General features: G+C 43.8%; 1 protein-coding gene and 2 long non-coding RNA genes across 3 annotated transcripts; 2 read left to right on the top strand and 1 right to left on the bottom strand.

The window, feature by feature from the left end:
- The first annotated feature begins 3,936 nt into the window (after positions 1-3,936).
- LOC139071471 (uncharacterized) lies at positions 3,937-7,458 on the top strand. Its single transcript, XR_011521354.1, has 4 exons — positions 3,937-4,147; positions 4,525-4,575; positions 4,658-4,715; positions 7,319-7,458. It is a non-coding gene; the product is annotated as an uncharacterized lncRNA (long non-coding RNA).
- Positions 7,459-17,997: 10,539 nt separating this feature from the next.
- LOC129167776 (uncharacterized) lies at positions 17,998-21,615 on the top strand. Its single transcript, XR_008566120.2, has 4 exons — positions 17,998-18,208; positions 18,588-18,638; positions 18,721-18,778; positions 21,393-21,615. It is a non-coding gene; the product is annotated as an uncharacterized lncRNA (long non-coding RNA).
- Positions 21,616-50,554: 28,939 nt separating this feature from the next.
- Positions 50,555-95,737, bottom strand: rgs8 (regulator of G protein signaling 8). Its single transcript, XM_015971158.3, has 5 exons — positions 95,479-95,737; positions 69,015-69,119; positions 59,831-59,892; positions 53,901-54,067; positions 50,555-53,695 (listed from the first exon to the last, which is right to left on the bottom strand). The coding sequence occupies exons 2-5, from the start codon at positions 69,113-69,115 to the stop codon at positions 53,501-53,503; spliced, it is 525 nt and encodes a 174-aa protein (XP_015826644.1). The 5' UTR covers positions 69,116-69,119; positions 95,479-95,737; the 3' UTR covers positions 50,555-53,500.
- Between the last annotated feature and the right edge of the window lie 48,442 nt (positions 95,738-144,179).

Below are 144,179 nucleotides of genomic sequence, written 5' to 3'. Positions count from 1 at the left end.
CAGAAGTTGGCGGCCCCTCCTGCGGCGCCTCCACTCCAGAAATCGGCGGCGCCTCCAGTCCAGAAGTCGATGCCTCCAGTCCAGAAGTCGATGCCTCCAGTCAGGAAGTCGGCGCCTCCAGTCAGGAAGTCGGCGCCTCCAGTCCAGAAGTCGACGCCTCCAGTCCAAAAGTCGACGCCTCCAGCCCGGAGGTCGACGCCTCCAGCCCAGATGTCAACGCCCCCAGCCCAGGGGTCGACGTCGCCTCCAGCCCAGGGGTCGACGTCTCCTCCTGCAGCCCAGAGGTCGGCGACGTCTCCTCCTCCAGCCCAGAGGTCGGCGACGTCTCCTCCAGCCCAGAAGTCGACGACGTCTCCTCCAGCCCAGAAGTCGACGACGTCTCCTCTAGCCCAGAAGTCGACGACGTCTCCTCCAGCCCAGAAGTCGACGACGTCTCCTCCAGCCCAGAAGTCGACGACGTCTCCTCCAGCCCAGAAGTCGACGACGTCTCCTCCAGCCCAGAAGTCGACGACGTCTCCACCAGCCCAGAAGTCGACGACGTCTCCTCCAGTCCAGAAGTCGACGACGTCTCCTCCAGCGTCTCTACCTGCCGAGTCTACCCCTGCAGCGGCTCTGCCTCCGGTCACCGCCGGTCCTGCCCTCGCCAGGTGTGGAGGGGCCACGCCTACAGCCCATCAGACGGAGCTCGCCGGCCTCCAAGTGGAGCTTGACCGGCTCCGTCAACTCATCAGCCTCCAGGAGTTCCAGCTGGACACCCTATCCTCCTCGTATCTCCAGGAGAAGGTTTCTGTCCAGCCAGCGGCTCCGCCTCCGGTCCAGTCAGCAGCTCCCTCGTCTCCAGGCCAAAGGACCGAACCCACAGCCCATCCAACAGAGCTCGCCGGTCTCCGAGCTGAGCTGGTCCGACTCCGTCAGATTTTCAGTCTCCAGGAGCTCCTGGTGGACAATCTAACCTCCCTGCTTTTCCAGTTACCGGCTCCACCAGGTCCTGCGCCACCAGTCCAGTCTGCGCCAGGTCCCGCGCCACCAGTCCAGTCAGCGCCAGGTCCCGCACCACCAGTCCAGTCTGCGCCACCCGTCCAGTGAGCGCCAGGTCCCGCGCCAGCCGTCCAGTCAGCGCCAGGTCCCGCGGTGGTCCAAGAGGCTCCGTCCCCGGGCCAGCCTGTCCAAGAGGCTCCGCCCCCGGGCCAGCCTGTCCAGTTGTAAGTGCACAGTCCGGCGGCACCAGCCAGGGAAGCGGTCCCGTCTGCAGCGGCTCCGCCTCCACTCCAGAAGTTGGCGGCCCCTCCTGCGGCACCTCCACTCCAGAAGTCGGCGGCGCCTCCAGTCCAGAAGTCGGCGCCTCCAGTCCAGAAGTCGGCGCCTCCAGTCCAGAAGTCGACGCCTCCAGTCCAGAAGTCGACGCCTCCAGTCCAGAAGTCGACACCTCCAGTCGAGAAGTCGACGCCTCCAGTCCAGAAGTTGACGCCTTCAGTCCGGAAGTCGACGCCTCCAGCCCGGAGGTCGATGCCTCCAGCCCAGAGGTCGACGCCTCCAGCCCAGACGTCGACGCCCCCAGCCCAGACGTCGACGCCCCCAGCCCAGACGTCGACGTCGCCTCCAGCCCAGACGTCGACGTCGCCTCCAGCCCAGGGGTCGACGTCTCTTCCTCCAGCCCAGAGGTCGGCGACGTCTCCTCCAGCCCAGAAGTCGACGACGTCTCCTCCAGCCCAGAAGTCGACGACGTCTCCTCCAGCCCAGAAGTCGACTACGTCTCAACCAGCCCAGAAGTCGACGACGTCTCCTCCAGCCCAGAAGTCGACGACGTCTCCTCCAGCCAAGAAGTCGACGACGTCTCCTCCAGCCCAGAAGTCGACGACGTCTCCTCCAGCCCAGAATTTGACGACGTCTCCTCCAGCCCAGAAGTCGACGACGTCTCCTCCAGCCCAGAAGTCGACGTTGTCTCCTCCAGCCCAGAAGTCGACGACGTCTACACCAGCCCACAAGTCGACGACGTCTCCACCAGCCCAGAAGTCGACGACTTCTCCTCCAGCCCAGAAGTCGACTACGTCTCCTCCAGCGTCTCTACCTGCCGAGTCTACCCCTGCAGTGGCTCTGCCTCCGGTCACCGCCGGTCCTGCCCTCGCCAGGTGCGGAGGGACCACGCCTACAGCCCATCAGACGAAGCTCGCCGGCCTCCAAGTGTAGCTTGACCGGCTCCGTCAACTCATCAGCCTCCAGGAGTTCCAGCTGGACACCCTATCCTCCTCGTATCTCCAGGAGAAGGTTTCTGTCCAGCCAGCGGCCCCGCCTCCGGTCCAGTCAGCAGCTCCCGCGTCTCCAGGCTAAAGGACCGAGCCCACAGCCCATCCAACAGAGCCCGCCGGTCTCCGAGCTGAGCTGGTCCGACTCCGTCAGATTTTCAGTCTCCAGGAGCTCCTGGTGGACAATCTAACCTCCCTGCTTTTCCAGTTACCGGCTCCACCAGGTCCTGCGCCTCCAGTCCAGTCTGCGCCAGGTCCCGCGCCACCAGTCCAGTCAGCGGCCAGGTCCCGTGCCACCCGTCCAGTCAGCGCCAGGTCCCGCGGTGGTCCAAGAGTCTCCGCCCCAGGGCCAGCCTGTCCAAGAGTCTCCGCCCCCGGGCCAGCCTGTCCAGTTGTCAGCGCACAGTCCGTCGGAACCAGCCAGGGGAGCGGTCCCGTCTGCAGCGGCTCCACCTCCACTCCAGAAGTTGGTGGCCCCTCCTGCGGCGCCTCCACTCCAAAAGTCGGCGGCGCCTCCACCAGCCCAGAAGTCGACGAAGTCTACTCCAGTCCAGAAGTCGACGAAGTCTACTCCAGTCCAGAAGTCGACGACGTCTCCTCCAGTCCAGAAGTTGACGACGTCTCCTCCAGTCCAGAAGTCGACGACGTCTCCTCCAGTCCAGAAGTCGACTACGTCTCCTCCAGCATCTCTACCTGCCGAGTCTACCCCTGCAGCGGCTCTGCCTCCGGTCACCGCCGGTCCTGCCCTCGCCAGGCGCGAGCCTCCCAGAGCCCGCCGCCGTCTCCTCCTCTGCCCCAGACGCAGGCCCCCCCAGAGCCTGTCACCGTTTCCTCCTCTGCCCCAGACGCAGGCCCCCCAGAGCCCGTTGTCGTCTCCTCCTCTGTCCCAGACGTAGGCCCCTCAGAGCCCGTCGCCGTCTCCTCCTCTGCCCCAGACGCAGGCCCCTGGACTCTACTGGTCCCTGCCTCTTCTCCACCAGTCCCTCGGTTCCTCTCGGCCCTCCTTCCTGGTCCCCCTCCTCCCGCCCTGCTCTGTGTTCCTGTGGGCGTCTGGAATCCGCTCTCTGGGGGGTGGGTTGGGGGGTGGGGGTGTGGGGGGGGGGGGTGCTTTTATAGTGGGCAGTATAAGGTACACCTGTGCACTACTCATGATGTCGGATCAGCATCTTGATGTGGCATACCTGTGAGGTGGGATGGATTATGTCACACCCTGTCCTGTCTCCCCATTCTGTTCAGTCATGTGTCTCTGTTAATTGCTCCCACCTACCTCTCTTTTTCCAATCACCCAAGCTCCCAGCCCTCATGTATTTAAACCCTCTCAGTTCTGTGTCTTTTGACGGTTTATTGTTTCAGTGTCCAGCGCGTTTTTATATTAAACTTTACTAAACGTTTGTGTCTATATGCCTGCCTTCCTCACCCGCATGTGGATCCTCACCTCCGCTTCACTCACCAGCATGCCGTGACAGATTATCTCAGCAATGCAGAAGTGCTCACTATCACACATTTAGATTGATTTGTGAACAATGTTTGAGAAAAATGGTAATATTGTGTATCTGGAATGTATTTTAGATCTTTATGTCCATCTCATGGAAAATCGGAGCAGAAACAAAGGTGTTGCGTTTATATTTTTGTTGAGTGTATGTGTAAATGCGGTGTTGGTCAGAACTTCAGAATCTCGGAAAGCGGCGTCTCTGGATGAAAAAGAATTTGGTTTGTTCTAAACTATGATGTTATCTTCAGAAGCACATTCAGACGCAATCTCTGTGTTCTACCTCACCCTTTTGATGACCTTCGTCACGGATTCGGAGGTCAGAGAGGCAGGATGACCTCTGGGCACCCAGGTCCGGTAGATTGACTGCGAGCACCGACTTCTCCGGTCCAAAAGATATCACCACGCAGCACAGGTTGGAATCAGCTTGCGTCTCAGAAATAACTCTTAAGGAGTTGAACAATATCAGCTTTGTTCTGCATGAACTGTTTGCTGTCTCAGCTTTGTAGGTGCAAAAAGGTTTTGATGATGTGTCAAAATCTTTGATTATTAAAGAGATATGCTAAAGATGGCCGGTCTGAAGCTTTCTCTAGAACTGGCAAATCACTCAAAGTGATTTAGTTTTAAAGAATTTATGTTATGATTTTCACAGTCAATCAGAGGCTGACAGGAAAGATGTTACCAAGACAACTCAGAAACACGCCTTCTTTAATATGGAAGTCCTGACTGGTAAAGAAAACAAGTTATGTGTTGTAGTCTAACTTAACCGTACTTGTTATTGTGGATGTGCAGGTGTGAGGACCTTGTCGTCAAAACATCTGAGGAGACAGAAAAATGGGAACGGTGCGGTAAAGTTATGAGGAAAAACAGTTCAGAAGTTAACCTTTCTACCTATTACTTACCTAAAAATGTTTTTGTGTAACAGATGATGCATTCTGGATAATTGGAGTGTCGAGAAAACCGGATGACTTTTGAACGTTTTGGTGAGTAGGCAGTTTTAAGACCGCTAACGGACTAGCAGCAAAAGCTTATCTTAAAGTGAAACTGAGTTGGAAAAAACTTATTTATGTGCTAAAACGTTTAAGTACCAGTTCACTGACAGTATGTTGAAAATGTATTGGTTTTAATCACTAGTATGAAGCTAGTCTGGTGACATTGGGGGGGGGGGGGGGGGGGGGGGGGGACAGTCGTGGCCGCAAGTTATTTTTCCCCCTCAAATGTCACCAGACAGGCACCATAATAGGAGTTTTCCATTTGCTGTAACATTTTTTCTTTGCCAAATAACCTCCACTTTGTACAGCGATACTGCTAAAAGATGGTGATGAAACCAGAGACCTGATTTGTTTATGAATGGGTAAATTAAATGATTCTGTACTTAATTATTTAAAGAAAACTTCACATCTGTGAAAACACTTTTGTTAAAAACAGATTTACAGCCATGATTTAAGGTTATATTTTTATCTTTTGGGAAGAAATTATTACAAAGAAAAACATTGTAATAAAAATGGATTTTTGTAAAGATTTATTGTGCTCAATAGTAATCTTTGACATGCTATATACAGGGTAAATGTGCTATATAAGACTATCAAAGGTATTGGCCAGACTCAGCATTAAAATTGTAAAAATTCAGTGTAACTATACTTTACCAATTATATAAATATGAACTTGGTTCAGTTTTTCATTTTGTTAAAGAGCAAGTCACCCCCAAATCAACTTTTTTGCTATTAAACTATATAAATGAGTCTCTAATCGTTAGGGTTATAACAGTACGCTAAAATCGTATTCGATTCGGTTCAGTGTTTTGAAGAGCTCAGTTCAAATCGTTTTCTGTATATTATTATATTTATTTATTTTTTGTCTGAAGCGGCTTCTGTAGTGAGCAGAACCAGGTGTCCTCACAAGCTGCTGATCTAGTATGATGTCTTTAAATATTTCACAGTTTATTTGCGCAGCTATGAGTGTCACTCTCATACGTGTTTGACTGTTGATGCGCCTTGTTTTTATTTCTGCAGTGAGCCTTAAAAACTCACCTCAGACTGCCCACTTTCTTCTTTAAAACTCATATTAGAGGGTATCCGCAGGTCCTTAAAAAGTCTTAAAGTTTTAAATTTGCTTTTTTAAATTTAAGGTCTTAAAAATCATTAGAAATGACAAATAATCCTTAATTACAGTTTCCAAATGTCTTAAATTACCAAAGACCCAATGAACAAGAATTTGTAGTTAGTGTTCAGCATTTTTTGTTTATGATATTGGCATAAGTGGAACTGTACACATTCAGTTGGTTGTGAAAGGGGGCTATTTTTAGATGAGCACATTAGCTGGTTAAGCTAGTGGGAGCTTGCACCATGGGGAAGTGCAAGTTTAATGGTAACTGGGTGGGTAATCCCACGTTTGCGACGTGGTTAGCACCAGTGCCAGGCAATAGCTGAAAATTATAGCTTAAATATAATTAAAAATAGCTTAAATTTGGTCAAAGTGGCCTTAAAAAAGGTCTTTAAAAGCCTTAAATTTGGCTCCCTTAAACCTGCAGATACCCTGTTAAATAACGAGCTTTCTCCGCATCGTATTTTTTGTTGTAGAATGAAAACATTACATCAACTGCCGTGGGGGAAAAGTTCAGTAGACATGTTGTTTACGTTCAGCGTCTCTACTGTCTCCACAGTAGCAGCGACAGCCAGCTGGTTTGATCTGCTCAGAAAGACGTTGATCAGAATTTGCAGATCACCTTTTTTAATCGGAGATCAGGTGCGTGCAACCATCATGCGTCACTCAATACAGCGTCGGTGCGGAAACTCGCCTATGAACTTTGATCTGCTGCACTTAAATCATGCAAACAAAATTTCATTATTTAATGGAAAATGAACCAAAATGGTACGCAAGTGGCCCGAACCGTTAAACCCCTAATATATACATGCAGCTGTAAAATTGGCAGCACATAATTTTGTTTTTTTTTTCTGTAGATTACTGAATTACACATCAGGACAGTATGATGGAGTTAAGACCTGTAGTCAGCTGAGAGCTCCCGGTGGTACGAGCACAAAAATTAAATATTTAACAAAAGTAAACAAACTGTACCGATTTTGGTTCTTAAGACTAACAGAATCCTTCCCGGTGTCCAAATCGGGTCGCGGGTCTTCTGCCTCAAACGGTCCAAAACATGTCTGCACCTCCAGTAGTGATATCCAGCTAGCGGGGTCGGAGTTCGGTTGAACTTCTCCGGTAATCATCCCAGAGAAAAAAACAATCTGACCGACTAGCAGAGGCTTCAGAAGCTACATCTTGACTGATGACACATTGTTCTCAGCTATAACTCTAACACAGAAACATCGTAGTCAGGTGCTTTTTCTTCAGACCTCCTGTGAAACGTCACCAGCTGTCCAGGGCTTAGACCTGAAGCTAGTTTCTGTTTTTCCCGCGCCAGTCAGAAACATCAGATTTTCTTCAAATTCCAGCCGTGAAAATCCAAAAACATTTTTCATTGAGGTTTTATACTTTAAACATGCCATTCAAAGGAATTTAGCCTGTGGCCAATATCATTAAGATAGATTTTGAGTACTAGATAGTAAAGCCTCTATTCTGTGGTTAGAAGTCTCCTCGACGAGGGAGTGGAGAGCCGGACCAGAACACATCATCTCCTTTTCCAAGGGTGATGAACGAGATGTACTGAACCTCACTGAGGAAACAGCACCGGCAGGATTCAGCAGTGTGGTAGGACTGACTTTGGGTTGCAATGATTATAAATTTATAAAAAAAATTTGCCACCTCAGAGTTTTCATGAATGTTAACTAGATCTATTAAACCTTAAAGGGCTTTCTGATCAGTTTATCTCTGCTGTCAAATTGGCATTTTTGACATGTGATTCGATGAGGATTAGCTCTCTTCTGGTGGATGAGGGTGGAAATGCATTTTTTTTTGCCTCTTCCTTGTCGGCTTCACTTTCATACCAGAATTATGGGGGCTGTCGTGGTGGAAATTATTCCATCTAACCACTCCCTGGTTCTTTGGAGGTGACCCTGAAGAGAGATCCACACTTTAAGCTAGGGCTGGGCGATATGGCCTAAAACTAATATCACAATATATTGAGGATTTAACCTCAATAATGATAAATGGACCATAACTGCAGGTAAGTTGTCCACTAGATGGGGCTGTCACATGTATTATATTTAGTCACATTTTTACGCATCTCAAGGTGGTACAGCTTCTTAAAGGGACATGAATGTTGCCCAGCTACACACATCTTTTCATTTTTTTATTATCAAATTTATTGACATGGGAAAAATGATCTCGATAAGAGTCAGAAATTTCGATAACAATACATTTTCGATTTATTGCCCAGCCCTACTTTAGGCCCATTATAATATGTACACACACAAAGATTTTTGGTTGGCTTCTGGTGAGAAGAACACAAGCAGTTCCCTGCCGATGTATCTTCTAACTTTCGACTCTTCTCGTCAGCCCTTTTATTGAATTGCATGAAAAATTTTTTTAATTTTACAACAGTTCCACAATAGACTGGGGCGTTCCCACTTCACAGTCATACACTACTCCTCCTCATGTGAGCGGTCTTCATGAGATCACAGTCTAAAGCACCTTCTGACTTTCCCTGACCCTCAACATCCAAGACTTTTTCTAAGACTGAACTTGTGATCTCTGGCTCAGCAACGAGGTCAAAAGTTTATCAATCAGACACTTCCCCATGACATAACTCGTGATCTTCTTTTGACCACAAGCAGTAAGAGTCAGGCCATTGTTATAGAAACTTTCAACACCAATGTTTTCTGGAACGTTATCTCTGTTAGTCTGCAGCACTTCGACAAAGTTTTATTTCTTTATATATGAAGATTAAATGATTGACCAACACATTCATAACCTGACAGCAATTAGACTGAAGTTGACTATATTAGTTTAAACAGAAAAGGTTATATTGGTTAAGTGTAAAAATGATTATTCTCAAAAAGATTATATTGATTAGCTTTAAAAATGATTATGCTGATTAGGGCTGCAATGATTCCTCGAGTAACTCGAATGATTCGCTGACAAAAAATATTCGAGAATTTTCCGCTGCCTCGAGGACTCGTTAAATAGACCATAGCTGAATATCCGGCATTGCGCATGGATTCTTTATGTGTTGCGCAACGCGGTTACGTCACAGATTATACGTGCCATGTACTCTACTGCACAGCGCGCAGCGGTCTTTTCGTCTTTTCAGCTGGGTAGCCGACAATGGCAGACGCCATGGAAATAAATGGAAACGAGCAAGACCAAAACGAAGGATATAGTAAGCGACAGAAGTTTTCCAAGGCATGGGATCACTTTACATTAAAAAGCAAGGAAAACGCCATTGTATGCAAGCATTGCAAGGTGGAGCTACCACAACAGCACTTCTTCCATGCTGCTGCACCTCTTAAGAAAGCATCCGACTGAGGGCATGAGTGAACGTGCCGAGATCAGGTAAATAAACTTTTTTTCAGGACGTAAATATTGACTCAGCTGTAGTGTCAATAAAATACATTTATTTGTTATAAGTTAGTTTTAAATTTCTGCCCTAAAATGCATCTGTTAAGTGTATATTTTTAAAATTGGTTTACAAAAAAAATCTTTGTGTAGCGGAGGCAAATGTGTATTTCTGTATAAATATACAATATTACCTTACTTGATCTTTATTGTAAATATCAGAAGATTATAGGATTTTTGCTTTATTAAGTAATTATACACACCTCGTCTTGATTCAGAAAAGAGTCAGGTTTATAATTGTAAGAATTTATTTTAGAAACAATTAAAACATGACAAGTGAACTAAGCATTTACTGTGAATGGATGGAGCTAAAGGTGATGTAGGAACCTACACTCAACAAAAATATAAACGCAACACCTTTGTTTCTGCTCCGATTTTTCATGAGATGGACTTAAAGATCTGAAATTCAGTCCAGATACACAATATTACCATTTCTCTCAAACATTGATCACAAATCAGTCTAAATGTATGATAGTGAGCACCTGTGCTTTGCTAAGATAATCCATCCCACCTCACAGGTGTGCCACATCAAGATGCTGATCTGACATCATGAGTAGTGCACAGGTGTACCTTATACTGCCCACAATTAAAGGCCACCCAGGAATGTGCAGTTAATTGCTTTATTGGGGGTCTGGGGACTCAGAACCGGTCAGTATCTGGTGTGACCACCATTTGCCTTATGCAGTGCAACACATCTTCTTCGCATAGAGTTGATCAGATTGTCAATTGTGGCCTGTGGAATGTTGGTCCACTCCTCTTCAATGGTTGTGCGAAGTTGTTGGATATTAGTGGGAACTGGTACACGCTGTCGTATACGCCGGTCAAGCACATCCCAAACATGCTCAGTGGGTGACATGTTCGGTGAGTATGCGTGGCCATGCAAGAACTGGGACATTTTCAGCTTCCAAGAATTGTGTACAGACCCTTGCAACATGGGGCCGTGCATTATCTTGCTGAAACATGAGGTAATGTTCATGGATGTACGGCACAACAATGGGCCTCAGGATCTCATCACGGTATCTCTGTGCATTCAAAATGCCATCAATAAAATGCACCTGTGTTCTTCGTCCATAACAGATGCCTGTCCATACCATAACCCCACCACCACCATTGGCCACTCGATCCACAACATTGACATCAGCAAATTGCTCATCCGCATGACGCCACACACGCTGTCTGCCATCTGCCCTGAACAATGTAAACCGAGATTCAACCGTGAAGACAACACCTCTCCAACATGCCAGACGCCATTCAATGTGAGCATTTGCCCACTCAAGTCTGTCACGGTGACGAGCTGGAGTCAGGTCAAGACCCCGATGGGGACGACGAGCATGCAGTTGAGCTTGCCTGAGACGGTTTCTGATTTAAACCCTCTCAGTTCTTTGTCTTTTGTTGGTTCATTGTTTCAGTGTCCAGCGTGTTTTTATATTAAACTATACTAAACGTTTGTGTCTATCTGCCTGCCTTCCTCACCCACATGTGGATCCTCACCTCCGCTTCACTCACCAGCACGCCGTGACAGAATGAACCAAACTCCTAAAGGATCCAGCGGGGAGGTTCTCCCCTGGGAGTACCTGCTTCAGTTCCTCACCTCAAACCACCGGCCGGCTTCTCCTCCTCCGGCGTCGCCTCGCCGCAGACGCCGCTGCCGAACCCGGGCCTCGGCGATCCTCTCCACCCTCCCGGAGCCAGATGGGGGGTTGGACTGGGAGACGCAGCTAGACCGCTCCTGCTATGTGGGCACCAGACTGGCAGTGTGCTCCCCCAGAGTTAGCCCACGGTGTTGGGAAGGATGCCGGGCTCCAGCGTCAACCCCTGTCCCAGGACGGAACCACGGGCTCACCGCTACCCCGGCTTGGGACACCAGCTTGGACCCACCCCAGTCAGATCAGCGGCCCCATCTCCGGTCCAGTCAGCACCTCCTTCATCTACAGGCGGAGGGCCCACGCCTACAGCCCATCAGACGGAGCTCACCAGCCTCCAAGTGGAGCTTGACTGGCTCCGTCAACTCATCAGCCTCCAGGAGTTCCAGCTGGACATCCTATCCTCCTCGTATCTCCAGGAGAAGGTTTCTGTCCAGCCAGCGGCCCCACCTCCGGTCCAGTCAGCAGCTCCCTCGTCTCCAGGCCAAAGGACCGAACCCACAGCCCATCCAACAGAGCCCGCCGGTCTCCGAGCTGAGCTGGTCCGACTCCTTCAGATTTTCAGGCTCCAGGAGCTCCTGGTGGACAATCTAACCTCCCTGCTTTTCCAGTTACCGGCTCCACCAGGTCCTGCGCCACCAGTCCAGTCTGCGCCAGGTCCCGCGCCACCAGTCGAGTCAGCGCCAGGTCCCGCGCCACCAGTCCAGTCAGCGATAGGTCCCGCGTCACCCGTCCAGTCAGCGCCAGGTCCCGCGCCACCAGTCGAGTCAGCGCCAGGTCCCGCGCCACCAGTCCAGTCTGCGCCAGGTCCCGCGCCACCAGTCCAGTCAGCGATAGGTCCCGCGCCACCAGTCCAGTCTGCGCCAGGTCCCGCGCCACCAGTCGAGTCAGCGCCAGGTCCCGCGCCACCAGTCCAGTCAGCGATAGGTCCCGCGTCACCCGTCCAGTCAGCGCCAGGTCCCGCGCCACCCTTCCAGTCAGTGCCAGGTCCCGCGGTGGTCCAATAGGCTCCGCCCCCGGGCCAGCCTGTCCAAGAGTCTCCGCCCCGGAGCCAGCCTGTCCAAGAGGCTCCGTCCCCGGGCCAGCCTGTCCAAGAGGCTCTGCCCCCGGGCCAGCCGGTCCAGTTGTCAGCGCACAGTCCGGCGGCACCAGCCAAGGAAGCGGTCCCGTCTGCAGCGGTTCCGCCTCGACTCCAGAAGTTGGCGGCCCCTCCTGCAGCGCCTCCACTCCAGAAATCGGCGGCGCCTCCAGTCCAGAAGTCGATGCCTCCAGTCCAGAAGTCGATGCCTCCAGTCAGGAAGTCGGCGCCTCCAGTCAGGAAGTCGGCGCCTCCAGTCCAGAAGTCAACGCCTCCAGTCCAAAAGTCGACACCTCCAGCCCGGAGGTCGACGCCTCCAGCCCAGATGTAGACGCCCCCAGCCCAGGGGTCGACGTCGCCTCCAGCCCAGGGGTCGACGTCTCCTCCTCCAGCCCAGAGGTTGGCGACGTCTCCTCCTCCAGCCCAGAGGTCGGCGACGTCTCCTCCAGCCCAGAAGTCGACGACGTCTCCTTCAGCCCAGAAGTCGACGACGTCTCCTCCAGCCCAGAAGTCGACGACGTCTCCTCCAGCCCAGAAGTCGACGACGTCTCCTCCAGCCCAGAAGTCGACGACGTCTACACCAGCCCAGAATTCGACGACGTCTCCACCAGCCCAGAAGTCGACGACGTCTCCTCCAGTCCAGAAGTCGACGACGTCTCCTCCAGCGTCTCTACCTGCCGAGTCTACCCCTGCAGCGGCTCTGCCTCCGGTCACCGCCGGTCCTGCCCTCGCCAGGTCCGGAGGGGCCACGCCTACAGCCCATCAGACGGAGCTCGCCGGCCTCCAAGTGGAGCTTGACCGGCTCCGTCAACTCATCAGCCTCCAGGAGTTCCAGCTGGACACCCTATCCTCCTCGTATCTCCAGGAGAAGGTTTCTGTCCAGCCAGCGGCTCCGCCTCCGGTCCAGTCAGCAGCTCCCTCGTCTCCAGGCCAAAGGACCGAACCCACAGCCCATCCAACAGAGCTCGCCGGTCTCCGAGCTGAGCTTGTCCGACTCCGTCAGATTTTCAGTCTCCAGGAAATCCTGGTGGACAATCTAACCTCCCTGCTTTTCCAGTTACCGGCTCCACCAGGTCCTGCGCCACCAGTCCAGTCTGCGCCAGGTCCCGCGCCACCAGTCGAGTCAGCGCCAGGTCCCGCGCCACCAGTCCAGTCTGCGCCAGGTCCCGCGCCACCAGTCCAGTCAGCGCTAGGTCCCGCGCCACCCGTCCAGTGAGCGCCAGGTCCCGCGCCAGCCGTCCAGTCAGCGCCAGGTCCCGCGGTGGTCCAAGAGGCTCCGTCCCTGGGCCAGCCTGTCCAAGAGGCTCTGCCCCCGGGCCAGCCTGTCCAGTTGTCAGTGCACAGTCCGGCGGCACCAGCCAGGGAAGCGGTCCCGTCTGCAGCGGCTCCGCCTCCACTCCAGAAGTTGGCGGCCCCTCCTGCGGCACCTCCACTCCAGAAGTCGGCGGCGCCTCCAGTCCAGAAGTCGGCGCCTCCAGTCCAGAAGTCGACGCCTCCAGTCCAGAAGTCGACACCTCCAGTCGAGAAGTCGACACCTCCAGTCGAGAAGTTGACGCCTTCAGTCCGGAAGTCGACGCCTCCAGCCCGGAGGTTGACGCCTCCAGCCCAGAGGTCGACGCCTCCAGCCCAGACGTCGACGCCCCCAGCCCAGACGTCGACGTCGCCTCCAGCCCAGGGGTCGACGTCTCCTCCTCCAGCCCAGGGGTCGACGTCTCCTCCTCCAGCCCAGAGGTCGGCGACGTCTCCTCCAGCCCAGAAGTCGACGACGTCTCCTCCAGCCCAGAAGTCGACGACGTCTCCTCCAGCCCAGAAGTCGACGACGTCTCCTCCAGCCCAGAAGTCGACGACGTCTCCTCCAGCCCAGAAGTCGACGACGTCTCCTCCAGCCCAGAAGTCGACGACGTCTCCTCCAGCCCAGAAGTCGACGACGTCTACACCAGCCCAGAAGTCGACGACGTCTCCACCAGCCCAGAAGTCGACGACGTCTCCTCCAGCCCAGAAGTCGACGACGTCTCCTCCAGCGTCTCTACCTGCCGAGTCTACCCCTGCAGTGGCTCTGCCTCCGGTCACCGCCGGTCCTGCCCTCGCCAGGTGCGGAGGGACCACGCCTACAGCCCATCAGACGAAGCTCGCCGGCCTCCAAGTGTAGCTTGACCGGCTCCGTCAACTCATCAGCCTCCAGGAGTTCCAGCTGGACACCCTATCCTCCTCGTATCTCCAGGAGAAGGTTTCTGTCCAGCCAGCGGCCCCGCCTCCGGTCCAGTCAGTAGCTCCCGCGTCTCCAGGCCAAAGGACCGAGCCCACAGCCCATCCAACAGAGCTCGCCGGTCTCCGAGCTGAGCTGGTCCGACTCCGTCAGATTTTCAGTCTCCAGGAGCTCCTGGTGGACAATCTAACCTCCCTGCTTTTCCAGTTACCGGCTCCACCAGGTCCTGCGCCACCAGTCCAGTCTGCGCCAGGTCCCGCGCCACCAGTCCAGTCAGCGCCAGGTCCCGCGCCACCAGTCCAGTCAGCGCCAGGTCCCGCGCCACCAGTCCAGTCAGCGCCAGGTCCCGTGCCACCCGTCCAGTCAGCGCCAGGTCCCACGCCACCCGTCCAGTCAGCGCCAGGTCCCGCGCCACCCGTCCAGTCAGCGCCAGGTTCCGCGCCACCCGTCCATTCAGCGCCAGGTCCCGCGGTGGTCCAAGAGTCTCCGCCCCCGGGCCAGCCTGTCCAAGAGTCTCCGCCCCCGGGCCAGCCTGTCCGGTTGTCAGCGCACAGTCCGGCGGAACCAGCCAGGGGAGCGGTCCCGTCTGCAGCGGCTCCACCTCCACTCCAGAAGTTGGTGGCCCCTCCTGCGGCGCCTCCACTCCAGAAGTCGGCGGCGCCTCCACTCCACAAGTCGGCGGCGCCTCCAGTCCAGAAGTCGACGCCTCCCGTCCAGAAGTCGACGCCTCCAGTCCGGAAGTCGACGCCTCCAGCCCGGAAGTCGACTTCTCCAGCCCGGAAGTCGACGCCTCCAGCCCGGAGGTCGACGCCTCCAGCCCAGAGGTCGACGCTTCCAGACCAGACGTCGATGCCTCCAGCCCAGACGTCGACGTCGCCTCCAGCCCAAGGGTCAACGTCTCCTCCTCCAGCTCAGAGTTCAACTCCTCCCCCTCCTGCCCAGAGGTCGGCGACGTCTCCTCCAGCCCAGAGGTCGGCGACGTCTCCTCCAGCCCAGAAGTCGACGACGTCTCCTCCAGCCCAGAAGTCGACGACGTCTCCTACAGCCCAGAAGTCGACGACGTCTCCTACAGCCCAGAAGTCGACGACGTCTCCTCCAGCCCAGAATTCGACGACCTCTACACCATTCCAGAAGTCGACGACGTCTCCTCCAGCCCAGAAGTCGACGTCGTCTCCTCCAGCCCAGAAGTCGACGACGTCTCCTCCAGCCCAGAAGTCGACGACGTCTACACCAGCCCAGAAGTCGACGACGTCTCCACCAGCCCAGAAGTCGACGACGTCTCCTCCAGCCCAGAAGTCGACTCTCTTCCAGTCCAGAAGTCGACTACGTCTCCTCCAGCGTCTCTACCTGCCGAGTCTACCCCTGCAGCGGCTCTGCCTCCGGTCACCGCCGGTCCTGCCCTCGCCAGGTGCGGAGTGACCACGCCTACAGCCCATCAGACGAAGCTCGCCGGCCTCCAAGTGTAGCTTGACCGGCTCCGTCAACTCATCAGCCTCCAGGAGTTCCAGCTGGACACCCTATCCTCCTCGTATCTCCAGGAGAAGGTTTCTTTCCAGCCAGCGACCCCGCCTCCGGTCCAGTCAGCAGCTCCCTCGTCTCCAGGCCAAAGGACCGAGCCCACAGCCCATACAGCAGAGCTCGCCGGTCTCCGAGCTGAGCTGGTCCGACTCCGTCAGATTTTCAGTCTCCAGGAGCTCCTAGTGGACCATCTAACCTCCCTGCTTTTCCAGTTACCGGCTCCGCCAGGTCCTGCGCCACCAGTCCAGTCTGCGCCAGGTCCCGCGCCACCAGTCCAGTCAGCGCCAGGTCCCGCACCACCAGTCCAGTCAGCGCCAGGTCCCGCGCCACCCGTCCAGTCAGCGCCAGGTCCCGCGCCACCCGTCCAGTCAGCGCCAGGTCCCGCGCCACCCGTCCAGTCAGCGCCAGGTTCCGCGCCACCCGTCCAGTCAGCGCCAGGTCCCGCGGTGGTCCAAGAGTCTCCGCCCCCGGGCCAGCCTGTCCAAGAGTCTCCGCCCCCGGGCCAGCCTGTCCGGTTGTCAGCGCACAGTCCGGCGGAACCAGCCAGGGGAGCGGTCCCGTCTGCAGCGGCTCCACCTCCACTCCAGAAGTTGGTGGCCCCTCCTGCGGCGCCTCCACTCTAGAAGTCGGCGGCGCCTCCACTCCACAAGTCGGCGGCGCCTCCAGTCCAGAAGTCGACGCCTCCAGTCCAGAAGTCGACGCCTCCAGTCCGGAAGTCGACGCCTCCAGTCCGGAAGTCGACGCCTCCAGCCCGGAAGTCGATGCCTCCAGCCCGGAGGTCGACGCCTCCAGCCTAGAGGTCGACGCTTCCAGACCAGACGTCGATGCCTCCAGCCCAGACGTCGACGTCGCCTCCAGCCCAAGGGTCAACGTCTCCTCCTCCAGCTCAGAGTTCAACTCCTCCTCCTCCAGCCCAGAGGTCGGCGACGTCTCCTCCAGCCCAGAAGTTGACGACGTCTCCTCCAGCCCAGAGGTCGACGACGTCTCCTCCAGCCCAGAAGTCGACGACGTCTCCTCCAGCCCAGAAGTCGACGACGTCTCCTCCAGCCCAGAAGTCGACGACATCTCCTCCAGCCCAGAAGTCGACGTTGTCTCCTCAAGCCCAGAAGTCGACGACGTCTCCTCAAGCCCAGAAGTCGACGACGTCTCCTCCAGCCCAGAAGTCGACGACGTCTCCACCAGCCCAGAAGTCGACGACGTCCCCACCAGCCCAGAAGTCGACGACGTCCCCACCAGCCCAGAAGTCGGCGACGTCTCCTCCAGTCCAGAAGTCGACGACGTCTCCTCCAGTCCAGAAGTCGACTACGTCTCCTCCAGCGTCTCTACCTGCCGAGTCTACCCCTGCAGCGGCTCTGCCTCCGGTCACCGCCGGTCCTGCCCTCGCCAGGTGCGAGCCTCCCAGAGCCCGCCACCATCTCCTCCTCTGCCCCAGACGCAGGCCCCCCCAGAGCCTGTCACTGTCTCCTCCTCTGCCCCAGACGCAGGCCCCCCAGAGCCCGTTGTCGTCTCCTCCTCTGTCCCAGACGTAGGCCCCTCAGAGCCCGTCGCCGTCTCCTCCTCTGCCCCAGACGCAGGCCCCTGGACTCTACTGGTCCCTGCCTCTTCTCCACCAGTCCCTCGGTTCCTCTCGGCCCTCCTTCCTGGTCCCCCTCCTCCCGCCCTGCTCTGTGTTCCTGTGGGCGTCTGGAATCCGCCCTCTGGGGGGGGGGGGGGGGGGGGGCTTTTATTGTGGGCAGTATAAGGTACACCTGTGCACTGCTCATGATGTCGGATCAGCATCTTGATGTGGCATACCTGAGAGGTGGGATGGATTATGTCACACCCTGTCCTGTCTCCCCATTCTGTTCAGTCATGTGTCTCTGTTAATTGCTCCCGCCTACCTCTCTCTTTCCAATCACCCAAGCTCCCAGCCGTCATGTATTTAAACCCTCTCAGTTCTGTGTCTTTTGACGGTTTATTGTTTCAGTGTCCAGCATGTTTTTATATTAAACTTTACTAAACGTTCGTGTTTATCTGCCTGCCTTCCTCACCCGCATGTGGATCCTCATCTCCGCTTCACTCACCAGCATGCCGTGACAGATTATCTCAGCAATGCAGAAGTGCTCACTATCACACATTTAGACTGATTTGTGAACAATATTTGAGAAAAATGGTAATATTGTGTATCTGGAATGTATTTTAGATCTTTATGTCCATCTCATGGAAAATCGGAGCAGAAACAAAGGTGTTGCGTTTATATTTTTGTTGAGTGTATGTGTAAATGCGGTGTTGGTCAGAACTTCAGAATCTCGGAAAGCGGCGTCTCTGGATGAAAAAGAATTTGGTTTGTTCTAAACTATGATGTTATCTTCAGAAGCACATTCAGACGCAATCTCTGTGTTCTACCTCACCCTTTTGATGACCTTCGTCACGGATTCGGAGGTCAGAGAGGCAGGATGACCTCTGGGCACCCAGGTCCGGTAGATTGACTGCGAGCACCGACTTCTCCGGTCCAAAAGATATCACCACGCAGCACAGGTTGGAATCAGCTTGCGTCTCAGGAATAACTCTTAAGGAGTTGAACAATATCAGCTTTGTTCTGCATGAACTGTTTGCTGTCTCAGCTTTGTAGGTGCAAAAAGGTTTTGATGATGTGTCAAAATCTTTGATTATTAAAGAGATATGCTAAAGTGGCCGGTCTGAAGCTTTCTCTAGAACTGGCAAATCACTCAAAGTGATTTAGTTTTAAAGAATTTATGTTATGATTTTCACAGTCAATCAGAGGCTGACAGGAAAGAAGATGTTACCAAGACAACTCAGAAACACGCCTTCTTTAATATGGAAGTCCTGACTGGTAAAGAAAACAAGTTATGTGTTGTAGTCTAACTTAACCGTACTTGTTATTGTGGATGTGCAGGTGTGAGGACCTTGTCGTCAAAACATCTGAGGAGACAGAAAAATGGGAACGGTGCGGTAAAGTTATGAGGAAAAACAGTTCAGAAGTTAACCTTTCTACTTATTACTTACCTAAAAATGTTTTTGTGTAACAGATGATGCATTCTGGATAATTGGAGTGTCGAGAAAACCGGATGACTTTTGAACGTTTTGGTGAGTAGGCAGTTTTAAGACCGCTAACGGACTAGCAGCAAAAGCTTATCTTAAAGTGAAACTGAGTTGGAAAAAACTTATTTATGTGCTAAAACGTTTAAGTACCAGTTCACTGACAGTATGTTGAAAATGTATTGGTTTTAATCACTAGTATGAAGCTAGTCTGGTGACATTGAGGGGGGGGTGGGGGGGGGGGGGGGAACCTTGCCACGCAGTCGTGGCCGCAAGTTATTTTTCCCCCTCAAATGTCACCAGACAGGCACCATAATAGGAGTTTTCCATTTGCTGTAACATTTTTTCTTTGCCAAATAACCTCCACTTTGTACAGCGATACTGCTAAAAGATGGTGATGAAACCAGAGACCTGATTTGTTTATGAATGGGTAAATTAAATGATTCTGTACTTAATTATTTAAAGAAAACTTCACATCTGTGAAAACACTTTTGTTAAAAACAGATTTACAGCCATGATTTAAGGTTATATTTTTATCTTTTGGGAAGAAATTATTACAAAGAAAAACATTGTAATAAAAATGGATTTTTGTAAAGATTTATTGTGCTCAATAGTAATCTTTGACATGCTATATACAGGGTAAATGTGCTATATATGACTATCAAAGGTATTGGCCAGACTCAGCATTAAAATTGTAAAAATTCAGTGTAACTATACTTTACCAATTATATAAATATGAACTTGGTTCAGTTTTTTATTTTGTTAAAGAGCAAGTCACCCTCAAATCAACTTTTTTGCTATTAAACTATATAAATGAGTCTCTAATCGTTAGGGGTATAACAGTACGCTAAAATCGTATTCGATTCGGTTCAGTGTTTTGAAGAGCTCAGTTCAAATCGTTTTCTGTATATTATTATATTTATTTATTTTTTGTCTGAAGCGGCTTCTGTAGTGAGCAGAACCAGGTGTCCTCACAAGCTGCTGATGTAGTATGATGTCTTTAAATATTTCACAGTTTATTTGCGCAGCTATGAGTGTCACTCTCATACGTGTTTGACTGTTGATGCGCCTTGTTTTTATTTCTGCAGTGAGCCTTAAAAACTCACCTCAGACTGCCCACTTTCTTCTTTAAAACTCATATTAGAGGGTATCCGCAGGTCCTTAAAAAGTCTTAAAGTTTTAAATTTGCTTTTTTAAATTTAAGGTCTTAAAAATCATTAGAAATGACAAATAATCCTTAATTACAGTTTCCAAATGTCTTAAATTACCAAAGACCCAATGAACAAGAATTTGTAGTTAGTGTTCAGCATTTTTTGTTTATGATATTGGCATAAGTGGAACTGTACACATTCAGTTGGTTGTGAAAGGGGGCTATTTTTAGATGAGCACATTAGCTGGTTAAGCTAGTGGGAGCTTGCACCATGGGGAAGTGCAAGTTTAATGGTAACTGGGTGGGTAATCCCACGTTTGCGACGTGGTTAGCACCAGTGCCAGGCAATAGCTGAAAATTATAGCTTAAATATAATTAAAAAATAGCTTAAATTTGGTCAAAGTGGCCTTAAAAAAGGTCTTAAAAAGCCTTAAATTTGGCTCCCTTAAACCTGCAGATACCCTGTTAAATAACGAGCTTTCTTCGCATCGTATTTTTTGTTGTAGAATGAAAACATTACATCAACTGCCGTGGGGGAAAAGTTCAGTAGACATGTTGTTTACGTTCAGCGTCTCTACTGTCTCCACAGTAGCAGTGACAGCCAGCTGGTTTGATCTGCTCAGAAAGACGTTGATCAGAATTTGCAGATCACCTTTTTTAATCGGAGATCAGGTGCGTGCAACCATCATGCGTCACTCAATACAGCGTCGGTGCGGAAACTCGCCTATGAACTTTGATCTGCTGCACTTAAATCATGCAAACAAAATTTCATTATTTAATAGAAAATGAACCAAAATGGTATGCAAGTGGCCCGAACCGTTAAACCCCTAATATATACATGCAGCTGTAAAATTGGCAGCACATAATTTTGTTTTTTTTCTGTAGATTACTGAATTACACATCAGGACAGTATGATGGAGTTAAGACCTGTAGTCAGCTGAGAGCTCCCGGTGGTACGAGCACAAAAATTAAATATTTAACAAAAGTAAATAAACTGTACCGATTTTGGTTCTTAAGACTAACAGAATCCTTCCCGGTGTCCAAATCGGGTCGCGGGTCTTCTGCGTCAAACGGTCCAAAACATGTCTGCACCTCCGGTAGTGATATCCAGCTAGCGGGGTCGGAGTTCGGTTGAACTTCTCCGGTAATCATCCCAGAGAAAAAAACAATCTGACCGACTAGCAGAGGCTTCAGAAGCTACATCTTGACTGATGACACATTGTTCTCAGCTATAACTCTAACACAGAAACATCGTAGTCAGGTGCTTTTTCTTCAGACCTCCTGTGAAACGTCACCAGCTGTCCAGGGCTTAGACCTGAAGCTAGTTTCTGTTTTTCCCGCGCCAGTCAGAAACATCAGATTTTCTTCAAATTCCAGCCGTGAAAATCCAAAAACATTTTTCATTGAGGTTTTTATACTTTAAACATGCCATTCAAAGGAATTTAGCCTGTGGCCAATATCATTAAGATAGATTTTGAGTACTAGATAGTAAAGCCTCTATTCTGTGGTTAGAAGTCTCCTCGACGAGGGAGTGGAGAGCCGGACCAGAACACATCATCTCCTTTTCCAAGGGTGATGAACGAGATGTACTGAACCTCACTGAGGAAACAGCACCGGCAGGATTCAGCAGTGTGGTAGGACTGACTTTGGGTTGCAATGATTATAAATTTATAAAAAAAATTTGCCCCCTCAGAGTTTTCATGAATGTTAACTAGATCTATTAAAGCTTAAAGGGCTTTCTGATCAGTTTATCTCTGCTGTCAAATTGGCATTTTTGACATGTGATTCGATGAGGATTAGCTCTCTTCTGGTGGATGAGGGTGGAAATGCATTTTTTGTGTGCCTCTTCCTTGTTGGCTTCACTTTCATACCAGAATTATGGGGGCTGTCGTGGTGGAAATTATTCCATCTAACCACTCCCTGGTTCTTTGGAGGTGACCCTGAAGAGAGATCCACACTTTAAGCTAGGGCTGGGCAATATGGCCTAAAACTAATATCACAATATATTGAGGATTTAACCTCAATAATGATAAATGGACCATAACTGCAGGTAAGTTGTCCACTAGATGGGGCTGTCACATGTATTATATTTAGTCACATTTTTACGCATCTCAAGGTGGTACAGCTTCTTAAAGGGACATGAATGTTGCCCAGCTACACACATCTTTTCATTTTTTTATTATCAAATTTATTGACATGGGAAAAATGATCTCGATAAGAGTCAGAAATTTCGATAACGATACATTTTCGATTTATTGCCCAGCCCTACTTTAAGCCCATTATAATATGTACACACACAAAGATCTTTGGTTGGCTTCTGGTGAGAAGAACACAAGCAGTTCCCTGCCGATGTATCTTCTAACTTTCGACTCTTCTCGTCAGCCCTTTTATTGAATTGCATGAAAAATTTTTTTAATTTTACAACAGTTCCACAATAGACTGGGGCGTTCCCACTTCACAGTCATACACTACTCCTCCTCATGTGAGCGGTCTTCATGAGTTCACAGTCTAAAGCACCTTCTGACTTTCCCTGACCCTCAACATCCAAGACTTTTTCTAAGACTGAACTTGTGATCTCTGGCTCAGCAACGAGGTCAAAAGTTTATCAATCAGACACTTCCCCATGACATAACTCGTGATCTTCTTTTTACCACAAGCAGTAAGACTCAGGCCATTGTTATAGAAACTTTCAACACCAATGTTTTCTGGAACGTTATCTCTGTTAGTCTGCAGCACTTCGACAAAGTTTTATTTCCTTATATATGAAGATTAAATGATTGACCAACACATTCATAACCTGACAGCAATTAGACTGAAGTTGACTATATTAGTTTAAACAGAAAAGGTTATATTGGTTAAGTGTAAAAATGATTATTCTCAAAAAGATTATATTGATTAGCTTTAAAAATGATTATGCTGATTAGGGCTGCAATGATTCCTCGAGTAACTCGAATGATTCGCTGACAAAAAATATTCGAGAATTTTCCGCTGCCTCGAGGACTCGTTAAATAGACCATAGCTGAATATCTGGCATTGCGCATGGATTCTTTATGTGTTGCGCAACGCGGTTACGTCACAGATTATACGTGCCATGTACTCTACTGCACAGCGCGCAGCGGTCTTTTCGTCTTTTCAGCTGGGTAGCCGACAATGGCAGACGCCATGGAAATAAATGAAAACGAGCAAGACCAAAACGAAGGATATAGTAAGCGACAGAAGTTTTCCAAGGCATGGGATCACTTTACATTAAAAAGCAAGGAAAACGCCATTGTATGCAAGCATTGCAAGGTGGAGCTACCACAACAGCACTTCTTCCATGCTGCTGCACCTCTTAAGAAAGCATCCGACTGAGGGCATGAGTGAACGTGCCGAGATCAGGTAAATAAACTTTTTTTCAGGACGTAAATATTGACTCAGCTGTAGTGTCAATAAAATACATTTATTTGTTATAAGTTAGTTTTAAATTTCTGCCCTAAAATGCATCTGTTAAGTGTATATTTTTAAAATTGTTTTACAAAAAAAATATCTTTGTGTAGCGGAGGCAAATGTGTATTATTTATTTGATATTCTGTATAAATATACAATATTACCTTACTTGATCTTTATTGTAAATATCAGAAGATTATAGGATTTTTGCTTTATTAAGTAATTATACACACCTCGTCTTGATTCAGAAAAGAGTCAGGTTTATAATTGTAAGAATTTATTTTAGAAACAATTAAAACATGACAAGTGAACTAAGCATTTACTGTGAATGGATGGAGCTAAAGGTGATGTAGGAACTTACACTCAACAAAAATATAAACGCAACACCTTTGTTTCTGCTCCGATTTTTCATGAGATGGACTTAAAGATCTGAAATTCAGTCCAGATACACAATATTACCATTTCTCTCAAACATTTATCACAAATCAGTCTAAATGTATGATAGTGAGCACCTGTGCTTTGCTAAGATAATCCATCCCACCTCACAGGTGTGCCACATCAAGATGCTGATCTGACATCATGAGTAGTGCACAGGTGTACCTTATACTGCCCACAATTAAAGGCCACCCAGGAATGTGCAGTTAATTGCTTTATTGGGGGTCTGGGGACTCAGAACCGGTCAGTATCTGGTGTGACCACCATTTGCCTTATGCAGTGCAACACATCTTCTTCGCATAGAGTTGATCAGATTGTCAATTGTGGCCTGTGGAATGTTGGTCCACTCCTCTTCAATGGTTGTGCGAAGTTGTTGGATATTAGTGGGAACTGGTACACGCTGTCGTAAACGCCGGTCAAGCACATCCCAAACATGCTCAATGGGTGACATGTTCGGTGAGTATGCGTGGCCATGCAAGAACTGGGACATTTTCAGCTTCCAAGAATTGTGTACAGATCCTTGCAACATGGGGCCGTGCATTATCTTGCTGAAACATGAGGTAATGTTCATGGATGTACGGCACAACAATGGGCCTCAGGATCTCATCACGGTATCTCTGTGCATTCAAAATGCCATCAATAAAATGCACCTGTGTTCTTCGTCCATAACAGATGCCTGTCCATACCATAACCCCACCACCACCATTGGCCACTCGATCCACAACATTGACATCAGCAAATTGCTCATCCGCATGACGCCACACACGCTGTCTGCCATCTGCCCTGAACAATGTAAACCGAGATTCAACCGTGAAGACAACACCTCTCCAACATGCCAGACAACATTCAATGTGAGCATTTGCCCACTCAAGTCTGTTACGGTGACGAGCTGGAGTCAGGTCAAGACCCCGATGGGGACGACGAGCATGCAGTTGAGCTTGCCTGAGACGGTTTCTGATTTAAACCCTCTCAGTTCTTTGTCTTTTGTTGGTTCATTGTTTCAGTGTCCAGCGTGTTTTTATATTAAACTATACTAAACGTTCGTGTCTATCTGCCTGCCTTCCTCACCCACATGTGGATCCTCACCTCCGCTTCACTCACCAGCACGCCGTGACAGAATGAACCAAACTCCTAAAGGATCCAGCGGGGAGGTTCTCCCCTGGGAGTACCTGCTTCAGTTCCTCACCTCAAACCACCGGCCGGCTTCTCCTCCTCCGGCGTCGCCTCGCCGCAGACGCCGCTGCCGAACCCCGGCCTCGGCGATCCTCTCCACCCTCCCGGAGCCTGTTGGGGGGATGGACTGGGAGACGCAGCTAGACCGCTCCTGCTATGTGGGCACCAGACTGGCAGTGTGCTCCCCCAGAGTTAGCCCACGGTGTTGGGAAGGATGCCGGGCTCCAGCGTCAACCCCTGTCCCAGGACGGAACCACGGGCTCACCGCTACCCCGGCTTGGGACACCAGCTTGGACCCACCCCAGTCAGATCAGCGGCCCCATCTCCGGTCCAGTCAGCACCTCCTTCATCTACAGGCGGAGGGCCCATGCCTACAGCCCATCAGACGGAGCTCACCAGCCTCCAAGTGGAGCTTGACTGGCTCTGTCAACTCATCAGCCTCCAGGAGTTCCAGCTGGACATCCTATCCTCCTCGTATCTCCAGGAGAAGGTTTCTGTCCAGCCAGCGGCCCCACCTCCGGTCCAGTCAGCAGCTCCCTCGTCTCCAGGCCAAAGGACCGAACCCACAGCCCATCCAACAGAGCTCGCCGGTCTCCGAGCTGAGCTGGTCCGACTCCTTCAGATTTTCAGGCTCCAGGAGCTCCTGGTTGACAATCTAACCTCCCTGCTTTTCCAGTTACCGGCTCCACCAGGTCCTGCGCCACCAGTCCAGTCTGCGCCAGGTCCCGCGCCACCAGTCCAGTCTGCGCCAGGTCCCGCTCCACCAGTCGAGTCAGCGCCAGGTCCCGCGCCACCAGTCCAGTCAGCGATAGGTCCCGCGTCACCCGTCCAGTCAGCGCCAGGTCCCGCGCCACCCTTCCAGTCAGTGCCAGGTCCCGTGGTGGTCCAATAGGCTCCGCCCCCGGGCCAGCCTGTCCAAGAGTCTCCGCCCCGGAGCCAGCCTGTCTAAGAGGCTCCGTCCCCGGGCCAGCCTGTCCAAGAGGCTCTGCCCCCGGGCCAGCCTGTCCAGTTGTCAGTGCACAGTCCGGCGGCACCAGCCAGGGAAGCGGTCCCGTCTGCAGCGGCTCCCCCTCCACTCCAGAAGTTGGCGGCCCCTCCTGCGGCACCTCCACTCCAGAAGTCGGCGGCGCCTCCAGTCCAGAAGTCGGCGCCTCCAGTCCAGAAGTCGGCGCCTCCAGTCCAGAAGTCGACGTCTCCAGCCCGGAGGTCGACGCCTCCAGCCCAGAGGTCGACGCCTCCAGCCCAGAGGTCGACGCCTCCAGCCCAGAGGTCGACGCCTCCAGCCCAGACGTCGACGCCTCCAGCCCAGACGTCGACGTCGCCTCCAGCCCAGGGGTCGACGTCGCCTCCAGCCCAGGGGTCGACGTCGCCTCCAGCCCAGGGGTCGACGTCTCCTCCTCCAGCCCAGAGGTCGACGCCTCCTCCTCCAGCCCAGAGGTCGGCGACGTCTCCTCCAGCCCAGAAGTCGACGACGTCTCCTCCAGCCCAGAAGTCGACGACGTCTCCTACAGCCCAGAAGTCGACGACGTCTCCTCCAGCCCAGAATTCGACGACCTCTACACCAGCCCAGAAGTCGACGACGTCTCCTCCAGCCCAGAAGTCGACGACGTCTCCTCCAGCCCAGAAGTCGACGTCGTCTCCTCCAGCCCAGAAGTCGACGACGTCTCCTCCAGCCCAGAAGTCGACGTTGTCTACACCAGCCCAGAAGTCGACGACGTCTCCACCAGCCCAGAAGTCGACGACGTCTCCTCCAGCCCAGAAGTCGATGACGTCTCCTCCAGTCCAGAAGTCGACTACGTCTCCTCCAGCGTCTCTACCTGCCGAGTCTACCCCTGCAGTGGCTCTGCCTCTGGTCACCGCCGGTCCTGCCCTCGCCAGGTGCGGAGGGACCACGCCTACAGCCCATCAGACGAAGCTCGCCGGCCTCCAAGTGTAGCTTGACCGGCTCCGTCAACTCATCAGCCTCCAGGAGTTCCAGCTGGACACCCTATCCTCCTCGTATCTCCAGGAGAAGGTTTCTGTCCAGCCAGCGGCCCCGCCTCCGGTCCAGTCAGCAGCTCCCTCGTCTCCAGGCCAAAGGACCGAGCCCACAGCCCATCCAACAGAGCTCGCCGGTCTCCGAGCTGAGCTGGTCCGACTCCGTCAGATTTTCAGTCTCCAGGAGCTCCTGGTGGACAATCTAACCTCCCTGCTTTTCCAGTTACCGGCTCCACCAGGTCCTGCGCCACCAGTCCAGTCTGCGCCAGGTCCCGCGCCACCAATCCAGTCAGCGCCAGGTCCCGCGCCACCAGTCCAGTCAGCGCCAGGTCCCGCGCCACCAGTCCAGTCAGCGCTAGGTCCCGTGCCACCCGTCCAGTCAGCGCCAGGTCCCGCGCCACCCGTCCAGTCAGCGCCAGGTCCCGCGCCACCCGTCCAGTCAGCGCCAGGTTCCGCGCCACCCGTCCAGTCAGCGCCAGGTTCCGCGCCACCCGTCCAGTCAGCGCCAGGTCCCGCGGTGGTCCAAGAGTCTCCGCCCCCGGGCCAGCCTGTCCAAGAGTCTCCGCCCCCGGGCCAGCCTGTCCAGTTGTCAGCGCACAGTCCGGCGGAACCAGCCAGGGGAGCGGTCCCGTCTGCAGCGGCTCCACCTCCACTCCAGAAGTTGGTGGCCCCTCCTGCGGCGCCTCCACTCCAGAAATCGGCGGCGCCTTCACTCCACAAGTCGGCGGCGCCTCCAGTCCAGAAGTCGACGCCTCCAGTCCAGAAGTCGACGCCTCCAGTCCAGAAGTCGATGCCTCCAGCCCGGAAGTGGACGCCTCCAGTCCGGAAGTGGACGCCTCCAGCCCGGAGGTCGACGCCTCCAGCCCGGAGGTCGACGCTTCCAGACCAGACGTCGATGCCTCCAGCCCAGACGTCGACGTCGCCTCCAGCCCAAGGGTCAACGTCTCCTCCTCCAGCTCAGAGTTCAACTCCTCCTCCTCCAGCCCACAGGTCGGCGACGTCTCCTCCAGCCCAGAAGTCGACGACGTCTCCTCCAGCCCAGAAGTCGACGACGTCTCCTCCAGCCCAGAAGTCGACGTTGTCTCCTCCAGCCCAGAAGTCGACGACGTCTCCTCTAGCCCAGAAGTTGACGACGTCTCCACCAGCCCAGAAGTCGACGACGTCTCCACCAGCCCAGAAGTCGACGACGTCCCCACCAGCCCAGAAGTCGACGAAGTCTCCTCCAGTCCAGAAGTCGACGACGTCTCCTCCAGTCCAGAAGTCGACTACGTCTCCTCCAGCGTCTCTACCTGCCGAGTCTACCCCTGCAGCGGCTCTGCCTCCGGTCACCGCCGGTCCTGCCCTCGCCAGGCGCCAGCCTCCCAGAGTCCGCCGCCGTCTCCTCCTCTGCCCCAGACGCAGGCCCCCCCAGAGCCTGTCACCGTCTCCTCCTCTGCCCCAGACGCAGGCCCCCCAGAGCCCGTTGTCGTCTCCTCCTCTGTCCCAGACGTAGGCCCCTCAGAGCCCGTCGCCGTCTCCTCCTCTGCCCCAGACGCAGGCCCCTGGACTCTACTGGTCCCTGCCTCTTCTCCACCAGTCCCTCGGTTCCTCTCGGCCCTCCTTCCTGGTCCCCCTCCTCCCGCCCTGCTCTGTGTTCCTGTGGGCGTCTGGAATCCGCTCTCTGGGGGGTGGGGTGGGGGGGGGGTGGGGGTGGGGGTGCTTTTATTGTGGGCAGTATAAGGTACACCTGTGCACTACTCATGATGTCGGATCAGCATCTTGATGTGGCATACCTGTGAGGTGGGATGGATTATGTCACACCCTGTCCTGTCTCCCCATTCTGTTCAGTCATGTGTCTCTGTTAATTGCTCCCACCTACCTCTCTTTTTCCAATCACCCAAGCTCCCAGCCCTCATGTATTTAAACCCTCTCAGTTCTGTGTCTTTTGACGGTTTATTGTTTCAGTGTCCAGCGTGTTTTTATATTAAACTTTACTAAACGTTCGTGTCTATCTGCCTGCCTTCCTCACCCGCATGTGGATCCTCACCTCCGCTTCACTCACCAGCATGCCGTGACGGATTATCTCAGCAATGCAGAAGTGCTCACTATCACACATTTAGATTGATTTGTGAACAATGTTTGAGAAAAATGGTAATATTGTGTATCTGGAATGTATTTTAGATCTTTATGTCCATCTCATGGAAAATCGGAGCAGAAACAAAGGTGTTGCGTTTATATTTTTGTTGAGTGTATGTGTAAATGCGGTGTTGGTCAGAACTTCAGAATCTCGGAAAGCGGCGTCTCTGGATGAAAAAGAATTTGGTTTGTTCTAAACTATGATGTTATCTTCAGAAGCACATTCAGACGCAATCTCTGTGTTCTACCTCACCCTTTTGATGACCTTCGTCACGGATTCGGAGGTCAGAGAGGCAGGATGACCTCTGGGCACCCAGGTCCGGTAGATTGACTGCGAGCACCGACTTCTCCGGTCCAAAAGATATCACCACGCAGCACAGGTTGGAATCAGCTTGCGTCTCAGGAATAACTCTTAAGGAGTTGAACAATATCAGCTTTGTTCTGCATGAACTGTTTGCTGTCTCAGCTTTGTAGGTGCAAAAAGGTTTTGATGATGTGTCAAAATCTTTGATTATTAAAGAGATATGCTAAAGATGGCCGGTCTGAAGCTTTCTCTAGAACTGGCAAATCACTCAAAGTGATTTAGTTTTAAAGAATTTATGTTATGATTTTCACAGTCAATCAGAGGCTGACAGGAAAGAAGATGTTACCAAGACAACTCAGAAACATGCCTTCTTTAATATGGAAGTCCTGACTGGTAAAGAAAACAAGTTATGTGTTGTAGTCTAACTTAACCGTACTTGTTATTGTGGATGTGCAGGTGTGAGGACCTTGTCGTCAAAACATGGTGAACACATTGCAGGTTCTATTAGACAAACATAACATCCATTCAGTGAGCACAGATTAATGAAGCATTTCATTATACTATGATTATTATATGTAGTAATAAACAAATGTTTATTTAGTGATTATCTAGATTATAAGTCATAGAAGGAGTTTATAATCATTCTTTAATTTAGCAACTGATTTGAGCTGGATCTTTTTTCTTCTGGAGGCAGACAGATGGGTCCTTGGGGAAGAAAGTTACTGTTTATGATTCAGGCTTGCAGAGTCTAAATCCCAGCTGGTGTGAAGGCTCATTTAAAGGGAACACATGCAATATTGTGTCTCCTTTCTGACCAGATGTTGAATAGATGGTAAAAGGTCAGACTGTACCCAAACTGACCATTGCTGGACCCTACATTTGAATATGATAGTTTGTTAAAATTATCCCCAAATTCCAGTTAATTTTCATTAATTCCCCTATTTCTTGTGCACAGTTTCTAAATTTAAATATTTCCAAAATTCCCCAGCTTAGCCTTCCATGGAAATGTACTAAACCCTAATTGCAATTTAGGAATGTTTTACTTCACTTTATTTATTCTTTACCTCTTTTTCAGTAAAACATCACAACCTGTCCTGGATAGATTTCTGCTGAAAGCACCTGCCTGCACCCCAGCACAAGCAGCCGAACTGACAGACCACATATTCTAAATATGCTGGTTACAGACATGCGCCCACTGAGCATGGTGGAGGATGCTGGCTTCAAAGCCATGATATCCACTTTCCAGCCGAATTATGCACTTCCATCTCGGACCTTCTTCACAAAGCAGTTGGAAGAGAAATATGAACACCTTAAAAACAAGATGAAGAAAGCCCTGCAAGAGACTGACACCATGGCACTTACTACTGATATCTGGACAAGTGTGGCAACAGAGGCCTATATGGGCGTAACGTGCCACTAACTAGAAAACTGGAAAATTGTGTCTCATTGTCTTACCACTATGCCTTTGGAGGAGAGGCATACAGCTGCAAACATTGCAGATTGGATTGAGAAGGTAATTGCCAAATTCAGCATTCCTCCAGAGAAAATGAAGGCTATCGTACCTGACAATGGTGCTAATGTTGTAGCAGCAACAAAGATTTAGCATGTAAAGCATGGATGGGAGCCAGTGACACGTGCAGGACACAGCCTCAACTTGGTTGTGCAAAACACTTTAAAAAGCCAACAGGCTATCTCCAGGTGTGTGGGTGCAGCAACAACTCTTGTCGAACATTTTAAGAAAGTGAATTGGCAAGCACAAAGTTAAAGATCAAGCAGAGGCACATGGGGACCAAAGAAAACATGCTGTTGCCAGATGTCTGCACCTTCCTTCACTGCAACCACATGCTGGATAGATTGTACTTTCACTCCCCAGGCAGTCTCTTCAGGACAGTTCAAAATCGTTGTTCACAGTAGTAGGACTTGTTTGCCAAGTTACTGTCTTACATGTTAGTTCTGAATATAAAGTTTCACATTTGAAGGACAGTGTTAACGGCACAATTTAATGCACATTCTTTTTGATACTAAGAGTGGTAACTGCTTTTTTGTTATTCAAAGAATATTTTTATGTTTTTATGTAACTTTCTCAGGGAATGTTAAGTTTAAAGTAATATTATTTATGTTTGTGTTTTCATCTCAAATGTTAAGGTGGAAGTAATTTTAGTTCTCTTGTTTTTCTAAAGAAACAGTTACTATTTTCCATGATACACAAACATTAATAAAATGTATTTTATACATAACATTAAAATTAGTTGTTTTCATTATTAAGTTTGTCTTTTTTATATTGTATATTTATAATTGAACCTTATTTTAGCAAAAGTATGTTTTATTCGATTACTCGATTAATCGATCGGGATATTCGATAGAATACTCCATTACTGAAATATTCGATAGCTGCTGCTCTAATGTTGATTCATTGTGAAAATCAATCTTCAACAAGGCCAGGTCTTTTAACGGGGCTCAACTTCCTGTTTTCATGTCATTTAGTTTAGCTGCCAAAAAACATCACTCATTCAGGACGAACATTGATAAGAAATTATTATTTACGAATATGTTTGATATTAGCCTCATTGCTAATAATTTAAATTGTTTAAACAGTATGTGGGGTGGGGTGGGAGGGCATTTTGTTTGTGTTAGTTCATCAAATGATACAAAAAAAGAGAAAAACATTACTTTTCAATATACACTCGCATTGTATGACTGTGAGGTGATTGATAAATTAAAGTAAAAAGTATGTAGTTATGTTGTGCGATAAACGTTACATTGACAGGGCATGCATGTTGCGGCTTGCATGCTTGCGCTTCCCTGCACATCACCTGTAGTGCTGGGTGTGTAAAATGGTGACAATAGTGACAAGAATGCAGCTCATCCAGTGGCACCAGGGGACTGCGAAAACCATTTACAGCCACAGTCATGCCGTGTGATTAATATATGGTTATCTTGGCTATGTTTTAGTGGTTTGTAGGCAATTTCTCTCTTTTTTTTTGGTGTATCTCTCGGTGTCGGCTGGTTGTGTCTTTTTGTCCGGGTTGCTGCAGTTAACTGAGAGAGCAGATTGTTTCGTTTCAAGGTGACAGACTGGAACTAAAAGCAGACAGGTTAAAATTTAAACCAAGTAGGGCTGCACGATATTAGGAAAACCTGCGATATTCCATAACAGCGCTTAATATTGCGATATCGATATTACTCACGATAAATGAACAAATACTAAAGTATGCAGTGTTGATGTCGTCTGGCGTGTGACGTCTGCTCTGAGTTCAAAGCAAACAAAAACTAATGCATGAATTCCATTACAACATAACATTTTTATTGTAAAAATATGCAGCTGCACCTGCTACTGTATTAGCAGCTGCACCTGCTACTGTATTAGCAGCAAAACAACAAACTGCACGCATGCAGTTTCTCAGTGACTTTAAAACATCACCTCCACCATAAAACTTTTTCTGATGCTCCAAATACAGAAAAACATCCCTTACCATGGTTTTAAGAGTAAATAAAAATATCAGAAAATAAGTTTAAATGTTAAATAATAGTTAACATCACTTAAATGCAACAGCAAATTCTCTCATTGCTACTGAACATTTTCTCCACTTATGTGGTTATGATATAAGGCTGTTGCTGCAATTGGGAAGTGAACTGTGCTGGGCCAAACTAGGAGAATATTAACATTTTCTGAGGGAAAGAGAGAAACAATTGTCTACCTTCCAGAAGAGGAACTGGCAAAACTACTTGGAAAATATATGAAAACATTTGTTTTTAACCCCAAATTGAACAAGTTTACCTAGATCTTAAAAAGCAGCTCAGATGATGAAACTGAAACTATGATTGTGATAACAAGCTAAAAAATTGATCTAGCTCCTCAAAGATAACCGGCTAGCAGAGCTTCTGACTGACAGTTTATGTGCAGCAGCAAATCAACTATCCTGACTAACAAGGTTATAAAAGCTCATAAATGAAAAATCACTTTTATGTGTGGGGGAACTTTGCCAGGCCCTCTTTAGCAGGGTGGGACTGGAAGGAGAGTGCTGAAGCCTTTTAGCTGGAAGCTAACCGGAGCCTGGGGCTAATCACATCACCACCCGGTGGCACACTAGCGACATGGAGGTAGGTGGGTTGGTTCACCGGCTCATGTCGGACTCAGCCCAGTTATTATCAGCTGCTTAACGACACCGAGCGGACTCACGTTCACATTTGAAAGCAGCGCTGAATCCAGAAACCTCAGCACAAAGTGCGATCGTTAATCTGAGCCAGCATGACGAACAAGGGAAGTGAGTGGCAGCAGAAAACTGGGGCGGAGCGAAGATAGTGGAATTTTGGGGTAAGGGTCTACGTAGGGGCGGGCGTATTACGTAAACGGACCCATCTGATTGGCCGTATATCAGAAGGGCTACATTTGATTGGTTAAATAATACTTCCGCGTAAAAAACAGAGCTGGTTTACAAAAAGTTGATGTATGACACGGATGGAAATGTTTGAACCAAACATTTATCACCATTTTTGACGTGCTTTGCGATGGGCCTATCGCACGTCCTGTTATTGCAATGGCGATAATGTTTCGATATATTGTGCAGCCCTAAAACCAAGCCATTGTCATTACATTTAAAAATCTGTGTCTGGGAATGGATTTAAAAGGTTATGCTAGTTGCTTTATAAGGTTATATTAAATCTTTTCACCTCATTCTAATAATTTTAAATTACGTCATCAAGCCCGATTGCCTACCCTGTAATCGGATAGAATCATTCCTATTAGTAATTATTAAATGTGAGGTATGGAGAAACTGATCTCTCGAGTCTTATGTATTGTTTTGTGTTTGCTGTATGGTACCTGAACATTTCAAAACTTTAATTTGGAAATGCTTGAAAAGTGCTAGAATTTGTCAGTGAGTGTAAGAACCCTGTTGATTACGCACACCACCTTAAGAATGCGGACGCGAATGCAGTTTTTCCCTACATAGGCTCAGGCCTAAATTTCAGGCGCCACGGCTATGTATAGGTGTGGGGTGTATCTGGGAGCCCCGTAATGCATAGCGCCATTTCAACATGGGGGTGTCCGCGACACGGTTTATATGCAGGTAGCGGCGCTGCGGCTGCTTTATATAGCGACTCGTTGCATTCTCCCTCAACCCAAATCCTCGGATCACACATTTTAGCTAAAACGCTAACGTTAGCTTGCCTTGCGTTGACTGTAGAGTTGTGGGTGATGGTCACGCAGATGTGTCATGAGATTTGAAGCATTGCTGCCTTTCACAGACACTTTTTCTGCACGTGCTGCAAACAGGATAGCCGTCTTCTATAAACTCCCTCGGCATTCTTCAAATATCTAAAAGATGCCCATACTTCCAACTTTGTCTTCTTTGTCCTCCTGAGCGCTGCAGTCTCCTCCTTTGGCCATTATTTCAGCTTTAGCTTCAAGAAAGTCTTAGTTGTAAACAGCAAAGCGCGCATGTGCCGCCGGCAACTTCAGCAGATGATACGGTGGCAGGTAAGGGTCACCGCGCCTACACCGCAGCCACGGTAAACCCACCGAGATAATAGTTTTTTAAAAAACAAGACGGTTATTATTATTGTCAACTTTTTTTTTTCACCGGGGTTTACCGCTACACTGGTTACCGTGACAACCCTACCTGATCGGTCTGCTTTGATCTTTTTTGAAAACTCCGATCAAAACCGATAGGGGAGCTATCGGCCGATTACGATCAAATGCCGATCCATCGGTGCATCCCTAGGGTAGAGTACCCTGGACTTTAGGAGAGTTTATGTAGACATTTATAATTTGTGTACGTAAAGTAGGACAAAAACTTTAAAGCAGCAGAGGACAACAGCAGCAGAGAGTGACATCGCCCTCTGCTGCCCTTAGATAAACAGATTAGATAGTGACGCCACCAACTTCGGCACAGCTTTGAAGATGGCTAAGTAATTAGCTGAAATATGAGCAAACAAGGTAAAGAACAACCGTTTTCCCTAAGTTGACAGAATACACAGAATAAACTTAGAGAAGATCTATCCTTAATAGTTAAAATAATATTGAATCCAAGAGAAGGGGGCAAACCAGAAACAAAGTCAATTACGATATATGACCGTGAATGAGGTGGGACAGGAATTGGGTGTGGAAGACCAGAGGGTTGCTGATTTCTGCTCTTTCTTTGAGCACAGGTGTCGCTTTATGTCTCTTTACATTCTTGAATAGGGTGGCCCACTAGAAAGTCCTACTTTTAAGGGCTATGAATGAGAACTCTGTCCGATTTTGAAAGGCATATACATTCCATTAAGAAAGTTGTTAACAGGTTTTGAGTACTTCAATGACTTGGTTGCGTATGTCTCAGGTGAAAGCTCCCACAATGCAGAAAGGTGGCAGGATCATAGTGGATTCACGCTCAGAGGCTTGGGAATATTAATGGGATAAGGCATCTAGTTTTGTGTTATTTGTTCCTGGTCTGCAAGATATAATAAAATTAAATCTGAAAAAGAACAATGGGCTCCGGGAAGAGGGATATTAGCTATGAAATCGGCCCCAAAAACTCGGCTGCACTTTTTGGCCGTCGGCTGACCACAACCGCCTCATGTCGGTATAAATGCTCAGTCTGTGCTGACCAGCTTGGTGAATTGGTCACACATGTTCAGGCTGAGCCTTAAGTTGGAGCAGGTCCCTATCTTGTGGAAGACTTCCTGTGTGGTTCCAGCTCTCAAAACATCAAATGCCAGGGAACCAGACCACTACAGACCAGTTGCCTTGACCTCCCATTGGACGAAGACCATGGAGAGACTCATCCTCATCCATCTACGTTCAGTGTTGAGCCCAGAAGTAGACCCACTGCAATTTGCATATAAACCAAACATGGGGGTGGAGGACACACTCATCTAACTGAAGCACTGGGCTCTGACTCACCTCGAGATGCAAAAGAGCCCTGTGAGAATCATGTTCTTAGACTTCTCAAGTGTCTTCAGCATCATCCAGCCACCGTGTTTACTGCAGCAGAAGATGAGAGGTGCAGGAGTAGACAAACGTCTGACTGCATGAACCATCAATTACCTCACCAACAGGCCACAGTTTGTGAGGCTGCACAATTGTACGTTTGAGGTGGTTGTGTGCAGTATTGGAGCTCCACAGGGTACAGTGTTCTCACCCTTTCTCATTACCTTCTACACCTTGGACTTCACCTACAACATCAGCAGCTGTCGCCATCAGAAGTTCTCTGCCATCAGAAGTTCTCTGATGACTCGGCCATTTTCGGCTGTGTGTCTGGGGGAATGACCTTGAGTACAGGTCAGTCGTGGACTTTATGGACTGGTGTGAGTGTAAAAACCTTCACTTAAACACCAGTAGAACAAAGGAAATGTAATTGACTTCCAGAGAAACACTCCTCCCTCACCAGTTAACATCCAGGGAGCAGACATTGAGGTGGTAGATACCTTTAACTCATTTGCTGCCTGCGTTTCGCACCATTTTTACTATTTTTTTAAGAGTTACAGAACGTTGCGCGCTAGGATGATGTAGATGCCAAAACAACCAAAACAAAGCAGAGACTCACTTCTTACATCAGGAAGAATCTGCGCGTGTCGAGCTTTATCCGTTCTTTCATAATCCATTGTTGAATTGTGATCGGCAGAAGCTTCTCCGGTTTGGATGACGTCTCCTGATGTCATTTCCTACTGAGTTACAACCAATCAGTGTGAATTAACCTAAGGTTCCACTCAGCTAATCTACTGGGCTGTTTGGAGTACCTACCCCTGAGCAAGGACTCAGAAGTTTCCTGAAAACAGCTTGAGAAACAGCCGTTCAACCGGCCCTGGTCAGGTGGAGACACGCGCATGCCGGGAGGTTCCTGTAAATCTACCCTGAAGTCCTTGCAGTGGAAACATTCCTAATGCAGTACTCAGTTCAATACTTGTGCAATACCGGATTTACATAGAATGTCTGTGTCCCTTACAGTATGCTGCATAATTCTGGAACCCAAGTTTTTTCATATTTATTTGTGGTTTTTATTGGTTGAAGATTGACAATAATAGCTTACAGCCTATATATATATATATATATATATATATATATATATATATATATATATATATATATATATATATATGTACCTTTGTTATTATTTATTTTTAAACTATTCCAACAAGTGTTAGTGCTGCTGTAACAAGTGAATTCCTCCTCTGTGGGATCATTTAAGTTCAATTCAATTCAAGTTTATTTATATTGCGCCAAATCACAATAAGAGTCGTCTCAAGGCACTTCACACAGTAAACATTCCAATACAGTTCATTTAATTAAGCCAGTCAGTAAAAAGTTTCCTATATAAGGAACTCAGCAAATTTCATCGAGTCACTGACTAGTGTCAGAGTCTTTACAGCAATCCTCATACTTTCTTTGACATTTAATGTGCTACTACTAGTTTACCCGTTTAATTACAGATTCACTAGGATAAATACAATAACGTTTATTTCTCACTAAATAAAATATTTACTATTTATTTCTCACTGAATAAAATATTAACTAAGAAACCACAATGTAACCATAGAAACACTACTTGGTATATATGTTGTGTGTGTGTGTGTGTGTCTGCGTGTCTGCTCTGTCTTCTTGATCCCCAGTGAGTCGTGGTGGATGGGTGCTTATATTGAGCCAGGTATCTCTGGAGGTTTCTTCCTGTTAAAAGGGAGTTTTCCTCTCCACAGGTGCTAAATGCTTGCTTAGTAAAGTGTTATTATTATCAGGAGAGGGAGAATGCTTTAAGTGGTTAGCAACAGTGTTCAAACTGATGGCCCCTCCATGAGGGCACCACAGCTCAGCAGAACATCATTGTAGCTTCTTCTGGGGAGAAAAAAAAATAAAGTTAACAGGTGAAATAGCAGCAAGCAATTTCCATTTCTGACTTTTGGGTCCAAAGATGATAACTTTGGTCTTGTCTTGATTTAAAAGCAGAAAGATTAGAAGTCTATTCTGTTCTAAAATAAGAATGAAGGACCTCTTTATGCGTAAACTGCAATTTTATGACTCTTTTATTTCCAGCTCATTTTACCACTTTCCTGCTCCGCATATGCAGCTTGGTCAATGATTTTGAGGAATTTTGTTAACATCATGTTTGCCATGGCACAATATTTCAAATTGAGTGATGAGATGTCATTTTATGTGCTTTTTGAAAGCTGTGGCATAATATATAAAATACGACAGACTTGTACAGAGATACAAAAATGTACAAGACTGAGAAGTGAATGTAAAATAATTCACTATAAAGTTTTATTAAAGGAAGACTACCGACTGTTTCATGTACTTTAAATTTTCTAATCAAAGATAAATTGAACTGGTAATCAGGTGCAGAGCCAACTCTCTTCCTGTAATCCCATCCTGTGTGAGATGAGTGTCAGCCAGATTTGCTGTCTGCTGGCCCACATAGGCTTGTGTTGTCTGCTGAGAGTTGTGATGCCCTACATTTAACCTGCTCTTTGTATCAAGATTGACCGACACCAAAACAGGAACGTTAATGGTTGTGCTTTGGAATAGTGGTTAAATCCATTGCAATGGTGCCCCAGGTTCGAGAAATGGGTTCTGCAAAACAAAACATGGTACCATGAATGTATGATGCATTAGACAATAAGAGAATTGTGTAAAATGGGAGGCCAGTGAATCATTTACTCGCTGGGCTGTACAATGCGGCATATATGTCGCACATGCGATGAAAATACCTCTCTGTGCGATAAACTATTTTTAGACATAGCACTCGTGTGACATCTTTTCAAGTAACTTTTTTCCCCCAGAACTTTATTGAACCAAGGTAAGTTGCTTTTTATTGTGTAAGGAATGCATTTCGCTAGTCTATGTGGTGTCCAGGAAAACAGAGAAACCAGCAAAGACACAAAGGCAGAAACGGTCCAAAATTTGGCATGAAAAGTGCAACTACGGTCCCCATCATCCTGTTTATTCCTACCTGACTGCAGCGCTATGCAGCAGAACCGCTGCAGTCAGGTTGCTGCTTCTAGTCTGCTCCATACACCACAGCAGGAATATGGCAAGCCACTGTAGCATTTAATTCACAAACAGTCTATCTTTAAACTTAATTTAAAACAGATTATTGCTACCCTGTACATAATAGATGTCACCATTACATTTTAGTAATATAAATGAAATGTTATTAGCATTTCCAGTACCACTGAACATCTTAATGAAATACATTAAATTCTACTGATCATAGTTTACCTGTGGATATATTTATATATGTTCTTTTGAATAAGATGAGTGATGTTAATCCTTTAGGCGCCATAGTTTTTTCAGTAAAATATGAATTTTTTATATCACTATTTAAAGAGCTTGTAGCTTAAATCTGGTTAGAGATAGAGGAATATTGTAAATTAGAAAAATATTCAGTATGAGCCAAATTTTGTGATAGGAACAAATTCACACACATAATTTGCATGTCATCAGGTGGCAGCCATATTGGATTGCATCACATTTGCAGATTTTTTAAAAATGTTTTTGTCTTATTTTCTTAGTGTTGTTATTGTTTATGATACATATATACATATTCCTATGTAGACATATATAACTATGTATGTACATATATGTACATATAATATTTATTACTTTATTGGTATTTTGTTATGTTTATCAATCAAGAACACTGATTTTGGTGCTTCAGTGTCATGAACACATTTCACTCATCCCTTTGGTTTATTTTGTTTATAATTGTTGTATATATAACAATTATATATATAACAATTATATTTATATATGTATATATATATATATATATATATAAATATATATAGAATCCTCAATCTAGGCTTTTCCACAAGCCCCATGCAGAACTGAATGAACGCTTTCATTTCTGGGACAGTTACATTGTACCAGTCATTATATATGGAGCTTGATTTCAGTTCCTCCCTCTCTAAATACTGGTGAGCATATCGGTTAGTTTCAGTTGTGATGAGTGCCCAGAATTCCTCATCCAAAAAAACTGACAGAAAATCAATTTTTTCTGAATTTGACAGATCCCTGTCTCCACAGTATCCAGCTGGCTCATCAAAATGCCTGATCCACTTGGAATACTGCTTTTCTCCCAAACTAACCCAGCCATCATCATTATTATTGTCACTGAGGCTGTGTTGGGCCACCCCCCTGCTAGCAGTGATTTTTTTCCCGCGGTTCCTCCCCCTCCTGCTGCATTTCCTGCAGTTTACACCCCCGGGGCTGAATCAATCTCCAGTGTAGTTTTCACCGGCCCATCACCGTCACCACATCCCTCCTCCCTCCGGCACAATGGAGCGAAGGATCAGACCCGGTACGGACACGGTGACGCGGAACATGGACAAGGTAAGGGCTGGATGGGCTGCTTGTTTAACCCGTCGTAAGACTCCCTGTTGCTGCGCGCTGAAGCCACGCTTTCCATCTCGCTAGAAGACCACAGATCATCCTCGGAAAGGAAATATTCTTCCTCTAAATCCGAATCTGCCGGTACTACACAAGAGCTTCGTCAGCACTGAACATTTCTCTCGGTATTGTGTTTTTTTTCCTTTACCACTCGCTCGCTCTCACTCGATCTGACTGCTCTGACAAGCCCTGCGGCTCTCCGACTGGTGGGAGGGGTTCAAGTTCTAAATACTCAAAAAATTTGAATAGGAACACACCCACAAATGCTGCTTGGATTGAAGTTACAGGTGTCTGCCACCCCGCTGTGTAACGTATTAACTGCATGAGGGCTCATTTCTTCTGTGGTGGCTTATTAGATCCAACATTGCTGCTTGTCTCAATTCTGCGAATTTGGCGCTTAAAGGGTTCATACAAACCTAAAATGTTACTGAAATGTTGGTCCATTGAAAAAAAACATCTAACTATGAATATCAGATGGGAAAGAGGAAACTATACAACACCAAATTATTACATATTATAGGGAGCCTAAGTCACTCCCATCTACTTCCGGACCAATGGGGCAAAACCACTATTTTCTAATCCCGCTTTTTATGTGCCATGGATTTCACATGTGATGTCCGTGAATTTTATAGATGCATTTCGGTACCAAGAACGTGCTTATTTTCGAATGGGGGGGGAACTCTATTTTAGGTTTTGTGTGAAAATAAGTCCAGCACTACAAATGCTCTTCACAAAGTGATGCCATCAAACCAGTCTCTGAGAAAAACAGAGGGAAAATGGCTGTAAGTTCAGCAAACTTCAAATCCTTCCTTCAAGAGAAAAGAAACACCATAAATCTGGCCATTTGGTAAGTAGCAGCTAAGCTAGAGGAGAGGAGATTCTGTGGTGATGTCATATATGTGACATACCAATGTCTGATTTGTAGTCATGCTAACAGCAAACTTTTACAAGCTGGGTCATTCTTGGCTCAAGCTACAACACCCGCTCTTGGATTGGCTAGCCAGCAGAGTTGAGACCTGGGGTCTGGAGTGTCACCAGACATGCCTCAACTCGGCCCCTCCCGTGTAAAAGGACTCCGGCATGACGCCAACTGAGACCCCCAATCTCTCTCAGGTACACCCTGTATATCATGACCTACAACAAGTTTTCAGCAAGGACCAAGGATTTTTGGATTCGCCTCTGAACCCTGTCTGCTTTGCCCTGTTCAGGAACACTCAACTACTTCCATTACCTTCGCCGCTCGAACCCCGGATCACCAGAACCACGCCCCGTTCTCCTCCACAGTACCTGTCTTGGTCCTCTCCACCTCCTCACCCACCTCAGCCAACGTGTCCTCCACCTGTGCTCACCTTGGCTCACCACCTCCCTCGTCAGTCATGGATTGCTATCTGGACTAACGCCTTACGGCACATCATCCACTGAACTTCCCAGTGCTGCTTTAGCTTTAATTTAACTTACCCAGTGGTGTCGAGTTGATTCTGCATGTCTTGGGTTAAACACCTTCCGCGAGTCATGACAGAATCATCCGGCCAAAACCGTAACCCAGCGGAATCAGTACTTGCCTATCTGGCTACCCGGATGTCCCAGCAGGAACAGACACTCCCCGTGCTCATGGAGCAGCTTAAAGTCGCTAACAGCTTCACGATCGATTATTAGCTCCAGCTCCAGCCGCTACTTCTGCTCCGGGCCCGGAACCAACGCCACGAGCCCCGGGAGCAACGGGTCCGCCCGGACCAAAAACGCTTGGTCCTATGGAAGTCGCCCACTTCTGTCCAGCTCCACCCCTGCCATGTCCTACGTTCTCTGGTGAGTTCGAGGACTGTTTTAGATTTTTGCTGCAGTGCCGCCTGGCGTTTGAGCGCTCTCCAAGCGCTTTTTTTACAGACTCTTCAAAGATTTCTTTTATTGTTGGCCTTACAGAGGCAAGGCCCTTAGGTGGGCTGAGGCTAAGAGCCGCAACGCCGAGTTTTTATCTGGTCCCTATGCGGACTTCTTGGACGATTTTAAATTGACTTTCTGCAGTTCCGAGACCACCACGGATATCTGTAAAAAAACTTTTTCACCTCTCCCAGGGACGGAGAATGGTGGCAGACATGCCGTTGGAATTCATGACTTTGGCGGCCATGACGTCATAGAATAACAACGCTTTAAAAGCCACTTTTATTGAAGCTTTGAATGACAGAGTAAAGAATCAGCTGGCTCTGTACCCCGAGCCACCCACCCTGGATGGATTAATATCGCACTCTATTTCCATCAACAAGAGGCATCGGGAGCTTCAGAGGACTTCAGCGATGGATCTTTCGCCACCTCCTGTACATTGTGGACCTGTTCCTAGACCTCCTCCTTCTGAGCCGTCGGAGGATTCTATGCAGCTGGGAAGAGCCCACCTAACTCAGGACGAACGGCATCAGTGTTTCAGTAAAGGCCTTTCTGTACTGTGGGCAACCCGGATATTTTGTTCAGACATGCCCGGCGTTGCTAAAAGGTCAAGCCCACCAGTAGGACCGGGAGTTCTTATGGGTAGTAACACAGAAAATACAACCTCCCGGTTCCTCATCTCGTGCTCTGTGGATGGAACAATCTATGCCACCCGGTCACTGCCCTTGTGGATTCGGGATGTGAGCAGTCGTTGATGGACCCCCGACTGGTCTGGGAGTGGGGAATTTTGACTGAGCTTCTCCCCGAATCATTGCCTGTTTCCTCGCTGGATGGAAGAGTACTGTCCACCACTACACACAGGACTATGCCACTCCAGCTCCAGGTCTCAGGTAACCACATTGAGACGCTCTCACTATTTGTGTTCCCATCCCCACAGAATCCAGTGGTGCTAGGTCATTCTTGGCTCACGCCACACAACCCGCTCTTGGATTGGCGAGCCAGCAGAGTTTAGACCTGAAGTCTGGAGTGTCACCAGACATGCCTCAACTCGGCACCTCCCGTGTATAAGGACTCCGGCATGGCGCCAACTCAGACCCCCGATCTCTCTCAGGTACCCCCTGTATATCATGACCTACAACAGGTTTTCAGCAAGGACAGAGCCGCCACGCTGCCTCCTCACCGCCCCTTTGATTGTGGAATCAACCTACTACCTGGCACTCTGCTTCTGTCCAGCCGTCTCTACAGCCTCTCCAAACCAGAGTGAGACAGCATGCAGACCTACATAACAGAGGCTTTGGCTAATGGAACCATCAGACCCTTGACCTCTTCCCTTGGGGCCAGGTTTTTCTTTGTTGCCAAGACGGACGGGTCTCTCCGTCCTTGTATCGACTATCGGGGTCTCAATCAGATTGCTGTTAAGGACAAGTACCCTCTACCACTACTATCTTCCACTTTCGAGACCGTCCAGGATGCCACCATCTTCACCCAGCTGGATCTTCGAAACGTGTATCATTTGGTCAGGATTCGCCAAGAGGATGAGTGGAAGACAGCTTTCAAGACACCCCTGGGACACTACAAATACCTAGTGATGCCTTTTGGGCTCACCAATGCCCCGGCGGTGTTCCAAAGACTAGTGAACTTGGTACTGGGTGACTATATAAATGACTTTGTGACTTTCTACTTAGATGACATTTTAATTTTTTCCAGGTCTATCACCCAGCACCAGAAGCATGTCTGAGCTGTGCTCCAATCACTTTTAGAGAACAGACTTGTTTGTTAAAGAAGAGAAATGTGAATTCTATGTTTCAGTTGTAAACATGGTGCAAGCAGTTATGGAGTGGCCCACACCTACTACAAGGAAGCAGCTGCAACGGTTTCTGGGTTTCACCAACTTTTATCGACGGTTCATCCGCAACTATAGTCAGACTGCAGCTCCACTAACGGGTCTCACTTCTGTCACTAAACCCTTCTTTTGGTCCCCAGAAGCTGAGGCAGCATTCCGGGCACTCAAGAGGAGATTCACCTAGGCCCCGGTACTCTTCCAGGCCTGACCCCAAGCAGCAGTTTACCTTGGAGGTGGACGCCTCAGACACTGGGGTGGGAGCAGTCCTCTCAAGTATCGCCTTCAGACCACAAACTCCACCCTTATGCCTTCTTGTTGTGGCGATTGACACCCAACGAGAGCAGGTATGAAGTGGGGGACCGGGAGTTACTGGCTGCAAAACTTGCTCTTGAAGAGTGGAGGCACTGGTTAGAGGGGGCTGAACACCTGTTCATTATATGGACAGACCATAAGAACCTGATTTATCTCAAGGAGGCAAAAAGACTTAATCCTCGGCAATACCATTGGTCTCTGTTTTTCGCGCGTTTTAACTTTGTAATTTCTTACCGGCCAGGGTCAAAGAACATAAAGCCCGACGCTCTTTTACGACAGTATGCCTTGGAGGCCGAATCCGCGCCTGGTACTATCCTACCTCCTTCCTGCATAGTGGCAGGAGTGACTTGGGAGATCAGGGACTAGGTTCTGGAGGCCCTCAAGGTCGACCCCGTTCCAGGTAATGGTCCACCAAATAAACTGTTTGTTCCCCAGAGTCTTCGAGGGAGAGTTATCCACTGGGCTCACTCTGGGAGATTCGCCATTCACCCCGGGGTGGGATGAACCTTGGCATTGAATAAGCGCTCCTTCTGGTGGCCCTCCATCTACAAAGATGTCAAGGAATATGTGCCGTCATGCCATGTGTGTGCCCAACAAAAAGGTACCAACCAACCGCCAGCTGGATTGCTTTGTTCCCTGCCTATTCCGTCTCGTCCTTGGTCACGTTACAATAGACTTTTTTTGTGGACTACCTGCCTCCTATGGGTTCAACACTGTTTTGACCATTGTAGACCGATTCTCCAAGGCTTGCCACCTTGTTCCTTTGAAGGCTCTGCCTTCCTCCGCCGTTACCACCCAGCTCCTGATCAAGCATGTGTTCTGTCTCCATGGAATTCTGACAGAGATCCTCTCGGGTCACGGTCCCCAGTTCATGTCCAAGGTCTGGAAGGAGTTCGCCACCGCCCTGGGGGCCCGGTTCCACCCCCAAATCAATGTTCAATGCGAGCACATGAGTCAGGAGCTGGGTGCCATGCTACGCTGTGTGTGTGCTACCAACCACGCTTCCTGGAGTGACCACCTCGCATGGGTGGAGTATGCCCACAACAGCCACGTGTCCTCTGCCACTGGTCAGTCTCCGTTTGAGGCCTCTCTTGGTTACCAGCCATCCTTTTTCTGCTCCAAACAGGTTTCTCCACTACCACATCTCAGTTTCTTCGTTGGGGCCACTGTGTGTGGGCAGCCACGAGATCTGCTCTCCAGCGTACCACTGACAGGAACCAGCTGTCTGATCGGCGTCGTCGCCCGGCACCGACCTACTCCCAGGGACATATGGTTTGGCTGTCATCAAAGGATATACCCCTCAAGGTTACTTCAAGGAAATTCGCTCCTAGGTTCCTTGGTCCTTTTAGGGTGGCAGCTGTTCCTAGTCCCGTGACCATGCGCCTGTACCTCCCACGGTCCCTTAAGGTCCACCCCACTTTCCATGTATCCTTGGTCAAGCCTGTGGTCTCCAGTTCTCTGCGTCTGGCACCACTCATGATTAGTATTATTAGGATTTATGACCACGGACTGTTTTTATATTACATTTTTGGATTTGCCTCAGAACCCTGTCTGCTTTGCCCTGTTCAGGAACACTCAACTACTTCCATTATCTTCGCCGCTTGAATCCTGGATCACCAAAACCACGCCCCATTCTCCTCCGCAGTACCTGCCTTGGTCCTCTCAGCTGCCTCACCCACCTCGGCCAACGGGGCCTCCACCTGTGCTCACCTCGGCTCACCACCTTCCTCGTCATTCATGGATTACTATCTGGACTAACGCCTTACGGCACATCATCCACTGGACATCCCAGTGCTGCTTTAGTTCCTGGTATAAAATTAAGAACTCTACTTTAACTTACCCAGTGGTGTCGAGTTGATTCTGCATGTCTTGGGTTTAAACACCTTCCGCGAGTCATGATAGCCTTCTTTATACAGATCGACTCTATAATGATCCTGATTTGTAAATTTGCATACATCAATAAAGCTCTGGCAAAAATTTAAAAGCATAATAGGGAGCCTAAGTCACTTCTGCATCATTGGTCCCTGGATGAATGAAAAAATGAATGCTAGTCAACGGGGCTAACGTTATTTTCTAATTTTGCTTGTTTTGGGCCATGGATTTCACATATGATGACTGTGAATTTTAAAGACACATTTTGATACCAAGAATGTGCTTATTTTTGAACATGGGGAAACACTATTTTAGGTTTTGTGTGGAAAATAAGTCTAGGACTACAAATGCGCTTCATAAAAGTGACGCCATCGAAGCAGACACAGAGAAAACTGAGGGGAAAAGCTGTAAGTTCAGCAAACTTCCCACAGCAAGAAAGAACCACAATAAATCTGGTTATTTGGTAAGTAGCAGCTACGTAATGGGAGAGGAGATTATGTAGTGACGTCACAAATGCGACGTGCTGATTTCTAGTGTGTAGTCATGCTAATTACAAACTTTTACAAGCGAATAAATCTCAAAGTACGTGACTGACGTGGTCGAAACACCCATCATTACTTTTCATTTAAATTGCAGTATAACATGTGTGATCCAGGGCGTAAGGCAAAGCGGATTAGAAAATTACATTTAAGGTTGGATTATGCTTGATGCGTCCGCGAGGTCCGCACGGCTCAGCGTGGCGAAATTGCGTCATTTTATTAACCACGCCCCTCCACAGCGCCTCCGCACGGCCCAAAATTTCCACAACGTGCACCTAGGAAAATTCCTAACCACGCGGACGGTCGGACGTGGAAAAACATGGCGGACCGGCAAGAACTAGTATGGCAGAGGTTCGTAAATACAGACATTTGTTTGATTCAGCTCTCAAAGATCACCGTGATCAACACGTTAATAATTCTTAGAGAGAAATAGCTCGCACTGTTGGAAAAGACGAGGACGCTGTTAAAAATGCTGGAATGCCATGTTGTAAACAACAGTTTTTACTTCTACTATGGTGTAGTGTTGGATGCATACCGTGTAGAGCTCCATGCTGCCCCGTTCAGTTTGGGAGAATATTGGCTCACCGCAGAGACAAGCCGCACGAACCATAAACGCTGCAAGTTGTGAAGTGCATTCCATCCGCGAGATGCATCACCAAGCGGAAAGTAAATGCGTCAAGCATAAGCCAAGCTTTATTCCCATTGACTTGCGTTCATTTTTTCGTTCTTTTGGGGACCTGTGGTGCAGAAGTGACTTAGGCTTCCTGTACACTGAATATTTCTGTTTGAAGTCAGAAAGTTACTTGGATAAAAGGTAGAACCAAATAAAAAACTTCCAGTTATTCTTATTTCTGAGCCCTGTCTTCTAAAAAGAAAAACACACACTGAATATATTGTTTTTTAAATTACTTTTTATCCACAAAATATATGTTATAGGGTACATTCATACGGAGCACACCACTTATGGCTAATATGGCTAACAGTTTGGTTTACAATATGATACACATGCATCAAAGACAGAAGGTTCATCAGCTCCTTTAAAGGAGTACAGATAGTAAGGATGATTACTAGTTTAAATAACCAGCTGTACGCATCAGAGAGCCCAAAGGTGTCCAGAAACTTTCCTCATGCTGTGAAACATTTTCAAGTCAAAATAGAATCTTTTGAAGTTTTGTCATCTCATTGAATTCACATTATGCTTTATACATATATACATGTTTCTTTTCATTGTGTTTACAGTGAACACTTGATTGTAAATCACATTTTTACTTCCTGGTAACATTTATGTGTATGTCTCTTAGTGGAATAATGGAATCAGGTTTGTGAGAATCAGTCCAAACAAACATGTTACCTGTTCTCCGGTGTCATAAATAAAACTTAACCAACAATATTCATGTCTTACAAGAGTATTATGACATGGACTGATAGTGACTGTATGAATAAAATATAACAACAAAAGAAAATTAATTTTCATTTGTTCCAAACACTGCTGATGATTACATAGAATACATGCCATAGTTTACAACTCATAGGATTATGCAATATTTAGATCCAAATTTTTTTTTAACATTTTGGAACAGCTTGAGATGAAAAGTGGTCATGACTTTATTTGCTGTAAACAAAGACTCTACCATGGTAGTGACTCACAAGCCAAAGCTCACAGAAGAAAGGAAGACACCAGCAGGAAAATGATAACATTCATTATAATCATCCTAATTTCACATCTGTTACAAAAAATAAACAAAATCTAAATTATTATATACAAATCAAAAATAAAAATTAGAAGAAAGGGAAGTTTGCGGAGAAAGTGAACAACACTCCTACAGAGATGTGTATACAGAGAAACAGTGAAGCAAACAGTGAAACCTGTTAAAATCATGATTTTATTTCATTTAATTAGGTGTCCTTTCAATTGAGTTTGACCCTAAAAAGCTCAAATCATTTAATAAAGTGGGACTTATCTTAGTTAATAAGTGCCTTTTCACACAGCATCCCTGGTTGCCTTAGTAACAGCATGAAACAGGAAAGAAAAATATCTAGAGATAATTTAGGAGTTCTAGGGATAGGTACCTTTGACATTTGAATCGATCCGGTACTAATTCCCGGTACCTACGAAACGATACCGGTACTTAACGATACCAGTTTTCGATACTTTTGAGTGTTTATTATTTTAATTCTCTTTTATAATTAAATATATATTTTTCTCAATATATAACAATATTTGATAAATATCACTATAAATAACACAACTGTTTGTATTTTAACATCATCGTTGTAGTTTTATAAGCTGTTAATTAAACTGAAGCAAACATCTTTACTGTGAACTAAATTCACTGTGTATCTTCATTCCTTTTGCCATCTTTTTGCATTTGATTTTTCCCACTGGGAAGTTAGAATTTCCGAGGAGAAAGCGAACGCACCATTAGCTGATAACAATGGTAGCAATGGAAGCTAATATACCAAGCTAACGTTATCTTAAACAGTTTATTTAGCTGCTGGAGCAGATTAAAACGATGATGCCTCACACTTAGATCGTTCTCACTGGTTTCATGTTCACCCGTCACATTTAGTAAAGTGAAGCCAAACTTTAGAGCGCGTTCATGTTCTTCTAGTTGGAAATTCAGAGTTCCGAGGAGAAAGCGAACGCACCATTAGCGAAACGGAAGCTAACATATCAAGCTAATTATATTTACCTACCGGAGCAGATTAAGATGAAGAATTCTCACTTAAATCGTTGTCGCTGGTTTCATCGTGACCCAGTTACCCATCACATTTAGTGAAGTGGACCCAAGCTTTAGCGTGCGTTCTTTCTACCATGCTGCTCTGTTTACAACTGGTTCGCAGCGAGCGACGACATAACGCTCTTGCGCATGCGCAGCTGTCTAGGCAAGTTCTCGTTATGAAGGACGGGTACCGAAACGAGGCACCGTTTGAAATGACGTGAATCGGTGCTCGGTCGGTACTGTGGAATTCGGTCGGTACCTTAAAAAGTACCGAATTCGGTACCCATCCCTAGATGGGAAGTCATTGTTAATTATAAATCAGTTACCTTAGAGCTCATAAGATCCCACTATGTAGTGCAAGTTTTATTATTTATCTCTTGAGCTTGACAAAGTGTTTTTGATCAGGATCTGCTGACATCAGAGGCAACAAATATTCACCACATTGTCGTAGGTGGAAAACAATCTATAAGCAAAGCATTTGCTAAAATATAGTTTGTTACGGTCTGTTAAGTAAATCCGACATGAGATGATGAGATGAGATGTATTTTATTGATACCAGAGTTGGAAAACTATTTTTAAATGAAAAAGAATGGTAGAAAACTAATATGACAATGTATGTTTTTTAAAACAAATAAGTATGAAGGCTTTAAATTTGCAATAAAATATATAAAACTGTGTTCACTGACTTTAAAAGATGGTACATTTTAAGAGAGAATTTATTTTTTTGGTCTGACCATTTAAAACTAACGGTTAAATGTGTTAAATTAAAGAGGAAATTGCAGGTAAAATCTTTTTTCTAATTTGTATAAAATGCTGTCCAAAAATACTATTTGAATTGCTTAATGTTGATATTTTGTGTTAAAATACATAACGGCAGAGCTTTTGGAGTAAAAAGTGGCCTTTTTCAGCAAAGCTTCTAAAAAGGCTCTTTTTATCTAAATCTGAACCTCTAACGTAACCAAAGGGAGTTAGAAGCTAGGTGCTGCCTCAGCTCAGTGTGGAGTGGGTAGTTTTAGGGTAGAGAGGTTATGTTATCCATTCAGTGTGTGTGTTTACTAGTTTTGGATTGTGTTCATTTTGATAAACTATAGTTTATGAAGGCTGTACCAACTCCAGCCTGTCTGGATATCGAATCCACGTGTTCCCAGATAAGAGAAACAATGCCTCTATCTCTATGCCTGAGGGCGTTTTGTGCAGCTGAAAAGACGGACTTCTGTATCCCACATTGGTTGGTACCGGAACAGGGAGGTCCGCGCTGTGCTCTGGAGACCCATAGCGGGGATTTAAAAATTAAATGCGGATTTCTGGAACTCACATCACCATCAGAATCCGGTCAGAACCGATCACCAGAAGAGACCCGCAGCTAGGCGGGCTAGTGGAGCTGGTTTCTGGGTCGGAACCAGATCAGAACTGCCGCCTGGACCACCAGGTGTGGATGCACGGCTTTTAAAGGCACCAGTGAGCCAGTTTAGCTGGTTTATGAGTTGGAACTGGATCAGAACCGCCGCAGACATCCAGGAGAGGATCATGCATAGCTTTTAAAAATACTAGCTCGACTGGCTCGCTGGTGTCTAGGTTGGATCCAGCTCACATAAGCCTGCATGAGCTCCTGAACCGGATCACAGGCGTCTCTCTCTCCCTCTCTAAGCGCTAAACTACATTTCGTGAACAGACATTAATGAGTATGAGACAGCTGACAGATGCTCATTAGTATTAATATTATATTAAATGACCGATACTATGTTTAATTGTCTGGTACATGATAGTAATCTGTACAATATTGTGATGTTAGCATACGAGTTGAAGCTAACATCGTTAACTCACCAGACACCTGCTGCTCCCCCCCTCACATTGCAGCACAATCTCACTGCTTTGGCCGATCGTTTCTCCCTCTCGTTTGTCTCAGCTCTCTAGGGCATGCAGCAAACTCATAACATCATAAGTAGAAATATAAACATAAAAAGTTTCCTCTGTGTCAGAGCCATATTAGAATCCATATTTTTCACTGGATTAAGCCAATACGACTTCCTAAACTGACGTGACTTGGTTTGGCAAAAAATAAAAAATAAAAAATAAAAATTCTCACAAAATGATTCTAAAATCCAAAATAATTTATGCATGTGTAATAATGTTTTTAAAAAGGAGTTTCTATTATGTTTCTCTTAACATCGGTTCATGTGAGTCTCTAACTTGCAATTTGCTCTTTAACGAAAGAATCCCAAAATTAATCTCAACAGCAATATTACCTATGAGGAAATATTTCAATGCCTTCAATTGTAAAATTTATTTTGTGCTATGCAAACTCTAAAGGATGTGCTGGAAGGCTAGAAAATTACTTAATAATGCAAGACTTGTTTATTTTTTGTGTGGACATTTTTTTCCCTAGCTATTTAAAATTCACAGGAACCATGAACATAAAAACAACTATAGTTAACCCTAATCCCTATTATTTTTCTTGAAATAAATTACTTAAAATAAGGTAACAAAATAAATACAGTTCTAATCTAGGCTCCGTACATAATAAAAAAAAGTCTAAATGCAACAGAATATTATTTACAGTGCAAGAAACCGACCAGGGCCTCAGGAAAATGTAAGGATAAAATTTGACCGAGGTCAAAAATCTATCTTGTTTTTCCTTATGGTTTCTATGGTTGTTAACCACCAATACCAGCTGGACATCTTTATCAATCACTCTCCTAATGTGTATTTATTTTAAGCGCAGAGCTGCACCATGATCAGCAGCTAATGAGGCTGAAGCCAGTAAGAATGTGTTCACAGCTCCAAATGTGAAAAAGATGTTAATAGATAAGTTCGCTGCCCACAGCTATTTTTAATATTCAGTATAAACACACACCAAATGTACTTTGGTTTTGTTTGAGATGTAACAGTGGTAAATTGTGGATGGTTTAATTAGAGGCTTTGGACTTTGGCTGCGCAACTTGTTTAATTTGAGGTACAACCACATTGTAAGATCTTTAAATTGTTAGTGCAAAAGTTCACAGTGTAATACAATATAATCACATATTACTGAGACGCAGTAAGTTTGTGCATATCAATGTAAGCTCATAGTCAATAATTAATGTTTTGGCAGTTTAAATAGATTTTGATCTTTTTGTTTTTACATTAACTCTTAACCAAACATTGTCCGGAAGTTCGTTAATGGCAGGAGATACTGTCAATAAAATTGTTTTTGACCATTTTAGGACTGAATCTATGCAGATATATATGAGTAATTTTAAATATTTTACTGTTTCATTCTTTTCTGTTCATGTTAAAACTTTCTTTTCTGCCTCAACAACAGAATATTTCAACAAAATTCAAATGTAGTGTTTCAGTCCAATATGTTAGTATATGTGTGTTTTTTAATTGCTTTCACTCTAACTTTAATCACATGGTGTTTTATCAACACAAGATGAATAAGTGTTTATAGTGCAATCAACCTTATTTCTGAGTGATTTTACATGTATTATACATCCACCTGGTAATATCCTCTCTGTATAGGCCAGTCATCATGACAGTAGCTATCTACAGGAGTTGCATGCATGGAGCTAGTGTAAAAGAAACAGTCAAGCACGTTGCATTCTTCCAGATTCACAGTATTAATTTGACGTCAAAGGGTTAATTGATCTAGAGTGTAGGTCCAGTTCAGTTTGGTATCCAGTCAAACAGACCTCCTCTGGCCTCGTGCATGTGCCCTGTTGACTAGATCCTGGTACATCTTGGACCTGAGGAATCGTGGGTACGAGTCTTTCTCCATCAGGCTGTAGATTTTACCTTGGACCTCGTTGAGACTGTTTGGAGTTGGATCGGCCAGGCTTTGTTTGGTCTTCTCCCTGGTGCGGTAGTCGATGTTTACCTGTCAGGTAAAGGACAGCAAAGAGGAGATTCTCAAAATGCATTTTTACAAGTGAAATTATTCATTGAGCTAATTACAGCAGATGCAAGAGCAGTTTTATAATCTTTCCATAACAAACCATTATCAGGTGATTTGAATGTTTTGTGTTCTGTTGTGTTTTTCTGGTCATTTTAATACTTTTTAAACACCAGCCTTGCAAACACACCTCTCTTGGTGACTGAACCTCAATAAACTCCTTAAATATTTTGTTTGCTTTTGACACAAGCTTGGTTGAGCTTTTGATCTTTTTGTAGTCCTCACATGCCATCCAAAACTCAATATTCTCGTCGCTGAACTCCGACTTGAGGAAGGTCCGGAATGCAGCCAGTCCATCTGGGGAAAAAAGACTAAATCAAGTAAACCAGAAAATAGAGACAAATGTTTAAAACCAGACTATGCCAACCGCACTTGTAAAATTACATATTTCTGTTAAATTTTATACATTTCCAAGTAAATAATCTTTATATTTTGACATTTTCCTTTCATGGGAAAGTATGACCTGTTCAAAAACAGAAACAAACACAAAACACCCACAATCCGCTTTTTCCTCATCAGTCAAGATAAGTGATCCATCTATTGATGTTAACAGAGGAAGGGCATGTTTTCCTACTAACTTATGTCATGTTGACATTTTATTCTCCCTCCCTATTTTTTCCCTGTTTGCCTAACAAAGCTGGAGAGAGCAGGGGGAGTTCATTAATTAAACAGAAATATCAAGTGGTGTTTACTGCAACATGGTTGTGTAAATGAGCACAGAACACACTTACACACAGGTGTGTTTTCAATATAGGTCTGTTAGGATTATTTAATGAATATTATTTCTGTTAGTATTTAATTCAATGTTTTAATAGACAGAAAGAGAATGCCTGCTGTAACAAGACTGGATTCTGGAGGACCTATGATTGACACACTGGTCTTTTGGGCTGCAACAACAAATCAATAATCAATCTATGAAGAAATGCGTTGGCAATGCATTTCATCAACAGTTGGTTGTGTTGTGCAACTTTTTTTCATGTTGTGCAACTTTAATGTAACAGTTAATTTGCGTAGCAGGCCAAGGCAGATCAAAATGAGACATATGTCTGTCCTGCTCTGAACTTGAGACAGTTCTCCACACCTTCATCTCCTCACGCTTAGACTACTGTAACTCTCTTTTCACGTGTCTGAGCAGAACCTCCCTGAACCGTCTACAGGTGGTTCAGAATGCCTGTGCTCGGCTTCTGACCAAGTCCTCCAAACACACCCACATCACCCCGCTTCTCCTCCAGCTTCACTGGCTGCCAGTCAACTTCAGGGTTCATTTCAAGATCCTGGTTCTGGTCTATAGAGCCTTACATGGACAAGCACCATCTTACATTGGTGATCTTCTTAGTCCCTACACCCCCAGCAGGTCCCTGAGGTCCAGTGATCAAAGCCTACTGGTTGTGCAGCACCAGGCTAAAGACCAAAGGTGACAGATCATCTGCTGCTGTGGCCCCCAGACTCTGGAACTCTCTCCCCCTGAGCCTGAGATCAGTGGACTCAGTGGTCTCCTTTAAAAAGCAGCTGAAGACTCACTTGTTCAAGCTGGCTTTTGTATGACCTTCTTCATCACCCTCTTTATTCTGCTCTCCCCACCTATTCCACCTTCCTCAGGACCCACTGATTTCCCTCTTTCCTGTTCACTTTCTCTCTTTCTTAAAATTTCTTTTAATCACAATTGTCTATTTTTGCTCATGTTAAACATATCTTTAAACATTTTCTAAATTCTTTTATATGTTTTTACATTTTTTTTGTGAAGCACCTCATGATTTTTATCTTGAGAGGCGCTATAGAAATGATACTTTCATCTTCTTCTTCTATGTCGCACGTGCAATGAAAAAAACTCAGTGTGCCATAAACTATTTTTAGACGTAGCACTCGTGCAACATCTTTTCAAGTCATTTTTCCCCCAGAACTTTACTGAACAAATGAAGTTGCTTGTTATTGCGTAAGAAAAATGCCTTTTACAATGTGTACAATGTGCTTTTTCTGTGCTGTTGAGGAAAACGGATAAACCAGCAAAGTCACAGGCAGAAACAGTCCAAAGTTTGGGATCAAAAGTGCAACTATGGGCAGATTAGCTAATGCTAGCCGGTAGCAGGCTGACAATCAAGTGGGGTTCCGAAAAACAGGATGGTTGTAAAACTAAGAATATCTAAACTCAACAAGTAGAAAAAAGTCTCCATCTTCCCGTTTATTCTTAGCTGTCTGCAGCGTTATGCAGTAGAACCTCTGCAGTCAGGTTGCTGCATCAAGTCTGCTCTGCTAAACACCACTGCAGGATGGCAAGCCACTGTAGCATGTAATTCACAAAAGCGTCTATCTTAGAAAAATTATTTAATTTGAATTATTGCTAACCCGTACATAATAGTTCTGTCACCATTATAGTTTTAGCAGTAGAAAATAAATGTTGTTAGCATTTCCAGTAGCTTACTACTGAACATGTTAATGAGATGCATTACATTTTACTGATCATAGTTTAATTATGGATATATGTAGGTGAAAGCATGATGTTTTGTATGCTATTGAACTGTTTTCAAATCATGTTCTGTTGTTGAATAAAGTAAAGGAAGGAGAGAAAAAATGTTTCCCCATTAGTTAAAAATGTTTCCCATTTAATCAGATTAATTGATTAATCGATTCAAGACCCCATCCAATTTATCAATGATCCAAATAATCATTTGTTGCAGCCCTATCTGTCTCAGTGGTTCAGTGCAACAGTTTTGGGTTTTTATGCCATGGGGTGAAAAAGAATGAAATCTTAAGTCTAAAGATTTTGGACGCTAGACTAGACTAGTGAGAAGGCACTAACGTCACAGCTGTATCTGTTTAAAGGAGGTGGACAGGAGAACATTTAAAGTCTATAAATGGTTCGAAAAAGAGGTTCAACAAATATCTGGTCTGTTTGTAAAATCTGATTTTTTTAAATTATGGAAACTCAACGTTTTATGATTCTAGAATGGCTGATTTTAAAGCATCAAGCCCAGGAGCGGACTGGTACAATAATTAAGGCTGGGAATTTCGTACCAACCCAGAGTAGAATGACAAATTGACGTTCCTCCTTTGTAGCACGAGTGTGGTGGCAAAAAATTCAGCTGTCAGGCCACCTGGAAATGTCCTGGTGCTCCCTGGCCATAGCCAGTCCACCACTGGCCCATTCATAATGGAGTCTCTGTACTTTGATGCGCATTGGCAACCCCACAAATAACACAAATACTTTATTCTACTGGAGTAGGAAGTCCTCCCTGACCTTCCGAGACCCACCATCCTCATATGTTGGTCACTGGCCTGTTCCGCTCAAATCTATATATTTTATTTCTTAGTGGAATGTTTGTTTTTTATGTTTAAATATAGTTGGAGCTGAAACGTTTGTTGTCTGCATAATTATCTCTGCAGCTGATGCGACTGAACAGAGTGAAGCTTGTTGTAATTATGAAATATGTCGTAACAGCTCAAAGATGTTGTGAGAAACAAGCAAGTTCACATCCAGTCAGTAGCCCTGATGCAACATGAATAAGCAGCACAGGCTGTTTATTGTGTTTGTGCTCTGTGCACACATGTGAGAGCTGCCAACCTGTGGCGGTTCGGCCCTCAATAACAACAAAAATCAGTCGGGTTTAATGCACTATTCATCCCTTTCAATCAAATTAAGGCTTGTGTGGATGCAATATTCCTCCAAAGGGAACATTCAGTGCTGTGCCCCATTTGTCTTGTCATTACTTATGTAATAGCATATGTAAGTGTTTGTGTCCATTCATGCACACATTTAATGCTTGGTTAGTTGAATTGAAAGCACAGGTGTGTTGTACCTTTTCTGCCTGAGGTAACCTCTTTAACAGGCTTCCTGCTGCCTGTGGGCACCTTTCTAATGCCTGTGTGTCTTTATTATATAGTGATGGTTGTCCATTCTAAAATCAGACCATTACATCCGGAGATGTGGGACACTTAATGACTATTCTGCAGAGTTTAAAACCTAAATGTAGCATTTTTGTTTCTCTTTAAATGAAAGGAAAGTGGAGCAGATTTGACAGCAGATCAGTTAATACTTTCCTACCAAGTCTCTGAAGTTAGATGAGCTCTGAAGGAGTTAGGGAGAAAAAAATAATGTCTTATATTTTTCACATCAGATCTGCAGTCTGGCAACAAGAGGTTCACCCCAAAAAATGAAAATGCAAGTATTCAACATCTTAAAAATATAATGCAACACATTTGTCTTTATTTGTTTTAGCAGAAGCAAAAAAACAAAAATCTGCACAACAAATGTTCCCTGAATTAGTTGTCAAATCATTTATTGTCTGTTTCAAGCATTGGGCCGTCTATAACTACATGGGTATGATTCTCCAAAGCACATTTTGTTTAATAGAAGAATGAATGTGTCCATCTGGTGACCTTAGCTAAGGCCAAGTCAATCTTTCAACTCCAGATCCGAATCACTTCAAAAGGTTATTTGAATAATTTTTTTACTTTCATATCCGGGTATATTTGGGGTTCTCATAGGCAAATCTTATCATTAAATGGGCTACTTTCTGATATTCAAATTTTTCATATTTTAAAAGGTCACTGAGGGCAGAAGGATGTGCTGAGGAGCAGATTAAGTCACGGAGGTGAATTTGCACTGTAGCTGCTTCTCTGAAAAACTTGCTGTCTCACATTAGGTCCTGATCAACACTGAAGACCTGCAGTATCCTCAATTATTATATGTTACTTTTTAATTGGTTCTTTGCTTCTATTGAAATGGTTTTGCACTTGTTGGATCTTGGTCATCTCCTTGGCAGACCACATTTTACTCCTCACATTGTATTAATTTAAATAATTTTGAGAATTTTAACTCCTCAAATTCCAGTTTGATTACTCAATGTCATTGCTGCAATTTATATAAAAAAAACACACAAAAAAATGTGCATTTTTTCCCCCAGAGTATGACTTACAAGGCATTCATTCCTACTAGAGACCACTGCAAATATATTGATTACACAAGTGATCCACACCTTTAAGAACTCATCAGGATTTGTAGGTATTAACATTATTTTTGTCACGTCGTGGGTGTGGAGATGATGGAACAATTGTGGTGGAGCAGCTCAGGAGGCAAAGATGCAGGCTCGGATAAAGTAAAAATGAATTTAATTACAGAACGGGAATGGCAGGAACAAACACAACGGTGACTTGAAACAGCAATGATCTGAAAAAGGACATAACGAGACGGGAGGTATAAATACACTGGGGAAAATGAGGAACACATGGGCAGGCTAACAAGGGGCAGGTGAAACCAATAGGGACTAATCAGGCAGGAGAGGGACACAGTCAGGAAGGCAGGGGCAGAACGTGACAATTTTAGTGGTTTGCAGTGTGGTTTGTTCTGTATTTAACTGCATTTCTATGGGATTCTTAATGCATCAACATGTTGTAGTGTTTGTAGTTTTATATACACAGGATCTGTGTGAAAAAAATCCTTAAATGGGCTACTTTCCATCCAGTTAATTCATTTTATTTTATTTTGACATAAAATATGACAAAGTTTTCTGTTATGTGATTCAGTCACGGAGAAGCTGGTGACTTTTTGTGACTTAGATTAAAAAAAAAAACAATACGCTGCACAAACTTATTGTTCATCATCAGTCAATCATAAACGTCTATTTCCGGTACATCATTAATCCACGGCTGAGATATTTTAAATTGCCATAGGAAAATGATGAGACCAAGGGCAGAAGGTCCAAAAAATGTTTGAGTTTGATTTGAATCGATCTGAATCTCCCAAATTAGATGCACTCTGAATCTTCCTGCCCTATTTTTAATCCTTTCAGTTCAGTGGGCTTGAGGTCATTGATGCAACGTCACACAGCTTGTAAGCAGCTAGAAAACTCAGAAGCATTTGTGGGGGAAAGTCAGTCTGTGTTTGGTGTAAGGGGAAGGTCAGAGACAAGGATGTGACTCATTATGTGGGAAAGAGCGCTCAGGAATAGGAACCATTTGAAAAGGGAAACAATTTGAATCAGATTCTGCAGAGAAAAATGAAAACTCAGGAAGTAGCCTGAGGCGGGGACTGTTTTCTAGGAAAAATAATCAAACATTACTTACATTTATGAGCCAGAAGGTTATCAAATGACTCGGACCATCGAACAACCTCATCTGTTGACAGTCTGAAGGAGATAAAGACAAAGACACAAGAAAATGGACACACGAGATTAATAAATCGATTACCGAAAATCAATCTGTTACATTCATCATTTATCTCCTGCAAAAATTTATTTCGTGCTCCTGAGGCAGTGAAACATATTCATATTTATAAAATCTAAATCAAGTGCACACCCTTATATTGATTTTACAGCTTTCTGGATTTATTCTTGACTTTTTACAAAAGTATTTTTCCTTTGAATCAAAAACAAATTAAAAATTGCACAAGAGTACTTCCCAGGTAAATCCAATCCAATTTTATTTATATAGCGCATTTAAAAACCGCATGTCAGCTGACCAAAGCACTGCACAGAGTTAAACCTAAAAAGGCATTCAAAATACACATACATACACATTAAACACAGATACAAGTTGTCATAAAATAGAAACACCTAAAAACAATACAAATGTATAAAACAGCCAATAAAAGAGAAGTCAATAAAACAGAAGAGTCACAGCTTAAAAGACCGATCATTGACCAAAAGCCAAATTAAAAAAAGTGTCTTCAGGCTGGATTTAAACTGCCAGTGAAGAAGCCTGGCGTACCACCAGAGGGAGTGTGTTCCAAAGTCTGGGAGCTGCAAAGGCGAACACACACTCCCCACGAGCTTTATACTTCATTTTAGGGACTATGAGCAATAGAAGATCCGCAGACCTTAGTGACCCGGGGGGGTGTGTGTGTGTGTGGGGGGGGGGGGGGGAGCAGCTCTGAGAGGTATAAGGGGGCTAGACCATTCAGGGCTTCAAAGTTAGAACTTTGTGTTGAATTCGAAATTGTGTTTACCCTACATACGCTCAAGCGTGGTGCTGCGCCATGGCTGAAATTCCAGCGGCACGTCTACAGGATCCCCCCCGCCGCGGACAACATGGCAGCGAAACGATCTGCAAGCGCACCCCCCCCCCCCACACACACACACACACACATGGACAACAAACGGGGGGACAAAACCTTTCTTTTAGAAAGGCCAAACATGTTTTAGGGATCAAAGAAACAACACTAGGCTGGTTTATGTCATATGTTTCATTGTGGTAATGTACATGACAAATCTTCCTACTCTAGGGTTACTTGGGAGTACCACATGGTTCAGTGCTTGGACCAGTTCTTTTTACTATTTTTAAACTTCCAATTGGTAAAAGCATTAGACAGCATGGGATAAACTTCCACTGTTATGCTGATGATACTCAGTTATATTTATCCATTAAACCTATCCTCCTAGCTTCATCCAGCTCTGACCTTCAGCTCTTGTTGGGTAGGTTGGCGGCCGAGTGTGAAGCGGCTGGGATGAGGATTAGCACCTCCAAATCTGAGACCATGGTTCTTGACCGGAAGAGGATGGCTTGCCAACTCCGGGTCGGGAGAGAGGTCCTACCTAAAGTGGAGGAGTTTAAGTATCTCGGGGTCTTGTTCAGGAGTGAGGGTAGGAGGGATCGGGAGATCGACAGGCGGATCGGTTCGGCATCTGCAGTGATGCGGACGCTGAGCCGATCTGTCGTGGTGAAGAAGGAGCTAAGCCAGGCTCTCAATTTACCGGTCGATCTATGTCCCAATCCTCACTTATGGTCATGAGCTTTGGGTAATGACCGAGAGAACGAGATCGTGGATACAAGCGGCTGAAATGAGTTTCCTCCGTGGGGTGGCCGGGCTCAGCCTTAGAGATAGGGTGAGGAGCTTGGACATTCAGGAGGGACTAGGAGTAGAACCGCTGCTCCTCCGGATCGAAAGGAGTCAGTTGAGGTGGTTTGGGCATCTGGTCAGGATGCCTCCTGGACGCCTCCCTGGGGAGGTGTTTCAGGCATGTCCTGCTGGCAGGAGGCCCCCGGGCCGATCCAGGACACGCTGGAGAGGTTACATCTCCAATCTGGTCCTGGAACGCCTTGGGGTCCTGCCGGTGGAGCTGGTGGAGGTGGCTGGGGAGAGGACGGTCTGGAGCTCCCTAGTTGGGATGCTGCCCCCGCGACCCGGACCCGGATAAGCGGAGGAAAATGACAACAACATTAAACCTATCCTATCCAGTTCAAGGTGGCGCTCGCACGGGTGCACACAGCGAGCTGCTCGTCGAGCGATTTGGCCCAGCTTGTGACCCGGTGGCTCCGAGACGTTTGATGGATTACTCTGCGCCCTGCCTTGTGAACTTGGTCGGCTCTGACGGTGAGCTGGCACCGTGCCACGGCCATTCAGCTCGAGGACCTCGCCAGAGTGGGGTTTGCTGGGAGAATCTGCGCTTGGTTACGGGCTCTGAGCTGGAGGAGATGGTTCCCGTGCACGATCCAGGTGCTGCGGCCCCGCCGCAGACTCGGTTTGGTCTGGTCATTGCCAGGTCTGTGCAGAACAAAACTTTTATTCTTTGGGATTTTTTTATTCAACATGGCTTGAGTTTTCTGTGCGTCTATGAGACCTGGATCCCGTTTGGTGACTCAAGTGCCCTGCTAGAGCTGGTACCACCTGGCTGCTCCTGTTTTAATATCCCTAGATCGCGGGGCAGAGGTGGTGGGCTGGTTATTGTTTTTAAATCCAGCGTTCCTTGTAAACAGCTTACACCCATTATGTGATTTTCTTCCTTTGAACTGTGCCTGTCTGAACTGTGCATCTCCCCGCTGCCTGCTCGTTGTGCTGATGTATCACCCTCCAAAGACTGACTCTAACTTCCTAAATTATTTCTATGGTCTTGTGGCAGACTGTATCCTAAAATATGACTATGTCCTATTGGGGATTTTAACATCCATATCTGCTGTCCTGACAATGTGATTGCTAAAGGCTTTTTGAATTTGCTAGATTCATTCAATTTAACTCAATGGGTATCGTCCCTACCTCATGCCAGGGGTCGCACCCTGGACCTGGTTCTCTCTTTTGGTCTCCCTGTCATGAACCTTGAGACTTTGCCTCCTGTGTTCTCTGACCACTCTCCTATACTCTGTGATGTTACGTTGCCATGTCCTGCCCCTGTGTGTGAAGCTCCAGCTACTAGGTTCAGAGCGGGGTTTTCCTCTCCACTGTCGCTAAATGCTTGCTTAGTATGAGGATTGCTGTAAAGACTGACACTAGTCAGTGACTCGATGCAATCTGCTGGGTTCCTTATTAGGGCTGGGAACCTCAGGGTTGCGGTCGGCAACAAGGTGGCGTCTGTGCTTGGCTTAGCCGCAGTCACCGGCCACTTTTTCAAACTTTTCTCCACTAACCTCTTTTCCACCTTGCCCCTGTCTGCAATCCTCTTCAGTAGTGTCCCTGTTACCATCTCCTATGATCGCCAGACTCTTTTGTCCTTCCGTTCATTCACGATCGCCCAAGATGCACCGAGGACGTACCTCCCTCTTTGTTTACCTGAGTGGCGCACTGGCCCGGAGCTAAACAACGGTCCCGAGCTGCACGCCTCCAGCGATGTTTGTCCAGTACCGGGAAAACGTCGGAGGAAAAGAGGTAAACGAGCAGGAATCCACGTGAGAATAAGACTTCTCTTAAAGCGTGGTTTATCTAGTAAACAGCAGCTTGATCTTCTAGCTTCTCTTCCTTTGTTTGGCGACTTGAGCGCCACTTCCGCATTCCCGCCAGGCCGCGTTGCAGCGCGGTTCATCCGTCCAAGTTTTTTAAGGTCAGTTTATCCTCATTCCTCAGTGGTTTCTCCTCCTGTTCCCTCCATAAGTGGTTTTTATAAACACCGTGGATCTAACCCCGCTATTTTCCATCCACTAACTCCAGCTGTTTCTGTAGTTTCTGATTCCTCCACCCCACTCAGCATGGCTCTATTAAATACCCACTCTGTTAACAATAAGTCCTTCCTGCTAAATGATCTAATTCTCTCTAAAAACCTGGGTTTTCTGTTTCTGACTGAAGTTTGGCAGCGAACATCAGATTATTCTGGTCTGATTGAACTCTGCCCGAGTGATTATTCTTTTCTTAGCCAGCCCCGGGGTTCTGGTCATGGTGGAGGCCTAGCTGTTGTTTTCAGGGACCATCTTCCTTGTAGCTCTACAAACTCTGGTCACTCTGCTTCCTTTGATCTGCAGCTGATTAATGTCAGGCGTAAGGACCCGTTCTACTGTGCTGTGGTCTATCGTCCACCTGGTCCAAACAGCTCTTTCCTTCAGGAGTTTAGTGACTTTCTATCCTCCACTGTGAAGCTGTCCAGACTGGTGATTGTTGGTGACTTTAGCATCCACGTCGATGATCCCTCTGATCTTTTTGCCATGAATTTCTCCAGCCTTATGGACACATTCGGCTTTACCCAGCATGTTTCTGGCCCCACACACACCAGGGGGCACACTCTGGACCTTGTTTTTACCCTGAGTCTAAATGCTGACAGTGTTCGTCCTGAGTACGTTTGTATTTCAGATCACCATTGCTTTTTCTTTAACTTGTCAGTTTCTGCGTCTCCACCTCCTGCTCGCCGTATGGTTAGTTCTCGTTTTCTTAATGAGAGCACAGCTAGTAATTTTTCTGCTGCTTTTGATCCACCCTGTTCTTCTGATAACGACCCAGATTCCTTAACTTCTCAGTTTAACGAGCACTGCCTCTCCATTCTGGACAACATCTGTCCTGTCAGAACCAGATCAGTTCCTGCAGTGAACCCTACTCCCTGGTTTAATGACAGCCTTCGCAGCCTGAAGCGCCAATGCAGAAAAATTGAGCGTTTGTGAAAGAAAACCCATCTCCACGTCCATCTGCTGCACCTAAAGGATCTTCTGACATCCTTTACCTCTGCAGTCAGGGATGTGAGGGTTTCCTGTTTCTCCAACCTGGTGTCCCAGAGCAAAGGGAACCCCAAGGTGCTGTTAAACACCATCAGCAGCATCGTCTCTCCTGCCACTCCTACAGCCTCCATCCACTCTGTTATAGACTGTGAGAACTTTCTGTCTTTCTTTGTGGACAAAGTCAATAAGGTTAGATCTAGCATCTTTCCTTCAGCCTTATCGCTGCCTCTCCCGACTCCAACCAGGCCCATCATCCTAGATAGCTTTGCTCCTGTTTCTTTGCCTGAGTTAACCAAACTAGTTAACTCTATGAAGACCTCTGCATGCCCCCTCGACATCTTACCCTCATCTTTGTTTAAAAGTGCATTTCAGTCCATCGGTCCCAGCGTGCTCTCTATAATTAATGCTTCTCTGGTTTCTGGTCAGGTCCCTGCTTACTTTAAGAACGCTGTAATCCACCCGCTTCTTAAAAAACTGAGTCTCGACTAGCAGCTTCAGACCCATCTCCAAACTTCCGTTCATCTCCAGAATCTTGGAAAAGGTTGTGGCTAAACAACTCACAGCTGCTCTTGATGAACATAACATCTATGATAGCTTCCAGTCAGGTTTTCGTAGAGCTCATTCTACTGAAACAGCTCTTCTTAGGGTCTCTAATGACTTTCTGACTCACAGTGATGCAGGGGACTGTTCTGTTCTGGTCCTGCTGGACCTGACTGCAGCCTTTGACACTGTTGATCATCAACTGCTACTGGAAAGGCTGAGAGACTGGGTAGGCCTATAGGGATCTGCTCTGGAGTGGTTCTCCTCTTATCTCTTTGAGCGCTCCTTTTCTGTGGCCGTCTCCAAGTTTAGGTCATCCACCACCTCCCTTACCCATGGTGTCCCACAAGGTTCTGTGCTGGGGCCTCTGCTCTTCCTCCTCTATCTGCTTCCTCTTCAACACATCCTGAGCTCCTTCAAAGGAATCTCCTACCATCTTTATGCAGATGACATCCAACTGTACATCTCCTTTAAGCCCCATGAGATGTCTAAGCTGCAGCTGTTACACACCTGCTTAGACTCTATCAAAACCTGGATGGCTGGGAGCTTTCTTCAGCTGAATGAAGATAAGACTGAGATCCTCATCTGTGCCCCAGACAAGCTGGTTCCCAAAGTCAGAGACTCTCTTGGTCAGCTTGCTTCCCACACCAAACCATCTGTCAGGAATCTTGGCGTGACCTTTGACCCAGCTCTCACCCTGGATTCTCATGTCAGTTCTCTTGTTCGCTCTTCCTTCTTCCATCTCAGGAACGTTGCTAAGCTGAGTCCCATTCTGTCCCGCTCTGAACTTGAGACAGTTCTCCACACCTTCATCTCCTCACGCTTAGACTACTGTAACTCTCTTTTCACATGTCTGAGCAGAACCTCCCTGAACCGTCTACAGGTGGTTCAGAACGCCTGTGCTCGGCTTCTGACCAAGTCCTCCAAACACACCCACATCACCCCGCTTCTCCTCCAGCTTCACTGGCTGCCAGTCAACTTCAGGGTTCATTTCAAGATCCTGGTTCTGGTCTATAGGGCCTTACATGGACAAGCACCATCTTACATTGGCGATCTTCTTAGTCCCTACACCCAAAGCAGGTCCCTGAGGTCCAGTGATCAAAGCCTACTGGTTGTGCAGCACCAGGCTAAAGACCAAAGGTGACAGATCATTTGCTGCTGTGGCCCCCAGACTCTGGACCTCTCTCCCCCTGAGCCTGAGATCAGTGGACTCAGTGAACTCATTCAAAAAGCAGCTGAAGACTCACTTGTTCAAGCTGGCTTTTGTATGACCTTCATCACCACACACTCTTTATTCTGCTCTCCCCACCTATTCCACCTTCCTCAGGACTTTCCCTCTTTCCTATTCACTCTCTCTCTTTCTTAACATTTTTTAAATCACAACTGTCTATTTTTGCTCATTTTAAATATATTTTGAAACATTTACTAAATGCTTTTTTATATTTTTACATTTTTTGTTTTTGTGAAGCACCTCATGATTTTTATGTTGAGAGGCGCTATAGAAATTATATTTTCTTCTTCTACAGCGCAATACGATTCGCGGTACATGTCTCACAATACAATATTATCATGATACGGCGATACTGCACAAGTTAGCCTACAATATGTATAACCTTTTCACTTTATTTTGCCCTGAAATCATTAAAATACAGTCAGTAAATATTAACTGCTTTTAAATGTCAAACAGTCAGGATCAATTTAAAAAACAAAATTTAGTGGCCTACCGTTAAATAATTTTTGTGTAACAGAGCAAAAAAAAATTATAATTTCAATAAAAAATTTTTTTTGGTTAAGTGTGTAAAGTAATAAGCTGCAGGCAGATGTTGCTGCAGTAAAGCAACCATAAAAAATAAATGTTTCTTTCCACAGACAGCCATGAGTTCTATCCTTCAGCCCTGATCTATTTGTACGTGGCAGGAATCATTTTTTCATTGAAATGTCTGTGGCTTGGTATTAGGGGTTGGCCGATTAATCGGGCTGATATTTAGCATTTTTAATCATCGGCATCGGCCGATAAGCTTCTTTAGTAGAGCCGATTTAAAGTCAGGCACCTACACGGGCAGTCCGCTGCTGCTGGAAGCCTGTGAAGGACCCTAATCCAAAACACTGCAAATTTACCTCGGAGTAAAATGTAAGACTTCTCTTTAGTGTTTAAAAACCATACAGCTGTGTATTTATTGTGAATTAAAAGTAAAATATGAAATAAAACTTACCTGAGTGAAAAAAAAAGAGTCGCAAGAACCACCGTAACCGGCAGCATGCTGCTAGGCTAGCTTGTTGTCAACTTTAGAGACCGTCTTAAACTCTCAGCTGCTTTTCAGCTTAACATGTTAGCTCCAGTTTTATAAATTAAATTATTTTCCTGTATGAGAGTCGGAGAATTTCACTCTGTGTTAGAGAGGAGAATCCTGCATCGTCTGCCGTCCTTCTCCTCTCAGTTGTGTTTTGTGTACTCATGTGGGTCGGGGCGAAGAACGTCACACGCTTCTCCAGTTTTTATTTGAATGACACAATGAGCAGAAAACACAGAATTGCAATAGAAATGCAAGCTCATGTCTTTTTTGCTGTTTAGGGTGTAATCTATGATCAGAAACAGCAGAGACGTGTTCTGAATAGAGACTATTTTTATTTGTACGGTTCGTTTCCACGTAATCTAACATCAACAGGCTGTAACACAAGTGAATCGTTAGACTGCACTTTTTTTAATAGATGAGTGTTTTTGTTTAAACGTTTCTAGTATTTATCATATAGACTGTTATGTGCTGAGTTCTCCTCTGCTGTTTCTGCTACAGACCGAACTGAAGATGGATGCTCTACACAAACAATAACTGTTTCTCCTGTTTAGGTTCTGTCTGATGGCTCAACAAAAGTCACATCCAGCTAGGCTGAAAATCGAAACATCGAAATAAAAGATTATTTCAGTAATCAAAACCATAGCATTTATGTCTACTAACCTCACTTAAATCAAGGCATTACAATTCAATACAATTCACTTTATTTGTTTTTTTTTTTTAGTGCCAAATCACGACATGAGTCGTCTCAAAGCACTTCACAAAGTAAACGTTCCAATACAGTTCAGTTCACTAAGCCATTCAGTAAAACGTTTCCTATATTAGAAATAGGGGTAGGACAAAATACCGATTTTTGTGTCTCATCTCACGAACGAGTACCAGAACACTTAATTTGTTTTCCTTATTTTCGGTTTTCGATTTCAGCCAAGTATTTTCATTTTAGCGAATCTCTAATAGTGACCTTCAATTATAAGATGTTTAAAAGCTTTTGTAATGATCTTATCATTGTGGCGATGTTCCAGTTACAGTTTCAGTAAAGTAAGCTGATTTCGAAAGATCCTATTTAATACTAAATCCACATTTTGGAGCTTTGGACCATGTTTTATTGTTTTATCTTAACGAAAAATAACCCAACATGGTTTTTGGCATCATACATCCCTTTTCCAGTTTCAGTTGCTTTTTCTCCTTAGATCTGGAAATCTTTGCTAAGCTTTTGCAGACAGCTGGATGCGGTTGTTGCTACTTCACAACAGTCCCCTTCTCTATCCAGGGAGTGGGACTTGTCGATGTGAATTTGCAAGTGTGAATCTACAGTCTCAGGGTCTGCAGCTGTGCACTGTTGTGGAATTCACATAGGGGGAGGTGGGGATTCAATAAATCTAAGCTCCTTATTTATGGGTTGAAGTAATAGCTCACAAAAATACCTTATATTTAATCAAAATAGAAATTTCAGTGTCAACTTTGCTATTGTATCATATATTGTGCCCATCTTTGCTTTGGAAGGTGTAAAATATCATGATTCAGGTCCTCTAAACCAAGATGGAAGGCTGAGGAGTGGCAGTCAGACTTACTTGAGACACCTGGCTGTGGTCTCATGAGCCGGAGGCAGAAACTCTGAGAAGTCGCTGTAGGAGTCCGACTTCTTGGAAAGGCAACCTAGTCTGGTCTTCATAGTGCTAAAGTAGAGAAAACACACACACACACACACACACACACACACACACACAGTTTTTGAACACTTTTAGTTTACTGTTTTGCACAGACTCCATATGGTTTTGTTAAATGCAAACGATTAATGGTACTGGAATAAAGTCAAAATGTTCACTCAGTTTTTTTTTTACTTATTCATCACAAATTCTAATCTTCCCACTGAGCTGCTATTATTGGCAACAACAATACACACTGTCTGTGGTGAGGGTCAGATCTAGCAAAGTGAGAAAACCAACCTACTGTAACTTAAAGTAAACCAAAAATGTCTCCAAATATTTGAGTTGAATTTAGCATCAATGGAATGTCCTCTTGGTCCATGAAACAAAAAAAAAATTTTGCAAGAACTTTGACACAGCAGCCGGATTAATATATTAATTTAGTTTGTTAGTTAATTAGTTTGTTTTACTTTAGTTAAATATTTCATTTGTGTGCTCATTCTATGCTTTCCCAAATGACTTGTTTTACCTTACGGGAGCTAACACGGCTACAGTCATGCTAACGGGACTCATCTGAGGTCCAGAAAGAACGGTGCGGTTCTAGATGGATTTATAGATGTAGGTTAATATTTTAGATCAGACCTATGTTATTTAAAAATGCATGTAGGACGTGGACATATGGCTCATGCCTTTTGCTGCAGGTGTAAACACAATTTTCCGTAATAATTATGAGCACACCAGTAAACCCAATACAGTTATATACATTACTAACAGCAGCTACCTTGTTTTACGTGTTGAAGTGACGCATGCAAAACAAAGTTCTTCACTGTTTAGAGGAGAGGATTTTGATTTTCTGCAATGACTTATGACAAAATTGCTTCAAATGAAAAATTGATCCCAGATCATATTTATATACATTTCTACAATTCTAATGTTGAGTCTGGCCAATACCTTTAAAATTGATGCTTTTGCAACACAATATCCTTTATAAAATAATAAGATATGTAGACTAATTATATATCACATTTAAGCAGATTTTACATAAGTGCTCCCATCTCAATTGACCCTCACGCATTTGACACCTAACTTCCCTGCCTGATAGAACATGTTAAACAGGATATAAAGTGGGAATAAAACACTTTGAACACTTGATTTTACCAGAGATGTAGACACGCTGAGATGAAGCATACCCCTTGTCTTTTATCACAGTCTGTCCCGACTCATTTGCACTCTGCTGTTGTCATGTTCTATTTGTCACAGTTCTGCCTCTGGGACACATGGGTCACGCCAGATGGGGCATGGTTATAAAGAGCCTGCATCACTCTTTTTTAACCTATTACAAAACACAAGTTTTCATTTTACTGGACCAATATTACTCATTATATAGCATTTTATTCACTGACAAGGACATCGTTTCTCCATAATTTGAACACCACAATTATCTCAAGGGTTATATCATAATTTCTTTGTACAAAATATATGAAAATTTTATTTTTAAACTGAATACTCAAATATTTTATCATAGAGCCTTCAGATCTATGGATAGGACCCAATATCACGTCAAAATAACATTTTTAATGTGTAAATCCTTTATTTGCACTTAATTACACATAATTGTACAGTGAACTGAAAAGCTGTTTCATGAACAGTTGTACTCTGGAGTTGATTGTCTACCTATCTTTAGATTTTAAAACAAAACAACTCCATTAGAGAGGCAGGAGGAACATTGAAGTGGTCAAATAAACCGTTTGGTACATTTTGTGAAGAAAAAGAACATGACGGTCGGCTAAACATTTGGGGAGGGCTTGCCTTTAAGAATATCAAATGCAATGCACCTTGTTTAACTAGGAGAAGAGTTCCATCCATCCATCCATCCATCCACCCACCCACCCACCCAAAACCACAATTTCACTAACTATTTACATAATTTCTTTCTCTCTCTGCCATTTGTGCACCAGGATAATGGAAGAGTGAATTGTTTTGACGCTTGGACCTTGAATTGGGAACATTACATGAAAAACACAATTCATTACTGAGCCGACAGCCATTTATTGGAATTAGTGGGCCACATCCATCAAATGAATTCCAAGGCTTTCTAAAATTTCACTTTGTGTTTCCTCATTTACTTGTGTGTGTTGGAAGGAACATGTGGTTCGGATACTGCTTATTAATTTTAATTGTTTGTTGTTCTGGTTTTGCTATCACGAGGCAGAGGAAAGTAAGTGAAGGAAAGGGGCATTTGTAAAACCAGCAGGCCTCAGCTCCAGTGAAGACTTAACAAGAATTCCACTGAAATCTCAAATTTATCAATCTCTGCAGCTTGTTCTAAATAGGTTGAAAGGATGACGCAGCCTGACCCAGAAACACTCTGTTATGTATAAGCTATTGTGTCTATAACAGAAGTAAGGGTAGTTTGCTTCTCACCATCATGAGTCATAGTTTCAAGGTGCACTTCATTTGCAAATGAACAGTGAAAGGATTGCAAAAAACTATGATGAATGTTATAAAACGATGCTGTCAGGAGTCTGACACACAGGAGCTTAAAAAGATCCACAAAATTCAGTTACATTTCAGTATATTGATGTTGCATAAAGGTGGATAATTAGCCCTAAATCTTAAGTGTGACCACAGTCAGAAAAGGATTTAATCACAATAGTTCTATTTGATCATCACAAAGATAAACAAGATATAGAAAAGAATATATGGACTTGATTCAGAATAACTTTTTAAGATTTTTTTAATTTGAGACAAGACTTGGTTAGATTTGGGAAAACACCTGATTCAGTCTGTTGATGTATAGTAAGTTTAACGCTACAGATGTAAATTTTTTCCCTCCAGGGAACAATTTGGACTTATGCACCCTCCTAAATTTTAAGCCTCAGCCAATGACGTTGTTGTCATTTGTCGTATATCATCTTTTCATCCATCCATCCATTTACATCCACTTGTCGGGAGCTGGGTCGTGGGAGCAGCAGCCTAAGCAGAGAGGGCCAGACTTCCTTCTCCCCAGGAATTCGGTCTAGTTTCTCCGCTGGAATGCCATGGCGTTCTCTGGCTAGCTGAGAAACATTGTCCCTTCAGAGTATTCTGGGCCTTTCTTTAGGTCTCCTGTCGGTTGGACGTGCTGGAAAACCTCACCGGGGAGGCATACAGGAGGTATCCTTACCAGATGGCTAATCTATTTTAAGTGGCTCTTCTCAATGTTGAGGAGCAGCAGATGCATTTTGAGACCCTCCCAGATGACCAAGATTCTCAGACTATCTCCAAGGGAGAGCCCACACACCTTTCCCTCACTTATGAACAAGACCTCGGGATACTTAATATCTCCCACTTCAGGCGGGACCTTGTCCCTCACCTGCAATAGGCATTCTGTCCTTTACAGACTCAAGACCATGGTCCTGGACGTAGAGGCACTGATTCTCATCCCAGCTGCTTCACACTCTGCAATCGGCCACAACGAAAGCTGGAAATCACGGTCTGATGAAGCCAACAGGACCACATCATCTGCATAAAGCAGACCTGATCTTTAGGCCACCAAAACAGGTCCTCTCAACACCTATTCCCTCAACACCCTCGCTGTGCCTAGAAATCCTGCCCGTAAATGTTATGGACATAATGTACTTTCTTAACCCAAAACATGCAACCTAAAGTTGACTCTCCCAGGACATTCATGTTTGCTGCATCAACGGTTTGCAATGATTTACTCCCAGACCAGATAACACTTGTGGAATCAAAACTGGGTTTTAATTTATTGCACTTCTCTATACTCCATATTTGCACAAAAAGTTGCCTCAGGTGTGTTGTCACCAATTTTGCCTAGACTTTTTTAAAGAAGAGAGATAACACTAACTTAGTAAATTAAAGGTAACATTTTTAAAAAGAGTAACTATATCTACATTTTAGATTACCTAGAAGCTATACAAAGTAGAAAAAAAGTAAAAAGTAAAATTCACTCCAAATGTATGTGTCAGCACTTGCCAGTGAGTGAGGCAGATACAAGGATCCACACGCGGGTGAGGGAAGCAGGTAGGCAGACAAACCAGAATGAGTTTGGAGTCTTTAATATTGAACACACGCTGGACAATGAAACAATGATCCACAAAGAGACACAGAACTGAAAGGGTTTAAATACAAGAGGGCTGGGAGCTTGGGTGATTGGAAAACGAGAGGCAGGTGGGAGCAATTAACAGAGACACAGGCTGAACCAAGTGGGGAGACAGGACAGGGTGTGACAGTATGATGTCAGGAGACCATCTTTAAGTTGAATAAAAAACTCAACTTGAGGGCTTTTAGTTTTTTGTAGATGTAGCCTGATGGATGTTGCTACATATGTGTTAAATGGTCAATAATGTGTGATATTCCACATAAAATGAATTATCAATCTGATTGGCCTTTGAAAAATTGATTTAATATTACCTTAGGTTCTTTAGACTTTTCAGGGAAACACACACTTTATATTAATTCAGACAGAGTTACAAAAAACCTATTTAATTCTATATTTCTAACTAATGATGAGACAGAACAAATTATGATGAATGATACTTGGACATGATAACAGAAATGGAATGAAATGATGGAATGTAAGCTAGATGTTTTGTACCAAAACCTTATAAAGTATCTGAGAGATCTTGTGATGCCTGGGTTGTAAAATCAGTTTGAGTGTATGGTTTAACAAGCTGTCAATTATTCATGAAAAACCATCCCACGCCAGTCTGCAGGTCTACGAAACTAGGGATGAGTGAGTACACCACTATTTGTATCTGTATCTGTTCAACCATCTAAATTATCTGTATCTGTATCTGTACTCGGAGTGGGCGTGGTATAACCCGGAAGTGGGTGTGGTTTAACTGGGAGTGGGTGTGGTTTACATCAATACATTATTTTAAGTCTGAAATTGATATGAATTGATCAGAAGTTGCTATGTGTATGGTTTATTTGAAAACTATTTACAGAGCAGCCTCAGAACTGAGATTCAATATTTTTGATCACAATAGTAAAGGAACTATTACAGAACAAGTGTTTCAATAAAATCAGAACGTTAATATTTAAGTGCATGAATTAATACATCTGAACTCATGCAGTAGAAACTAGGAAATATGAAATACTTGAACCAGAAAACTTTTTATTTATTTTTTTAAATTTGATTAAACAGATTTTTTCTTAAAGTTCTTGGCATTTTTCCCACACAAAGTTGAACAAAACAATAATGATTAAGGTGTGTGTGTGAGAGAGAGAGAGATAGAGAGGGAGAGAGAGGGAGAGAGAGATAGAGTTAAAAAAATAAATAAATAACTCGACCGGAACGGAGGCAGTGACTGACGCAGCACGAGCCATTTCTACCTCTGTCTTGCCAATTGCACCACATACGTTACGCAAAAAGTAACTTTAAATATTCCATTCCATTTATTTGATACAGCACATTTAAAAACAGCATATGAGCTGACCAAAGTGCTGTACAGGGATATTAACATATAAGGTTAAAAGAAGAATATAAAAGAATAAAACAGCTAGAGCATAGCACAAAGAACCAATCAAGAGGAGTCAGTAAAATAGGTAAAATAATAGTGTAAATAAACCTAGATAAAATAGCTAGGCAGTAAAAGCAAGGGAATAAAAGTAAGTCTTTAAGCGAGACTTAAAAGCCCCAATGGAGGGGCAGAGTCTGATATCCAACGGGAGATCATTCCAGAGTTTAGGAGCGCAGACAGAGAAAGCTCGTTCACCATGGGTTTTGCAGCTTAGACGGGGAATCTGTATTAGGTGTAGGTCACCTGAACGGAGAGTCCTGCCCGGCATATAAGGAGTGAGTAACTCGGATATGTAAGGTGGTGCTTAGCCATTCAAGGCCTTAAAAACAAACAAATTTTAAAATGTATGCGATAGTGCACAGGAAGCCAGTGAAGACTTGCTAAAATTGGAGTGATGTGCTGCCGACGGCCCGTATTAGTCAGAAATCTTGCTGTCGCATTCTGTATCAGCTGAAGGCGGGATAATGTGGCTTTTGAAATACCAAAAAGAATTGCATTGGAGTAATCCAACCTTGAGGTAATGAAAGTGTGAATGGTTGTCTCGAGGTGGTGCCGATTCAGAATGGGTTTTAGTTTGGAAAGACGTCTTAGCTGATAAAAACATGATTTAACCATGTGATTAATGTGAGGGTCCATTTTTCAGTTCAGTTCAGTTTTAGTTTATTTGTCATATGCAAGTTAGCACAGGGTCAACATTGCAATGAAACGTGTATGACGAGCAGCGGTCTCTCAGCAACATGATACAGGAGAAAATATAATAAAATATAATAAAATATAATAAAATAAAGCAAAAAAATATAGTAAGGAGCAAAATATTAGAGAGACATGGTAAAAGGGAAAAGATGACTAAATATATATGTGTCAATAAAGAAAATCCTGAAAAGAAATATGACGGGAGGGCAGATGGGATATTGCACAGGAATGAGCTGCAGAAAATTACAGTATTGCACTTTAGATATAAATTACAGTATTGCAGGATATAAATTATGCAGGATATAGATTACAGTGTTGCACTTTGGATATAAATTACAATAACAATAAAGTGAAGTGACCAGTGCGGATTAAATATAGTACTTGTGAAGCTGCAGGGTAGCTTCTGAGTCCTGTGTTGTGTGTGTTTAGGTGTTGTGGTTGAGGTGTCGTATGGCTTGATGATAGAAACTGTTTTTAAGTCTTGTAGTCCGAGCAGACAGACTCCTGTAACGTCTGCCAGATGGTAACAAGGAGAACAGCTGATGTGCCGGGTGGCTGTGGTCCTTGATGATGCTGTGTGCTTTCCGGAGGCATCGTTGGAGATAAATGTCCTGAATGGCAGGAAGCCTCATGCCAGTGATGTGCTCTGCTGCTTTCACCACCCTCTGTAGTGATTTACGGCTGCTGGCAGAGCAGCTTCCGTACCACACTGTGATGCAGCTCGTCAGCAAGCTCTCAATTGCACACCTGTAGAAATTTGAGATGAAGCAGGCGCTCACGCCAAACTTCCTCAGCCTCCTCAGGAAGTAAAGCCGCTGGCGAGCTTTCCTGATAGTAGTGTCTGTGTGAAGGGTCCAGGAGAAGTCCTCAGTGATGTTGACTCCAAGGAACTTGAAGCTGCTGACCCTTTCGACCTCGACCCCGTTGATGCGGATGGGTTGGTGTTCCCTGACTGGTCGTTTCCGGTAGTCCACTATCATTTCTCTGGTTTTGCTGATGTTGAGAGTCAGGTTATTTTCCAGGCACCACTCGTACAGTGCCATCACCTCCTCTCTATAGGCCGTCTCATCATCCCCTGTGATGAGGCCTATGATGGTTGTGTCATCCGCAAACTTGATGGTGATGTTGGTCTCATGTTTAGCAACACAGTCGTGTGTGAACAGGGAATATAGGAGGGGGCTAAGCACACAACCCTGGGGCGTACCTGTGTTTAGGATGAGTGATGAGGAAGTGTGCTTACCAACTCTCACCACCTGGGGCCTGTCTGTGAGGAAGTTTAGAATCCAACTGCAGATCGGTGTTCCCAGCCCAAGGTCGACGAGCTTCGTGGCAAGTCTTGAGGGGATGATGGTGTTAAATGCCGAGCTGTAGTCGATGAAGAGCATTCTTGCATATGTATTCCCTTTCTCCAGGTGAGTGAGGGCGGTGTGTGTTGCCAGGGCGATGGCATCCTCTGTGGCTCTGTTTGTCCGATAGGCAAACTGAAGAGGATCCAGTGTGTCAGGGAGGGAGGAGCAGATGTGACATTTGAACAGCCGCTCCAGGCACTTCATGATGACGGATGTCAGTGCAACAGGACGGTAGTCATTCAGACAGGAGACCACTGATTTTTTGGGAACGGGAATGATGGTGGATGCTTTGAGGGACGTCGGGACCACTGACTGCCTCAGGGAGAGGTTGAAGATGTTGGTAAACACCTCTGCCAGCTCGTCTGCACACACTCTGAGTAGCCGGCCTGGGATGCCGTCTGGTCCTGGAGCTTTGTGAGGATTGACCTTTTTAAAGGCCCATCTCACAGCTTCTGTTTCCAGAGTTAGAGTTGCAGCCTCACTGTCCTCTTGAGGGTAGAGGATCTCCTCTCTGTTGTCTGCATCAAAACGAGCATAGAAGTTGTTCAGCTCGTCTGCGAGAGATGCAGTGGGCTGAACACTGACTGTGCTGACCTTCTTGTAGTCAGTGATGCAGCGCAGTCCATTCCACAGTCGCCTGGTGTCAAAGCTGTGGTAGCCGGACTCCATTTTGTCCCTGTAGTCCTTTCTGACCTTTTTTATGGACTTTCGGAGGTCATACCTGGCTGCTTTATATGCGTCAGCATCTCCAGAGTTAAAGGCAGAGGTTCGCGCTTTTAGCTTGGCGCGAACGTCTTTATTTTTAGAGCCACATCTATTTTAATTCCAAGATTAACAATTGTTTGACTGATTTTAAAAGGAAGAGCAGAACAATCAGGAGCGGAGGAAGTCGAGCCATTAGTAGTAAAACAATACACTCGGTCTTAAAATCATTCAGCAGCAGAAAATTTGCTGCCAGCCAGTCTTTAACCTCACTCAGGCAATCAAGGAGCGGCTGGATGGAGGTAAAAGTCTTCAAGGGAACATACATCTGGCAGTCGTCTGCATAAAGATGAAAGTTGATGTTGAACTTCTTAAAGATCAGTCCCAGTGGAAGAATATAAATACTAAATAAAAGGGGGCCGAGAATAGACCCATGTGGCATGCCCCAAGGAAGAGCAGCAGAGGGAGATGAGCAATCGTCCATACTAACTCTAATAGACCTATTGTAGAAATAGGAGCGGAACCAGTCAAGCGCAGATCCCTTAATGCCGACCAGATTCTCAAGGCGGGACAATAAAATGTCATGGTCAACCATGTCAAATGCAGCTGAGAGGTCCAACATCACCAGGGCAACATGGGAACCGGAATCATTGGCTAAAATAATATTATTAAAAACCCTGGTGTGAGTGGATTCTGTGCTGTGATATTGTCTAAAACCAGACTGAAATTTATCCAAGACCCCAAAATTGTTCAGATGGATGCAGAGGTTCCAGTGGAGCATTCCTAGACCAAACTTTGCAAAGCAAGAATTTGTTCTAGTTCACTAGGCTACCATTTTACAGTATTTACACTGGACTACTTTTTTTGGCTTACGGCATGAAAATTGGTCCCATACCTTTGAAATTTTCTGTCTTTTTCGCACTCCACCGGGGTCCACGTTGTTCGCCATGACTTAAAAGAAAGTTAAGTTATATTCGCTACTCGCGCGTGCATTAAGTGCAGTGTGTATGTGCGTCACTTATTTCGGTCCAGGTGAAACATGACCCCGGGCGATTGCAAAGCCATAAATTGATTAAACATGAATTAAACAAATCCTCGAGGGAGAGAATTTGACTTGAGGCTTTTTTGTACTCAAATTATTCGAGGTACTTGAGGAATCGTTTCAGCCCTAAAGGTGTCCAATTGCAAAGGCCTTCACACGTAATTTTACTACAAGCACAGTGGATAAAAGGCCCCAGGATGTTTCTACCCAAATAAAAACACATTTGTTGGAATGTGAGGCAACATGTCTCATTTTCTGTGTGCAGATCACATACGAGTACAATTGAAGACTGGAGATGTGGACATATTGATGGGACTAGTGTTTGTGTGTGCCAAATCATCAATAACACACTGTAATAGGTCTCTGCCTCCTCATTTCTCGTCTCGTTCTCTTGTCTTCTCTGTTTTGACAAATCACCATCTCAGTGGCTATGGAGAGCTCCATTTGTAGTCTGCACTACATCGCAGGCACGTGTTACTGAGCTATTTATAAAAATCCCTGACAAATCCATGTAGTCAGGAGGAAACAGTGCATGTTCTATTCAGCCATGCAGCAAGGCCAACTCCTAGAGGAAGGAAGCTAAAAACAGCAGCAGCACTCTGTCTCAGATTTATACACGAATACGTCTCATGAATCTGAAAGTGGTGGCAACATTCGTTCAACCTTTAGTCTCTCAGATGCCTGGTGGGTGCTTAAGTGGTGAAAAATCTACAACGGAGAAGTTGTGTGCATGGATATGAATAACTTCTTAGATGTTACCTAAAATGGTGAATTGCTGATTTTTTTAGATTCCTCTTCTTGTCCTCATTTTTGGGTTGTTTTTGCTAATATGTATCCATATTGATGTGTGTGTGTGTGTGTGTGTGTGTGTGTGTGTGTGTGTGTGTGTGTGTGTTATTTGATGGCACAAATGAAAACAACAGTAATACTTGCAGAATCTACAAGAGAAACAAATTTTCCTCATTTCTGCGCAGTCGAATTGCACAGATGAAAGATTTATACTTGAAATTGCGTTAGTATGCATGCATGACCGCTCTAGTGCCTTTCCTCCTTGTGACGTTGATGCAGGCGTAAAAAGCTGAGTGTGTCATCGTCGGGACATCTCTTAAGCTAAAAGAGGTTTTGAAGTACAAGTCACATTTGGGCATGCAAACATGGCACCTTGTCAGGTTTTATGTTCGAAACACTTTGGCTGTGTCCAAAAATAAAGCATCTCTTATTTTATCTAACGTCAGGGCCAACGTGTACCTCATACTCTTAAAAAACAACTTTCAGAGCTGCACCAAGTTGTATTCTTTAATTTTCTTCTAAGCAAAATAATAATGTAAAACAATGCTCTATTTGATTTTATTGACTGTGATTTTACAATTATTTTTTCAGAGTCATTGCTTTATTTTATTTTATTTAGAATTTTGCTTTGTTTTTGTTTGCTTCTATATCTATATGCATACAGTTGAATATGATAGGCATTTAAAGGTAATGAATTTAGTCATGTTTTCTGTCTTGCTAAAACGACTCTTTACTGGGTGAATGAAGTATCTCTCAGCCCCCTCTGCTGCTTGTGGGCAGAACAACACATTCACTATGGACCGGTGACCTGATCTCCCACAAAGTCACGTAACTTACGAGAAGCAGTAAGACTTATGGCTATCCATGTGGACAGCTCAGAAATGATAAAAATAAATGATAAATTACCCGCACCTGTATAGCGCCTCTCAGAGTAAGGACTCCAAAGCGCTTTACACTCCAGTGTATCATTCATCCCTTCACACACACATTCACACACTGGTGGTGATGAGCTACGATGTAGCCACAGCTGCCCTGGGGTGCACTGACAGAGGCGAGGCTGCCGAGCACAGGCGCCACCGGTCCCTCAGACCACCACCAGCAGGCAAGGTGGGTTAAGTGTCTTGCCCAAAGACACAACAGCAGAATTTTCTGTCCGGAGCCGGGATCGAACCTGCAACCTTCTGATTACTGGGCAACCCGCTCAACCTGTTGAGCTACTGCTGTCCCAGCCATCAAGCCTCCGATTTTGGCTGTGAAGCGCCTGTATTTAACCTGTTTCCCACCTTCTTCCTGGATCAGTTTTTCCCTGAATATTTCCTGTTATTTCACAGTAAATTCTGCCCCCGATCTCTTCGAGACCAGAATTTTGCCCCACCCCTGCTAACACGGGGCTCGTACAAAGCTACACTTCTACTTGGTTGGCTTTTTTTTTTCATTGTGTTCATCATGGAGGAGCCACCACATAAACCAATATAACCTTGACCCAGTGGAGCAAAAGAGAGTAAAAGAACGTCCAACCGAAAGATGGGTAAAAGAAAAACAAGAGTCAACGTCAAAAAAGAGTTTTGTGACCTCAGAGACAGAGGGATTGAAAGTGGATGCGGCTTCACCATCTTTTTATTTCACTGATATGGAGTTTAAGTATCTTGGAGTCTGAGGAAAAGATGGAGCGGGAGATTGTTAGATGGACTGGTGCTGCGTCTGCAGTGTGCGGGCATTGTACTGATCTGTCATGGTAAAGAGAGAGCTGAGCTGGAAGGTAAAGCTTTCGATTTACCGGTCGATCTGCATTCCTACCCTCACCTATGGTCACGAGCTTTGGGTAGTGACCGAAAGAATGAGATTGCACATATGAGCAGCTAAAATGAGCTTTCTCCACAGGGTGTCTGGTCCCTCCCTTAGAGATAGGGTGAGAAGCTCAGTCAACCAGGAGGGGCTTGAGCAGCCAGTTGAGGTGGCTCGGACATCTGATTAGGATGCCTCCTGGACACCTCCCTGGGGATGTTCTCTGGGCAAACAAAAATACTTCAGATCAATATTTTGGTGTGTCACATATTTTTGGCATCAGCAGCATCAAGTCACTTTCTTCTGTCTCCTCAGGGAGTTAGAACCAATAAAAACCAATACAAAAAAGGCAATCAGCAAGGTAGCTGCAGTTAAATAACGGTAATATTTTTGAAGCTTTTTCTATATACTTGGAATGAAGAAATACAATAATAACACTATATATTCTTCAAATTAGCAGCTGTATGTTTGTGCAGCACTAAAAGTCTCCAAGGCTTCAAAACAGATAACTTCTACATCAGTTTCTGTTGTCTTCAGGCTAATTGAGAAACAGAGTGACTCAGATGAGACTTTATAAACGAAGATGGAACAGTAGGTCGGCTATTGAACGTCAATAAACACCACCTTCCGCTCTTCAGCCCAGTTGTCTGATTTCAGGCATGAGTCACAACAACACAACTTTGGTCATGCACTTGTGTGTGTGTGTGTGTGTGTTGACTTCACACAGAAATATGTATCAGACCATCTGGTGTGTTGCCACCTTTAGCAACAACAGAAGGAGAAAATGTGTCTGATCTGGGGTTAGCCACCATGCACTCTGGACTTAAAAACACTTGTTGATGCACAAAATTTAACATCCTTTCTGACTGGTTTTAGTATAGTGTTAGCAACCTATTCCAGCCCATCGTTTTCATAAAGGGACATTTTTTAAAACAACTACACAAATGTTGAAATCAGGGATGCACCAAAAATTTGGCCAGTAAAACACCAAAATTCCCCCCCCCCCCCCCCAAAAAAAAGAAAGAACGGAGGCTGTCAGGTGAACCTCGTTTTCGCTTCATTCCTCATGTGACAACTCGCTTCATAAAAATCATACTTTCTTACTGATTTCAAAAGTAAAGATTTTCCCTTTTAGTAATGATGTTTTGTTACAAAAGCTGGAATATTCATATCAGGGCTGTGTGGCGGTGCAGTTGTTAGCACTGTTGCCTCGCAGCAAGAAGATTGCAGGTTCGATACCCAGCTGTGGCCTTTCTGCGTGGAGTTGCATGTTCCCAACATGCCGTATAGGTTACCTATTGTACGTCGCTTTGGATAAAAGCATCAGCCAAATAAGTAAACATGAACATAGCAATTATGTGTAGCACTTTTTAATTTCGCTTTCACATCTACCGCATCTGCACAACGCTTTATTTTTTTTTTTACATTCCTGCTACGTCTGTCACTATTAGCTGTGTTTTCACCATCCTTTCTACACCCAGAAATGAGCTTTGAATCATGTGTGTGAAGCTCGGCTACTCTCACGAAGCTCACAGACTCTGTTGCTGCACGCAGCTGCAGCATCACCTTTTTCCTCACTGGACGAGTGAATATGTTCATCAGTGAGTGAATATTACTAGAATCAGAGTCAGCCATCACCAAACAAAGAGCTTTGAAAACAATGAACAGACCGGCCAGCATTGTACATCTTTCCTCTCTAATATATAATAATCACCCTCCACGCAGCGAGAACTGGTGCCCATCTCCTAGTGATGTGTCGGTCGCAAACGAGCCAGCTCTAAAAGCCGGCTGTATGAAGTGAATGATGGAAAGCCACAACATGTGTAACTGCGTGTGCAGACTGTCCACACACAGAGCAGTAGGGGCGGGGAAGAGGGAGGATCAGACTCAGACACACAGCAGAGCACGTGCGGGCGGAGGGAGACGAGAGGGAATGAGGAGCAGGTAAAAGGCGAGCGAGAGAGAGGAGAGTGCGACGAAGACGGTGAGAAAATGAGCAACAGCAGTCAGAAAGTTGAGATTTCATAAAGTGTTCAGTTAATAAATCCATATGAATGATAAATATTTAACATATTGCATTTTTTTACATTAGTAAATGGTTTTACATATAGTTTTTACATTATTTTTGGTGGTAAATATACTTTACGCAACAGAAAATCTGAGGAGAAACTTGGGAGCCGAAAAAGCCGGCTCTTTTTGGTGAGCCGAGCCAAAAGAACCGGCTCTCTATAAAGAGTCGGAATTCCCTTCACTACTATCTCCAGCAATCTCTGGGCAAGCAGGTGGGATACACCCTGAACAGGTTGCCTGTCCATGGAAACCTATTATGAATTGTATTTATGATGGACTTTCTAAAACATCTGAATGTGTTTGCAAGGTGTCTCAGTTTCCTGAGAATTTTGAACAGTGCAGGCATCTCTGTCAGTTTAGTTTGCATGAGACAGGAAGTGAAAGAAATCTGAAGTGACTTCATGGAGGGCTTGATGACCCAGGTGCACGCAAACTGAAGGTGAACTAAGGCCCTGTCCACACGTAGCCGGGGATCTGCCAAAACGTAGATATTTTTCTACGTTTTGGCCTGTCATCCACACGAAAACGGAGTTTTTTTCACACGAAAACGGATCTTTTTAAAAACTCCGGCCAAAGTGAAGATCTGCATTTTCTCCGTTTTGGGTGTCTGCGTGTGGACGGACAAAACCGGAGTTTTAAGGTCCGCAACGTCACTTTCCGCGACAAAAAAATGCTGACATCACGTGTGCGACCTGTGTTTACACTAGCCGACAGCATGGATGCCCTCAGAGCTGCGCTGACTTCATCAATTGTCCAAGCGCTTTTTGCTTGTTTGTTTTTGCAAGCGGAATTACTGCTCCTTGCGGAAGACCACAGAAGAAGGACGAGGTTAACAACGGGGGAAGTTCTGCCGCCTACAGGTCTGGCATGTCCTTAACAATGTATTTATCCGGGTACGTGTGGACAGGGTTTTTTTTTTAAACGAGGTGGTGTGGATTCAAGTTTTTGGAGGGGCGGATATTCATTTTTAAAAAAACCCGGTTATGTGTGGACTAGGCCTAAGATGAATTATGTTGCTCTTGTCACAATTTGTGTGCAATGAAATAATGTGACCCTGCATACAAACTTTAGTATGAATGTCCAATTCAGTGTGGTGTGAAAACATATTTTGTTCTGATTTTGTTTAAAGCTTTTCATTGCTTAGAGAATAAAAAAACATGAAACAAAAACAATGACAAAAGTTAGCAAAATCTTTAAAAATGGTCGACCTGGTTTCAGCCGTTTTTTTTAAATGAATAAATTGTTTTTATTCATTTTTTCAAAGTGCTACGGGAGAGATTATTGCTGTTTACAGTAAACACAGCTCTGTTGTGTTAATGGCAGCTCGGAAAACGCTTCTGGGAACACACACACACACACACACACACACACACACACACACACACACACACACACGCAAAGCTACATGATGTGCAATAAACTTGAGGTCATGAATTAAAGATCCTCAGATGAGATTAAAAAGTAATTGTTTGTATTTATGCATTAATCTTTTCATCCTGCTGCACCTTTCAAACTGATGCACTATTATTCTCTATTAAATGCTGGCGACTTGAAAATCACTGCCCTCAAAATGACTAAACAAGTCTGTGTTATAAAATAGCTCAGCTATAAATAGCCAGAGCTTTTGATGGTGCTGGGAACCTCGCTGAAGTGATCGCTGATGTTGTTTTCCTTTATAATTATTCTGTAGTAATGGCAGTCAAGATAAGTTGACTTGCACTGGTTGGATTTAAATGCACATCTTTTAGCAGGATTCCTTTAAAGCCCCAGTGTGAAATATTTTACCCATTTACTATTAAACCCTGCATTTTCAGTTCACAAATTTGTCCTTTTTCATTCAAATTTCTCACCAACTTCAATTCTAAATTTTCCTCTCAGCATTAAATTTAGCATTTTTAAATACATAATCCGTGGTTGAACCTCCATGGTCATCCATCATCTTGACGTACAGTAGCTGTTTAGGGACATACGAGCTTCGCATTATGCATTTGCACTATTACTGTAACCTGAAAGGAACAGCAGAGGGCAGCAGTGCACCCTGCACGTCTGCTAATTCAACTAAGAAGAAGAAGAGACTAGCTATGTTGTTGCTGTACTTTGTTAGTTTGAACAATAAACAATAAAATTGAAAGATGCATCAAATTTGTCAGGTTTTCATCATGTCTTCGACAGTATTAAGCCGCTTATGTTCAGATCCCTGCCCGCTATTAGCTGGACGCCAGCCTCCGAATAGTGTCCCTGATTCCTAACTCCCCTTAAGTTGCTCATTCATCTTTTCTTCTTACCAGAGTTCCCGATCTGGTCCCAACATGTCCGTTCCAAATTCTTTCTACTCAAGTCTCCTCTCTTCCCACAGCCTGCCTTCTCTCCCAACATGCTCCAGTGCTCGTCTGCTAGCCAATGTCTAAATCAGCAATTTTTTATTTGATCTCCTCAAACACTTTACTAAAGGCGATGTAATTCACGTGTTACAGAGTTGGCGTGCTTCTCTGAGGGCTTCTTCTCAAGCATTAACTTTAGACGTGGGTCTCCTTCAGCTGGTAATCCGTGGGAGTTTACGCACATTATACACAGCATGTCCATGGCTCTAGCCAACCCTCCTTTGTTAGCCATGGCTAACAAGCAGCTAGGGCGGTGCATCCGCGATTCGGGGGCCACAAAGAAGGGGCCCGCCTGGGCTTGAGAGATTGGAAATGGATTATCCTATGAAGGTCATGAGTGGGCCACTGTAGCTGCACTTCTTTCACTGAACTGCATGGCGCTTAAGAGTCGCATGTTTTTAATCATGATTTCAATGGATTCCACACAAGGGACCATAAAATTTATAAATGATACGTAAAAGAAAATGCATTCAATCAGTAATTGTATCAATATGTTTTAACTGTTTTATAGAAAAAATATTTTTTTTGTAATACGGGTTATTATGCAATCTTCAGGGAAAAAACGGACCATTTAAAATCTTTAACTATAAATAAACAAATGCTGTGAGTTTAGACGAGTCCCAGAAATATAAGCCAGCAACTAGAAACTTGCACAATAGGGACTAAATATCATAACTGTACTTTGCCTGAATCCTCTGAGGTCCCTTTTGAGCTCAGGAGTCATTCAGGGATAAAGTTGCTCAGTGGGCTTCCGCCTCATGCTATTTTCATCAAATATATACTCAGAAAGGTACATTGTACTTTTTTAATAATGTCACAACCCTCCTATGCAGACTGTCCTCTTAATGGTATTGAACTTAATCCCTATCCCCTTCTCCAGCTGTGTCAGTTTGAAATTTAATCTCAAAATAACGTTGATGCTGTGAGCAGCATGTTACATTATCTTCTGTTAGAAATTATTGACCTGATTTCACATCTGCTCTGTAAATCTAAAAATTCACAGAAAAGCGTTGTTCTTCTTGCAGGTCAGGGATGACTTAACGGTACTGCGTAGAGGTTTTGTCTTCTTCGTTCTTTACTATTAAATATCTGTATCTGATTTAAGTTGGGGTACATACATTAAAGATGTGGTTCACTTGTTTATTTAATACATTTGCAGTGGCCTCTTGTAGGAATGCTTTGTAAGTCATACTCTGGCGGAAAATGTTACGACTTGTGGAAGCTAACCATTAGCATTAGCAGCTCCACAACATGGCAGAACTCCTTCAGGCTTGTGTTATTTGTGGAGCTAAAACATAAATGTTGCAAAGCAAACAGTCAGTGGTAGAGTCACGTTTCTGTTTTGCAGTTTGATGCGAGATGTCCAAATATAAGGAAATAAGACTCCAAATCCTGGGTGTTTCTCAATGCCAAGGCGCCTGGCCTTGCGAGGCGATGTCTTGCAAGGCCAGGTGCCTTGCTTACAAGTGCACTGTCCTTCCTTGGCCAAAGAAAATGGTTAAATGAAACAGACTTCCATCACGTGATTGCGGCTTCCACGGCGGTCACATAACGTCACGTGACACGGGAGATAACGTTATATTTTATACGTATTAGTTTCAAAATAAATATATAACGAGCCATTAACTTTTTAAAGTGTGCATATGTTTATTAAATTAAAAATAGAAGTGAGTTACTACCCGCTAGCCACCAAAGCCGCAACTACTAAGCAACTAACCAACAATAGATAACTTCATTTGATCTAAAAAAAAAACACTTTAAATTAGTTGACTTACTTTTAAATGTGAAAATTTTCCCCGAAGTAGCTGCCGGCTTCTGATCCGCCGTCCTTTTGAAAATACCATGGTGTATTGTGGGTAATTTTTGACCGAGGCTAGGCTACAAGACACCTCCTGTGTATCCTCGCTCAGCTAGCTAAACGGCTAACAAACGGAGAACAGGTGCCTCAGTAGAACATGAACATTGGAACACGTATTGGCGGCTCCCGATGATGTATCTCCTAGGCAACCAGGGCGGAGCCAAGACATCAAGGCAAGGTTCCATGGCACTGAGAAACACCCCCTGTCTTCTGAAGCTACTTTTTCCCCCAGCTGACTTGCACTTCCTCAAGATGGCACACCTAAATCTCTCCCCTTGAGTATGGCTTGCTAGGCATTCATTCTTACTAGACACCACAGCAAATGTATTGATTGAACGAGTGAACCACATCTTTAAACATATATGATATTCGTGTGACCCCACATTTACCAATCAGGAGCTAGTCATGAGCTGTTAATTGCTTTTTGTATTCCCCTGTATACTACGCAAAACTTGCCACAACCTCTAAGATTCTTGCACAAGAGGAAAATCGTGCCTGTGTCCTGCTGGCTTTAGATGTTTACCTGCTTGAACACTGCAGATTTGATTAAAATGAGTGATTAGTTGTTCCTGCAGAACCTAATAAAGGCTGAGAAAATAATTCAGCAGTTAGAATCAGGTTTGTCTGAGCAGGAACATGTCAAAAACATTACATGTACGTTAGCACTACACAGCTTTGTGCGTGCTTGGTATGAAGCTTTCAGCTTCTTTAAGGAGCAGGGTGGGAGCTAAAGCCGTTTCCACCCTTTCTCCTTTCCTCCTCCTGTACTTTATGTAGTCATGTTATGGACCACAGCTTTAAGAGATTTTTCTTTATTTGTTTATGCTTATTTATTTGGCAGATGCTTTTATCCAAAGCGACTTACAATTTATAACCTATAGGGCATGTTGTGATCTGTGGGGGAAACCGGAGTACCCGGTGGTAACCCACGCATACATGGGGAGAACACGCAACTCCTCCACGCAACAAGGCTGCAGCCGAGTTTCGAACCTGCAACCTTCGTGCTGTGAGGCAACAGTGCTAACAACTGCGCCACCAATCCTAATAATGAGGATTCACTCTGGTACTGCAACAATAGTCAATCATTTTATTTGCATCTAGGTATGTGGAAGTTTATGTAAAATCCTCGGGGACCAATCACAGTCATGCAGTTGCAGGTACAAAACTGACCTGAAGTTACAGTGCTTAGCATAAAGGCAGGGACGTTTCAAGACGTTCGGGGCATTCAAAGCATCTGCGGGCCCCAGGCAAGATGGACTGATGGATAGACTTATCCTATTACATTTTACAGTGTGTAGCCATATTCAGACATTCCCTTTAAAAGCAACCCAGGTTACAAAACATTGTGGTTTTTAAAAGATAAATGTTAGTCTTCTTCCTGGCACTCAAGGAGGACAGATGCTTCTCTTTTCGCTCCCTTATCTTTTTTTCCCAAGGCTCTTTGTCCTGTCTGCCTGGCAGCCTCTGGATTTACCTGCATTGTGGCTCCTGCTACAACCTCTAATTTATGACAAGATTTAAGCAAGACATGGGGTTCAGCTGTCGCATTTATTGTGTCCATCCACTCATGAACAAGAGGCTGTGCCAGAAGCGTCTCTCTTGGGCTAAAGACACATCTAAGGGGTATTGTGAAGAGGAACATGAAATATGCCAGACCCACCAATTCAGACGAGCTGAAGGCCACTCTCAGAGCAACATGGGCTCTCAACACCTGAGCAGTGCCACAAATTGACTCCATGCCATGCTGCATTACTTCAGTAATTCGGGTTAAATGAGCCCCCAACTAAATATTAAGTGCTGTACATGCTCATACTTTTCAGTAGGTCAACATTTCTACTGTTTCCTTTATTTGCATTTGCATTAAAAAGTAACAAACGCAATTTTAAGTTCCTTCCACAACATATGTTTTTACTATTTGTCCTGAACTTGTAAACTTTATTTTCTACTAATGGGCACTTTTTTTCTGTTTTGTTGGGGTTGATATTATTTAATGTTTAAAATTAGTATTTATTACATTTATTATGCATTTTATTTAGCAAAAACTGTGTTTAGCTTTACTAAATGCTAAACTTTAAAGTTAGGGTTGAAACGATTCCTCGAGTACCTCGAATAATTCGAGTACAAAAAAGCCTCGAGTCAAATTCTCTTCCTCGAGGATTCGTTTAATTCATGTTTAATTAATTCATGGCTTTGCAATCGCCTGGGGTCATGTTTCACCCAGACCGAAATGAGTGACACACATACTCACTGCACTGAATGCACACGCGAGTAATGAACGTTAACTTTCTCTTAAGCCATGGCAGACAACGTGGACCCCGGTGGAGTGCGAAAAAGAAAATGTCAAAGGTGTGAGACCATTTTTCACGTCGTAAGGCGGAAAACGTAGTCCAGTGTAATACTGTAAAATGGTTTTAGCCTACCACATCACCACATCCTCCATGCTGGAGCACCTGTAAATGTCACTTCTGCAAGTGGACTCGGAGGTCCGCTATATGTTCCGCGGACACTGTGCTACTTTTTCGTTTGTAGCACTCAGGTTCAGCTCACACTGTGCATCTGGTAGCAACACGTCAGACCTAAAAATGTGCTAAAAATAGCAGTTTTTACACAAGACATCTGACCTTTTATTGTGTTATTGATGTCTGTCCCTCGGGATTGCTGCAGGAGGACACAGGTATTAATGAGAGCATGTGGAGTAATTGTAGAGCAGCAGTAGCTCAACAGGTTGAGCAGGTTGTCCAGTAATTGGAAGGTTGCAGGTTCAGTCCCGGCTCTGGACAGAGAATTCTGCTGTTGTGTCCTTGGACAAGACACTTAACCCACCTTGCCTGCTGGTGGTGGTCGGAGGGTCCGGTGGCGCCTGTGCTTGGCAGCCTCGCCTCCATCAGTGTGCCCCAGGGCAGCTGTGGCTACATTGTAGCTCATCACCATCAGTGTGTGAATGTGTGTGTGAATGGATGAAAGATACACTGTAGTGTAAAGCGCTTTGGAGTTCTTAATCTGAGAGGCACTATACTGTACAGCTGCAGGTCATTTATCATTTATGAGAGTGGTGGAGGAAAACGAAAAAAGTAAATGTTCTGTGATCAGTATAATTTGACATAACCATGGCAAACTCGACAGTCTTTGTTATTGTGTGAGAAAAAAAAGTGTGGAAAATAAAACGGTTCGGGGAACCGTCTGGATCTGTTCACGGCTCGCGAAAACGCTAGTGTCGCCTGTGGTTTTCCCTGAGTCCCCGGGACCACCCCCGCTCGGAGCGGACGCCTTCTCACACCAGCCCGGGCCTCGAACGCTCCTTTATGCGTTTCCACCAGTCCCTCTGATTCCCCATCTCCTGGACCGAGTTCGGTCAGAACAGCTCTCGGTAATTCTGGCGGCTCCCAGACGCCTGTCTGCGTCATGGTTTCTGGACCTGCAAGCGCTACTGTCCGGCTCCCCGTGGAGACTCCCGCGAAGGGAGGACGCCCCTCCCCAGGCAGATGGGATAATCAAACATCCTCCAGAAATAGGCCATCGGCTGTGGGTCTGGCTGCTGAGCGGTCATGCTTAGGGGGTTTCTGGGCTGCCGCATGATGTGGTCACCATGATTCAGAGTCCACGGGCGCCCTCTACCGTTGCATCTTACGTTGCTAAATGGGCAGCTTTCCAGAACTGGTGCACAGAGCAGTATGTTCAAGCGCTCTCCTGCCAGCTGGCGGATGTCCTATCGTTTCTGCAGATACGGACGGACAGGGGCCTTGCATTCAGCACTATTAAAACATATGCTGCAGCTATCTCATCTTGTCGCCAGGATTTTGGTGATAGGTCTGTTTTCAATCATCCTCTCACAAAACGTTTTCTAAAAGGTGTCAGAAGGAACAGACCTGTGTCCCGCCCGCTAATTCCCCAGTGGGATCTAACGGTGGTTCTGCGTGGCTTATCTGAAGCCCCATTTGAACCCTTGGACCAGGTCTCACTCAAGTTCCTGTCACTTACAACTGCCTTGCTGCTGGCACTGGCATCAGTCAAGAGAGTGAGTGACCTAACTAACCGCCCTCTCAGTGGCTCCCGCATGCCTCAGGATCCGGGAAGATGGCAGGTCTGCTGTTTTCTGCCCCAACCCAGCCTTTGTGCCCAAAAACATTAATGCTTCCTTCAAATCCAGGTCAATTTCATTGGCTGGACTTTTTCCTCCTCCCCATAATTCTGAGTAGGAGGCGGCTTCCCATCTTCTCTGCCCGGTGCGTGCGCTCGCACGATATGTGTCACGCACTTCAGGGATTCGCCGCTCACAAAGCATATTTGTGCACTACAGGGAGTCTTCCCTTGGGCAAGCGCTGTTCGCCCAGCGCCTTTGACTCTGGCTATGTGACGCCATTTCACTCGCTTACACATCGTCAGGGCGGGATCCCCCTGAGACACTCAGGGCTCACTCAGCCAGAGGGATTTCCTCTTCTGTGGCGCCCCACAGTGGTGTGTCAATGGAAGTCATTTGTCAGGCTGCTTCATGGGCTTCACCCTGTTCCTTTACTCGTTATTATGTACGAGATGTGTCTTCAGGATCCATCACTTGTTCAGTGCTTGGACCTCAGCAGGCTGAGTGAACGCATTATGCTACCTCATCAGCCCTGCTTGAATGAATTTCATCCTCTTGTGGATGATATTTTTAGTGGGGGCCTCACTCTTCTCTCTGGCTGCCTCAGCCTTTTAAGCCCTGGGCTGAGGCTGAGCGACCCTCACTGAAGGGAGACTTGTTGGGTGTGTCCATTGGTTGAGCTAACCAGTGTGGCGTAAACCCATCCAGCTGCGCTTTATTCCAATAGCAGCTAGCTTAAGGGCTAAGACTAGACGAAATAGAACGTTGGTTACGTATTTTAACCCCAGATTCTATGAGTCTAGTCGCAGCCCTTAAGCCACTGGCCCCACTGGTTCTGTTAGGACTAAGAGCCATCGGAGGCGAACAGTGGGGTCGTTCCACTTATATAACCCACAAGGGGTGCCCACGTGGTGGGCGTACATTTAAGCTCTTCATGATTGGCTGATGCTGAGATCACCCTTCCAATAGCAGCTCGCTTAAGGGCTGCGACTAGACTCATAGAATCTGGGGTTACAATACGTAACCAAAGTTTTGAGCGTTATCCGTTCTTTCATAATCCGTTGTTGAATTGTGATCGGCAGAAGCTTTTCCGGTTCGCGCCTCACTTTTTTTTTTTTTACAGCAGCGGCCCAAAACGATCTCATGGATGTTCTGCTTCCTGATCACGTGACGTGCGATGTATGCGGTTGAAGATCGGCTTTAGAGCTGGGATGTTTTTTCTCACAGTGCGAGGGCTCGTTCCGACGCCCACACAGTGAAAAAATGTAAATGACGACTTTAGTCATCATTGGCAGTTAACGAGTTAACCCTCTCAAGCTCAAAATAAGTTTTGATAAAAGGACGAACAACTAAGTCCTTCAGGGTTAAAACATGCTAATGAAATCCATATGTGGAGTAGGTAGGTAGGTTTTAACTGTTTCAAATCTGCAACGCCTGCCTCCAGAGGTTTAATAAACTATTCAGGCCCCTTGAAGCAGCTAAATTCTAAAACTCATCTTTCATTAAACCCAGTTCTGGTAACCAGAGGTTCGACTCAGATTGGGATTAGGTAAATGGGCTCGTTACTCACTGACTGGACCGTTCTGATGATGAAAAGGACAAAGGACTTGTCTTTCATTAGCTTCTGGATATCACTTTGTTCTGTGATAAAGTTAGAGTCATCGTCTCCTGCAGGCTAAATATGGACCTGATGTGATGCAAATGGACAGAAGGAGCTTTTTGCTTGACTCTGATATTCTCTCTGAATGTGCTTGCAGAGCTGTACAGACAAGAGGAGAAACTTTAGGACAGGGGAAGCCTGGAAGTAATCTGGCACTTCTGTGGATCAACATAATGAATGTTTGGATTAAGCTGCACCACTTTGTGCAATAAAGCAAAGGTGTAGAGCATGCCATTATGAGTCCTGTGGTCAGGGTGGCTTTAGTTGTGATGGGCTACAAACTGAGTGGATGTTTCTCATCACTCATCCTAGTTTTTAGCCATTTATGTAATCAGTTTCCTTCAGGGATTTATTTGAAATGGACTTGACTCTGAGTGCTGTCCTAGTAAAAGCGTTTGTCGTTGACTGAATTTTATTATATTGCCATATAACCGATACGCACCGACAAGCTATACTGCAGAGCTAACACAATGGGAACAGGTCTAAAGTCGTCAATAAATGTGTTAAATGAAAGGGGAGCTGTTCTCTTTCAGTATTTGGTTGTGTCTCACATGCAGATGTGGTGATAATCTGAACATTTTTCATAAATCAAAAATAAGAATCAGTCCACAACAATTGTCTCATTTCTCCTGGACGATCTTCAGGCCTGATCAAATGTTAAAACCTGTTCCATCTTTACGCAGAAAGGACTTCTATAATAATTATATTTAGAGGCTTGCACAACTACAGTGCATTAGCAAATAAATGTAGCAGGGATAATGTCATAAGCAGGATTATGACTCATTTTCTTTTTTTGTGTGTTAATGATTTGGGATGGAGGGCAACACCGGGAGACAACGGAGACATGACACACAACAAAGCTCCTTAATAACATTCACCTTAGATCGCTGGAGCAGAGGGGACTCGCCTGGATTAAGTTGTACCAAAATAACCACATAATGCATATTAGATGCCACGCAGAAAGTACCCACGCTCGTCACGATTTCAAAACTGCCTGTGAGTATTATACGACAAAAGTAAAGCCTGGGTCAATGTAAAAGTCACCTGTTAGCTGGAACAGCTCTTCTAAGGTCAACTAATTAGAGATTTATGACACAGCGTTAGTTAGTTAGAGAGAGAGAGGTACTTGTGAAGCGAGGATGTGAATACATGACAATCTATTGTTGTTATGGAAAACTTTAAATAAAGGACATACAGACAAATATAATTTAAACCAGGGCTGATGAAGCACGTGAAGTTATTATGACCTCTCAGACTGGCCAACATTTCTAGTGATGAATGTGGATCTGATGTAATTATTTATTTACAGTAGAGGCGTTTCAAAGTTCTAATTCCTTATATTTCACTGGTCTGATGGGGCAAAACCTGCTTTCGTGTGACTGGCAGAATTTTGTGTTGCAGTTTTATTACAAAATACTTCAATCATTTTGTTTTTGCAGCTCACCTGCATGCCTTTTACCTTGTGGTCACCAACTCCTTCCAAAGATGTAAAGCATTTTTCAAGAGGTCAGTCTCGTGAATTAACATCAAGGAATTTTTAAGAAATTCCACAATGAATCCGTGACTTTTTGTAAAAAAAAATCTACTTTAGACAAAGGTCCTAGAGCTCATACAAGGAAGTAGAGATCCGTGGCAACTATTTTAAGACTTTTTGGAAAAATGTCAATTTGTTGTGATCAGTTGGACCCCGAAGTCAGAAACGCTTGAAACAACGTCTCGCAATTAAACAAAAGCCAAAAAAAAAAGTAACGAGTGATGGAACAAAATGTAAATCAGTGTGTTTCACCGCTCCCGTAACTTTAAATGCAAGTGCATCCCCACCATGTGCTCACCATGCAGACAATAACAGACTATCCACCTGCTGTGTTTTTAGTTATTCTTCCTTGTGTCTTTTCAGCAAAGCACTTTTCAGAAGCAGACCACTAACGGACTGAGAAGGTGGGTGTATTTGTAAAGTGGGGATCGTTTACAGTGACAGGCCAGGGTGGAGAAAGAAGCTCCAAAAAGGGACATTCCTAAACTGTGGAAGGTCTTGAGACCCCTGAGGTGACAGATGTGTGGGCTTCAAAGCCTTTTTCCATCTTTGTTAGCAAAAGTGAGAGACATTTACCGAACTGAAAGCTGCTAGAGCATCAAGGGAGGGAAGTAGGAGGGTGTGATCTGAGATTCAGCTGTGCACACAGGAAATAATAAGGGTGCCTACATAAATAACCTGAGATGCAGACATGCAGTGGGCACACATGCACCTAAAATTAGAGTCACAACAGCAGGAGATCATTGCATGTGCAGCATTCAGTGCACTTTTATTTTAAATATTAGCAATAAGTGTGTTATGCTATTTAATAGGAAGCATTCATTCCAAACAGCAGCTGTGTATCAACAGTAATGAGAGCTCAGTGACCATGGTAGAATTACATAACACTGTCATCAAATAATTGAATATGGATTTTTTACCTTGAGTCTGCTGTGTGAGAGATCAGCTGCACTCTTCCTTCCCCTCCTGTTTCACCACTGTCTGAGACCAGCTTGAGCTTTGGCAGTTTTCAGCCCCAGTCGAGCCAGCGCTATGTGTTTGTATGAAAATGTACAGCTGAAGAAGGAAGGTATCTTGTGTTTCTGATGCCAGTGAGTGGGAGCTACATGCGGCATTCTCATTGGTGTGAAATTGAAGGGGAGAGAGATAGAGATAGAGAGCAGGCAAGATGGATGGAGGCAGGGATGGAGGGTGGGGGGGGGGGGGTTGGACTCGGAGAGAATCAGAAGGCAAAGAGAGCTTTGTTTGCTCAGGGAAATCTCCAAGGACAACCCTGAGCACATCTGTGAGCGGGAGAAGGGCTGCTCACTGATGTTGTGTTTAAAGAGTTGGAAACATTTGTGTTGGGAATAAAAAAGGAAGCTGCGGAAGCTGTTGTCCTCAGCAGGCTGTTTAAGGCAAAGCTCTTAGGAAAAGGAAATCAAGTTAAACTTTGCTAAATCAACCAAATGTTTAAACAGTTTTTTTTGTTCTTTCTTTTCAGATCTTTTGTAGATTGTGGTTTTCAATATTTTAAAGTTTTTTTTATTAACAATTTGTTTGTGGTAGAACGTTTAAATAATAATAATAATAATAATAATACATTTTATTTCAAAGCGCCTTTCAGGACACCCAAGGTCACTTTACACAAAACACGTAATAAAATACAATAAAACAATAATAAAACCCAAAGAAGAAAAAACAGAGAGAAACATTTCAATAAAATCAGAGGTTGTAGGCAGATTTAAACATATGTGTTTTGAGTTTTGATTGGAAAAGGGTAAAACTGTCGATGTTCCTGATGTCTGGGGGAAGTGAGTTCCAGAGTCGAGGAGCAGAGCGGCTGAAAGCTCTGCTCCCCATGGTAGCGAGACGGGCAGAAGGAACCGCAAGATGGATGGAAGAAGAAGATCTGAGTGAACGGGACGGGGTGTGAATACTTATAAGGTCTGAGATATATGGAGGAGAGAGGTTGTGGATTGCTTTGAAGGTATGGAGGAGAATTTTGAAGATGGACCTGAATTTAACTGGGAGCCAGTGGAGCTGCTGGAGAACCGGCGTGATGTGGTGAAAGGAAGGGTTTCTGGTGATAATACGGGCTGCTGAATTCTGGACCAGTTGCAGTTTATGAAGGAGTTTGTTGGGGAGACCATAAAGAAGTGAATTGCAATAGTCGAGACGGGAGGTGACGAGGCTGTGGACGAGAATGGCGGCAGTGTGAGGGGTCAGTGAGGGACGAAGACGGTTTATGGAACGTAGATGGAAGTATGCTGACCGAATTAAGTTATTAATGTGAGCCTGAAAAGAAAGGGAGCTGTCGAGAATGACACCCAGACTCTTGACATGAGGTGAGGGGGAGACTGTGGCACTGTCAATAGTTAAAGAAAAGCTGTCAGATGTTGAGAGGGTGGAGTTAGTGCCAACTAGAAGAAGTTCAGTTTTATTGCCGTTGAGTTTGAGGAAATTAGAGGTGAACCATGATTTGATTTCAGAGAGGCAGAGTGTAAGGGAGGATGGTGGGAGAGTTGAGTTGGGCTTACTGGAAATGTAGAGCTGGGTGTCATCTGCAAAGCAGTGAAACTGGATATTGAATTTGCGGAAGATTTTGCCGATAGGGAGGAGATATACTATGAAGAGGAGGGGCCCCAGGACAGAGCCCTGGGGCACACCTGACTTGACTGGGGAGGGTTCTGAGGTAAAGGATTTTAACTGGATGAACTGAGTGCGGCCAGTAAGGTAAGATTGAAACCAGCGGAGGGGGGTGTGAGTGATGCCTAAGGAATAGAGTCTATTAAGGAGGATGGGATGAGAAATGGTGTCAAAGGCTGCACTCAGATCGAGGAGAATAAGAATAGAGATTAAACCAGAATCAGCAGCAATGAGTAGGTCGTTAGTGATCTTGATGAGAGCTGTTTCTGTGCTGTGGTGGGGACGGAAGCCAGACTGAAACTGTTCATAAAGGTTATTGCGGGTGAGATGTGAATGGAGCTGAGATGCAACAGTTTTCTCAAGGACTTTGGAAATGAAGGGAAGATGGGAAATGGGACGGAGGTTATTGAAATCATTGGGATCTAAACCAGGTTTTTTTAGAATAGGGCTGACTGAATAACACTAAATCTTTTGACACAATGATTGACTGACCAGTAAGAGCCCATTTTTAGTCTGGAAAAAGGCAGTACACTTTTTCCAGGTTTGGAATGAGCTTCAGCTGGAGTTTAAATCTTTTTGTTAGGGTTGCTCCAATCAAGAACATCGCTCCCAGTCATAATACCGATCACATGGATTGGCCAAAATATTTTCTATGAAGTTATGAGTGCTACAGACTTCTTTAAAATGGCCTGTAATCATTTAAACAAACATTTATTTTTTATTTTTATAGAAACGTTCAGTGCAAAGAATTCAGCAGGTGGAACAAAGGTTCTAATTGGCATCGACTGGAGTCCAGTGCAGTGCTGCCACGTAATATGGTTTTAACAAAGTCACTGTGTACTTCTTAGCTAATCACAATGGCTGATTCAGAATACTCTTGTCTATTGATCGTGGCCAGACTATAATATTAACATAGATAAGATGGCTTGCCAGGTGAGGGAAATTCAGGTGTACGAGCAGCAAGTTACAGGTACGAATAAGATAACAGTCATTCTCAATAAAGGACTTGTAGTTCTAAAGGATGGTTTTATCGGAAAAACTTTCAATGAATTCGACAAAAACAAAATTCATTGTATTTGGAAATAGAGTAATCAATTTAATCAAATTAACCAATCAAAGTACATTACATTTGATGGTTAAGAACTGGAACAAGGAATCATCATTAATGATCAATTTAGCTGGAAGCAGCATATAAATGACTTAGTTAAATTTATCAAAAAATATCAGATTAATGAGTAGAATGAGAAATGTATTCGATATAAAATCTCTGCAGTTACTGTATATTTCCTTTATACTTCCATATTTGACATATAGGGTGGAAATATGGGGAAACGACAAACAGTGATCCAATTGTCCTACTTTAAAATTAGGCGGTTTGCATTATGAATCATGCTTCTTACTGCACACCGATCAACCCTATTTTTGTCCATCTATGTATTTAAAAATTTTACGAGATGATCTGTACAGGTGACCTGTACAGGCGTACTATGCTGCTTTACCACTAGGGATGGGTACTTGTGACATTTGAATGGATACTGTACCTACAAATCGATACTGGTGCTTAACGGTACCATATTTACTTTTGACCGTTTACTATTTAAATCGCTTTTTTATTTAAATATATATAATTTTCCCAATGTATAACCATATTTGATAAATATAATTAAAAATAACATACAACTGTTTGTATTACATTCTTCAATATGAAAACCTTTAACAACAACCATTTCTAAATGACCCAAAAACAGCAGTAGCTCAGGAGGTAGAGCAAGTTTTCTAGTAATCGGAGGGTTGCAGGTTCGATCCCGGCTCCGACCTGAGAATTCTGTTGTTGTGTCCTTGGGCAAGACACTTAACCTGCCGTGCCTGCTGGTGGTGGTCAGAGGTTGGCCGCCTCGCCTCTGTCAATGTCACCCTGTTTCTAATCATTTGTCAATCAACGTGCCTTAAGAAGATTAACCTAAACACAACTTGCCTTCTTCAATCAAACAGCAACAAGCATACAAAATGCAATTTCCATTTAATAATAAATTCAAGTAAACACTTGAATAAAACTAAAAATAAAACCCTTGTAATAAATGTATCCACAGCTAAGGAAATGCATTCTGCATTTATTATTCTGTCACAAAGCGGTTTAGTCAGATCGCCAGCCAGTATTTCTGGCAGCTGTAGAGTCTGAGAGAGAGATTTGTTTAAGCATGTGGGTCTGGTGCTGGATGGAGGAAGAAAAATGCAAATTTTTATGTCCATTCGTCCAGTAGTCGTTGTTGTTACGACTTGGCTCAGCCAGGAGGAAGAGAAGTAACATTTTTAAATTAATCAGATTTAAAAGTTTAAAAGTTGATAGATTTATTTTATACAGTGATGTTCTGTTGTTCTGCGATGGACTGGCTTTCTGTCCAGGCTGTACCCTGCCTGATTGCCCATCGACCGCTGGAGATGGGCACCAGACCCCCGCGACCCTACGTGGACAAAGCGGGTTCAGACAATGGATGTATGGATGTTCTGTTGTTGTTATTTTTCTTTTCTTCTCAGTTAAAAGTCCATATAGAAAACAAAAGTTTAACACCAACAGCAAACAAGCAAAAGTGTAAAGAAAGACAGAAACCCACTTAAGCACTCCCTGCCAACAAACAACCTAACCAAAATTCTTCCCAGAATTTAAACTAAATCCTCCCAATGGAGTAGTTAAAGAAAACTGAAGATACCAATTAAACACAAAAACACACAAGAGGCTACAAACCCCCCAAAAAACTTTTAAAGCTTAGCCCATTTTTTCCCAAATTTTTTTTCAGTCGTAATGCATATCATTTTATCAGTTAAGTCCCTCTGAATCATGTTATATAATTTTTTTTTCAATTATGTACTTTTTTGGGGAAGAAAATGGCATATTTATGGCATAGGTGTGTGTACTGGTTATGTAAGTTGTTGTGTGCAAAGAAAAGTGCACTCCTAGCTTCACATCATCATCACACATCTTCACTAGCTTTTTTACTAGCTAGCTGACATTGGACTGTGAGACACAAGCTAATGTTTGCTAGCAAGAAAATTATGTATGGTAACGTATAAAAATCCTATACACACAGGCCTTGAATACCTGTGAAGTTATTTAGCTTGGAAAAGTATTCTAAGAGGACTAAAATGAGCCGTTGTGCATCATTCTAATATTTCAAATAAGTAAATTAGGAGCAATCCTGCAGAGAGTGTTTTACTTTTGTTAGCGACATGCTTTGTGCCCACTGGCAACTATTGTTGCCACTCACAGAAATAAGCCTAATGAGAAAAAATATTTATCTTTGGTATAATTTTTGGATGGAGGGTTACTCTAGAGACTTGAATGAGTAAATTATTATGGATATGTTTTGGGGCAGTTCATCAGAAATGTCTAAAAATTACCTGTTTCCAGGATGATTTGCAGTCGCCATGTCATCAGCGGGAAGGAGCAGGAAGCAGATGATGTCATACGATAGGAAGCACTTGGAAACAATTTTTTTAAAACAGAACTTTTGTCTAAGTTGTTTACTAGCAAATAAGTGAAAAATGTTGGATTAGTAACACTACAATTATTTATTGTGAGTCAAAAATGACAGTGATACTTTGGCAACAATAGTTGCCAGTGGGGCTTAACCATCGACATATATACTGGACAATGTGTGTCCATAGTCTACAATAATAACTTTTTAAGCCAAAATGGGAGGTGGCCACCACCGCCATTTTGACCGTGTCACAGGTTCCGTCAAGCCCAGACAATTCCACAAAAGGGAAAAGAGGTGGAGCTGAGGGTGGGGCTGTAAGAATGGGATCAAATGACGACACTCGTCGAACAGAAGCAATGTAGCTAAAAGCTAACCCAAAGCTAACACGGACATGGGAGCTAAGCAAACGGAGGTAGCTACGTAGCTACAACCTGAGTTAACTGTGCACAACACTGGAGCTTCTGAGTCAGAGAGCTGCCGGGCTGACCACTGGGTAAAACCGGGTAGAATACAGAGGTCTCCCAAGAGCTCCACAAGCCGGCAGCGTGCGCAGCAGACAAGCGCCGTTGCGATTAGAGATGCGTTGAGCTGCCGCTGGGGAGAACCTGGTGGAAAGCATCGGTTTCCATCCAAGAGCTCCATAAGCCCGCAGCCCGCGCAGAAGGCAGGCGCCGCTGCGGTCAGAGATGCACCGAGCTGCCGGTGATGGGAGGAAGTTCATACCGATAGTCGGAACCCAGCTCCACCAACATGTCGTATTTAAATGCAGCTTTATATTAAATGCACTGGGTTTTACCCTATTACATTTACATTTCATGGTTAAACAGTACATGTTAAAATCCAAGCTCAGCTAGTGCAAGAGCGGCAGTGACCTAAAATACATAAATATAATTTTACTTACTAAAAAAAATGAAGTGGAGACTCCTTGGGTGCTCTATTTGTGCAATTAATACCACAGCAAGTCATTTTGTCCTCTAATTACACAAATAATATCCAAAAAGAAGGCACAAACGCTACAACTAATGGTCTAAGTTGAGAGACTGAAAATGGCGGAACAGTTTTAAGGCGAGGCCGAGGCTCAGGCTGAGGCCTTTCCCCGGAGCTAGCTCTGTGGTCATGTGGGTCTGATGCTCATTATACAGAATTTTAGACTTTTAATACACTTAAACAGAACAGTGACAAAAAATTCACCCCCCTCAGAGTTGTCATGAGTGTAAACTAGATCATTTAGACCAAAAACATGTTTTGGAACCAGGCTGTAAACATGTTTATTTCTGCTGTGAAATTGGTATTTTTAACATGGGAGTCAATGAGGATTTGCTCGTTTCTGACACCAGCCCCCAGTGGATGAAGGTGGAACTGCAATTTTTCTCTCTTCTGTATTGGCTTCATTTTCAGACCTGAATTATGGGGGCTTGGGCTAAACGGGTTAGCTCAAGACAAGCAATATAAGAGAATGCAAGCTGTTCACACAAAACTACACAATCATTCAGCTGCCAATGTCAATTTATGAGCTTCTTTCATGAATAAGGCAGGATCCCTTCAGATTGGAGGAGTCATTACTGAACTGTCCAAAGGTGATTAGCTGGAGTGGTGGTGGTGGAGTCCAAGAAATGGTACAATTAGTGGAGCCAGCTGGAGAAACACTGTAACTGCAACACAACCTGTAAAAAAACAGGAAGAGATCCACAAACAAAACACACCAGGTCATAGGCTGTAGCAATTATCCACTTTTCTTTTAGCCCAGAATTTAGAACCAACCTTTTTTTTCCAGTTTGAAAAACTGCAGAAAAATAATCAATGAACGAGCTTCTCTGATAATTAAAGTAAAATGTGTATCTCTAGCAGATGAGCATCAGTAATGTGTGAGAGACAGTGACAGACAGTGTGTTTATAACACGGAGAAGACTAAAAAGAAAGAAGTAGAACAGAACAATCTTTTCTATAGCGCCTCTCAAGATAAAAAATAACAAGGTGCTTCACAAAAACAAAAAATTAAAACAAAGATTTTTTTAAATGATTATAAAAAGCGTTTAAAATTAGAAAAAAAAATTGTGATTAAAATGTAAGGAAAAGGAGAGAGGAAATTTTAGGAAAGAGAAACCAGAGGATGCCAGCAAAGGTGGAAAAGATAGAGCAGAATAAGGAGATAGTGGTGACAAAGGTCAAAAAAGCCAGCTTGAACAAGCGAGTTTTCAGCTGCTGAGTCCACTGATCTCAGGCTCAGGGGGAGAGAGTTCCAGAGTCTGGGGGCCACAGCAGCAAATGATCCATCACCTTTGGTCTTTAGCCTGGTGCTGCACAACCAGTAGGCTTTGGTCACTGGACCTCAAGGACCTGCTGGGGGTGTAGGGACTGAGAAGATCACCAATGTAAGATGGTGCTTGTCCATGTAAGGCCCTGTAGACCAGAACCAGGATCTTGAAATGAACCCTGAAGTTGACTGGCAGCCAGTGAAGCTGGAGGAGAAGCGGGGTGATGTGGGTGGGTGTGTTCTTGGATCAGACAAGCGAACAAGAGAACTGACATGAGAATCAGGAGTGAGAGCTGGGTCAAAGGTCACGCCAAGATTCCTGACAGAAGATTTGGTGTGAGAAACAAGCTGGCCAAGAATGTCTCTGACTTTGGGAACCAGGGTGTCTGGGACACAGATGAGGATCTCAGTCTTACCTCCATTCAGCTTGTAGAAAGCTCCCAGCCATCCAGATTTTAATAGTCTAATCAGGAGTGTAACAGCTGCAACTTAGACATCTCATGGGGCTTAAAGGAGATGTCCAGTTGGATGTCGTCTGGCATCTTTTTGTATCTTTGTGTCCAAGGTTATACTTCTTCTGTACACAAATGAAATCACATTTATAGCTCACGTGTTTGCACCCAAAGCAAGTCAGGTAGAAATCAACACGCGTTGGAGCATATTGTGCACAGAGTGAAGATTTCTCTTATTGGAATCTGCAGAAGGAGATCAGATCTGCAAGGAACTGAGAGAAGAGGCGGTCTGGCACAGGATGCATCATTTCTACCTTAGGAAGCGATAACAAGTGTTATATAAAATCACACATTCATGCAAACATACTGCCTACTCACATGTCTCTTTTTCTTGCTTTGTTTCTCCATTGCAGCCATGCACACACCAGCATTAAGTTAGGTATTTAGAGGGAAGTAGGTACACATTTTCTTGCACCATCTGAGGATTTTGTGAGGATCCTGCAGACTGGGAGATCTTAAAGAGGCTTAAGATCACAAAAAGACACTTGAAAATGAAGTCTCATGAGGTACAGTCACCGTCATTTTTATTGTAATGCCACCCTTTATTTACCAACATCATTGCGAGCAAAAATTCTCTCCTATAATTCAAACCGCTTTGCAAATGTGAGCCGGCAAATGGAGAGCCATGAAAAACAATATTCTCTACAGCTGACTAGAGATGTGTGTCCATAGAATTACAGCCTGGAAGCTGCTTGTGTCACAAGTCTCGGACTCGCCGGATGACTAATCTAAAATCTGCTCCTGGAAATAAAGACATTTTCTTTTGTCCCAATGTTGTCATCATGTTTTTGTTTGTATTTTTTAGCGTGACATACTTTCTCAGCTCAGTTTGACATCCTACTTCGTAGAAATGTCAGTGAGTTTGTTTTTAAGACTGATGAGATAGAAATGATTTTCCAAATAATTTTGGAATTTTTCTTTTCTAACTTGGTTTAAACTCTCCCATCCATCCATCCATCCATCCGTCCATCCATCCGTCCGTCCGTCCGTCCGTCCGTCCGTCCGTCCATCCATCCATCCATCCATCCATCCATCCATCCACATCCATTTCCATCCATTTTCATCCATCCATTTTCATCCGCTTATCCAGAGTCGGGTCGCGAGGGTAGTAGCCTAAGGTGAGAGGCCCAGACTTCCCTCTCCTCAGCCACTTGGGCCATCTCCTCCGGGGGAATCCCAAGGCGTTCCCTGGCCAGGTGAGAGACATAGTCCCTCCACCGTGTCCAGGGTCTACCTTTAGGTCCCCTTCGGTTGGACGTGCCCGGAAAACCTCACCAGGGAGGCGTCCAGGAGGCATCCTGTCCAGATGCCCGAGCCACCTCAACTGGCTCCTCTCGATGTGGAGAAACAATAGGTCTACTCCGAGCCCCTCCCGAATGACCAAGCTTCTCACCCTATCTCTAAGGCAGAGCCCAGCCACTCTTCGGAGAAAACTCATTTCGGCCGCTTGTATCCGCAATCTCGTTCTTTCGGTCACTACCCAAAGCTCATGACCATAGGTGAGGGTAGGAACGTAGATCAACCGGTAAATCGAGAGCTTCACCTTCTAACTCAGCTCTCTCTTCACCAAGACAGACCGGCACAATGCCCGCATCACTGCAGGCGTAGCACCAATCCGCCTATCGATCTCACGCTCCAGTTTTTCCCTCACTCGTGAACAAGACTCCGAGATACTTTAACTCCTCTACTTGGGACAGGACCTCATCCCTGTTCCAAAGACACAGCATAAGCTCAGAGGGGATAGGGCCTTCGCTGTTGCTGCTCCCAGACTATGGAACTCTTTACCAGCACATATTAGAAAGGCCTCCTCACTGGAAACTTTTAAATCATCTTTAAAGACCCACCTTTTTATCTTGGCTTTCGACACCGTATGAAGTTTTGGATTTCTATTTGATTTTAGTGTTTATGTTCAGCACTTTGGTCAGTGAGGGCTGTTTTTAAAGTGCTTTATAAATAAAGTTGGTTTGGCTTGGCTTAATATGGCCAAACATATTGTATGTGTTTGTATATATATATATATATATATATATATATATATATATATATATATATATATGTATATATGTATATATATATATATATATGTATATATGTGTGTGTGTGTGTGTGTGTGTGTGTGTGTGTGTTTACCAAAGATTTAAGAACAGGACTAATATTCTCTACGTCCTGTCTGGACATGGGACCTCTGAGTCTGATAAAATGTTGATCTAGTTATAGCCTAAAGTGATCAGTGCAGCTCAGATCTGAATCAATCAACACACAGTTTTCTCATCCAAGTCTTTTTTTTTTCTTCTGGAGCCAAGTTGAGTAATAACTCCCATCCCGTCTTATCCTACCTCATTTCCAAAGACAATAACTTCAGCCTTTAACTGAAGGATGTTTGATTGCATCCGGCCATTACCTTGCTCCAAACACTGACAAGAGTGAGTCTAGGCGACCACAGTCATCAGGTGATTGAGCTAGGAAGATCTGGGTGGCATCTGCATAACTATGGTAGGCAGTCAGTGCAGTTACATGAGCGCTGACCGACATCCAAGTCAATCAAGGTCGATTTTATTATAATAAGCTGGGAGTCTTTATTCTAGTTAACATGCGCATTAAAAAAATGGCCTCTCAAATATAGTTTGTTCTACTTCAGTACAGTAGGTGGTGACATGCCCCTTTATCAGCATTTTTCCAGTTGGCTTCCAGCAACTCAAGCAGTAAACGGAGGCTGACGGGAGAGAAGCAGGCGGAAGTGAAACAGGACATGTACAATTGCTGAAGGAATGTACAACACTTCCATAACACGAGCGTCCTATTGGTTTAGTTTGGCAGACTCATTTACATGCAGAACATATTAAGATTGCTACCGCCTTATCAGGGCGCTTCAGCTCAATTAAAACCAGTTCACCTCAGCAAGCCTTACATGTTTACATGCATTAAAATAATGGTGTGTCTTTTTAGGGCACTACTTTGGTTTTCTGATGCACATGTAAACACTATGACCTGACCCACGGGAAGCATGCAGAGAATGAAGAGCTGTGCAGAAATTAACCTTGGGGGACACCACATGTCATGGTGATCTGCTTTTATTTGTGTTCATCAATAGAAACAACATAATCCCCGTTTTGGAACCATGGACTGAGTTGTGTGTTAATTGTCCAACATCAACATCAACGCACATAACACAAAAAGAGGAGAATGAATTCATTCTAATCCTGGTGTTGAAATAATATTCATGACCTTCACCCTTATTGTGCCTTATACAAGGAAACTGGCAACACATCAGTGTAGAATCATGACACACTTAGCACCAATTAGGAGCATCATGCTGTGGGCCTGCACCTGACAGCTCAGGTCTAAAAGAAGTACATTTAGATTGAACAAAAGAAACTCATCCATCCATTTTTACTGAATATTTTAAGTTGTTACACTTAAAAAAAATCTAAAATGTGAAATTAGAGGTATATCATTGAATACCATGTTAAAAACATATTAGATACAAAACAATTAATAAAATGAAAGAAAAAAATGTGAAAATAATAAAAATAAATTGAAGTCCAAATTTTTGGATACAAAGTCAAAAATATTAAATACAAAAGTCAAGATTCAGAGAGCAATATAATATGAAAATTAAAAATCATTATCCAAAACCACAGTTATACAAAGTCATTATGGTGTACAACGTCTCATGGTCATTGCTTATGAAATGTAAAATCACAATTATATTTGAAAGGAAAAAAATACAAACAGAAGACATAGTTTTACAATTAATTTTCATAATTATTATATACTGAGTCCAAATTAATATAATATTCAGTACTTTGACTTTACCTCATCTAATTATAATGTTTTTAATGATATTTTAGTGACGGAACACATGACCTTATTTTTTTGTAAGTGGCAAAAATGGGCTTCCATAGGAACTCAATTGAGATTCAGAACAACACTAAAGACTTTTTAAAACTTTACGTGATTGCTTTCAAACTGGTTTAAGTGTTCCTTGAGCTAGAAATGTGAGCAACTTCACTTTGCACAGCATTTTGTAGCTTTCTGCTGACAATTAACTGCATTTAGTTTTTTTAGTTTGGGTAGGAACGCTTATGGGGGTTCTCTACCTGCTTTACGATAATAGCTGTTTACCATGACGATTGCTAAAGTAAGGGCTAGCAGTTGCTGTTTTAGTTTGTCAATTGTCAATAGAAAACACAGAAGGAAGGAGGAGAAGAAAAACATTTTTGGGCATCATGGTGGAGTCTGGTAAAAGACTTTTGAGGCAAAGTAAAGAGTTAAAACCAGAGTTAATATCGACACGGCCTACACACATTTGAAGGTGCTAAAAAGGCTACAAAACCATGGACTGATGGACACCTGGCTCTGTTGCTACTGGACTTGTTAGTAGTTATGGTTTTTGTCCAACAATGTGGTTCTTTTGTGATATATTTAATATCATTTGGTTCATCTTAGAATTAGCACTTGCGGCAGCAGGGCTGTTTATGACAGTTGTAATTGAGCTTTCAACCAGCAGGAGGGATAAACAGGGAACTTAGTGTTGCTTGAATATAATTTGAAATATCTCATGGGAATGGTTTCAAGCAGCGACCTTTAGCCTGGATTCTGCTAACAGCGTTACTTGTTCTGCAGCAGCTTTACAGAACCCTCGGGAAAAAGGGTTAAAATGTCAGCAGGGCTGGATTATCATTGCAGGGGCCCCTGGGCACAATGTGCTTAATGCCCCCCACCCCACCCCAACATTACTGTTACCCAGTAGCACTTTTTAGACATTTCATAGCATTGCCAATATTAAAAATCCCTTACTTATGTTGATACAAAAGCATTTACCTCCAGGTCAAAATAGTTTTGTAACCTAATCACAAACACTCATACCTGATGATTTTCCTGTTGTGCCTCACTCATATATCTTTCTTCCTCTGTCCTCTCTCTTTTCTCCTCATTTTCTGTCTCTCTCTTCCTCACAGTGCTCCTGTCTTCTCTTCTGTCTGTACTAACAAAAATGTTGTCAATCTCTGGGACAGTGGGGGCAAGAGTCTGCTGTAAAAGATATCCCGCTGTCACACTACAACAGAAAGTAATGCAGGATTATTTAAAACATTATACAGTTATTGAAAAGTTTGCAAAGAAGAAATCTGCATGTTATTTGTTTGTCTCCTGTCTCCTTCCTCCTCTTGTCTCCTGTCTCATTCCCCCTCTGAATCCTTTGCTGTCCATCCACACAACTTGTACGACAGCCAATTTTCACATTTTGCTCTGAAGCTTGGAAATGTTAGAGCTTCTTCCAACATTCTTCAGATGCTCATTCCTCCAAACACACCCACATCACCTCACTTCTCCTCCAGCTTCACTGGCTGCCAGTCAACTTCAGGGTTCATTTCAAGATCCTGGTTCTGGTCTATAGGGCCTTACATGGACAAGCACCATCTTACATTGGTGATCTTCTTAGACCCTACACCCCCAGCAGGTCCCTGAGGTCCAGTGATCAAAGCTACTGGTTGTGCAGCAGCAGGCTAAAGACCAAAGGTGACAGATCATTTGCTGCTGTGGCCCCCAGACTCTGGAACTCTCTCCCCCTGAGCCTGAGATCAGTGGACTCAGTGGTCTCCTTTAAAAAGCAGCTGAAGACTCACTTGTTCAAGCTGGCTTTTGTATGACCTTCTTCACCACTCTCTCTTTATTCTGCTCTCCCCACCTATTCCACCTTCCTCAGGATCCACTGATTTCCCTCTTTTGTGATCAGCTTCTCTCTTTCTCAACATGTTTTTAATCACAATTGCCTATTTTTGCTCATTTTAAATATATTTTTCAACATTTTCTAAATGCTTTTTTATATTTTTACATTTTTTTATTTTTGTGAAGCGCCTCGTGATTTTTATCTTGAGAGTCGCTATAGAAATGATATTTTCTTCTTCCTTCTTGTCTCCTGTCTCCTTCCTCCTCTTGTCTCATGTTTCCTTCCTCCTCTTGACTCCTGTCTCCTTAGTCCTCTTTTCAATCAATCAATCAATCAATCAATCAATCAATCAATCAAAGCTTTATTTATAAAGTGCCTTCCGCAACCCTGTTAGGAAGCCCAAAGCGCTGAACATGGTACAGTACAAAGTTAAAGAAAGTGAATAAATCAGAAAATAACAGCAATTCAAATTACAGATTACAAATTACAAAAAAGGTGAAACATTCTAGTAGAAGACAAATGTGTAAAACAAGGGAAAAAGTGAACCAATGAAAACTGTGAGATAAAATCAACACAAAAGAGGGCCAAATTCAAACATGTTCAGGAAACGCCAAGCGGAGGTGGGTTTTTAGGCGACTCTTGAAGACTGGCAGAGATGGGGACAGCCTAACTGAGGGTGGCAACTGGTTCCACAGTGACGGTGCTAGTACTGAGAAAGCCCGGTCCCCGCGAGTACGACACCTAGAACGAAGGACAACGAGCAGGCCTTGGTCAGAGGAGCGCAGAGCACGTGATGGGGAATGTCTGTTCAGGAGCGTGGCTAGATAGTGGGGGGGAGCACCACCCTGGAAGAAATTAAAAACAAAGACGAGGAGTCTGAAGTGTGAACAAAAGCAAACCGGAAGCCAGTGCAGGGAGGCCAGAACTGGACTGCTGTGGTCCCGTTTCCTGGTCCTAGTCAGGAACCTGGCTGCGCTGTTCTGCACAACCTGTAGGCGACGCAGTGATGACTGACACAACCCTGCATATAGAGATCTGCAGTAATCAATCCTAGAAATTACAAAAGCATGCAGTACCCGCTCCAGGTGGGCTCTTGACAGCATGGGCTTGATTTTTGCAAGGCGTCTCAGGTGAAAGAAACTGGACCGGATCACAGAATTGATGTGAGCATCAAATTTAAGTCCAGCATCAATTTTCACCCCCAAACTGGTCACAACTGGTTTTGAGTAGGTCTTCTCTCTTGCCTTCAGAAAAACTGCTTTCTATTAGCAAATTAATTTACATCATCAAAGTCCAGATTCATGACAAGCTGAGATTCAATAGCCATCAGTGACAGTGCACTGAGGTGCTGTTGACTTTGTGTTTTTCTCAGTTCATTTTTTATTCTTGCCATTTGTGAAAATGATCGTTCCCCTTCCCATTTTGTAACTGGTAGAGTTAGAAAAATCCACAGGGCCACAAACACATTAGGGAAGATGGACTGTAGACTATTTTTTAGCCCGAAAACGGTCCTGGTACTGCTTATATAAAATTATTTATGTGGACTCTCTGGGGATTATTTTGAGCGGAGAGGCGCAAAGTTCTGATTGTTGACGATTAAAAATTGTCTAATAAAAACAAGTTTGTTTTTGTACCTGTTGTTTGAAACAAACAGACACCACTGAAGGTAATCAGAAGTGAGGAACAGAAAATGAAATGGTTCTTTCAATGTTTAGATCAGCAGGAACTCTGAGAGGCTGCAGACATATCAGTGAGTTTGCGGCCGCTGCGCAGGGGGAGAGGGCTGAAGCAGGCAGTAAAGACACCGTTGTTAAAAGAAATGTGTGTTAACTTAGAAAATGCGGGCACAAGTTTAATTACTTGTTAACTTTTTTCTCCAACGTTAAGTCTGCTGCACAAAAAAAAAAAAAAAAAAGACTGCAGCTCACGTGGGCCCCCTTATGGCTGTGGGCCCCTGGGCCTGAGCCCAGTTTGCCCATATTATAATCTGGCCTTGACTGCCAGGGAGTTTCAGGGGAAAATGAAATCACCTGGGGCCCCCACAGTAGAATTAGTTTACTCATAGTTTTAGTGCATAACATCAAAGGGCTAGACAGAAATGAGTGACTTTGTTAAATCATTGTTAAATGTTAAATAAAAACAAAACTAAATTTCTTTGGGCACAGCAAAAACTGTATGACATTTTTTCTCTTTTAAAGTTAATAAAACAAATGCTTGCAGCATCTGAAGAATGTTGGAAGAAGCGCTAACATTTTTAAGCTTCAGAGCAAAATGCGAAAATTGGCTGTCGTACAAGTTGTGTGGACGGACAGCAAAGGATTCAGTTCTGCCTGCTGATCTTTCGAGAAAGAAAAAAAAAGTATTTGTGAGTGGTAAGACTGTGTGTGATTTGTTGGTCTTTTTAGGTTTTTGGCAGGTCTTTGGTGAGCATTTTTCACAGTGTTCTACAGAAACCGGCCACACAAATCCATTTCTTCTAAGAAAGAGTAGTACCCCTAACTAGGGTGTTGCAGGTTCAACCCCAGCTTCTCTGTTACGTGAACAGTGCATGACCTTTTTTGAAATAAAAAATGAAAATGATGATTTTATCATATAATCGTGATTGAGAAGCTTTTTTTTTGTGGGGAAAGACACAATTCTGCTTACACTAGAAACAATCCTGAAGCAGGGGAAGGAAAATAACTTGTGACAGCACAAATCTCCAGCCTGGCCCATGAGAAATTGTGAGGGTGTACAAACCCATGCCAGACACGTTAGAAGAAAAAAAACTGTCATAGCTGTTTCAGCTGCCTCTGCCTCTCAATCCCGAGAAAAGTGCAGCTTTTCTCGTTTTCCTTCTCAGCAGAGGAAAACATGACTGATGCAGAGCAAGTGTTTATTTACCAAACGTAAGGCGTGTTTGTCAGTGGATGAGGGAGTGAATCAGCTGTCTTGTTTCCACCTGACTCAATGAATTGTAGACAACTTCAAACTGTGTTTCCTAATTAAGTCTCCTGTGTGAAAGTTTCCATTAAGGAAGTATCAAGTAAAATTGACTGATCCTGATAGTTTATTTTTTAAGATTTGTTATGTGGCTAAAAAGCAGTTTTAATGGATTTATTTTGTTTCTTTTTACTCATCACCTCAAAATCCTCACATTATTAACATAATTCAAATGTGTAAATATCAGTTTCCCTAGAGCTTTACAAGCCTGGCAGGCCAACAGGCCTTGCTTTATCCCCTGCTAGGCCAAGGGTCCATCCCCCAACTCCCCTCACCCGCAGTGTACCTTGTTCCTCTCCTTCAGGGAACAGTAGTTATATGCAAAACTTAACGTTCCCTTTCAGTCGATTCACTCGGTACAACACATATAGTATGGGACATATATATATACATCCCGCAGAGCAGTCATCAGAAATCAGGCTCAAAAGGCGACGCTTAAGTGTAAGCCTTGTGATCCAGCTGACAAAACAGTGAGCCAGCAACAGTGCAGTCACATCCAAATGGTAAAACTGAGTAAAAGTGTGCGGTGAAGACCAACTGACAGCAGCGCAGATGTCGCCCACCGGGACTCCTCTGAAAAGGGTCCAGGATGCAGCTACGCCTCTGGTCGAATTAGCTCTCACTCCCTGAGGTAAATGGAGACCCTTGCTGACATAAGCAAGAGAAATAGCCTCCACCACCCAATGGGATAGTCTTTGTCTGGACAGAGCTTTACCCCTGGCTGGATTGGCAAAACACACAAACAGCTGATCACATAACTGCATACTCTGAGTACGATTAATGTAGATACGTAATGCGCGCACTGGGCACATAAAATGAAGCCTACTTTATTCCTCTGAAGCAAAAGGAGGTGGATGAAAACTAGCCAGCTCAATTATCATGTAGCTGTAACTAGGTGGAAGCACTTTTGGGAGATAAGAAGCATTAGGTCGTAATGTGACATTAGAGCCATCAGCAGAGAATTGCACACATGACGGGTGCACTGAAAGTGCATGCTGGTTGCCGACACGTTTCGCAGATGCCAGTTTAAGAAGCAGAGCCGTTTTGTATGATAAGATTTTTATATCAACCGACTCAAGTGGTTCAAATGGCACGTCACACAGAGCATCCAGCACAACGGTTAGGTCCCAGGCAGGAACGCTTGGTTGAATTCCTGGTCTCAGTCTGCTGACCCCTTTCACACAACAAACCACTAAGGGGTGTGCACCTGGTGTCACTCCATCAATGCCAACATGGCAAGCAGAAATGGCAGCCAAATAAACCTTAATTGTGGAGAAACATAGACTCCCCTCCACCAGTCCCTCTAGAAATGCTAATAGGTCTACGATGGGTCACTGGGATGGAGCAATATTCCTGTTCAGACACCACTTCTCAAAACAGCCAAAGGGAGATCCCTGTCTAATAAGCTGGACCTCTCAGCAGGTAGACATGCAACATCCACAGCTCTGGGCGTGGATGAAGTATCTCTCTCTGCACCTGCGACAGGAGATTGGGACAGTGAGGGAGCTCCCAGGGCTCCCCCCACCAGAAAGCTGATTTTCTCTGCATACCATGACTTTGCGGGCCAGCAAGGGGCCACCAGAATTAAGGTCAGGTCATTTTCACGTACCCTCTCCAGTAACTGGAGGAATCATCACCACCAGAGGAAATGCATACAGAAGCACTTTGGGCCACCGGTGAGCCAGCGCATCCACCTCCAGTGAAGCATTCTGATCCATCTATTGAAAAGAACAGAGGGCAGTGGGTGTGGTCCTTAGGTGCAAACAGATCTACAGTTGCTCTCCCGAATTGTTGCCAGATTTGGGTCACCACTAGTGTGTGCAGTCTCCATTCTCTCACCATTGGTGTGTCCCTGGACAGTAGGTCTGCACCCAGATTCAGGTGCCCCAGCACATGAGTTGCTCTGATAGACAGAAGCCAAACACTGCACCATTAGAGGAGTTTGTGAGACAAGTTTTACAGGAGAAGCGAGCGGGTGCCCCCTTGTCTGTTTATATATGAAACCACTGTGGTGTTGTCCATTCGTATCAGAACATGATGGTTGTTCAGGATCACCTGAAACTGTCTCAGAGCTAGCAAAACTGCTAGTAGTTCCAAGCAGTTGATGTGGAGCCTGGACTGGGTCAGACATCAGACCCCTCTCACCGCAATGCCGTCGTAAATGGCACCCCATCGTTTCAGGGAGGCATCCGTGGAAACTACCTTGCGGAAGGACACTGCCTATTGGCAAACCTCGGCACAGGAGACCAGGTTCCCTCCATGGGCGAAGGGCTGACATGCACCTAGCTGTTATCGTTATCTTTCTGTGCAGGTGACTGTGCACAGCTGGTGGGTGCGGGTCCAGCGTTGAAACGCACACATCATGAGCAGTCCGAGTGGCATCACTGAAATCATGGAAGCCATTATGCCCAGAAGCTGCAATATCGTCCAGAAGCGCAGTTTGCGTCCCAACTGAAATGAAGCTAGATGCCTGCGGAACTCTGTTATTCGGTGCTCTGAGAGACAGGTTTGGTCCAACGGAGCAAATTTCCAGACCAAAGAAAGAGAACTGTTGACTCGAGGTTAGTGAGCTTTTTTTAAAATTCACCAGAAAACCCAGATTCTGGATGTGAGACAAGACCTGCTGTAGTTGATGTGCCGCGTTTTGTCTGGACATGGCTATTAGCGCCCAGTCGTCAAGATAAGCTAGGATGCAAATGCCCTTCTCTCTTGAGAGGAGCTAACGCTTCTTCCACGCACTTTTTAAGCGTGCGGGTTGCGAGTGACAGACCAAAGGGCATGACTAGTTACTCGTAGGCTATGCCCTCGAAGGAAAATCGCAAGAACTGTCTGTGTTCTGGATGTATTGCTTCATGAAAGTAAGCGTTCGTGAGATAAATCTTTGCGAACCAGTCGCCCGGACTCACCACGTTCATCAATTGTCTCAAAGTTAACATCTTGAACCTGAATGTGCGGAGGTGTTTGTTCAGAACACGTAGGTCTAGAATGAGACGTAGCCAGCCTCCTTTTTTCTGAACTACAAAGTACCGGCTGTACCAACCTTTGTTTGCTTCCGAAGCTGGGACCCCATGTATTGCTCCCTTTCCCAGTAAGGTATTTATTTCCTCTCTCAATACGATCCCCGCTTCCAATCCCACGGTCGTGTTTACGACTGAGCAGAAACATGGTGGTCTGACTCGTAGGGTTGGGCATCGAGCATTGATTGGAACCAGTTCCAACTGTTTATTTTTCCCGGAATTATTCAAAGTTTTTTATTTCGATTCCTAGTTTCGATTCCTAGAATGCCGACCGGAAGAGGAATCCGCGGCCGAGCGCCGTGACAAATGAATGTCATCTGCAAATTATGATCAACGCTGTTCAGAGCTGATCACACCAGCTGTCTGTGTGCAGCACGTGCCCCCTAACTTACCCAGAACGGCAACTGGTAACCCATAGCAACCGTCTTCTCTACCCATGGGGATGGGGCGCATGCACGCCAGTGAGACGACGGACCTGTCCTGTCACGGGTGGGGAAGTGCTGCCCTCTACCTGAGCGGGGAGGGACAGCTCTGTGAACTGACATGCCCTTAAGCACGCAGTTAATGGTTGATTTTGAGTTTTTTAGTTTTGTATTTTCTTTATTAACACATTCTTTATTGAATAAACAATCGTGTGTTTTGGGAAAAAATGCTTGGGAGACTGTGTGTGGGGAACGCAGCGCCGTTTGGGGCTGGGGCCTCTGAGCGCATGCACTGCATGCTCTGAAAGCAGGCTGAACCGCTGAGCGAACATGCCTCACTACTCTGGAGGTCCAAATGGAGATGGTAGCTCATTGCTAGGACGAGTGCATCTTCTTGCACCAAGATAAAGAGTCTCGCTTGAAGTTAGAGGGTGGTTCTTTGCTCCAGGCTGACAGACGAGGAGCTTGCGGCTGGGTTTGTGGTTGCTGAGGCACATTCCCTGTGGGTTCAACCAGACAAGTAGAGTATGCTTGCCTAAATATGTGTTTTTAGAAGAGATTTTGATGTTCTATAAAATACAATTCTGGTATACTATTGTTATTGATTACCCAAATGGGTGATGATAAAAATTAACTCATTAACTGCCAGCCTTTTCCTGATCAGAAAAGCCCTTCGATGCCAGCATTTTCACTGTTTTTTTAAGAGTCACAGGACGATGCGCGCTATAATGATGTCAACACCAAAACTGTCAAAACAAAGAGGAGACTCACCTCTCACATCAGGAATAATCCAGGTCTTTTGAGCATTATCCATTCTTTCATAATCTGTTGTTGAATTGGGATCGGCAGAAGCTTTTCCGGTTTGCGCCTCACTTCTTTTTACAGCAGCGGCCCAAAACGATCTCCTAACATGCATTTTCTGCTTACTGATCACGTGTGATGTACGTGGATGAAGATCGGCTTTAGAGCTGGGGTGTTTGTTCTCACGGTGCGAGGACTTGTTTCGACACACACACAGTAAAAACATGCAAATGACGACTTTAGGGGGTGTTGAGAGGGGTGATATAAATCATTCCCTCTGTGCCACTCTCTCAGTCCTCCAGGCAATGCCTTTTCCCCAGGTCTAACAGGAAGTCTGGTTGAAATAAGTCTCAGAACCACATTTTTTCTCATTCCTCATAACAACTTTCTAACATAGAAATTTATTGTAGAAAAATAAATTAAGTTCTCTCTGATTTGTCTAAAAACGTACGCCAATAAAATGGCTCGGACTTAAATCAACGATTGGACCGTCCGCTTGTCGGTCTCATCGAACTGCAGCACTTTCGCGCTTCTCTTTGTCCTTCATTTATTACATACTTGCATATTTACCAACATAATGCCACTGGTGTGAGAGGTACTACTGGCTGCTACCACTTCAACTTTAGGACAAACTACCAAAGTCCCAATAAGAGAAACACCACTTGAAGTCACGGACAACAAGAGAAGTTTGGACCTAGAAAATGGCGACTGGTGTTTAGTGCTTCCTCGTTTCCTCTGGCATTGTTGGTTCCATTTCCAGCAGGTGCAACCCAGGGATGATAGCCGATGGGAGGAGTTAGTGTAACTTTAATCTTTCGAGACCCGTGGTGACACTGGTGTCACAACTAGGGATGAGCCGGATACTTGTTTCAGACGAGTATCTGGTACGGATAAAGCATTTTTGATGAATTCGAGCATGAAACGAGTAAAACTAGCAAATATCTAATCGTGCTGAAGGAAAATCCTCATTGGGTAACTGACTGTCTTCTCGCTCTGTGATTGGCCAGTCACATAGAGCGTCCGCCCCTCCCTACACACAAAACTCTGTGCTTGCTTCACTGTTGCTCACATTTCTTTAGCACTCCTTATGTTTTCCTCAGCTTGCCTCTTTTTTGGCTTAATATTTAAAGTTACTTTTTTTGTAATGTATGGCACGTGGTGCATTTGACAAGACAGAGCTGAAAACGGCTCGTGCTGCATCGGCCACTGCCTCCGCTCGGGTTTGTTCTTTCTCTTTCGCTCTCTCTTTCTCTGTATGTATGTATGTATATATTAATCCATGCACTTAAATATTAATGCTCTGATTTTATAGAAAAATTTGTTCCGTAACAGTTTCTTTACTATTGTGATGAAAATGTTTTAATTTCATTTCTGAGGCTGCTCTGTAAATAGTTTTCAAATAAACAATACGCATAGCAACTTTTGATCTATCCATATCAATTTCAGACTTAAAATAATGTATTGATGTAAACTACACTCACATCCGGTTATAAACTACACCCACTTCTGGGTTAGGCCACGCCCATTCCGAGTACTGATACAGATACAGATAATTTGGATGGTTGAACAAATACAGATAGTGGTGTACTTGCTTATCCCTTGTCACACCCAATTTCAAACAACTGCAAAATTGCCTCGAGTCAAATATTCAAGTTTGAAATCCTGGAGTGACATTTTATCCATACATATATTGAAAATTATTCAACTACTTTATTTTATGAAATTTTTTGCTACATTTTATGTATTCATTCCATTCTGTTTTCTAATTCAAAACAGGTTGGTTTCAAAAGGGTTAATTTAATATTAAGATTTGTTTAATGTAAGCAGCCACAAACCTTGTGGTGGGGATTTGTAAGGGAATATGATTATATGTATGAAGTACGGTGCAGCTGGTGAGTCGATTCAGACCTGGCACACCTGGAAAACACACACACACACACACACACACACACACACACACACACACACACACACACACACACACACACACACACACACACACACACACACACACACACACACACAGGGTGATGAATTTCTATATAAAGTACTTATTTATTGATTAATGGCATTGAGCCAGACTAATTCATGTTTCTTTAAACTGGCTGAAAAAAGCTTTTAGAAAACTTGTGAAAATGGTAAACCTTTAGGTTATGCAATGCCGTTTTCTTTGAATGGTTCCAGGTTATGCAACGCCTAGTTTATATGCATCCTGCAGTCAACAATAAGCTTAGAAAAGCCCTGTTAATACTGCAATATCAGCACTTGTAGATAATTAAAGGTACACATACACAGATCAATCTGGAAAACATTAAAAAACATAACTATAGAAAAGCCCCTCCCTCCACCTATTCTGACACTGACAGTAAACTTCCAGAGTCACTGAACAACTTCTACGGCAGGTTTGAACAGCAGTCCACCTGCTCCATTTCCCCTCCACCCCTCCCAATAGCTCCTCAACAGCGGGGCCTGATAGAGTAAGCCCAGCTGTGTTGAAGCACTGTGCACCACAGCTAGCCCTGATCTTCACCTTCATCTTCAGCAGTTCCCTCGATCAGTGTGTTCGTAAGTGCTCAAAGGATTCTGTTTTTTACCGACTTTCAATGACTACAGGCCTATTGCTCTCACATCGGTTATGATGAAATCTTTTGAACACATCATACTGGCACACCTGAAATAACTCACCTTCCCGTTCATGAATAATCACCAGTTTGCTTATCAGACTAATAGATCTGTTGAAGATGCAATAAATCAGGCCATTCACTTTGTCATGCAAAACCTGGAATCCTCCCACACTCGTATATTATTTATTGACTTCAGTTCTGCATTTAATACAACCATACTAATCAACCTCTTCAAGAAACTCTTGGATAAGGATATAGGTCTTACTCTCCCATTGGATCCTTAATTTTTTGTCACAAAGGACACAGAAAGTCAGGATGGGTGTCCTCTTGTCACAACCTCTGACCCTCAGCATGGGTGCCCCTCAGGGCTGTTTCCTCTCCCCTTGGCTTCTCTCCATCTAAACAGATACACTCACATCTACTCATAACTCGTCTCCGTTCTCAAAAATGCAGGCGACATCACCATAATTGGACTAATCTCTAACAATAACGAGCACTATTACCATGAACAGGTTGCCCAAGCAGTCACTTGGTGCCAAAACAATAACATCCAACTTAACATATCAAAGAGACAAGAAGTTATAGTAAATTTCTCATGCTTACCTACTCATAAAACACCCATCCTCATTTCCACACAACCTATCACTATTACACAGTCCTTTAAATTTCTGGGCACATAGATTGTTAACTCCCTCAAATGGAAACAGCACTCGAAACAGACGTACAAAAAAGCCAATAAAAGATCATTTTTCTCAGACAACAAAATAAATAAATAAATAAATTAGAGTAAGGCACAGCAGCATTGTACAGTTCTAGTTCCAACCTGAGCCCTCAGGTCCATTAGACCAGATATAAAAGTCAAGGTGATTGCTCCTTCCAGACTGTTGCACCCCGACTTTGGAATGATCTTTCTTTATTCTTACGTAGCATTGACAGTCTGGACACTTTTAAAAAACAACTAAAGACCCTTTTATTTAAAGCTGCTTTTAACTAAAACTTTTATTTTCTTAATTTTAAATCAAATTTCTTTTGTTTTGATCTATGTGAAGCACTTTGTGATTCTATGTCTGTGATAAGTGCTGTATAAATAAAATTTGCTTACTACTATTGCCTTCTGGAAGACACTACAGGTCAAGAAAATCAACTAGATTCAAAAACAGTTTTTTCCCAACAGCTGTACGGACACTTGGGCTACGTTCACACTCTTAGACTCTATCAAAACCTGGATGGCTGAGAGCTTTCTTCAGCTGAATGAAGAGAAGATTTGAGATCCTCATCTGTGCCCCAGACAAGCTGGTTCCCAAAGTCAGAGACTCTCTTGGTCAGCTTGTTTCTCACACCAAACCTTCTGTCAGGAATCTTGGTGTGAACTTTGACCCAGCTCTCACCCTGGATTCTCATGTCAGTTCTCTTGTTCGCTCCTCCTTCTTCCATCTCAGGAACGTTGCTAAGCTGAGTCCCATTCTGTCCCGCTCTGAACTTGAGACAGTTCTCCACACCTTCATCTCCTCACGCTTAGACTACTGTAACTCTCTTTTCACGTGTCTGAGCAGAGCCTCCCTGAACCGTCTACAGGTGGTTCAGAATGCCTGTGCTTGGCTTCTGACCAAGTCCTCCAAACACACCCACATCACCCCGCTTCTCCTCCAGCTTCACTGGCTGCCAGTCAACTTCAGGGTTCATTTCAAGATCCTGGTTCTGGTCTGCAGGGCCTTACATGGACAAGCACCATCTTACATTGGTGATCTTCTTAGTCCCTACACCCCCAGCAGGTCCCTGAGGTCCAGTGATCAAAGCCTACTGGTTGTGCAGCACCAGGCTAAAGGTCAAAGGTGACAGATCATCTGCTGCTGTGGCCCCTAGACTCTGGAACTCTCTCCCCCGAGCCTGAGATCAGTGGACTCAGTGGTCTCCTTTAGAAAGCAGCTGAAGACTCACTTGTTCAAGCTGGCTTTTGTATGACCTTCTTCACCTCTCTCTCTTTAGTCTGCTCTCCCCACCTATTCCACCTTCCTCAGGATCCACTGATTTCCCTCTTTCCTATTCTCTCTCTCTCTCTTAACATTTTTTTAATCACAATTGTCTCTTTTTGCTCATTTTAAATATATTTTTAAACATTTTCTAAATGCTTTTTTATATTTTTACATTATTTGTTTTTGTGAAGCGCCTCGTGATTTTTATCTTGAGAGGCGCCATGGAAATGATGTTTTCTTCTTCTTCTTCTTCTTCTACTGTAGGCCTTAATGCTCAATTCCGATTTTTTGAGTAAGTCTGATTCTTTTTTTTTGTGTGTGGCTGTTCACACTATGACAAATTCGACATTAAACTCTCCAGTGTGAACACCTCATGACCCCAAAGCAACCTGCATGCGCAGAAGAAAAGAAGCTGCACTCGGTGGAGAGACCAGAAGCAGCGAAGTTGTGCAATACCCTGCTCTATTTGTGATGTGAAAGCCTTCACTGACAGTTCATCCACATGATCAGGATCACACTTGTTAATTCTTCTGTTTTTTACTGAAAACTGTTTCAATCATTGTAAACTATTTTACTCTTTATTATCGCTGTCTTCCTGAATTAGTATTAATCGACAATGTTCTGGCATTAATTCATTCAGAGAGACATCCCCCCGCACACATCCACTGGCCCTAGAGGACACTGGCTGTTCTGGGATTCTCTAGAGCTCACAGATTGCCGATCTACCTCTGTCACAGTGTTGCTGAAATGGTACAACAATCTTAGAAATGCAAGGAGGAAAACGCTGTTTTTGCTAAATCTGATGTTTATGTTTACGAACATGTAGGCTGATCAAATAAATGGACAACAAATTAAAGTGAAAAATGTATTTGAAACATAATTTTGTAACTGCCATTGGGAGAAACCAGCGCATTTGATTCTGGAGCTAATGACATTATCAAGGGACGCATTATATTCAAGTGGTTATCAGTTAGCATTTGTTACACTCACGGAACAACAGCTCATTCCAAGTAAAAGCAGCACCTGCTTTCCACCAGGTTGATTAGTTATTTAATAATAGGTCAGACATGACCATGCATGCATCACATCTACGTAGGCCATTTCCATTTCTTTCACTTAATTGGAACTACTGCTGTATGCATTTAACAAATGAAAGCAGGAATTGCTAATGGATTCACATCATAAACATGCAGGATTAGAGCTTTGGTTTTGACACCACCTGCTGAGAAACCCTGCTGGGTCTGAAAATCATTGAAGCCATTTTTCCAAGAACAGTGATTATACAACATGTTTACCCTGTTACTACTTCTTGTAGAAATGCAGACCATGTTAAAACTCAGTAGAACATCCATTCCATCACAGGGGAGGGGGATGTCTGGAAGGGATAGAACCGAACTTTACCTGGGTGTCATGTCTCACATAGTATGGAAGTTGACCAAATGCAGGGATAGGCATAGATTTTCTACTGGTGTGGGGCTGAGTTGGTGGCCTTGGGGTCTGTGGGGTTCTGCAGTGATGCTGCTTTGGGCTTTTGTTAGATGGTCTGGGATTCCTATGGCCCGGGTGGATTTTGGGAACAGGAGCGCCAAATTTGCTGTTGTGTCCTTGGGCAAGACACTTAACCCACCTTGCTTGCTGGTGGTGGTCGGAGGGACAGGTGGCGCCTGTACTCGGCAGCCTCGCCTCTGTCAGTGCGCCCCAGGGCAGCTGTGGCTACATCGCAGCTCATCACCATCAGTGTGTGAATGTGTGTGTGAATGGATGAATGATACACTGTAGTGTAAAGCGCTTTGGAGTCCTTACTCTGAGAGGCGCTATACAAGTGCGGGTCATTTATTGGGACCAGTGGGAGAGCTGGCTCCCTGGAGGGCTCAGGCTCCTCAGCCATTCCTCCACATCCTCATACTTTTTCCTCCTCCTGCTCCTTCACATCATCATACAAACTGGCACATATGCCCTTGGGGTGTGACAAAGTCAGGGTGTGCATGTATGGTTCCCATTCCCGCAGTCCCGTGGCTGCATGCGCCCCAATTTAGGGGCGGAATCGGGGTTATGTGGTGGCGTCAGCTGGTGTAGGCCAGACGATGCTTTAACTGTCATTTGAGCTACTGTGATTGGCTAATGACAAAATATGGTAGCCAGTGCCAGCCGGGCACTACCTTGCTCGTCCTCCAATCAGCTCAAAATATTCTACCAGATAGCCCTCCCTCTTTCAGACTGTTTCTGCTGCAGAGATTCCAGATCAAAATGTGTAGAATTGACACGGGGTTGGGCTACACATAGAGATCTGGCTGCTGCCAGGTTACATTTATATTTAAGTAAAGACTGAAGGTCCCATGATTTACTTTTTAGCATGCATGCTCCAGGGAGACCTCTTGATCTCTGAAGCTTGGAACACTTCTGGCTTCCGCAAGTCCATCTTGTGACCACTCACACTCACAATTAGACACTCCTATAGAAAAACCTACATACACAAGCACATATATGTACATAGGTGCTCACAAGGTGCTCTTACAAGTATGGACTTGGGCATTTGAAACACATGATCTAAGGCTGTGGTTGGCACTTATTGCACTTTGAATTTTTACAGTGTGCTTTTGAGTAAAAATTGTTACTGTTACAAATCTTTATGTTGTGGACACAGTGATGTTTTGTTGTATTTTTGTTTGTCCCCTTTTCTCTCTCTCTTTCTGCAGGTCAAGATGCAGATTCTTGTTCATCAATTATTAGGTTTTTTTTGGTGAACTCCCCTCCACTTGTTTTTTTCTCTCTCCCTTTCTCTTTCACTTCTGGCTCTATAGCAGAAGCTATAATACTCCACCTGTGAGAGAAAACTGTAAGCATTCAGACTTCAATTCTGATAGATTCACAGCCAGTTAGTAAAAGTAAAACTTTATTTATATAGCACTTTTCACAGGTAAAATCACAAAGTGCTTCACAACATACATAAAAAGGCAAAACAGGACAGGAGCACAAGGTCATGTAGAGTTTAACTACACACTAGAATCAACACTGTTGCTATTCAGCTGGAGATTCTGAGAATGACCAGTCAGATTAACCTATGAGGCTTAGATCATGTATAACTATCCCGGATACTTATATATCTATCTAAGTTCATACACCAACCTGTTTGGTCTAATTTTAATCCAAAGATTGATGTTTAATTTAAATAATTAAATTTTATAGCAAAAGCTTATTTTTGAATCAGAAGCTAGGAATCTTTGCTTTCACATAACCAACCAGAAATATTATACATTTTCCGTGTTTCGTTTAAATAATGAGGCAAGTTTAAAAATGAAGAAATTTTATTACTAACAATTTTAAACTGAAAGATTTGAAACGACAATTATAAACGACAATTCATGGATGACAATTTAATGACAATTTTTAACAGCTTTGATATTAAACCTGTTTTAAATGGACAAACCTGTGGCTGGGTGGAAGCTAAATTGGAAATACGAGTTTGGATGCGTGAATGGAATTATCAGAAGATTTCTTTCAGAGAGAGAGAAAGCATTCTGGATGAAAATTATGTTTTGCAGTTAACTGAGTCTTTCACTTAGAGAAAACAGCATCAAATGCATTCCTGTGTTCTACCTCACCCAAACACGAGACCCTCTTGTGGATCCGGAGATCAGGAGGATGGGTGTCCATCCAAGATGACACTCGGTCCGGCAGGGAAGACGCGAATGTCCGATCCTCTGGTCCAGAGATGTCGCCGGATACACAGCGTCGAGCGTTTGGCGGGATGGAAGTTTCTTGTCTTAACTTAACTCAGAAATCAATAACTCTGTTAAACTTATTTAAGCCTACCCATTAATTCATTACAAAAAAAATCTACATTGTCATAAATATCAAAAGTAAATAAACATATAAACAATACAGTTATTACATGCATCATCCTAATTTCAACAAAATCAATCAAGAGATATAAACATGAATAAAACAAAAACAATTGAAATCAATCAAGAGGTATAAAACGTGTGACAAAACTAATTTTGGTGCACTTGGTAATTACGTAAGTCATTATTTTTAAAACTCTTTTTGAATATTTTCAACGAGCATGAATTTTTTTATCTATCCTCGAGGCTATTCCATAAACTCACTCCTCTTATTGAGATACATCTTTGTTTTTTATTGGTTCTAATATTCTTTTTTTTTTTTGAAAATCCCAGTTCCTCTTAGACTATATCCTCCTTCCCTTAGTTCAAACATCCTTTGGAGATAAGGTGGAAGTTGAGCCTGATATGCCTGATATACTACAACCAGTGTATGCAAGTCAATAATATCGTAAAATTTTAGAATTTTTAAATGTGTGTGTGTATATATGTGTGTATATATATATATATATATATATATATATGTGTGTGTGTATGTGTGTGTGTGTGTGTGTGTGTGTGTGTGTGTGTGTGTGTGTGTGTGTGTGTGTGTATGGGCTTCCAGTCCATACTATATAAATCAATAAACACAGCAGTCAGTACATTTATATAAAATTATTGAGGTGTTAAGAAAGAAAGTCAATTTTATATTTAACTCCAAATCGTCAGGAGGATTATGATTCATATAGATGCTTTTCACAGTTTAAAAAAAAGAAAAGCATAATTACAATTTATTTTTACCAATCAAACCTGCACAGCTTTTCCTTGGCTTCTACTCCTCCTAAACTGTGGCTATACTGTCACTCAGTGGTTCTTTGAGGTGCTGCAACTCAGTCATTGTTAGAAATAAAGAAAGAAAGAGAAAAAGAAAGAAAGAAAGAAAGAAAGAAAGAAAGAAAGAAAGAAGAAGGAAAAAAGAAAGAAGGAAAGAAGAAAGAAAGAAGGAAGGAAAGAAGAAAGAAAGAAGGAAGCAAAGAAGAAAGAAGGAAAGAAAGAAGGAAAGAAAGAAGAAAGGAAAGAAGGAAAGAAGAAAGAAGGAAAGAAAGAAGAAAGAAGGAAAGAGAAGAAAGAAGGAAAGAAAGAAAAGTCTTTTGTATAGCACCTCTCAAGATAAAAATCAGGATGAGCTTCACAATAACAAAAAACAAACAAACAAATAATATGGGAAAACCAATTTTAAAAATTTAGGAAAATGTGCATGTACGCATATAAAAATCCCCATCTCACCCTCCACGGGTGGTCTCATCCTTCCAAGCTCAGGTCCTCTACCAGAGGCCTTTGGAGCTTTAGGGTTCTGCAGTACCTTAGCTGTTCCTAGAACAGCTCTTTTCTGGACTGAGATGTCAGATGTTTTTCCTGGGATCTGCTTTAGTCACTCCGCCAGTTTGGGGGTTACTGGCTCAAGTGTCCCGATGACTACGGGTACTACCGATGTCTTCACTCCCCAGGATTTCTCAAGTTCTTCTTTGAGGCCCTGGTACCTCTCTAGTATCTCATGTTACTTTTTCCTGATGTTGCATCACTTGGTATCGCCACATCAACCATGACAGCTGTCCTCTGTTGTTTGTCCACCACCACAATGTCCGGTTGGTTCACCGTCACCATTTTATCAGTCTGGATCAGGAAGTCCCACAGGAGCTTGGCTCTCTTGTTCTCTACCACCTTAGGGGTGTCACCCACTTTTGACCTCAGGGCTTCCAGTCCATACACTGCACAGATGTTTCTGTACACTCCCAAAAAAAACTATATATATATATATATATATATATATATATATATATATATATATATAAATTAGGGATGAGCGAGTACACCACTATCTGTATCTGTATCTGTTCAACCATCTAAATTATCTGTATCTGTACTTGGAGTGGGCGTGGTTTAACCTGGAAGTGGGCGTGGTTTACATCATTACATTATTCTAAGTCTGAAATTGATATGGATTGATCAGAAGTTGATATGCGTATTGTTTATTTGAAAACTATTTACAGAGCAGCCTCAGAATTGAGATTAAATATTTTTGATCACAATACTAAACAAACTGTTACAGAACAAGTTTTTCAATCAAATCAAACAATTTATATTTAAGTGCATGAATTAATGCATACAGAGAGAAATGAAACAAACCCGAGCGGAGCCGAGGCAGTGACCGACGCAGCACGAGCCGTAGACATACGTTACGAAAAAAGTTACTTTAAATATTAAACCGAGAAAGAGGCAAGCTGAAGAAAACATAGGGAGTCCTGAAGAAAAGTGAGCAACAGTGAAGCAAGCACAGAGAGATCCGTTACTGTGTGTGTGTGTGTGCGTGGATGAGCCAGATGGACTGAGCTCCCGGCTGCAGAGTTTTGTGTGTAGGGAGGGACGGGCGCGCATTCATTGCCTTTTTTCTTAGCTAATTACCAGTTTCAGAAAAACGAGTTAAATAAACAAATATCTTAAAACAAATTTGTAGGCAACTGGCCTTGTTTATTACAGGGAACGTAAACATGCTAAGGGTTTCTTTATATGATGTAAAAATAAGTGAATGCAAAAAATACATATTTTTACTTGATTAACATTTTCAGCCGAATATATTAAAGATAATAAATGATAAATGACCGGCACTTGTATAGCGCCCCTCAGATTAAGGACTCCAATGCGCTTTACACTACAGTGTATCATTCATCCATTCACACACACATTTATACACTGATGGCGATGAGCTACGATGTAGCCACAGCTTCCCTGGGGCGCACTGACAAGAGGCGAGGCTGCCGAGCACAGGCGCCACCTGTCCCTCCGACCACCACCAGCAGGCAAGGTGGGTTAAGTGTCTAGCCCAAGGACACAACAGCAGTGACAAACTGAGCGGGGCTCGAACCTGCAACCATGTTCTGTTAAATGTCCAATGATCTGTCTTGAATGGGTTAAAGATTTAAATTCTCTCTTGAGTATGTCATTAAAAACAGACATCCAAGCGTTGCCTTGCTGGGAGATGTAGAAACCCTAGAGGAGTTTCGTAAACATCAACAGAATTGAGTTTTTTTGCAAAGGCAGCTGCATAAAATGTATTTTGCAATTATGGAAAAGTATCGAGCCCACAACGCAGCAACAATGGTGGAATGAATATATTATCATTTTTACGGCCCCCAGCTCGTCTAGGAGATGATGGTGTTTAGGGGGCATAAAGAAAGGTGGTTGAGAACAGGACCAAACCAAGTTTCACTCTCTTAAAGGAGTTTATTAAACTACAAATCACTGCTTTCACTGCAGGGAAAACAGAAACGTCACAAAACATAAAGGTCATCCAAAATTGGGTAAATAACAATAATAAAGAAACCCAAAACGCCGGGACTAAACCGGAAAAGAAAAAGGAAGGAATTAGATGAACACAAAAAGCTCCACCAAAAGGGTGAGCTGAACTCTTTAACGAGTATTCTAATCAAACACAGAACAAGCTCTATACCACGAGGAAGATTTACCACTACCACACAGGTACCAAACGAGACTTCAACGTCAGGCTTGTCAGGAGGGAAAAGAGGAACTCTCTCTCTCTAAAACCAGGTCTCTTCTAAGCTTCCCTCCTCGAATGTCAGAAAGAGCTGTCCTTTTCTAGCGAAGCTTAGTGATTGAAAATCAGCTGCACCTGGCTCAGTTAGAGCCAGGGGAGCAGGTAATGACGAGGAGGCCATCTTGTGGCCACAAAAATGACGGCGTCTGTTACAATCATATAGTCCATCTGAAACATATTATGCAGCTTCTTCAAGGTAAATCTCAGACCTTCTTTTCAGATTTGAGTTAAAGGGAGAAAATCAGATATGAGTGGCTACACACAGTTAAACATAGTAAAGATACTTGTCAAATAAGTATTGCACATATTTTAGTTTTCTGTACAAAAATCATATTTTTTTTTCAGTCAACTTACCTTATTGGTGTTTAAAAGGAGGGGAGTTGAAACCCAAAGCCGTAGAAGCCCACCCCCCCACCCCCCCACCCACCACCACACACGTGCCATTTCATTATTGGGGGGTGGGGTTGGGGGTGGAGGGAGGTCTAATAAAGAAAACACATTTGAATTGCCAGCTAGAATCTGGGAACCTTTTGAGTTCTTGTTTTCAGCCACTGGGTGGCACCATGCAGTCATGCATGGAACATAAGAAACCTTTATCTCATATTGCTGATCTGTAAGTGGATCTTTGCAGCATTGATTGGTTTTTGTTGCTGTCATCTTTTTTTTTTCTATCATCTGACATTTCCTCCTCTTTTGTTCCCTTGTTCTCCGTTTCTTCTGCTCACATCGATGGAACATCTTTGCTACATATTTATCCCCATTAACAAGAACAGTCCAGTTAGATTTTCCCTCTAATTGCTGAACATTAAATAAAAACCAAACCTGAACAACAATCAATGAGACGTGTGAATATAGGAAACTCTGATCAACAAGAGATAAATAAAGATGGACTCGCATGGGGCTCTTTATGCACTGGCATGTAAATAAAGTCTGCATTTATCCCCTGATTCGTGCTTCCGTTATGGTCAATCAGTGCTAATAGTCCCACATAAACACTGCCTGGGCCAAAGTGTGTGTCTAAGATGTACTTCATCCATCCCTTGGCTCTGATTTCCAGACAAGGGTCAAACTTCGTCTTCGTCTTCGTCTTCCTCCGCTTATCCGGGTCCGGGTCGCGGGGGCAGCATCCCAATTAGGGAGCTCCAGGCCGTCCTCTCCCCGGCCTTGTCCACCAGCTCCTCCGGCAGGACCCCAAGGCGTTCCCGGACCAGATTGGAGATGTAACCTCTCCAACGTGTCCTGGGTCGACCCGGGGGCCTTCTGCCGGCAGGACATGCCCGAAACACCTCCCCGGGGAGGCGTCCAGGAGGCATCCTGACCAGATGCCCGAACCACCTCAACTGGCTCCTTTCGATCCAGAGGAGCAGCGGTTCTACTCCGAGTCCCTCCCGAATGTCCGAGCTCCTCACCCTATCTCTAAGGCTGAGCCCGGCCACCCTACGGAGGAAACTCATTTCGGCCGCTTGTATCCGCGATCTCGTTCTTTCGGTCATTACCCAAAGCTCATGACCATAGGTGAGGATTGGGACGTAGATCGACCGGTAAATCGAGAGCCTGGCTTTCTGGCTCAGCTCCCTCTTCCCCACGACAGATCGGCTCAGCGTCCGCATCACTGCAGACGCCGAACCAATCCGCCTGTCGATCTCTCGATCCCTCCTACCCTCACTCGTGAACAAGACCCCGAGATACTTAAACTCCTCCACTTGAGGTAGGACCTCTCCTGAATAATTAGAGCTGTTCCAGAACCGTGTCAACTGGAGGCTTAAAGGGGGTCAGCAGGAAGTAGCTGAACAGCTTCATGGAAAAGAATCAATAATGCAGTAACGTTGTTTGGTATGTTGAAGCTGCAGGAGTTTGAAATGGATGCATTAACATACTTTAATTGGACGTCTGTTTACATACTGTAAAAATAACGTAAAATAAGAACTTAATAACATCATTCATTTGAAAACAACTTAAATCGTGTTACATCTGCTCAATAAGAGACGTTAAATCATGTTATGTCGACTAGAAAAGACCTTAGATTATGTGAAGTCTGAGAGAAAACTTAATTCATCAGAGAAATAAATACGTAAGTTATGTACTACTGCAGGAGTCTCCAATCTTCTGGAGACTAGGGTTGGTAATCAAAAACCGGTTCTTGTTGAGAACCGGTTCTCATTGGCTCAATTCCTAGGAATCGTTTGCCCCTCATCAATTCCAGTCGATAAGGGAAGAGCCGAAATCTCCAAGATCTGGAACACAGCAAACATTGGATCATTGCTATAAAACGCACTAGTGACCAGGCTAAAATGAAAATGTGGGATCCTGGGAGCAAAGGCTTTTGCTTACTCAGCGACCACTTCATATCAGTTAGTTAAACCAACGTTTCCTCAACTGTGTATGGTATTTATTTTAAATGCTTTTATTACGATTCTTAGTGGGCTTCCTAAACTTATTTTGACGTGACTTTTTCTGTCTTGTTGCTCATAGCAATAAGTAAATATCACATAAAATCTAATCATTCATGATTTCAGTGTGCTGCTTGTTACGTAACCCAGACTGATTACATTTGTATCCTTCCTGGCTTTTATATGTTCTTACTGATGCTCCAGAGTAGGAGGAGGGAAAACTAAGTAAGAAATTTTAAACGTCAGGGTATCTGAAATGCAGTAAAAGGTCCGCTCAGACAGCTTCTGGAGTTTTAAAAAGTGTCCCAGGGGCATGGTAGGGGTCGGCAATGTTTAGCCTATTTAATTTCTGAGTACCAAAAACTATATCTTTGGTTTTAAAACTAAACTCCGACGGAGTTAAATCCATGCTGGTCCCGTTCATTTTGCTTACATTTAAAAAGATGAATTTTTATTAAATTGTTCCGTTTTCAACCTTCAACTGATGGGACCTGTAAATATTGGTGGGGACAAATCTGTAAAAGAGGAGGAAAGAGAAACAAACAGCACATAAAATGCATTATAGCACTCTGCTTCATGTAGAAAAAATTAAGTAATTTAAATAATAAACCTTTGATATAATACATATTGTAGATCAATATTGGAGTTTACACAGTTTTGTATAATTTCAGGTGATTAATTCATTAAAAACCAAAAAATATGAGGAGCTGTCTCAGAGCTGAAAGAAGCGGTACGTTTTAGTGGGCCAAGCCGTGAAAATCGGTTCTTTTGAAAGAGCTGGAATTCCCATCGCTAGAAATACGCCCTCCTTCTATTTGTTTGAAAGGAGAAAAACAGATATCCTGCAGCTGGCTGAGAATGAAATCTGTTTCAATGTAGCCTTGTAACCAACAAGACTGAGACATATTGCTCCTTTAAATATCAAAGGAAATGTCCCTGAAGACCAAAACCGGCACTCAGGCTTATTTGTCCCTTTAATACGCTTTTCTTAGTCTTCATCTGCTTTAAAAAAAATACCTTATTTGCTTTTCAAATCTCCTTCCAATTTATCTTCCAGTGGAAAGTCTTATTTTGTGATCACTGGTTTCATGTTGATTGTTATAAAGGTTGAAAAACATAACAACAAATTAGGTTTGAATGAGTGGAACAAACAGACAGATCTGACCTCGTGCTGGCTGCTTAAAAATGTGGCCAATTAAATTTATTTCGGTAGACCTTGAGTTCAAGTGTATTGCTTAAATCTGTCCCGGCTATCTGACTTGGAGTAATGAATGCTCTGAGTGAATTATTCATGGAAACAGATGTTTGATCTGGAAAATCACTTGTAATTACTTCTTTAGACCCTAGATAATCAGAATGATCGACAAAACCCTGCTAAACACCCTCTCGCACGCAAAATTAACACCGCTTCATTTGTTCAGGGCTTATATTTGGTTTTATCTTAATACTGATGAGCTAAAAATGTTTTCAAACTGCAGGGCATACAGTCATTAATATGCGGAATATAAACACAATAAATCACCTGGTGCTTTTCCTTCAGATTGTGTCATGCTGGTAATCCATATTCATATTTTCCCTATCGGTTTCCACCAGCGGTTTTCCTCAGAGATGTTTTTCAAAGTGTGGAATCGAGAGAAACTGAACAGAAATCTTTGGGGAAATATTAGACATGGGCCCTTCAGCTCCACTGCCTGTTTGGTGGAACCATTTACAAGTGAAAGGCATACAGCTGGATATGGTTTACACAGAGTAATTGCTTTGGGTTTCTGAGGGAATAAAGAAATGTATCTGTGCTATAATCAATAACAGTGCACTGGCTGGATGTCAGCAGCTGCTATGCCCATACGGGGATGGGTATAGGTAATTAAATAGACTAATTAATGCTGCTGCTATTGTCTGCGCTGGTTTGGGGTCATGGAACACGGATATGAAATCGTTTTTTTCTGCAAACATAGCTAGCCCTGGAAATATCTGCAGAAGTTACATGAAGCCATATGTAATTTCTGTATTCTATTCTGGATTACACAGACAAATGGGCTCCATTTTAAGCTTTTGCTGTGTAATGCAACAGTGTAAATTAAGGATTTGGTGATAAAAACAAATTCACCTACCAAATTTCAGCTTAAAGCTGCAATAGTAAATTGGGAAAAAAAGCAAGCTCAAAATAATTTTTTTCTTAACAACATTCTAACATAGTATAGCTATAAATATATAGTGAAATATAGAAAATAATGAATCGTTTCTTTTGCACTTGTCTAAAAACCTCTGCTAATAACACGGCTTGGACAAAATGCAACTATTGGACCATTTGTTTGTCAGTCTCACCAAACCGCCTTGCTTCCCCAGGTCCTCCATTCATTACACAATCACGTCTTTAGCAACAGGACACCACTGGTGTTTAATGCTCTTTTGTGTCCTCTGGCAAGGTGGGATCCAGTATCTGGTGGACATGGCCTAGGGGTGATAGCCAACAGGAAGGGTGTGAGTTCTGTGACTGTGGGGTGGGGAACCGTGGTCCATCGAGTCTGCCGAGCCTGATGAGCTGCTGAACAGGTGAATCAACCACCGGAGAAGTGCTGGAGCAAAGACGTGCAGGATACCGGCCCTCGAGGACCAGGGTTCCCCACGCCCGGTCTAAAAGCTAGCTTGTTTTTGCAGATTTGCAACTGAGACTGTAATCAATTAATTTATTTTAATAAGTTTTAATTAATTAAGGTAATTTAGATTCCCCAGCATGCGAAGCTCTTTCTAAAATTAAAAAGTTAACTCCTAGGCATCACTGGGGACATGTTTGTCCATTTGGGCAGTTTTTCCCATTTAATTTGGATGCTGTTTTAGCAATGTTTGTACACATGGTATAAAAGTTTGTGGCAAAACCTCTTTCAACAAATTTTAAAAGTATATTTGAAATTTAGAAAAAAGATTAAAGCAGCACTATGAAAAAAAACTACCCTCTTGTGTACTTAAAGGACAAAAACAACAGCTCGTAAAATTGGCTTTTAAAAATGTACACAATCGTAATTTTTTTGCTTATTTTTCAAAGCTCTGTTAACATCTTCAGCCCTACTCAAACCTATAAATACTTTAATTATCTTGTGGATTTAAACCCTTCAAATTCCAGTAATATTATTCAATGTCATTGCTAGCTATATATATATATATATATATATATATATATATATATATATATATATATATATATATACATGGTAAATGGCCTGTATTTGATATAGCGCCTTCTAGAGTCCTGGAACCCCTCAAGGCGCTTTACAACACAATCAGTCATTCACCCATTCACACACACATTCACACACTGGTGGGGATGAACTACAATGTAGCCACAGCTGCCCTGGTGCACACTGACAGAGGCGAGGCTGCCGAGCACTGGCGCCACCGGTCCCTCCGACCACCACCAGCAGGCAATGTGGGTTAAGTGTCTTGCCCAAGGACACAACGACAGCAACAGACTGAGCGGGGCTTGAACCTGCAACCTTCCGACTACGGGGCGAGCACATAACATATATATATATAAAACATGAGCTATTTTTCCCAAAAAACTACTTTTTTCTGCCTGAGGCATTTAGTACAAAGCAGTCTTGGTTATGTTATGCGATATCTAAAAATTTTTGCATCAATAATTTTTGCGTGGCAACAAATTTCAAATGTATTTATCTTATGACTATTGAGGACAAAAATGTCCCATTTACTTCCATTCAAACCACAGTTTGTGATCCTGTAACAGCTGCAAAAAATAACCATGCTTTTTGTGGTATTAGGGTTTCATTTAGGAGAAAAGTCATCAAATTTGTGATTTTTTTTTTACTGTTCACCCCCAAATTGAGTAATTTCTCCATTGCATGTCATTGTGCAACATGGAATGATTGCATTGTGTCACAAGATTTTGTGTCCATTTATTTACAGTTTTCCCATTTAAAAATTCAGATTAGTAATTTTAATTTTAGATCAGCAATAGCTCACCTCATTTCATAGTTTAAGACCTCACCAGCTCAGCCCTGAGGTTTTCCTGTGAGGACCTCATCGTGTAGCAGGGACCAGAGAGCCATTGCAGCAGCATGGGGCCCACCCATCCAGCACAGCAGGACATATAATGGCCAGCCTAGGAGGACCTGTTGCCACACTCCCTGCTCCAGCTAAAGCCCCAATTGTTCCACTTCTACCCCCGAGGGACGTGCAGTGGCATCCAGAGAGAGCAGTCTAATTTAGGCACTTTAATCTGTTGAGATATGGAAGCCCCAGATTCAGCCAAGGTGAGACAGACTTTGAGCACCACATCACCTGCTTCGTCGTTGTTGTGAAGTTTTCCTGGCAACAGCTAGACAAGAAAAAGGGAGCCCGTGAGTGAAGATACATTAAGTTGAAATATGAGGTTGTGAGCCTCTAGGGCTCCGGCACATTATAGTAAATGCCGTCTCCTTTTCTGTCTTTGTACAAATATATATATATATATAACCCCCACCCTCATTTCTGCAGAAATTGTGGAAGGGGTGGAAGACAGGCACATGAATAGATGTGTGTGTGTGTGTGTGTGTGTGTGTGTGTGTGTGTGTGTGTGTGTGTGTGTGTGTGTGTGTGTGTGTGTGTGTGTGTGTGTGTGTGTGTGTGTGTGTGTGTGTGTGTGTGTGTGTGTGTCTGTGTCAGCAAGCAGCGTCAAATATAATTAGAACCTGTTTGTGGAAAATCAAGAGTATCTTTCTGAATGTAGTTCAAAATTTTCATTTAGCTACTAAAAATCATCTCAAAATTTAGTATCTTTGTTTGCTTGATTAAAACAACCAGTCCATCACTTTAAAGATGGCTCCAGAGCTTACTGTGGCTCACTGGTGAATACTTAATACTATAGAAAAGACCCGAGCCAGATGAGAGTCCCTAATTTAAAACATCCAGCAGTGAGTTATGACTCACCAGTGGGGTGTCAACAGAAAGCTCTGCTTTAGCTCAAACTGTCAGACTGCCTCCAGGACTTCATTCCCAACATCAAGGTCACAGCAGAGAAAATCATTTTCATGTGCATACATTTCTGCTTTCCTCTTATCATATGTACATCATATCAGTCAACACCATGTCAACAGAATATGCTATTTTAATCACATTTTCTTTTAAAGCATCACTTCTCAAGTCAGTTATTGGTGTAAAGGGAAAGTTAAAAACAACACAAAGAGTTCATATTCCATCTGATGGGTACACATTTGTCTGTCCACCTAGAGCGGGTTCAGGAACTGAAAGAATAATTTAGAGTGACGGGAGACATTTATCAGTCAAAGCTTGACTTTAATTGAAAAAGTAATAAACATGGCTGTTATATTTGTTTGAATAATTTGTATCAGATATACAATTTCCATTATATCAGTGATAATTCCTGATTTGTCCTCACATGTTGGTACTGTCTTTATTCTTTAGACAGTAACTGCTAACTCTTCCCCCTTGTGTCTGTGAGGTTTTAAACAAATTGGTTCCGGAACATATCCATGAACTTTGTGGCTAACGCTTCATATTCCCATCAGACCCCTTAGGTCTTCTGATCATCCAGTCGTTCGTTGCTCTTGTCAGAGAACTCGAGGGAGCCGAGTGTTTGCTTTCCTTGGTCACAGACTGTGGAGGATCCTTCCTCTGGGAGTCGGGTCAGAACTCTCTCAGGTGTGTTTTCTTAGTCACTAATGAGGACCTGTGTGGATTTTTCTCCAAAATGGCTCTGTGTTTGACTTACAAGGGTCAGAACTCCACTCGTCTGGCTTTAATTTGCTTCATCATCTTTCCATCATGAAGTGTGTTATTTTTGTCAGTCTCTTTCATTTGAAAAGTACATTTTAATCCAAGTTTTAACAAAATTATATAACAAATATTTTGTAGTATGTCCCATTGAGCCAATGGGAGTATTCCCCAATAATGTTTGATACGAAGAATGAAGATATTTCAAAAATTGTCTTTTGCCAACTAATACTGTGTAGTTAACAGGAGAGTGTTAAAGCGGTGTTATATTGGCAAAAAGGCAAAAACTTTGTAAATAAAAGCATAAGTAAACCAATAAATAAAATGTTTTTCATTACGTGCACTAAACTTTTCTTTCACAAAAAGGTCAAATGGATACAAAAAAGTGAAAACAGCTTCACATAGTTTAAAAGTAAGAAAGAAAAATATTTATGTAAAAGCAGTTTTAAATAAAAGGGTCTTCAGCTGTTTTTTTTAAAGTGTCCAGACCGTCAATACTTTATAAGGCTAAAGGAAGATCGTTTCAAAGTTGGAGTGCAACAGTCTGGAAGGAGCAATCACCTTTGACTTTTATATCTGGTCTTTGGAACTTCTAGAAGGTTCTGGTGTGTGGACCACACAGGGCTCGGGTTGGGGCATAAGGCTTGAACAGTTCAGTAATATAGGGAGGAGCTTGACCATGTAGAGCATTGAAAGTTATAATCAGGACTCTAAAATGAACTCTAAAGTTAACGGGTAACCAGTGCAGAGACATTAGAATAGGAGTGACGTGAGCTCTTCTGTTTGTTCCAGTTCAGAGCCTTGCTGCAGAATTCTGGACCAACTGAAGGCGGTCAAGTGATTTTTGTTAAAACATGTGAAGAGTGTGTTACAGTAATCTAGACGGGAGGAGATAAAGACATGGATAACCATTTCAAGCCCAACCTTTGCAGTTTGAAGATATTTCTTAAGTGATAAAAACTTTTTCGGACCAGAGTTTTTGAGTGGCCTTCAAGAGACATTGATCGGCCATAAACAGCACATAAATACCTCAAGTTTGACTTAATGGCAGAAGATGAATGACCAAGATGTTGACTAATCATGGGAACCATGTACTCAGGGGCAATGATCAGACATTCAGTCTTTTCAGAGTTTAACTGCGGGGATTCTTCTAGCTAGCTGGCGATAGCTGACAAACACTTTAGTAATTCAGACAGTTTATAGAACCCAGAATGGAGCAGTACAGCTGAATGTCATCTGCATATAGGTGATAGAACAGATCGGTAGAATCTGAAGTGATTTAGTTTATACAGACACTGTAACTTCTGTTCGAAAGGTACGATCTAAACCAGTCTAGAACAGTTCCAGAGATCCCCACCGAGTCACGAAGTCTGTTATGATCAACAGTGTCAAAAGCTGCAGAAAGATCTAACAATACTAACACTGTGAACCACCTGTTGTCTGCAGCCATCATGATGTCACTGGAAACTTTAACCTGTTTTGTCTTAGTGTCTCTGCAGAGCTGGAGCACAGCAGAAAGGGATCAAAGGTGATGTGCATGATGTTGACCGAGTTCACCGAGAAACCGTTTTTACTGTCATTCTGAGGTGACATCATGCTGAATATTAACAATAATGGGCTCACCCATCTTGGCTCGTGACGGGGAAGGCTGTTGTTCGTTTAGCGTCAGGGAAACAGCAGATAGTAGAAGCTAACCATTAGCAATGACAACTCCACCACACAGAACTCCTTCAGGCTTGTGGTATGTGTAAAGATAAAACATCAACTTTGCAGAGAAAACAGAGTCAGTGGTAGAGTCATGTTGGTATTAGCCAATCAGAGGCGAGTTGTCCAAATATCAGGAAATAACTTCTACTTCCTGATACATGAGCACCAGGGGTCTCATTTATCAAACATTGTGTAGAATCCTTACTAAAACCGTACTTAAGCTCAGCAAAACAAATGAACTTACGCCAAGTAGGTTTGTGATCTACCAAACATGGAGTACGCACAGCTGCACGCAATCTCCACTTCATAAATCAGAGACTAGCGAGAATGTTTCTCAGCTGCATTTTAGTCACATCCCGCCCTCACCACGCCCACTTACTGCCATAAATAGTCAATGCAAAGTGCCTTGTGGATCTCATGCATATACATAAGCCGGCTGTTGCAGCGCTCCGCCAATGACGATGGCGACCGTAGATCAAGGCAGATCAAGGAAGCACAATTTCACAGAAGCAGAAGTTGAGGTACCTGTGGATGAGGTGGAGAAATGAAAGGAAGTGCTTTTGCAAAACAAATAAGAGAAAATCCACGGAGTAGCACAGCGTTGCTGAAGCCGTCAATGTTGTGAATTCTTCAGAGAAATCTGTGGCGGATATAGAAAAAAATGGTCAGATCGGGATTTGATCCCCAGACTCCCGGGTGAAAGTCATGCGCACCCTGTTCAACTAGCCAGGGCACATGATCAATCAAGTCACAGTGACAGGACACACGCTGTCACAGACGCATGAAATTCTGTCTCAATCTGCCCCCCTGCTGATATTGTGCATTCTGTATTCTGCGCTTCAGGCTGTGTGCGTGTGTCAGTTTGCGCACATGTGTGTTTGCGTGTGGGGGGGTCTTGTTCTGTGTGAAAACGAAGGGGTACAAGTGATAATGTTGCAGGATTTCATAATTGTATCCTTCTCAGCAGCAGCACTGCAGGTGCTCTCCATGTCCAACATGTGTGTAAGCCAGGTCTTTAGTCAACTTAAAGTTGCGCACATTTTTCCACTAAGTTTTCTTTCATAAATCCCAAAGTTTGCGTGTAAAGTTGCTAACGCAGTTTTCCGACCTCGTTTTGTGCGTAAGCTAGCTTGATAAATGAGGCCCCAGAGCTTTTCCCCTGCAGAGATCAACTCACAAGGTATTCATTTATACTATAGACCATTGCAGATGTGTTGAAAAAAACAGCTGAACTTGGTCTTTAATATTCAGCACCACCTTACGTTTTCTGTCTCTCCTTTCAAGCTACTACAAAAATGCTCAAACCCCCTGCGTATAACTTTAATTTGTAAGTAACACAGAAAAATTGAATTTAATCAAGAAGGCTCCTACATGCTGTGCAAAGATCACAGATCTGAAATCCGTCTACTCTGATTGTGTCTGACCAGCTGACTGATTCTGATTCATTTACGCTGAGGAGAGATGGACCCTATTTAGAAATTTGGCTCTTTTAATCTTATTTTTTTCTCTCTGATATTAGTTTTAGCTGAAAAAAGACCAAAAGTTTCTTCTTCTGTTCTTCTCTGCCTTAACTCATACAGAGTGCAAACCACAGGAAGCAACTGTAGGTAAATGCCTGAATCTGCCCGCTGTGCTGAGTCAGGCTAAATGGAGTGCAGCGTGGTGAAGGACATCTAATGACTCGTGGCATTTGATGCCTGTTGGTGTCTCACACCTCCACTAAGGAAAATCCATAAGAAAGATCAGGCAAAACGTGATTTTGGGTGAACATGGATTAAAAAGAGACGCTTTATTGAATGAGCCCTGAAACGCTCTGACATGTTTTTAGGTTTGCTAAGAAAAACCCGAGGGAAAAGATGCTTTTCCAAAAGCTTCTTAAAGCCTAAATAAAAACATTTAACAGTTTTTGCACAATTTAAATTTGAACGTATCATCTGATTTGTTATGTGAATTAACCCGTTCACCTCAGTTGTAGCATCTGCAGAAGCACATGTGCAAAGGAGGCCAAATGCACCGACTCCCATTGCTCTGATCTCCTTATTTTATGTCTTGCTGATAAATCACATCAAGCCGCAGCAGTCAGGAGCTTGACTTTGACAGAGGCCGTGGGTATGTTTGGGTTTGGGGTGGAGGTGGAGGTGAGGAAATGTAATATTAAAAGGTTTGTAAGGCAAAGATAAATGTATGTGTGCAGCAGCTAGCTTGCAAAACAGAACTCCCACTGTGTTGAGTTTATAAGAGCTGGACTCGGTAATATATATTTTTTCTTTCTTCCACAGGAAACTCTTGGTTGAATTAAGTTTTTCTCACAGGAAACTAGTTTTTATTTTTCCCTGGTCACATTTTAACAATAAAATGAAATCAAGACCTAAAATTGTAGAATTTCTGAAAAAAATCACATAAAAACGCAAATGCATGAAACAAAATTTAGTTTTTAACAGCGAGATAATATAGGAGTGCATTAGAGCACTGCCCTATTACTACATTTATAATATATTAGTAATGGGTGGGGGTTTTATAAGTACCCTATTCTGTGGCATACAGCTGCTGGTGATGTTGCTGCAGACACTAGATGGTGGTCTTGCTTCACACTCCTCCTCCAGCACTCCCATCTGTGAGAATCGGGGTGCTCTGGGCACATTAGTGACAGTTTTGACAGTTCCAGGCTGAGAAGAGCAACTCATGATTGACACGCTGATGGACAGGCAAACAGAGAAAACCTCAAAACCAGCTGTCCTTGCCATGTGGCCATCTGTTGCCTCCTGTCTAATTGGAGGATGAGTCCTTCAGTTGGAATGTTGGCTCGATTGCTGATTTATTGGTTCCCATATGTTTTGAATGTTTTTTTTAAACATCTACACACAATAGAAGTATTGGGAGTTGTTTACAGCAGTGTCAGAACAAGCTGGAGCACTCAATAGATCATAGCTTTAGCCGACAACATCTCTGATCTATTGACAAGCTTGTGCTGAAGATATAAGCTGGACCTCCAAATCAGATAAAGAGCTGTGTTGCTGGCTTACAGCTAAGCTTCTCTGACATTTGCTTCTTTTAATCACAGAGAAACTTTTCCTCATACTGAGAAATATTGTGAAGATTGTGGGTGTCACAGGATGTAGCGTTCACCTGCAGTATAGTAAAAAAATAGAATAAAAAGGTTACTTTATTCCCTTTAGTCTGGCCTAAATCTATAGAATGATGGACACTTCCATCTGGATAGCACCGCTATGATCAATACCTGAAAAGATATGAATCATACAGCACAGCCTGATGGAGCAAGTTCATTTTTCTCTATTTTAGCCTGTTAGTTATATAAAAAACAAACTCTATGTATATTTAAGAATACATTCATGACAGTTTTGTCTTTGTCAGCCCCAAAAACATCCTAAATGGTTTTAATAATATGTATAAACTGGAAATCCCAGTTTCTTGCTGAAGACTATGGCCATAAGTCTGTAGCTGTTCTTTAAAAAAGAGAGTAATTGAAGAAATGCAGTGGCATTATATTGGAATGCTACTGGAATAAAGGCCATCAGTCCAGCTTAATAACGATAAAACAGAAGAGAAATGCTGTGAAATTCAAATGTCACTGAGTCTTAATATGTCTAAACAGTGTACAGCTCAGAAGGACCTGCTTCTGGTCAATACTTCACATTAGAGCTGAGGGGACCCACGGCTGTCACTGCTGAACTTAACTCTGATGACATTTTCAAGAGAAAGTCTTTGCTTCCCAATGGCACCAAAAACAATATCTCCAGGTGTGAGACAGCAGGAAACTCTGGCATTAACATATCTTACATTTGTTGTTTTGTAACAATGGCCTGAAGTCATCATCCACTTTATATATGTTTTCTTTTTATGGCAGCAAAAGCCCAAATAAAAAAGCACTTGAATTTAGCATGGCTGTCATTGTTCTTTTGCCATCTATAATCTTCTTTTAGCTTGATGGGGGTCTAAGGGAAAGTCAAAAGAGTATCCTAAATAAAAGATGTGTGAAGGGGCCTGCCACGAGCTGCTTCAACACTTCTGCAGAGTTAGTGAGGACTGAAAGCTGCCTACTGGTGGGGTGGAATCAAATTTAAGGGTGTCATAAGTTAACATGGACTCACTAACAATCAAGAGTTCAAATCATAAAGAAGCCAAAAAGAAGACAAAGTAAATAAATCAATTGATTACAGTTGGATTGATTTAAGTCTAAATAGTCCAAAGTTGATGCCAGTCATTTAGAACGAGTCGTCTTAGATGTTCCACTCTGTTGCGTCATCCTGCCCACCAAACCAGTGTGTGATTGGCAAGACCGGTCTATGTGTAGTTTTTGCATCACACCAGACATGGTAGAACAAAGCTTGTTATATCTGTGAGTTTAAATCTCTGGCTAAGTTTTGGGCAACACGGCTCAATGCAAAACAAAATAGCTTTTATTTTGAAGCAAGCAACTGTGCTGATGTGGACAAATAAAGATGTTGCACATTCTGGAGTACAAAAGTAATTCAACTTCAAGGCAATGATGAACAATTGAGGTGGGAGTTGATGGTACCATGAAAGTCCTACTTTAGGTGGAACTTGACAGTTCAAGTAACAAAAAGACGTCATCAGATCCAAAGTCAACTAAAAGCAAAAACACAGAGTGAGACCATCAGCACTATTGATTTATTTATTTTTTTGCCTCTAGAGGATTGTTTCTGCAGCTTACCAAACTGTTGCAGAAGGCCTCTAATGGTGGCTGACCAGTTTCTCAAAGCAGTCCAGCAAGATTGTGATCTCAGCCACCAGTAACAGCAAGTGACATCATACTATCAAGACCACCTCAGTTGTCAAGGAGATGTTCATTCTGCAGATATAATCAGTGACATGCCTTCTCACCTCGGCTGCAAATTGGCAGAAAAAGAAAAAGGCTGTCAAAAAGCCACAAGTTGGCTTTGGATGAAAAAAGATTGGCTCTAAAGTATACTGTTGTTTATTTCTCCTGGACAGCGAGCCTCGGCTTTATCATCACCAGCTGGTTAGCCTGCGTGAGGATGTGTGATGTTTAAAAGCCCCCCATGCCCAAATGTTCCCCAGGATGCATCACACGTAATGTGTCTCAAATCCTGTCTAATAGATGATGTCTCAGATAAGAAAGGCCTCATTTAGTATTCATAGCATACAAGAAGGAATATAGCAACTTAATTCATTTTAGCAATTTTTTTTAAAGTTCAGGATAACAAAAAGAAGGCAGTATCAATGTGTATGTGAATGTTTGTGTTTATTATGTTATAAAATTATGGGCATAGGTTAACTTAGAAATGTATAATACTTGTTCTGTTTGAAATACAATCGGTCACGCTGAGTTTCATATGCATGCTGAACATGAAAATATTCTGCTACTTCCTGCATTACCCACTGAAAGACAATGTATGGGGAAATGCAGAGATTAGAAAAACTAGCCAGATATATGACACACTGAAATTTGCATTCACGGATTCATCTTGTCTTGCAACCTGAAGAATTTCATTAATTGTTCTGTGAGGAAAGAATATATGTATATATATATGTATATATATATATATATATATATATATATATATATATATATATATATAGTATGTGTATATATATATATATATATAGTATGTGTATATATATATATATATATATAGTATGTGTATATATATATATATATATATATATATATATATATATATATATACATATATATATATACATATATATATATATATATATATATATATATATATATATACATATATATATATATATATATATATATATATATATATATATATATATATATATATACAGTGCATCCGAAAATTATTCATAGTGCTTCACTTATTCCACTTCTTTGTTTATGTTACAGCTTCATTGTAAAATGGATTAAATTCATTTTACCCATAAAATTCAACACGCAACACCCCATAATGATAACGTGAAAAAAGTGTCTTTGAAGTTGTTGCAAACATTAACAGGGCCTTCACTGCCAACTCAGTGGGGCTGTGGAAAACC

Source organism: Nothobranchius furzeri, chromosome 8 (genome assembly GCF_043380555.1).
Source record: "Nothobranchius furzeri strain GRZ-AD chromosome 8, NfurGRZ-RIMD1, whole genome shotgun sequence".
Taxonomy (NCBI): domain Eukaryota; kingdom Metazoa; phylum Chordata; class Actinopteri; order Cyprinodontiformes; family Nothobranchiidae; genus Nothobranchius; species Nothobranchius furzeri.
The sequence above is the reverse complement of the archived record's forward strand: the minus strand, read 5'-3'. Positions and strand labels throughout refer to the sequence as shown.

Coding starts and splice junctions, on each gene's coding strand:
- rgs8 (XM_015971158.3), bottom strand. CDS start 69,115: ATGAAGACCAGACTAGGTTGCCTTTCCAAGAAGTCGGACTCCTACAGC. Junction 54,068..59,830: donor TAACCTTCTGGCTCATAAAT/GTAAGTAATGTT, acceptor TTTTTTCCCCAG/ATGGACTGGCTGCATTCCGG. Junction 53,696..53,900: donor AGGTTCAGTCACCAAGAGAG/GTGTGTTTGCAA, acceptor TTTACCTGACAG/GTAAACATCGACTACCGCAC.